This window comes from Mustelus asterias, chromosome 11 (assembly GCF_964213995.1).
Source record: "Mustelus asterias chromosome 11, sMusAst1.hap1.1, whole genome shotgun sequence".
In the NCBI taxonomy this organism is placed as follows: Eukaryota; Metazoa; Chordata; class Chondrichthyes; order Carcharhiniformes; family Triakidae; genus Mustelus; species Mustelus asterias.
The window spans coordinates 34,139,616-34,283,794 of NC_135811.1; the positions used below are offsets into that span (position 1 = coordinate 34,139,616).

At 44.2% G+C, this 144,179-nt stretch overlaps 4 protein-coding genes across 6 annotated transcripts in view; 2 read left to right on the forward strand and 2 right to left on the reverse strand.

Moving 5' to 3' along the window:
- Window positions 1–4,623: 4,623 nt before the first annotated feature.
- On the reverse strand, window positions 4,624–30,301 carry uros (uroporphyrinogen III synthase). Of its 3 annotated transcripts, XM_078223432.1 has the most exons (11): window positions 30,154–30,301; window positions 26,007–26,091; window positions 25,649–25,732; window positions 19,519–19,615; window positions 15,833–15,907; window positions 13,036–13,110; window positions 11,679–11,762; window positions 10,697–10,782; window positions 8,225–8,323; window positions 5,351–5,381; window positions 4,624–5,169 (listed from the first exon to the last, which is right to left on the reverse strand). In XM_078223432.1, the coding sequence occupies exons 2-10, from the start codon at window positions 26,067–26,069 to the stop codon at window positions 5,370–5,372; spliced, it is 675 nt and encodes a 224-aa protein (XP_078079558.1). In that variant the 5' UTR covers window positions 26,070–26,091; window positions 30,154–30,301; the 3' UTR covers window positions 4,624–5,169; window positions 5,351–5,369. The 3 variants fall into 3 exon arrangements, 2 of the variants coding, with proteins under 2 accessions (XP_078079558.1, XP_078079557.1); XR_013498980.1 differs by having other exon boundaries at window positions 4,624–6,425; window positions 10,194–10,782; XM_078223431.1 differs by having other exon boundaries at window positions 4,624–6,425.
- An 80-nt stretch (window positions 30,302–30,381) lies between these two features.
- bccip (BRCA2 and CDKN1A interacting protein) lies at window positions 30,382–46,226 on the forward strand. The gene is made up of 7 exons (XM_078223430.1): window positions 30,382–30,515; window positions 35,236–35,310; window positions 35,409–35,489; window positions 37,464–37,553; window positions 42,627–42,811; window positions 45,385–45,556; window positions 45,899–46,226. Exons 1-7 carry the CDS (start codon window positions 30,393–30,395, stop codon window positions 46,067–46,069), a joined length of 897 nt encoding a protein of 298 aa, XP_078079556.1. The 5' UTR covers window positions 30,382–30,392; the 3' UTR covers window positions 46,070–46,226.
- Window positions 46,227–46,232: 6 nt separating this feature from the next.
- Window positions 46,233–87,701, reverse strand: dhx32b (DEAH (Asp-Glu-Ala-His) box polypeptide 32b). Its single transcript, XM_078223419.1, has 11 exons — window positions 86,776–87,701; window positions 75,925–76,118; window positions 74,090–74,474; window positions 69,302–69,547; window positions 65,640–65,739; window positions 64,276–64,434; window positions 60,304–60,495; window positions 59,563–59,712; window positions 59,179–59,369; window positions 58,550–58,731; window positions 46,233–46,622 (listed from the first exon to the last, which is right to left on the reverse strand). The coding sequence occupies exons 1-11, from the start codon at window positions 87,061–87,063 to the stop codon at window positions 46,427–46,429; spliced, it is 2,283 nt and encodes a 760-aa protein (XP_078079545.1). The 5' UTR covers window positions 87,064–87,701; the 3' UTR covers window positions 46,233–46,426.
- Window positions 87,702–107,323: 19,622 nt separating this feature from the next.
- The window catches only part of fank1 (fibronectin type III and ankyrin repeat domains 1), a 59,021-nt gene continuing 22,165 nt past the window's right edge, over window positions 107,324–144,179 (forward strand). Inside the window, exons 1-4 of the mRNA XM_078222904.1 lie at window positions 107,324–107,501; window positions 126,016–126,140; window positions 129,536–129,614; window positions 136,113–136,187. Coding sequence (XP_078079030.1) covers window positions 107,401–107,501; window positions 126,016–126,140; window positions 129,536–129,614; window positions 136,113–136,187 — 380 coding nt within the window. The 5' untranslated portion in view covers window positions 107,324–107,400. The remainder of the gene's footprint in view (window positions 107,502–126,015; window positions 126,141–129,535; window positions 129,615–136,112; window positions 136,188–144,179) is intronic.

Below are 144,179 nucleotides of genomic sequence, written 5' to 3' on the forward strand. Positions count from 1 at the left end.
CATGCATGAGGAACCTCCTCAGCTAGGTTAGAACAGGGTCCCAATCTGTCCACTGCTTAATTTGTTTATCATTCACTGGTGAATGTGAAAGCCTCTCAAGTAAAAAAATTGTCTCTGAAAGAAGTAATATTTTGGTGGGAATGTCTGGTAAAGGGAGAAGACTTAGCGCATCTGCGTTTGCATTGTCCTTCCCTGAGGTTGTACTGATAGGCTGGCAATGTGAGAGCGCAGCATTGTATTCTCAATGAGGCAATGGGAGGAATGCACTTGAATTCACTGAAAAGACTCAACAATGGCTTGTGGTTTGTACATATAGTGAATAAAGAACCATAACAATACTCAGGAACCCATTTTGCAGCAAAGACAATGGTTGGACCTTCCTTGTCTAACTCAGCTGTTGTCAGTGTACGTGATGCAAAACCAATGGGGTTTTCTGACTCTTCCTCCATCAGATAAGAGAGCAACGCTGTGGGGCAAGGCATCGACTGACAGAATGAGATCTCACTCTTGGTCAAAGTGAACCAGCAAATTAGTTGATTGCAGCAGCATTTTCTTCACATCCTTGAAAACTTTATTTTGTGCTGGCCCTCACTTCCATTTTGTTTCCTTGTGAAGTGGTGCCAACACTGTTGAATGGTCTGGCACAAACTTCCCATTGTAATTTACCATGTCCAGAAATCACCTGGACTCAGACACACTTCTGGGGTTTGGAGCTTCCTTGATAGCTCTGACTTTGTCTTCCACTGGGGACAGACCCTGCAGTGTGATTTTGTGACCCAAATATTTCACACTCTGTGCCTGGAAGATGCACTTGCTACGCTTCAGGTGCAACCCTGCCTCTGAAAATCTCTTTAACACTTGATCCAAGTTGCTGAGGTACTCCTCCTCAGTTTTCCCTGTGATCAGAATGTCGTCCAAGTAAACTGTTACATGAGGAATCCCCTGCAACAGATTGTCCTCAGAAAAATCGCCAGGCTGGAGGACAACCTGAAAACCAGACAGTTGTATTGGAACAAACCCTAGTGAATGTTGATTGTGACATACTGGCTGGAATTTTACCGTCCCGCCCACCATGGGAAACGGAGCGGGTGAGGGGCGGACCATGGAAAGGTCTGTTGACCTCGGGCAGGATTTTATGGTTTCGGGACGAGCAAGGCCGTAAAATTCCACCCACTGTTTTGAGTCCTCCTCTAACAAAAGCTGTTGCTAGGCATGACTCATGTCAAGTTTTGAGAACGTCTTGCCTCCTGCAAGGGTTGGTGACAGATTTTCCAGCTGTGGTAACAGGTAAGCTTCTAGCTTGGAGGCCTGATTAATGGTAAATTTCTAGTCCCCACAAATGTGCACAGTACCATCAGTTTTAAGAACAGGAACAAATGGAACTGCCCAATGGGCTCAATGATTCCAAGCCTTTTCAACAGCTCCAACTCCTCCACTTTGCCTTTCATGGGCTGGAAAAAGCAAACAGCAGTTTGAACATCTATGAACAACTTAACCGTAGTGCCACACAATGTGCCCAGTTCATCTATGAAAACCTCAGGATATTTCTGAATGACATCCTCTATCACGTGTGTAGTTTAGCTCACCTAAGTTTAACAAAATTTTACTGAGTTAGCCATGTCCTAGTAAACTAGGTCCTTTCCCTTTTACAAGGAACTGTGCTCTTGCTTCTTGGCTGTTGTATGCAATGTCCAGCTCTAACGCCCCAGGCAATGGTACAGCCTCTCCGGTGCACGTTCAAATTTGGATCATTGCCTGAGCTCCAAATCTGCCTCTAGTTCTCATCACTAATTACAGATGCAGAAGCTCCCGTATCCATCTCCATCTTGATTTGTTTTCCATTGACCTCCACTGTAGCGTAGATAGGTTCCATGCACCCTCACTCACATTAAACATATTTTAAGAGTGCTCCCCTGCCTGCTCTGGGCCATCCAGGTGTTGCACAGCTGACTGAGGCTTTTTTTAAATTCTAATTTCCCTACTCAGCCTTTGACTTGCTCTTAGCACTCATGCATTTCTTAGCTAAAAGACAATTTTTAATCCAATTGTGGCAAATGACATCCATGAATTTGCAATGATTCACATTGTGTGTCCCTCCACACCCGAAACATTCTACTGCTTTCACCTTTTTGCTTGCAGCCTCTTTCTTTACTTGATGCACTACACCTGCCTGTACACCACCATTGGCCTTTTGAATATCTTTTGCATTGTTGGCAGGCATTTCCATGCCCTGAGGAATTTTAGTCTTTTTGAAAGTCAGTGTGGCTTCTCCCAACAAGCGACGCTGAATGCTGTCCTCATTAATGCTACAGATTAGTCTATCCCAGAGCATGTCCTCCAACACTGCCTCAAACTCACAATGCTCAGAGTTATCTTAATTCAACAATAAAGTAAACTATAGATTGTCTCACCTTATGAAAATGACTATGGAACTTAAACAGCTGGACAATCACTAAGGGCTTAGGATTGTGGTGATTCTGAACAAATGCAACTAAATCCACAAATGAAATGTCCCCCAGTTTCTGTGGTGTCGCTAAATTTTTCACTAGCTTGTAAGTCTTCACCCCAACACATACTCAGAAGTACTGGGCACTTTTTAGCTTCATCTGCAATTCTATTTGCCAAGAAAGTGTTCTAACCTTTCCACATATTCAGTCCAGTCCCCCTTCTCTTCCACAAACTTATTGATAGTTCCAATATAGTTATGGTGCTGCTAATTGGCTTTTCGTTGGTAAACGCATGAACCCATTGATCAGAGCCCTCAACTGCTGTTCACAAAGCAAAACTCGCTACTCACTGTGCAAATCTTCGTAGCGCCCTGCTAAACCTTGAATTTTCCTTTCCCTTTGTTGTTTTCTCCTCATCACCAAAAAGATGTGGTAACTTGGCCACAAAAAGGTAGTGCAACGCGCTGTGACATTCAATCTTTTTTACTTACAAAAATACAGTACAGCCTGGACACAGAACTGGAGGCAGCTAGTTACACAGGTCCCTTGTGGTAAGACTAAATCTGTGAAAGCCCATGCCACCGCTTATGTCACTCGTGTGTATTCATTCCCACTAAAGACATCAATTTTACATTCAAATCAGAAAATGCTTACTATAACACTAACCAAGTAATGTTTTTGGGGAATGTTCGACAATTTTAGTTGTGTAAATATAATCTTGTGTGTTTAAGTTTTCTTTCCTTTTGTTAATAAATGTTTTAATTTAATGTTTAAAATCCCAAAGGTGTTACTGGAATTTAGTAAACTTTTCTTCTTCTCGTCAGAAAACAAATAAAGGGTTATGATAGGTGGTTTATAAGACAATTAAAATCTGCTGGATTATAACAATGCACCCAAACGCTCACTTTCCAAACATGCAGACACACTTACACATGAGAAAATATGAGTTTTAGAGACGTAACATGCACTTAGATTATTAACCGAGTAATAAGAAACAAGTCGCTTTTTTTTAACTGGTCCTCTGAGATGGAGGTTGAAAGGAATATTAGTGATATTATTACGCGGATTCTATTTCTTGGTTCTCTGAAGAAAAATGGACCTTGGAGATTTCTGGCTTTTTCAGACAAAATTGTGCCCAAGCACTTGTAGAGAATAAGTGATTTGGTCAACTGACTGTTGGGCAGAAAAGACTGTTGCAACTGTTGAAAAGGTTGCAACAAAGGAATAGAGAGCAGGTAGAGAGGAATCATGGGGAAGAGGGGTAGTGTAGATCATGGTCAGGGCTGCAGGGAAAGGTGGTGTTTCAGCCATGGCTGTCATAGGCGGGGCTGGTTTCAGTTCTGATCATGTGGAGGCCATCACAGTCACAGACGTTTGGTGATGACAGAACTGAAAGCAGGTAATTATCCTTGTTCCTCCTGGCCCATAAGCAGAACTGTTAAGCTGATAGACACAGCCATTCTCAACTACAGCCCTGCCCTTTTATGAGCTGGATTTCCCATGATCTTGGAAATTTGACCACAATGGATTAAAAGTAAGGAAGTTGTTTAAAAAAAAGGAGGTACACAATCCCCTTACAAAATTTACTAGACTGGTCTTCCTTCTGAGAGCAGATTGGTTGCTTACCACCTGTCCCAACTCTGTTAAACTGGAAATGGATGGGTTTGAGATTGGTTGGTGCTGTGGTTGAATTTTTTCAAATTTGAACTTCTCACCCAATCCATACCTACCTGTTCTTGGAGGTTAGAATTGTGGAGTGTGTTAAAATTCTGCCCTAGTTCACTAGGTTTGGAAAATTACAATGGGCATTGGTTGCTAAGTACCACAGTGCTACAAAGGCAACAACACAGAACACGCTGGTGCAATTCAGGTTCTCACCAGATACTTTTTTCATGTTCAGAACAAACAATGACTCCTATAAGCAAGCCCTCACTCCCGATCAAAATGTATTTTTATGCACGAAGTTCTGATGGCTTGAATTTTGCGCTCAGCAGCAAAGCAATAGCATGTACTGCTGGCCTTGAAGAAAGCTGCCTACAAATAGCTAGAAATTTTAGGAGTGATGCAATTTAAATCTAGCTCAAGTCAAAGTGATTTCATGGCTTACAAAATCAGTGATGTCAGTAGCAGGGTAAAAGCAGGCAACCACAATGAAGAATGCACACATCAAAATTAAAACACTTAACAACTTTCACTTTTAATTTATAATTCCAGATAACAAAATAAATGATTATGATGATTGAACTAGAAGTTAAATCAAGATAAACAAACCTTAAATATGTTTTAAATGAGGCATTTTTATAATGAAGAAATTTGAAATTTTACAAATATAAATTTTCTCTTTCAGGGTAAATCCCCTCTTTACGGGTATTTAGCAGAAATTACAATGTTAGTATTGTGTTAAAATCTAGTTACATTTCAGTCAACAAGGTGTAACTTTTTCAACTTTTTTACATAAGGTTAACAGGGTAAGAGTGGACATTGCACTGATTGCAGTCTGGGGATACCTCATCCACTGGAGTGGCATATAATCTCTTGTCAGCATCTTATGGCTTTCTGCGTTATTTTATGCACAGATACCAGAGGTTGCTGTCAGTTTCAGTTGAATATCAACAGCGAAAGTTCTCATTTTCCCCACCACAAAATCCAGGCCATTGTAACGTATCCAGGACGCACGTCATGCTTCTCTTACCGAACTGATGTACAAATAGCACTTGACAAACTGAAAGTTGTGAATCAGCTATGAATCAGGTTCATTAAAATTAAGTGAAAAGCAAGTAACTTGGTTACTGAATTCTTAATTTCTCACCATTATGATACAGTCATGAATTGTTTTAAATTGTCCTAGCTAGTTCAACTATTCAACTAAAGTAGAAATCCATCAAAGAATAGGGAGTACAAACCTGAGTCCCTCTTGATCCTTTAAAATCCGAACTATATTAAGAGAGAAATGTCGCTCAGAATTAATTTTTTAAAATGACACATTGCAAAACAATTGTAGCAATATCAGACTCAAAAGTCAAATTAGATTTTACAAATATGCAAGATTCCATTCAGGTACCAGTGTACCACCAACCAACAGGACAGTGCAGAGATGAATGGTAAACAGGAATAACTCATGCATATATTTGCTCTAATTGTCATTCCAAAGACAAAATAGAGGCAATGTGTTTGGAAACAAAAATAACCTGTAAAAAAAGTGGACTATTGTCTAACTGAAAGCAATAAATCACATGTCACTCATAGTAGCTGACTGCAATTTAGAGTTTTGACTTGAATATCAATGTTTAGACCTTGTAATGAATATGTATAATATAAATATGTTACCATCAAATTGAATTACATTCAGTTCTGTTTAGAGAGATGGCCCATCCTTGAAATCTTAAGCACACCACTCTAAAATTCTTTTTATGATCGTAAAATACTGGTGAAAGTTACAGACCATTTTGTTTTGCCATAGTACATCACAAGACTTTCGCATTAAGTTTAATAATCAAGATTTCTCAAAACTCTTTGGAAAAATCTATGTGAAAAGATTGTGTACTGTAAATTTGGTACTGCCTTATAAAGGGATTTCTTATCCTTGTCACAGTGTATCAATGTGACGAACCAACAAGCAATTTCCAATGGATTCACAAATATAAATAAAAATCATGTTAAGAAAATGCACTCCTGCAGATTTTTCTTGAGAGAATTAATTACAAATTGCTCAAAATCAAAGAGATTCTGATTCTGAAGTGATTTTATAATGAAAAGAAACAAAAAGCTACAGTCTAAAGCAAGAATGGATGAAAACTAAGCAAACATTTTATTCATACGAAATAAGCAACTCTTTACGAATATATCCTCAGTGTTTTGTTACAACACCCTTTTTATACTAGCTGCCAGATCTTGTGGCGTAGGTTTTTCAGCTGTACAGCTCACAGTCAATCCCACTGCTGCCATGGCTTCAGCTGTTGTTGGTCCTATTGCTGCAAACTGTAAAGATAACAAAAAAAGAAAATATCCTAATATAGCTGAAAGAATATAAAATTCTTCACTCTATTTAGCTGGTGATTTAGGAGGAAGTACCTGGCAACGCATGTGGCTCAGGTTATAAGCATCAAGCAAAGATAATTATAGAGAAGCATGAACAACCTGAACAGAGGCTTGCAGATTCTTAACTTACGATGCTGCCTACAAGGGAGCTCATAAATAAGCACTTTAAGCAATCCTTTGAGAATGTTCAGAATTTCCTCCATGGTATGTCATAAACTGTAAAACTGGTAGTTTGACACATGTTCACCAATACAAAAGAGATGGGGAAACTTGCAGACCACCACTGAGCCAGTGGTAACTCAAAAGGCATATATATATGGGGGAGGCGGGGGGAGAGGAGAGTGTTGGGAGAAAGCTAAGGGGATGAAGCTCCTGAGACAGAGCACAGGTGCATATTTCCTCACAAACACTGATTTTTTTCAATTGAAATCTAGGGTTTCAATATACAGGGCTCTCATTTATGGCCTGGAGGCTAAGGTGTTAGCTTATGAAAACCTTGATGATGGGCATCGCATACTTAATTGGTGGCCAAGAGCCTGTTCCCACACTTACCATTTGCAAGAGACACTCAAACAGGGGCTTTCCAAGTGGATATACAGATGATGCATTGATGCTACACAATCTGATCCAGATGGCCCTCAGAAAACTGAAGTGGCATTAGGGGACTGTAGCAGTTAGTGCAAGGGGAAAGGTGTATGTTGTTATTGCGCCACTATACTTTTGGAAGTCTCGATAATGATAAATTTTGTAGTGACCTTTCCATATGAAGACAGTTATCATTGACAAAGAAGACTTCTAGCACTTGCCTATGCAATGAGGCACTGAAGGCTGACTCATGTGGCAAATGTCATCAGTGCTGGCTGCAAAGGATTTAGGTGTGCAAAATACAAGGCTATGAAAACATTAAGTCAAGAGCAGGTTATTCCTGTGGTAGACTTTGTATATCAGGCTTTGGAAAATGGCATAACTCCATGATGGTTTCATTGGTGAAGCATAAATTATGGTGGCAGGCCTCTTCAGATATCCCATTAGGTGTGACAATAACTAAAGATTTTGTTCCCAGATTGAGGCCAAGTGAGGTCAGTGCCTGAGGAGCAATCATACTGTCTTCACTCCCTCTGCATGAACTCTTCTTCCTTTTGAGTAACTGCCATTGTCATGTGAAATAGAATTATGCATGTTAATGAAGCATTTGGCATAAACCACAATGTTGCAGGAAAACTTGGCTGCAAAAATTGGTCCTACAGTGGAAAATGCAGCAGTAAACCCCAGCATCAAATAATTCACATACAGCTATGTGAGAAATACAAAGAAAGTACTTTCAACACAGTACTAAGCTGTCATTCATATTGTTAAGAATTCACTTTGTCAGAGTCAGACCAAGGGATCCGAGTGATGTTTATTATAAATGAGAAACTTGTGTTGAAAGAGTGAACAACTGAAGGGGATTACTGATTTTGGTGTGGGATCAACATGAATATAATTGACAAAAATTAAGAGATCTGATGAGGGTTACATACACTGTGTGCTACGACTCCAAAAAATCAGAAAATGTTACTAATTTGATGTATTATGAATCAGAAGCTTGGGCATGCTTGCAGCTTGCTTCCACAATGCAAGGATATGCTCTGTAAACACACAATTGCTGAATCAGCCCTAAGATATCTTCCATTATAAGCTGTATTTTGGGGATAAAACCACTCAAGCAGAACATGAGAAGTGTTTCACAAGAATAGTACCTTAATTTTATGAATGTATTCTCCTGCCAATTTTTTAATAGTGTGCAGACAAAACTTAACACCAGATGGACTGAAAAAGGTGATGCTTTCTGGGATTCCCTAATGGGAAAAAGAAAAATCGATTAAAATGTTTTAATCATCAGTTCCAAACAATGAAATTCCACAAGAAAACAGATCACTTGGTAGTAACATTCACGCCATCTCCAACAAGAGAGAATCTAACCATTTCCCATTGACATGCAGTGACATTACCATCACTGAATTCCCCACCAACAATATCCTGGGGTTGGGGCACGGGGGGGGGGGGGGGGGGGGGGTGACGGGGGGAGTGGTTACCATTGACCAGAAACTTAACTGGATGAGCCAAATAAATACTGTGGCTATAAGAGCAGGTCAGAGGCTAGAAATCCTGCAGCGAGTACTTCACCTACTGACTCCCAAAGCCTGTCCACCATCTGCAAGGTACAAGTCAGGAGTGTGATAGAATACTCTCTACTTGAATCCATAAGTGCAGCTCCTACAGTACTCAAAAAGCTCAAACCATCCAAGACAAAGCAGCACTTGATTGGCACCTCATTCACGAACATTAATTCCTCCACCATTGATGAACAGTGGCAGCAGCGCGTACCATCTACAGTATGCGCTACAGGCTCCTTAGACAACGCCTTCCAAACCAATGACTGGTACCATCTGGAAGGACAAGGGCGGCACATACATAGGAACACCACAACCTAGAAGATCCCCTCCAAGTCGCTCACCATCTTGACTTGGAAATGTATCACTGGGCCACAATCCGGAATTCTCACTGGGTCACAATCCTGGAACTCTCTCCCTAACAGCATTCTGGGTGTACCTACAGCACAGGGACCACAGTGGTTCAAGAAGGCAGCTCACTGTCTACTCAAGGGCAACTAGGGATGGGCAATAAATACTGGCCAGTTAAATATTAGAAATAAGGTATAGATTTTAAGTGGGTTTAATTTGGTGATTCTGTGTAAAGAAGGATAAACCTATATTTCAATTCATGTTATACGCATGCATTTGCATCTAGGACTTCAGTTAAACTGTGTTTCTATTTTGCTGAGAGAGTTCACAGCATGAAAAGTAAATAAAAGCCCAGAGAAGGAAAAAGATATTGCTTTGCAACCCGAGGTACCTTTAGGGTAGGAAGGCTTTGTGCAATTGTATTTTCCTGAAATCATTGCAGTTGGTGACAGGAAGCTAGAAGGTGACCAGCTCTCAGCTTTGCTGGAAGAAAAGCATTACAATGGAGCAATGGTAAAGAAAAGCAGTGTTAGAAATCTAGTTAAGGAAACTAGAGGAATGAAGATGATTTCCAGAAAATCTAAAGTTAAAGGAACAGAGGAAACTGGAACTAGAACAGAGTACTGTTCATTCAAGTCACAGACAGACCTGAAAAGGAGTTGACTAGTGAGAGGCCAGAAAGATATTTGAAGTGGTTCTAAGTTTTGTAATCTTACTACAGTTTGTGTGATGTTAATTTAAATAATTGTGGAGTGATCAATGGCTGGATCTCAGAAAACAGCTGAGAGAAAGCACTGGTTTAGAAGAAGATTTTAAAGCGTGTTGTTTTGAGAGTGGAAGTTGGAAGCACCCATATGACAATCATCTGGGAGAAATGTGAGAAGAAACCCATGGAAGATCAATTGAGTGGCATGTGCCATTTCGCTGAAGAGTGGGGTGTTACCCTTGAAATCTGTACATTTGTGAAGAGGAGGGAGCATGAAGGAGAAGTGAATTATCATCAAACTTTTTATGCTTAATTTTTTTTGTTGTTAAAAAAAAATAATTGGCAGTCTTGCAACTCTGTTCCTCCACACTTTCTTAAAATAAAATTACGGTCTTCTGAACCAGGCTGGGTTCTTCCCGTCCAGAAGTAATATCAACTGGGATCGTAACATAATAAATGCAACATAACTGCCAATGTTCTCATAACTTATAACGGCACCTTTTTCCAAACTGGACATCTTCTTGTGACAATCCAACTGCGCTCAGTAGGTAATTGACATACCAAGTGATTGTCTCCCACATCTGCTGGGGCCCATTGATAGTGGCTGTTTGGTCTTCCAACCAGTTTTCTCCAATCACTCTTGCTATCTACAATAATAAGTAAAATGGGCCTTTCTATGTCTGAATATGTCACAGCTGGTGGTTAACATAATACAGCACCATTACTGAGTTCTCTCCTACCACTTGTGCTCCAATCCAATGGCTGCTCACAGTTGTTCGCCTTAATTCATCTAACGTTCAAAGATATGCTGAGTAAACATTTTTTGGGGAAAACCAGTATGCTTAGAGCAAATTAAACCTCCAAGAAAAATATTCACTGCAATCACAATAGAGAGATTCATTTAATATGATGATGTCTGTGAATGGATACTTTGGCTAAAATGACAGAATATCATTGTGTGCTCTAAATAGACATGGTAGAATATGACCTGAATCACATACCTGTTCTGAAAAATAATCATTCAAAGCTTGCTGGAAGCATGGATGCTGAGATGTCTGATAGACAGTTACGCTCTCCAAAGGCACACCTGAAATTAGTGCAGACTTTGCTCAATGCTTATTTTTGTTTTATATTTATAAATGTAAAAGCTCTAATGATGTACATCACCCCTTTGTGTAGTATTCTCTATAGGAATACAACAGATCTAATGAATATATATTTTTCAATATTAAATACAACCGATGCAACAGCAAGGATCAATTCTTAGCGAGTTTACAAGACACATTTACGTATTACAGCAAAACTTCAGAAAAATTCAAAGAAATCTACCCATGATAGAGTGGAGGTCAGGATAAATAAAATGACTAAAGCGTTCATAGTGCAAGGTCATAGGGAATGATAATGGAACAAGTAAAGAAATAAAAGATGTGTCCAGAGGGGGTGTGAATGGCAGGATCATGAATAACAAAAGCAAAGGAAATGGTTGGATCTGATTGGGATGAAAGACCAGGTGGCCAGAATGGTCAGAATGGGAGAAAGGTGGAGAATTAAAATGACAGATGACTGGAAGCCTAGAGTCATACTTGAACAAATGTGTTTTGCAAAGTGGACACATATTCTGTATTTGGTTTCTCCAATGTAGAAAAAATGCATTGTTATCAATGGTCATAAGTATAAATATAAACCTCTTATGTCTATACTTTTAATATTGATATGAACAGATTGATATTAAAAATATGTAACTTTGTATTTTAAAAAGACCATGAATGTATAGCTGGTTGGTCTACTTCAGAAAAGATAAGTATGTTAACATTTCTTCATTAAAACTAATGGTTTTTGGTGAAATGTCACACCCGAAACACTGACCTCTCATTTTTCTTAAGATGCTGATTGCTATTCTGTGCTTTTCTAGTATTTTCTATTTTCATTACACATTTCCAATATGAAATAGTTTTCTTTTTACCTCAGAAAATTAATACGTACTGTTTTCTTTTAGATATTTGGGAAGTATCTCTCTTTTTAGTGCACCACAAGGAAACAGAAGAGGAAAGGAATTTGAAGATTCTTCTGCAGAAAGCAGGACAATTAAAAAAATAAGAGTTCAATACAATATTTCTCTGTGCATGACAATCCAAATCATCATCAATATCATTACAGATGTGCACACAAAATCAAAAAGCCTCCACTGGAAAGATCAGGCCTGCAGTCTGGTTGGCTGAATGACCTGTTTCTACGTTGTACTTTCTATGACACATTACATAGGATCTATGTAATACACTACAACATAGTAATATAAAGTGACATTTTCATATAACTGGCAATTCAGATCTACAAATTTCAATTTGAGTCTTGCCAGCAACTTATTATTCACATCTGTAATATGAGAAATATATTTTGTGAAGTCTAACATTGCCAGCTCCATGTCAATAAAAATGATTTCAGGTGCACAGTGATGAGTAACTGGCAGCAGAACTCAGGAGTTAGCTCATGATTAAGTCTACTGAGGTCAGCAGATGCAATTTGAATTTTAAAAGTCCCAACTACCTGGGCACTTTCTTAATTTACTCTTAAATGTTTCATTATTATGTGAAAGCCAACACTGCTGCCTGCACTCTGCTAATGTTTTAAAATTAACTGGTCAGGTGGTAGAACTCTGCCTATCAACGCAGACATATATTGACTGAGCTCCTTTAGGGGTAATTTTATTGTGACTTCGCAGTGTGCAGTGGACAGTGTAACTTTAGGCTGGCAACTGCATTGTATTTCAGAGAGGCTTGCCTTTATTTCTTATGTTCTAAGGCATAGTTCCTCATTTCTATGTCGCACATTATATAATTGCTTGTGTCTAACTTTTGGTTCATAGCACATTATTGATCATTTCTGGTTTACTATTAAATACTAATCTACCAGCATGTCTCTGACATGCTATGATAAAAAGGAGTCGAGAAGAGACCCAGTATATTTTTTTTACCTTCTTTAATAACAATCTTCTATTTGTATTTTTTGTGGGATGTGAGGGTCCCTGGCAATGGGGATCACTGGCAATGGGGATCACTGGCAATGGGGATCACTGGCAATGGGGATCACTGGCAAAGTCAGCATTTGTATCCCATCCCTAATTGTTCTTGAGAAGCGAGTTGTGTCTCTCTTTCTTTGGACTGTTGCAGTTTTTTGGCCCAGTGATAGTGAAGGAATGATGATATAGTTCCAATTCAGGATGTTGTGTGGTTAAGATCAGTTTCTAATGATCAATCTTAATGTTCTCTGTATTCAAAACTGACAGCACCAATAAAATGCATGAACTGAATTTGAGGTGCTTGCGAAGTGATTGTTCACTTACTGATACAGATGTGCTCAGCTAGTTTTTCTGCATTTCCTGAGTCTTCTCCTTGTGTTGCAAGTCCAATTTCTTTTACTATATTAACAAAATAAAGATTTTTAGTTGGTTGCTGTAGAAATGAAGTAACTATAATGACACAAATGTGCAGAATAACCTGTGGAGGTATTCTATGTATTCATATATGTGAACATATCAATCACAAGCATAGAGGCTTTCTTCTTGGCACTCAATTCCAGAAAATAACGATTAGTAGACCACCTTACACCTTGTCTTGTTACTATCTTATTTCCAAATCACTTTTTAAAAATGCAAGTACAGTTATAGATCTTCAGATCACAATGTTCTAAGCACTGCAACACTACTCCTGGTGCATTCAAAGAGTTTTTATTATTTCGGCACCAATACTTCTTAGTTACTCGTTTTTTCTTTTCACCTCCTTTCAGGAATCCATTGACTCCATTTCTGCGTTATAGTCTGAAGAGTACCTTGCCCAAGTAGCTATTATTCATCTGTAAGCCTTGACCATCAGTACTGACAAGTTAACCAATGGTGGGGGCATGACAGACAATCCTAATGCTCTCCTCACCCAATTTCCAGACATGCACTTCCATCAGTAATCACTATAGTAATCAAGCAGAGGAACTCTGGTTGATTCTTTCCCCCTTCCATAATCCAGGGTATTGGATTCCGTTGTAGTGCCATTACCACCATCCAGGTTCAGATCTGTGATCTTTACACAAGGGCACAAGAGTCCATGATATTGTTGTCGTTTATGTCTAAATTGCTCACTGAATAAAGTAACTGACCTTTCTGTAACACCTCTAAATTAAAGACTGCATTCCCTTAATTGCTCAGTGGTTAAATGTGATACTTGGTCATACATATCAGGAAAAATCATACAGCACAAAAGGAGGCCATTCCGTCCATCAAGTCTGCACCAGTTCTTTCAAAGAGCAATCCAGCTAGTCTCCCATTATTCTGCTCTTTCCCCAGATCCCTGCAATGTTTTTCTTCCTCAAATATTTATCTAGTTATCTTGTGAATCTGTATCCATCACCCCAACAGGGGGTACACTCCAAATCCTAAACATTGATGTAAAAAACTATTTTCTCTAAGTCACTTCTACCTATTTTGCCAATTTGCTTAAACCTTTTCCCTTTGGTACTCAACCAGTCACCCAATTCAGGTTTGATCCTGTGTCAGCATCTAGCGAGCTTATGTCAGCTAAAGTGGTAATTGTGCACTGCTATTGCTCCTTGGGTAAGAAAGTGAAAAGAAAATAGCCAGGATGACCATGAAGTCATCTCTATTTGAAAGTACATGTGTGTGTATCTCTAGGTGAAGAAACTATTGGACTCAGTTCTGATACCCCACGTCAACTGTTGATTTGTCTGCTGGCATTCCCTAACTACATTCACATATGAATAATAGCAACGTATGGGTGAAATGCAGATAATAAGTGACCCATGCTGAACTCAGTAGGAGTCAATAGCTTAAAATCCATTTGTGCCAAGAATCAGGAACAACGGAGCACTGCACATACTGTTGACTCAGTTGGCAGATAACATTTGTATCACCTGATGATTTTAATCATGCACGCATGCAGCTACTACTATTCAATAATTGTATGCTTTGTGGGTAGGGGTGGATATTGGACATCAATGCCTCCGCTTACAGGAGGGAAAGACTTTTGCAAGCACAAATATGACTGAAGCAAGTGCTATGAGAGCACCAAGGTTCTTTGACATACCTTGGTATAGGCAGGACATTGGGGGAAGGATATCCTCTTCCTCCTCTGTTGTGCCTTTAATATCATAAAATGTCCCAAAGACACTTTATAGTGCAATATAAAACAATATTTGACCTGGAGCTATGAAAGAAACGCTTGGTCAAAGAGGGAGGTTTTAAGAACTGTTTTAAAGGAGAAAAGAGAGATGGAGAGGTTTAGAATCATAGAATGGTTAGTACAGGAGATCATTCGGCCCATTGTGTTTGTGCAAGAGCAACTCAACTTGTTCCACTCCTCTGCCTTTTTCCCATAGCTGTGCAATATTTTTCTCTTCAGGTACTTATTCAATTCCCTTTTGATGTCATGGGCGAATCTGCCTCCACTACATTCTCAGGCAGTGCATCCCAGAATCTAATCACTCACTGCCGATAAAAGGTTTTCCTGATGTCACCATTGGCTCTTTTGCCATTCACCTTATATTGATGTGCTCTGGTTCTCGATTCTTCTGTTAAAAGAGGAAAGGAATTCCAGACTTAGGGCCTCGGCAGCTTACTGCTAATGAATTAATCAAATATAATTTTAAAAAGTCAGCTCTTTTTCAACCACCATGAATACTGTCTGCCTAAGACTCAATTATACTCAAAAAGAAGCAAGTTGTAATTTACCTGCTTAATGTACTGCCCAAGACTTCCTGTCCAGGTGACCCTCCTCTACCTTCTTTCTTCTAGGCTCCTGCATGGTGATAGACCTTGGCCTTTGCCTGACACATTGCCTCTTCCTACATGCCCATCCACTTCCAGGTCTCATCTGCTCTTAATGCCTACCCAGTTTCAAAGCTCACTCTCAGGCCTCTGCTCTTCATCCTGTGAAAAACTGTGGGAGATGGACTATTAATCAAAAATAACAAAAATGCAGGAGCAGTTGGAATTAGCATCATGATCTGCAAGGTCAGAAATAACTGTGCAAGCTTCATTCTCACAGTATATAATTTTATCAGAATCTTCAGAAACCTCCTCACTATTATTGCACATACATGTGTGATGTATATGATACATGTACTCTTATTACCTAAATTGGCTGTAGTTTTTCCTACAACATATATAGATTTTTCATTCCACTGTTCTTTTAAAGAATTATTCCACTCTATGAAAAAGAAAAAAAGAGATTGGGAAATATGATTAATTACACTGAATATTATTGATTCAACATCATATTCTCAATTCATTATATTGTCTTTCTTAATCATCATAACAGCTACACAATCAAACCAATAAAAATCTGTGAACAAGTTTATTATAGTAGAATCAATAATATGCTGCATCACAATGTTCAAAATATGTGTGCAAATGCTGTGTATATTAAGGAGGGGAGGGCACAGCACACTCACATGAGGAGATTGCGAAAGCTGATTATCCAGGGTGCTAGCAGTTAGAAAACAGCTGGAGACCAGAACTACTCTGAGTCCAAAAGTCATCCATCAGGTGGAAGATGCTGGATGTACATAGGGACGTGCAGAAAGATCTGGCGGAGATCCCCATGGGTCTGTGTGCCATGGTATTTGTCATGGGGGAGTACTTAATTGACCCTGAGCACTGAGTGCACAGCCTCCTCCATTGAGACAGCTCCAGGAATGGAATGGAATCAGAGTGTGTTGGATTGCACTGGAATCTGCTAGTCTACACACCAATTGTGACCCCAGGAGGTCACTGCCAGTGTCAGAGATGGCTGAGATAGCTATCTCCTTCTAGGTGCTCATCCATCAATGATGAACAGGGTGCTCTAAATGTACCTCACACTGATGAGGTGCCTGTCATCTCTGTGAGCTCCTCTCAGAGTGCTCCAGATGAGGGCAGTTGTTCCTCTACCCCTCTGCCAGTGTCCGTGCCACCTAATGAACCTGCGATGACTGAGGAGTGCCCAGCCATATCGTTGATCAAGCGCTCCCAGGCAGAGCATGTTCAGGTCCTGCCAGCCAGAGGACAACCACTAAAGTCATCGGGACTAACACGACAGCAGATTCAGCAATCTGCCTCCAATGCTGCTGTCAGTGAGCCGAGGACGCTGCACTCACAAGCGTAAGTTTAAAGCACCATGAGCACAAGATGGGGTTTTCTTGAGTGACATTTTTTCATTTGATCAGTGTTATGCATTGTTCTTGTGTATCAATAAAAACAAAATTATGTTATGTTCCTTTTTTGCAACTCTGGAAAAGATATAAATCTAGATTTTGTTTCAATGTGGTTAACCCAGCAATTGCTGCAAACCCTCTGGCTCGTTCAGCCTGGCTGGCTTGTTCTGTCCGAAAATTAATAAATGCCATGACCCATCTTGAGAGTGTCCGTGACCAGACTGATGTAACTGTGGACAACTGATTGGGATACTCCACATAAATCCCCCACTAAACCCTGGAAATAAGTGGATGCAAAAATATTGAGAGCTACTTTGACCTATGGAGGAACTGGCATAGGGTGCCCACCCACACAGTTGGAGGCGATCCCTGGCCCAATCATCTGGTATATGGATGTCACCGTGTCCCTAGAGAGGGCATTGGACCTCAGACATGTTGAGGTAGCTAGATTGCTGCCTGTGCACTCTGACATTAACTGCTAGTCATACACCCTCTGTGCATGCGTCTCGCCTCCTACAGGACTTTCCCTGAGAACACCTGGCCTCCTCTCCATTCTGCCCCTATCTTCCTCTTCAGACAAGGTCCCACCAGTGCAGTAAACAATCCCCATCTGCTGAAATGCACATGGCACTGTGCTGGGCACTATGCAGGAATCCTCCAAGAGAGTTGAAAAAACAAAAGAGTCTTCAAAACAAAACTAACAAAGCAAAGACTTCAGCAGAAACCACAGGAAAAGGTATAAAATCTCAGCAATAAAGCAGCAGCAAACTCTCACCTGAACCTCTAATAACTCACTCAGCCAATGTTCTGGCCCCCTTTTATCCTGGCCTTGGAGGAGAAATGTGAAAAAAAGGGATTGGCCACCTGCCCGTGTTGCCTGTGTGACGAGCCCTAAATTGCACAGGATTTAGATTCTGATTGTATTGTTAATGGGCTAAATTTCCGTTTAATTGGCGGCTGGCATGCTTTCAATTCCTGCATGTGCCCGCCAATCGTAATGTTGCATATGACGGGACTCACGCCTGACATCTTCTCATGTGATTTCAGGTTGGGCGTGCACCCATTCAATTCTGGTAAAATTCTGGCCCAAGTTACATCTTATTCAACAAGGTGCAACTTTTTAAAGAGTATTTTTAACTGGGACCTCAACATCATTCCCTCTGACAGGGTGTGCGTTCACTGATAGCGACTTCTTGATTTCCCTCTTTAATTTCATATGTGCAGTCTCCAGAATTTGCTGCCAATATCAGAGAAGTAATGATAGCGAAAACTGACAGTATCACCATAATTATGAGTGTATAATCCAGGCACTATGGTTATCACAGTATTTTCTGAAATAACAAACTTTGAGCAATTTCAACAGGGAAATACCACTTTGGGAATTGTTTGAAATGGTTTTTTTAATTTATAGTTTTAGAAAAGAGTAAATATGTTTCTCCATTATGGGAGACTCATTTTGAAGCTGTTATTTGAAATGTAATACCTGCTATTGAGAAATTGTGGCTGACAGTAGGGGCCTTAACTCCCTGAACCATTTATGCATCAAATCATATTTGATTTGTGAAAGGTAGGCCAGGATTCTCCCAAAAATATTCCTAGCTGCCAATTTGCGTGAAACGGGAGTAACTCCCTTTGATTTTTTTAACATGATTTTCAGATTGAATCTCCGATACTCTATGCATCACTGAGTGCCCTCACGGGATTCACTCTGAAAATCAAAGGGTGGGGCCTATTCCTGCCCAAGAGGTTGGCAGCATAGCGCTGAGCAGGCCACTGCACATGCACCGATCTGTCAGAGCGGAGATCGCGCATGCGCAGTGACCCTGGATTGCCGGCCTCCCGATCGCTGGCCAGCACTGCAACCCCGCATCTCTGCCCCTCCAACTTTCACGCTCCTCGATCACTGACCTCCTGGACCTCTCCGGGCCAGCCCTGAAACCACCCCCCTCCACCCCCACGGCCCACTGATGGCCAGACCTGGTCGCCATCCTCCTTTCTTCCCTCTCTGGTCCCTGTTCAGAGTGGCAGCGCAACCCTCCATCCCCACCAATCACACACCCCCCCCCCACAAAAGGCCCCGCTCCCAGTAGGCTCCATCCTCTTGGCACTGTCTATGGGGCAGTGGCAAGGTGCCCATTAGGCATTGTCAGTTTGCCCCTTGGGCAGTGACAATGGGCCAGGCTGGCACTGCCCAAGAGGCATCCCCTCTTTTATCTCTGACCTCCTGGGGAGGGGGCCTCAATGGCCTCTCTTCACTACAGTGGGGTCGGCCGCCTGTTCCTTGTTAGTGGGGTGCAGTAGGAAGCCCCGCTGGAGTGAACCAGCCCTGGAGGAGGGGAAGATGCTAGTGGGCCCGGAGCCTTCAGTCCCAGGCCCATTAATCATATGGAAATCCAGATCAGAATATTGAAATCGGCGCAGAGCTGATTACTCTATAAATCTTGGTCCTGGAGATGCGCGGAGGCCATGGTGCCCAGCAGGAAGCGACAATGGTGTCTCCGCTGGTGTCTCCCGGCCCATTGCGCTGCTAGAGCAGTGCAGCAGGCTGGGAGAATCACCCCATGTAATGTCTCAAAATAACTTAAAGGTATTAGAAATTACTGGTATAAGTTAATAACTCACTTACCTTCACTGATAGTCTTCTCACCCAAACATAATTTCACAGCATCAACAGCTCTGGGACTGGTAAATATCAGGCCACCATAAACTTCTGGGTGTGAAAGCTACATGCAGATTAGGATGAAATTACGTTAGAATTAATTGCTTATGATAAACATGGCAGTATTTGCCTCTGCATGCATTACATTTACAATCACAAACCAATCTCTGCCTCACTGTACTTTCCACAAAACCAGTTATTTAACAGTAATAAAAATTTCACGGACTGCATAACGAAAATATTTCTATTGCAAAAGTGAACAGATCTATAATAAATTTGTATCTATAGAACATAGGAACTACAACTTAAATGACTATTACAATGTGATGGTACTATAAATATACTGTGAATTTCACCATTATATGAGCCATTCTTATTCAGGCTATTCAGATTATTATTGTTATAAAAATCTCCATTTTTACTATGCTTCATTAGCTTTTCAGCACTGAGCCTCACCTTTATCTTATGTAATTTATGAAGTTAATATCTGTCTTTGTATACTAACAAGCAACAATTCTGCATAACAGGTGACACCATTTTAGTCATGTGCTAACTTTAGGAGAAAATACCTTACATACACTTACACAACACAGGTAAATGTATGTCATGTGTATATTTACTTAATAAATATTTATCATTAGATGTGCAGCATTCATAATGAGAAAAGGACATTCTGCTTTTTATTCTATTATTTATCAATGCATGAACAAAAAGGTGAAAGTAAACAAACGGCACGGTAGCACAGTGGTTAGCACTGCTGTTTCACAGCTCCAGGGACCCGGGTTCGATTCCCGGCTTGGGTCACTGTCTGTGTGGAGTTTGCACATTCTCCTCGTGTCTGCATGGGTTTCCTCCGTGTGCTCCGGTTTCCTCCCACAGTCCAAAGATGTGCGGGTTAGGTTGATTGGCCATGCTAAAATTGCCCCTTAGTGTCCTGAGATGCATAGGTTAGAGGGATTAGTGGGTAAAATATGTAGGGATATGGGGGTAGGGCCTGGGTGGGATTGTGGTCGGTGCAGACTCGATGGGCCGAATGGCCTCTTTCTGTACTGTAGGGTTTCTATGATGATTTCTATGAAGCATATATTGTGTAAATGAGCATTGAGCTCACATGCCCAGTGGCAGCATTTATTACTCATTCAGAAAATCCCCATCTGGATTCCCAATTAGCCAGAAGTTAAAAGTACTTTACAACACTACTGTAAAATGCATAGCACTGAACATTATTAAAAAGGATGAAAACAAGTGTAAATGGAATTATTATATTCTATGAAAAATTGTTTCACTTTGTCCTATCTCCGTAACCCTGCATATTTACCATGGCTAATCTACCTAACTTACACATCTTTGGACACTAAGGGGCAATTTAGCATGGCCAATCCACTTAACCTGCACATCTTTGGACTGTGGAAGAAAACTGACGCACCCAGAGGAAACCCATGCAGACACGGGGAGAACATGCAAATTCCACAGAGACAGCCACCCAAGGCCGGAATCGAACCTAGGTCCCTGGCACTGTGAGGCAGCAGTGCTAACCACCTGTGCCACTGTGCCCTCTGCCCCCCATAATATTATCCATTCATGTGCATATGAGGGCACACCAACGTCAATTACGACAGATCTGCCATAGAATGCACCTGATGGGCAGACCTGCCAGAGGAGCTCAGGTGAATGCACTGCTCAAGAGGGGGCTGGGGGGAGCGTTACGCCGAGGTAGTGCCAGGGGGCACTGCCAGTAAGCAGTGCATGGTGGCAGTGCCTGGGGGGTTGGGGGGAGGGGGCGAGGGGTTCTATTTTTACTTCCATGTACTAAGGCGGCCTTTAAAAGGGCCCTCTAATATTTAAAAAATAAGTTGCTGACAGGGCAGTCTCTGACACTGTGAGACCCATCCCCTGGATTTTTCTTTCTAAGCTGCTAGCAATAGTGTGGAGAAAGCTGTCATTGGGGCTGGCGATTTCAATGCCACCTTTTCCAACCCCTACAACAGAAAGGTAAAATTCCACCCACAGTTCTTAAATCATTCCAAAGTTAATCAGTCCAAAGATGTGCGGGTTAGGTTGATTGCCAGGTTAAAAAAATTGCCCCTTAGAGTCCTGGGATGCGTAGGTTAGAGGGATTAGTGGGTAAAATATGTGGGGGGAAGGGCCTGGGTGGGATTGTGGTCGGTGCAGACTCGATGGGCCGAATGGCCTCCTTCTGCACTGTAGGGTTTCTATGATTTCAATGATTTCATTCAAGTATCTTAATGGAATGTGTGCACATTGACTGTTCTCCTGGATGATGTTCTTTGTCCAGTCATCGTTGCTCATGTGCCCTTGTTGCCTTAGTGACTGCTGTTGTTCCATTGAGGTTGTTGGGGACTCATGGAAATCTGGAAATCCTGGTAGTTCTACACTCAGTACAGCTAGTGAGAACTCCTCTCCCCAACCACTCAACTGATGTGAAGGGGCAGCTTCACTAGTTGAGCACATATGTCTGTGGTTGTGCCTGTATATCTGGTTGAGTTTTTTCAACTCTTGCTTTGTGTTGCCAACTGTTGAATTGTGGGTCATTCCTTCCTTCTGTGTTGTCCCGGAAATGTCTGATCAGATCTCACACAGCCTGGCATATTGAAGACCAGTTTATCAGGCTTTGTCAAAGACTGAGCTCCACCTCTGGACTAGACTGAGCCACCCTGTTGTATCATGTATACAGTCATAGAGTCATAGAGCAATACAGCACAGAAACAGGCCCTTTGGCCCAACTGGTCCATGCCAAGTATGGCGCTCTCCCAGCTCGTTCCAATAGCCCGCATTTGGCCCAAATCCCTTTAATCATTTCCCATCCATGTACTTAATCAAATGCTTTTTAAATGTTGCTATTGAACCTGCCTCAACCACTTTCTCTGGCAGCTCACTCCATATGCGCACCATCCTCTACGTGCAGAAGTTACCCCTCAGGTCCCTTTTAAATCTTTCCCCTCTCACCTTAAACCTATGCTCTCTAGTTTCCAATTCCTCTACCCTGGGAAAAAGACTATGGTCGGGATTTTTTGGCATCACTCGCCCCGAAACCGGAAAATCCCGCCTGAGGTCAACGGACCTTTCTATGATCTGCCCCTCACCCGCTCCAATTCCCATGGCGGGTGGGACAGTAAAATTCACCCCTTTGTGTGTTCATCCTATCTATACCCCTCATGATTTTATACACCTCAATAAGGTCATCCCTCATTCTCCTACGTTCTAATGAATAAAGCTCTAGTCTGGCCAACCGCTCCCTATAACTCAGGCCCACTAGCCCTGGCAACATACTCATAAATCCTCTTTGCATCTTTCCACTTTATCTATGTCTTTCTTACAACAGGGTGAGCAAAACTTTATACAATACTCCAAGTGAGGCCTCACCGATGACTTATACAACTGTAACGTAATGTCTCAACTCCTATACTCAAAGCCCTGCCTGATGAAGGCCAATGTGCTAAATGCCTTCTTCATCACTCTGTCTTCATCAGACTCATCTGCTGATTTAGAACCACAGAACCCTAGAATCTCTCAAGTGCAGAAAGAGACCATTTGGCTCATCAAGTCTGCATCAACCCTCCAAAAAAAGAATCTTACCCAGGCCCACACCTCCTACCCTTTCTCTGTAACCCCGCACCTTTACAATGGCTAATCCCTCAACCTACACATCTTTGGACATTTAGGGGCAATTTAGCATGGCCTATCCACTTAACCTGCACATCTTTGGACTGTGGGAGGAAAGAGGAGCACCCAGAGGAAACCCAAACAGACATGGGAAGCACGTGCAAACTCCACACAGTCACTCAAAGCTGGAATCGAACCCAGGTCTCTAGCGCTGTGAGGCAGCAGTGTTAACCACTATGCCAACATGCCACCTAGTGGCACTCCAGTATTTCTCCACTGGCCATCTGTAAAGGCTTGTTTTGTTTTTTCTGGCCAAGTACTCGTGTACAAAATGATTTTGTTTCTTGCAGTTGCTTTCCCCATGTTGGGGTGTCCTTCTTTCCCTGTATATGCCATCCTCTGCAATATTTGTATCCTGTCCTTTACTGCGATTGCTTGCTTCTTTTGGTTTGGATTATTTCCAAGCATAATGTATCTCTTAAGCTGCTCTGCCATACGTATAACAAAGAACAGTACAGCACAGCAACAAGGCCTTCGGCCCACTAAGCCTGCGCCAACTGGTCTAGCTGACGTTTCATAATTTCTGCATTTTGACACACGTCTTATCACATTCTTTAATGTCAGTTTCTGAACTTTCAGTAGACTTGTTCTTACAATGTGACACCTCACTCCTCCGACCAATCTATCTTTAATCAGATCTTCAGCTGTCCAAATTCGCATGATTCCGTTAGCTGCATTACTGCCATGACATACCGTTCAATGGTCTTATTTTCGCTGTGAACTCTAGTGCTGAATACATATTTTTCATATATAACATTCAATTCTTTTCTTTGCTTGTCTGCTAGATTTAGGGTATACACTTTGTAGCAGATCCTCTCTGGCAGTGTTAAAAGTGTAACTATTCTTATCATTTGAGGTTTCTTAATTAAGTATATTGCAATCTTTTGTTTCACCATTGTAATTGGAAAAACTGCTAGTTTGGCCATGCATCATTTTTCAACTGGACTGGAGATGGGTTTGGAAAATTTACTGCCGCCATTTTTACTCTCTCAGTATTTACTTGCAATCTTTGTCAGTGTTTTCTTTTTCTCTGCAGCCAGTAATTTCACTTGCAGCCTCTGTTTGGTTTTCTTTTGTCTCTTGCAGCCTTTGTCTATCTTCCTTTGTTTTTTCTACAGCTCTTTGCAGATTTTGAATCTTTCTGTGTTCCTGGGTTCTATGTCTTCTCTGCTCCTTTTGCAATTTCAAAAATCAATTTCTTGCCACTCTCTCCTGATGGCACATTGCAAGTATAAGGACAGTAGTCCTCATTAATGTGTTTCTGTGAGAGGCTTATAATGAACTGATCTTCCTCCAGAGGCAGACACATGACATGGTCACATGATTACAGGAAGCCTGAGGTGTCAATGAGTCTGATTACATTTTAAAACTCAAACACTGGGGGTCTGAAAGAGTGGTAGAGACAAACCCTCATCAGATTTACAAAACACTTGGGTATGTACTTGAGGTGCTGTAATCTACAGGTCTACCGGCCTAGCTGGAAGATAGGCTAGACTGGATAGATTTAATTGTTCATCTTGGAAGAGCTGAGCCAAATGGACTTGTTTTTTGCTGTAAATCTTTCTGTGCATCCAAATAAAATAAATCTCACTGGTGTAGAGTAACAGCTATATTCTAATAAAAGCTATTATAAAAATCATAATCTATTATATATGCAGCCCTAATCTACCTACTGTTTAATCACTGTGTAAATTGCTGATTTGAAATTAAATGAAGTAAAACTACCTGAATTATGTCTCATATATATGTAACAATGTTTTAAATATATTTAAATTGTTATTTTAACTCAGCAAACTTTCACCATTCACCTTATGGACATTTTATTTGAATAAATATAATTTTTCTCTAAAACAATACGCTCTCGAGAATAATAAATCAACAAAGATTCATCAGTTATGGCCTAATTCACTTCAGGAATACCACAGCTGTAATAAATTTAAATGGAATATAACAGGTAACGTTATATAGCATTATAAAATTTTCAATTACTCCCAGATTAACTCCTGCTACTATTTGGTCTCATATTTATAATAAAATGTACTATTCAAAAAATAAAAATGTATGCAACTTTATCCTTTTGCAAAAAGTGATGCAAAAATGGATTTAATGAACTGGAACTATAATTTTTTACTTTAAATAAGTTTATGTTTATTTAATTAAATTGATTGCCCAGTTTTTCAGCACTTTTGCATATTGCATCTATTTGCAGCGCCTGGTAAAATATAATTCTTTGCTCCTTTTCATATTGTCATAAACCTCAGCACAAAATTCTGCAGGGCACAATGTGTCAACTTTAGTATTTACTATGCGATAATTTGAATGCCTTAGTGGATATACGCTATCATCTTAGCATCTGGCAATTAACACAGAGCTAATAATCTTTAAACATTCAATTTTACATTGCCATTTTTACCTTCTTTGACAAATCCTTAAGTGACATGAATTCAAATGATAAAACAGGAATTAAAGTTGCTTGAAGGCCAAGTGAAGCAAATGCCTGATGACAAAAACAATCCAAATTAGATTGTCCATACACATTCTAATTTATTTTCATATAAAACTGCATAACATAGGTTAGACCTTCAATTTATTAAATTAAAATCTTCCACCAAAAAAATCCACTCCAATATTACATTAAATACATTGTGACTAATCAAGTTGTTTGCAGCAAGATTATATTGAATAAACAATGTTTCTCTAATAGCAGCTTCAAAGTTATAGGGATAGATGATATAAAAAGCAACAAAATAAATATTTTTCAGGCAACATACCTGAACATATGGATCAGATTCCAGTGCTCCTTCTTTAGGATCTTTAAGCAAAAGGACTTTCATTTCTCACGCTTCATCGGTCTTGCTAACATCAACAAAATGAGATTACAAATAACTGAACTGCTTGGAACACAAGACTATAAACTGAAATGGGCAGGCACATATTTCGTTATAACAAGATAACAGCATGTCAAATAGTCAGCCGTTAGTGCCTTCTTTGGTAGTGACGCCCCTGTTTAAGAAATGGATAACAATATCTACGGGTCTCATTCAAATTCAAACCATCAAGAGTTACACTGCAGTCAGTAAACCACCTATTTCAACAAATGTTTTTTAAAGATAAGCCTATATTGTTGAGATACATAGTGCAGTTAGTGTCTACTATAGCCTATATTTCTGGTAAATGTTACTTCAGACTCTCAGTGAGATGGCTTTCCATCAATACTAAAAAGTAGCAAACGTTTGAAGAAATAATTGTACAATGTGTATGTGAATATTAGAATCCAATTACTACAATTGAGCATTTCATATATGTTGACGTATCATTGTCAATGAAGATATATTACTTTAATTATTCAAATATGCACTTTGTTGACAGAATTTGTGCTAATTATTTTTTCTCTTCCCGAGCATAGGAGTGCAGAGGCTGTTAGTAGCACAGTCATTCCCATCTTGATTGAGATCAGCTAATTCAGCACAGACTGGGGAATTGAATTCTGAACTTCTCTCATCTGTACTGCTAAGCTACTGCGGACTCAAGTTTGTACTGTACATAAAGAATTCTGAAGTGCATATCATATTTTTCTCCCCTTTGCTTTCAATTACTTCTGTATTCTCTTGCTGTACCTCACACAATTATTCTCTTGTAGCTCTGTTCTTTCCTCTGTTTTTTTTTACTCATGGGGCTGGATTTTACAGAATGCCACAGTGTTGACCCCATCCATGTGGGGTCCGGTGCCTGCCCTGCCGCAATTTAACATTGGAAGCAGCATTAATTATTTCAAAGTAAAAATTCTGCCCCTTTCTTGGGAGAAAGTCATGGTGTAGAAAGCAGCTGGCCAATCAGATGGCTGCCATTCTAGTCCCAGTAATGTCAGCTGGGAGCAATGGCCACTGCTGGGACTACAACCAGTCCCACCACACCAAGGATATTTCAGCAGAGTGAGGAGGCGTAGGACTGGTTTCAAGAGGCCTGGGGAGGGTATCACTCTAGGGGGGGTGATCCCCTTCCCTGAAAAGGATGTCTCCCCGCCCATGGCTGGCACCAACCCTGTGCAGCTGCCAGGTTTCTACATGACATCCCACATACCCTCCAACATATCTGCACTCATCTAATTCTGGTGTCACGAGGTTTTCTGATTTTAATTGTTGGCTGTGCCTTCAGATGTCTAGGTCCTCCCTAATCCTCTCTATCTTTCTTTTCTCCTTTAGGAATAGGAGTTCCTTAAAACATGGTTCTAATGTGATTTAGTCTCATTTTTTTCTTTACACTGCTCCTACAAAGGTTTTGTGTTAAAGATGCTAGGTAGATATAAGTTGTTGTCATTATCCCAGAGGTATCAATGTCTCACTCTGTACGTACTTATCTGGACAGCCATATGAACGGAGTGGGAATGGAGGGATACAAAAGAATGGTCTAGTTTGGACCAGGGAGCGGCGCGGGCTTGGAGGGCCGAAGGGCCTGTTCCTGTGCTGTATTGTTCTTTGTTCTTTGTACCAATCATAATTTTTGTTATTCTCACATTGTTCTTGTTACTCTATATTATTTGCCACTCATTGTTTCTGACAATCACTGTATGATTGTCATTCTCTGTCCCAGTCACTCTGGATATAAGTGTCACTCTCTGACCCTATAACTCTGAGTACTATTACTCACTGTGTGTGTATTGCTAACTCATTGAGGGAATTTACAATGACCTATGGAAGTGTCTGGAGGTTGAGGCTCTAAAATGGGATGGAAATGTTGTCATGTTGGTTCCACAATACATTCCTGTCTCCATGGGATTATGTCCATGGATCACTGTGTAAGCTTCTGTCATTCACTGTATGTGTTTCTGACTGTCACTCGCTGCATGTGATTTTAACCGTCACTCACTGTGTGTGTTTCTGGTTGTCACTCAGTGTGTTTCTGACTGTCACTGTATATGTTTCTGTCACTGTATATGTTTCTGTCACTGTATATGTTTCTGACTTTCATGGTATATGTTTCTGACTGTCACTCACTGTGTGTGTTTCTGACTGTCACCTCACTCTGTGTGTTTCTGACTGTCACTCTGTGTGTGTTTCTGACTGTCACTCACTGTGTGTGTTTCTGACTGTCACTGTGTGTTACTATTACTCATAGTGTTACTATCATTCAATGTATACGTTTCTGACTATTAATTTGTATTCGCTGGGCTTCAAACAAAATAAACTTCCCCTATCTCCAGTCCCATCTGAGAGTTTATTCAGGCCCCACCATCAACAGAATTCCACCCATTTTCCCCCATTATGGAAACCCTAGCAACAGAAGGATGAGTCATCTAGACATCCACAAGTCAGGATATCTAGGGGGAGAACAAGAAACTCCTCCTCCCAAAAGGATGATATGCTCACTGTACATTCCAAGAGCCAAAATACCAAGTAGCCATTGTTATAACCCTCACTGCCAAGGAAAATACATGAAAGCAACCCAAAAACAACCTTAACAACCAAGGATTCCCAACCACGCTTAGGTGTGCATGAGCATATATTTCTCCCAACTTCTGCTATGCCAGAGGTGTCAATGACAATAAAACCCAGTCTTTTCCAGGATACATGATCTGTCTGTACCTTCACCGGAGGCCAACAAGGATTCTTTAACCCCAAACTAACAACAAAAAAAGCACAACACCATTAGTTCTAAGCGGGGCGGGGGGGGGGGGGGGGGGGGATTCCTCACCAACTATGAGGACTTACACCCTGCTGTGGTGCTGTTCATATTATCCATAATTAAAGTATGCCATAAAATAGAAACCTCCATTATAAATGCCAGGATTACAATAAAAAAGGATAAATATTGCACAACCTTGATGTCATACAACCAATCTAGCATTCCCCCCAGTAGAACAAAGGAGACACAGTATCAACCCACAAGCAAAGAAAATTTCACACTCTCTGTGAGTGTTTCTGTGTGTTTCACTGTAGAGTGGCACAATGGTTAACACTGCTGCTTCACAGTTCCAGGGACCTAGGTTCGATTCCTGACTTGGATCACTGTCTGTGTGGAGTTTGCACATTCGCCCTGTGTTTGCGTGGGTTTCCTCCCACAGTCCAAAGATGTGCGGGTTAGGTTGATTGGACATGCTAAATTAATCCTTAGTGTCCTGGGATGTAATAGGTTAGAGGGATTAGCAGGATAACCAAGCAGGGGTAGGGTGGGATTGTTGTTGGTACAGATTCAATGGGCTGAATGGCCTCCTTCTGCACTGTAGGGTTTCTAAGATTTCAGTCTCTATATATTTCACACTCACTGTGTGTTTCTGTGTATTTCAGACTGTCACACTATTTCAGTCTCTATGTAGTTCACACTCACTGTGTTTCAGACTGTCACTCTATTTCAGTCTCTATATATTTCACACTCACTGTGTATTTCAAACTATCACTCTATTTCAATCTCTATATATTTCACACTCACTCTGTGTGTTTGTGTATTTCAGACTGTCACTCTATTTCATTCTCTATATACTCCTCACTCACTGTGTTTCAGACTGTCACTCTATTTCAGTCTCTGTATAGTTCACACTGTGTGTTTCTGTGTTTCACACTGTCACTCTATTTCAGTCTCTGTATAGTTCACACTGTGTGTTTCACACTGTCACTCTATTTCAGTGTCTATATATTTCATACTCAGTGTTTCAGACTGTCACTCTATTTCAGTCTCTGTATAGTTCACACTCAGTGTGTTTCTGTGTATTTCAATCTGTCACACTATTTCAGTCTCCATATATTTCATACTCACTCAGTGTGTTTCAGACTGTGACTCTATTTCAGTCTCTATATATTCCACACTCTGTGTGTGTTTCTGTATATTTCAGACTGTCACACTATTTCAGTCTTTGTACAGTTCACACACAGTGTGTGTTTCAGACTGTGACTCTATTTCAGACTCTGTATAGTTCACACTCACTGTGTGTGTTTGTGTGTCACTAGGCCGCTCTTTGAGGTTGAAGGTCAGCTGCTGCTCCAAATCGTCGTCCTTTCAGAGTGAAGCATCATTGCCGGGTTGGGAATGAAGGTTTTGTCGGCACAGGGCAGCACCCAGGCTGGGGTGACGGGGAAGGGAGGCCTGTTGACAGGTGGCGGCAGGAATTTCCGGCCTTGTGGATGCGCCGGGAAATGTAGTTCCGCCGAGGCTGCGGGCTGAAGATGGCGTCAGCGGCCAAGCGGCGGCAGCTGGAGGCGGGAGCGGAGGAGTCGGGGGAGAGCGGGTCGGAGGAAGAGTCCGGGGAGAGCAGCGAGGAGTCCGAATCGGAGCTGGAGCCCCAGCAAGTGAGGGAATAACCGCCACCCGCCGCGAGAGCCCGAGAGAGGCCAGCGCGAGAGAGCCAAGCACGCGGCTGGGGGAGGGGGAGGAGGAGAAGAGCTGGGGGTGGGGAGGGTTGGCAGGGTTTGGGGGGGGGGGGGGGGGGGGTGGGGAGGTTTGGGGGGGGGGGGGGGGGGGTGGGGAGGGTTGGCAGGGTTTGGGGGGGGGGGGGAGGGTTGGCAGGGTTTGGGGGGGGGGGGGGTGGGGAGGGTTGGCAGGGTTTGGGGGGTGGGTGGGGAGGGTTGGCAGGGTTTGGGGGGGGGGGGTGGGGAGGGTTGGCAGGGTTTGGGGGGGGGGGGTGGGGAGGGTTGGCAGGGTTTGGGGGGGGGGTGGGGAGGGTTGGCAGGGTTTGGGGGGGGGGGTGGGGAGGGTTGGCAGGGTTTGGGGGGGGGGGTGGGGAGGGTTGGCAGGGTTTGGGGGGGGGGGTGGGGAGGGTTGGCAGGGTTTGGGGGGGGGGTGGGGAGGGTTGGCAGGGTTTGGGGGGGGGGTGGGGAGGGTTGGCAGGGTTTGGGGGGGGGGGTGGGGAGGGTTGGCAGGGTTTGGGGGGGGGTGGGGAGGGTTGGCAGGGTTTGGGGGGGTGGGGAGGGTTGGCAGAGTTTGGGGGGGTGGGGAGGGTTGGGGGGGGTGGGGAGGGTTGGCAGGGTTTGGGGGGGGTGGGGAGGGTTGGCAGGGTTTGGGGGGGGTGGGGAGGGTTGGCAGGGTTTGGGGGGGGTGGGGAGGGTTTGGGGGGGGTGGGGAGGGTTTGGGGGGGGTGGGGAGGGTTTGGGGGGGGTGGGGAGGGTTTGGGGGGGGTGGGGAGGGTTGGCAGGGTTTGGGGGGGTGGGGAGGGTTGGCAGGGTTTGGGGGGGGTGGGGAGGGTTGGCAGGGTTTGGGGGGGGGTGGGGAGGGTTGGCAGGGTTTGGGGGGGGTGGGGAGGGTTGGCAGGCTTTGGGGGGGGTGGGGAGGGTTGGCAGGGTTTGGGGGGGTGGGGAGGGTTGGCAGGGTTTGGGGGGGGGTGGGGAGGGTTGGCAGGGTTTGGGGGGGGTGGGGAGGGTTGGCAGGGTTTGGGGGGGGGGTGGGGAGGGTTGGCAGGGTTTGGGGGGGGGTGGGGAGGGTTGGCAGGGTTTGGGGGGGGGTGGGGAGGGTTGGCAGGGTTTGGGGGGGGGGTGGGGAGGGTTGGCAGGGTTTGGGGGGGGGTGGGGAGGGTTGGCAGGGTTTGGGGGGGGGTGGGGAGGGTTGGCAGGGTTTGGGGGGGTGGGGAGGGTTGGCAGAGTTTGGGGGGGTGGGGAGGGTTGGCAGGGTTTGGGGGGGGTGGGGAGGGTTGGCAGGGTTTGGGGGGGGTGGGGAGGGTTGGCAGGGTTTGGGGGGGGTGGGGAGGGTTGGCAGGGTTTGGGGGGGGTGGGGAGGGTTGGCAGGGTTTGGGGGGGGTGGGGAGGGTTTGGGGGGGTGGGGAGGGTTTGGGGGGATGGGGAGGGTTTGGGGGGGGTGGGGAGGGTTGGCAGGGTTTGGGGGGGGGTGGGGAGGGTTGGCAGGGTTTGGGGGGGTGGGGAGGGTTGGCAGGGTTTGGGGGGGGGGTGGGGAGGGTTGGCAGGGTTTGGGGGGGGGTGGGGAGGGTTGGCAGGGTTTGGGGGGGGTGGGGAGGGTTGGCAGGCTTTGGGGGGGGTGGGGAGGGTTGGCAGGGTTTGGGGGGGTGGGGAGGGTTGGCAGGGTTTGGGGGGGGTGGGGAGGGTTGGCAGGGTTTGGGGGGGGGTGGGGAGGGTTGGCAGGGTTTGGGGGGGTGGGGAGGGTTGGCAGGGTTTGGGGGGGTGGGGAGGGTTGGCAGGGTTTGGGGGGGGGTGGGGAGGGTTGGCAGGGTTTGGGGAGGGTGGGGAGGGTTGGCAGGGTTTGGAGGGGTGGGGAGGGTTGGCAGGGTTTGGGGGGGGTGAGGAGGGTTGGCAGGGTTTGGGGGGGGGGTTGGGGAGGGTTGGCAGGGTTTGGGGGGGTGGGGAGGGTTGGCAGGGTTTGGGGGGGGTGGGGAGGGTTGGCAGGGTTTGGGGGGGGTGGGGAGGGTTGGCAGGGTTTGGGGGGGTGGGGAGGGTTGGCAGGGTTTGGGGGGGTGGGGAGGGTTGGCAGGGTTTGGGGGGGGGTGGGGAGGGTTGGCAGGGTTTGGGGGGGGTGGGGAGGGTTGGCAGGGTTTGGGGGGTGGGGAGGGTTGGCAGGGTTTGGTGGGGAGGGTTGGCAGGGTTTGGTGGGGAGGGTTGGCAGGGTTTGGGGCGGTGGGGAGGGTTGGCAGGGTTTGGGGGGGTGGGGAGGGTTGGCAGGGTTTGGGGGGGGTGAGGAGGGTTGGCAGGGTTTGGGGGGGGGGTGGGGAGGGTTGGCAGGGTTTGGGGGGGTGGGGAGGGTTGGCAGGGTTTGGGGGGGGTGGGGAGGGTTGGCAGGGTTTGGTGGGGAGGGTTGGCAGGGTTTGGTGGGGAGGGTTGGCAGGGTTTGGGGCGGTGGGGAGGGTTGGCAGGGTTTGGGGGGGTGGGGAGGGTTGGCAGGGTTTGGGGGGGGTGAGGAGGGTTGGCAGGGTTTGGGGGGGGGGTGGGGAGGGTTGGCAGGGTTTGGGGGGGTGGGGAGGGTTGGCAGGGTTTGGGGGGGGTGGGGAGGGTTGGCAGGGTTTGGGGGGGGTGGGGAGGGTTGGCAGGGTTTGGGGGGGTGGGGAGGGTTGGCAGGGTTTGGGGGGGTGGGGAGGGTTGGCAGGGTTTGGGGGGGGTGGGGAGGGTTGGCAGGGTTTGGGGGGGGGGTGGGGAGGGTTGGCAGGGTTTGGGGGGGGTGGGGAGGGTTGGCAGGGTTTGGGGGGTGGGGAGGCTTGGCAGGGTTTGGTGGGGAGGGTTGGCAGGGTTTGGTGGGGAGGGTTGGCAGGGTTTGGGGCGGTGGGGAGGGTTGGCAGGGTTTGGGGGGGTGGGGAGGGTTGGCAGGGTTTGGGGGGTGGGGAGGGTTGGCAGGGTTTGGGGGGGTGGGGAGGGTTGGCAGGGTTTGGGGGGGTGGGGAGGGTTGGCAGGGTTTGGGGGGGTGGGGAGGGTTGGCAGGGTTTGGGGGTGGGGAGGGTTGGCAGGGTTTGGGGGGGTGGGGAGGGTTGGCAGGGTTTGGGGGGGGGTGGGGAGGGTTGGCAGGGTTTGGGGGGGGTGGGGAGGGTTGGCAGGGTTTGGGGGGGGGGTGGGGAGGGTTGGCAGGGTTTGGGGGGGGTGGGGAGGGTTGGCAGGGTTTGGGGGGTGGGGAGGCTTGGCAGGGTTTGGTGGGGAGGGTTGGCAGGGTTTGGTGGGGAGGGTTGGCAGGGTTTGGGGCGGTGGGGAGGGTTGGCAGGGTTTGGGGGGGTGGGGAGGGTTGGCAGGGTTTGGGGGGTGGGGAGGGTTGGCAGGGTTTGGGGGGGTGGGGAGGGTTGGCAGGGTTTGGGGGGGTGGGGAGGGTTGGCAGGGTTTGGGGGGGTGGGGAGGGTTGGCAGGGTTTGGGGGTGGGGATGGTTGGCAGGGTTTGGGGGTGGGGAGGGTTGGCAGGGTTGGGGGGGAGGGTTGGCAGGGTTGGGGGGAGGGTTGGCAGGGTTTGGGGGGGAGGGTTGGCAGGGTTTGGGGGGGAGGGTTGGCAGGGTTTGGGGGGGAGGGTTGGCAGGGTTTGGGGGGGAGGGTTGGCAGGGTTTGGGGGGGAGGGTTGGCAGGGTTTGGGGGGGAGGGTTGGCAGGGTTTGGGGGGGAGGGTTGGCAGGGTTTGGGGGGGAGGGTTGGCAGGGTTTGGGGGGAGTTGGCAGGGTTTGGGGGGAGTTGGCAGCGTTTTGGGGGGGTTGGCAGGGTTTTGGGGGTTGGCAAGGTTTTGGGGGGGTTGGGGGGGTTCGCGGGGTTGGCAGGGTTGGGGGGGTTGGCAGAGTTGAGGGAGGGGTTGGCAGAGTTGGGAGGAGGGGTTGGGGGTGTGTTTGGCAGGGTTGGGAAGGGTGTCACGGTGGCAGGGTTGGGGAGTTGGCAGGGTTGCGGATGGGGCTGGCAGCAGGGTTGGGGGAGGGTGGGTTGGCGGCGTGGTTGAGGGGAGGAGGTGTTGGTGGGGGTGTTGGGGAAGGGAGAAAGTGGCAGGGAGTGTAGGAGATTGGGGGGATGGGCAGAAGGGGCAGGGTTGGGTGGGGTCGACAAGTGGCTGAGTGGGGTTGGGACAGGGAGAAGGCAGAATCGGGGAAGAGAATGAGGGAGGAGGAGCAAGCAAGGCCTGTGAGAGGAAGGGGAGTGGTGGGAAAGTGGATATGAAATGCCTACTAGAAGTTGATGTGCACAAAATAAACAGCATTGCCCTCATCAACCCTATATTACCTCATCATAAAGCTTTCGTCAATTATCCCGCATCCAGGATCCAAGTGAAAGCAGCCTGTTTGATTAGCAGCTGGTTTACCATCTCACTCCCTTCACCATTGGCGCACTATGATGTCCTATATAACTCACCAAGTCTCCTTTAAATCTGCAACATCAATTATCTAGACATCAAGGGCAACAGACCTATAAGTTCCCCTCCATGCCATTGGAAATACATCTCAATTCCTTTACTGGCACTTGGTCAAAATCCTGGAATTTAGCCACTCTTTGGTTCTACCTGTACTACATGGACTGCAGTGGTTTAAGGTGGCATCTTGCCACCACCTTCTGGAGTGCTTCTTTGATGTGCAGTAAAGTGTTATTGACAACAAATGTTTACAATTATTTCTATTCTACAGGAGGTGCAAGTAGATTTTGAAGCACATACCATATCTGACAATGACCACAATGGAATCAAGAGATTGTTGCAACAGGTAACTTGGAAAATGTGAAATTATTTTGATGTGTGGCTAAGCTAACGTATATTTTCAACAGTTCTAATGCTGCCCTCTATTATCTTCTATTTTTGCAGTTATTTCTCAAGGCCAGTGTAAACATCACTGAACTAACTGACATCATTATTCAGCAAAATCATATTGGAAGTGTTATTCGGGTAAGAGAGCTGCTACCAGATTGGTTCCAAAATAAGTTCTTAAATGCTATGACGGTATATCAGAACAGAACTGAGGGAAAGAACAACACGCCTTTCACAAAATATTGCTCTTTTTTAGATGTTCACCTTTTTATATCATTGCAATGGGTTAAACTAGTTGAATTTGACTTTCAGATAAATTTAAACCTTTAGTCCAAATTAAGCTTTGCAGTTTTTATAAAATATCATGATGGTGATCTTGTTACTAAACATGGGCGGTAGTCACATTTATTGTTGAGGAGCCCTTTGGGAACTGCCCATTTCTTTCAAAACTAAATTTATGCAGAGAGCATTCACCCTTGGAGATTTCTTTATAATTGAAAATATTTTTTGGTGTAAAAACAGCTTATTTAGAATCCACATGTAAAACTGGCAAAACGTACCACAGTTACATTATTGATAAAAAAAATTCCCAAGCAAAACGATTGTTCGTCCGCTGTGTAAAAAACCATTGGCATCAATTTTCTACATTCACTGCAGATTATTCTGTTGAATTGCAATGTTTTATACTCTTAAGATGATTTCACCAGTATAAGTGAGATATATTCAAAGATGAAGCAGTTATGAGCAAGTGACATTAGTTTAGTATCACTATCATGACTACTTCAAACACTGGCATCGAAGCTATTATATGTAATATTGTTGCGATGCAGTGATATGACTTTAGTTTGCATAGCAGTTGCTACCATTCAAGAGGCGTTTAATTTTCATGACTGCCTATAGATAAAAAGCATATTCCCTTCCACTTTGCAGTGAAATAAAGCTGCTATTACAGTTTATTGGATTTCATATCACATTAGCTTGTCACCGGCTTTGATAAAGGGTCATCTGGACTCAAAACGTCAGCTCTTTTCTCTCCCTACAGATGCTGCCAGACCTGCTGAGATTTTCCAGCATTTTCTCTTTTGGTTTCAGATTCAAGCATCTGCAGTAATTTGCTTTTATTCCATTGGGTCAGTTGTACAGGATAAAGGTTTGTTGGCAATTTAAAATGGTACATTACAGCAGTCATGGAGGTAGATAAAGGAATAAAACAAAATATTGGAAGTGCAAAGCAGGTTGATGATCTGAAGGAGAAAGATGGATTAATGTTTCAGGTGTAATGCTTTGTCAGAACATATTAACAGCTTTCAATTTACGCTAACAAAATCTCTTTTTCCTGACATTTGTAAGAATGATTTTGGAGTGTGTTGTAAATTAGAGGTATCTTGGAATTGGGGAGAGGACTGCTTTTTTCTTGTGTAAACTTGACTCATTATGCAGTCTGCTATTTGATAACCTGTATATAGTATATATTATTTATAGTACATACATACAGCTATGAGGAGAGATTGAATAAATTGGAATTGTTCCCCCTAGAAAGACGGAGGCTGAGGGGCAACCTGACAGAAGTTTATAAAATTGAGAGGTCTAGATAGAATGAACAGTTGAAAGCTTTTTCCCAGGGCAGAAATAACAATTAAAAGGGGCACAAGTTCAAGATAAGGGGGGAAAGGTTCAGTGGAGATGTGCGGGGGAAGATTTTTACACAGAGGGTGGTGGGGGTCTGGAATGCACTGCCAAGTGAGGTGGTTGAGGCAGTTACGTTAGCCATATTTAAGACTGATCTTGATTGACATATGAACAAACGGGGAATAGAGGGATATAAGCAGTTGGTCCAGATAGGTAAACATGATCGGCGCAGGCTTGGAGGGCCGAAGGGCCTGTTCCTGTGCTGTACTGCTTTTTGAGCTTTGTTATACAGGGCTAACTTCAGGTCTATATGATTTCTGGGAGAAATTTGAATGTCAAGAAAATAACTGAGCTGCAATAGAAGATTGGTTGTATGTCTTTTGACATGTATTCTGGGTATTAAGTAGAAATAAAACTATGTATGACTCGCCTTGGATATAGGTTTCACTGTATAGCATAATTGGATCATTTTATATTTTAAAGCAAGCTGAGATTTTGGATGGAAGCAGTGATGAAGACGATGAAGATGATATATTTGGATTCATCACTGTTTTAAATCTGACAGAAAGAAAGGTAAGTACACCATGCCCTTGCGTTGCTTTTGGGATTGTATTATTAATCTTGCTGTTAATGCATGTGAATGCTAGATTAATTTCTATATTGGCCAATTATTACATGTCTTGTTTGGCTGCTTTGAAAACATCTTAAGGGCTTAAAACATTTAACAATTATTGAAGACCACGACTAAGCTCAACTTTTAGCTTTTTGGAATATAGGGTTTGTGCCAAATTGCTGTAATCAGAATTCTTGGTGCTTTGCCTTGTAAAAAGGCAATGGAACTATTTTGCGAGGTGCTTTGAAGCATTCAAACTACTCTTAAATTTCCCAGGTTATTTTGAAAACAGTAATTGTGCCAAAATGTTAGAGAGTGACAAACATTACATTCCTGTTCAAAAAGGGAAAGTATTAGACAGTAAATTATAGGTCACTTGGTTTCATGTTCATTGTGGGTAAACTTCTGGAATTATTATTTAGGATGGAATTCGTGAATACTTAGACTTGGGTTAATCAGGGATAGTCAACATAGACTTGTGAAAGGTGGGTAATGCTTAACCAAATTAATCAGCTTTTGGGAAAAATGTAGCCTGCAGAACGTGGGAATGTAATTGATTGACGTGTATGCATTCTTCATCTGAGGTAAGTTACAAAAGTAAGATTCTTTTAACAGAAAACTATTAGAATGTGGAATGTTTTACCAAAAGTAGCTATAAAGATATTAGACATTTAAAAAGGAATTGAATGATTATTTGAAAAGACAACCATGAGCATTGGCTCATGGCCAAATAGTACTGAAATTTAGAAATTACAGAATCATAGAGGTTTACAGCATGGAAACAGGCCCTTCGGCCCAACTTATTTGTGCCGCCTTTTTTTTAAACCCCTAAGTTAGTCCCAGTTGCCTGCATTTGGCCCATATCCCTCTATACCCATCGTACCCATGTAACTGTCCAAATGCTTTTTAAAAGACAAAATTGTACCCACCTCTACTACTACCTCTGGCAGCTTATTCCAGACACTCACCACCCCCTGTGTGAAAAAATTGCCCCTCTGGACATTCTTGTATCTCTCCCCTCTCACCTTAAACCTATGCCCTCTAGTTTTAGACTCCCCTACCTTTGGGAAAAGATATTGACTATTTAGCTGATCTATGCCCCTCATTATTTTGTAGACGTCTATAAGATCACCCCTCAGCCTTCTACGCCCCAGAAAAAAAAGTCCCAGTCTATTCAGCCTCTCCTTATAATTCAAACCATCAAGTCCCGGTAGCTTTCTAGTAAATCTTTTCTGTACTCTTTTTCTAGTTTAATAATATCCTTTCTATAATAGGGTGACCAGAACTGTACACAGTATTCCAAGTGTGGCATTACCAAAGTCTTGTACAATTTCAACAAGGCGTCCCAACTCCTGTATTCAATGAACTGACCAATGAAACCAAGCATGCTGAATGCCTTCTTCACCAGTCTGTCCACCTGTGGCTCCACTTTCAATGAGCTATGAACATGTACCCCTAGATCTCTCTGTTCTGTAACTCTCCCCAATGCCATACCATTAACTGAGTAAGTCCTGCCCTGGTTCAATCTACCAAAATGCATCACTTCGCATTTATCTAAATTATCTTATTTATCTAAATTAAATCTATCTAATTTATCTTATTTATCTAAATTAAACTCCAGTTTTTAAAGAGTATCTAAAGACAAGGCTTCAATGTAGATTGGCTGCTGTTAATGTATCAGATGGTTTGATATAAAAAAAGGTCTGAAATATTTGTATTTCCTAATGTCTTTGAGCACCCAGTAATTTAGATTCTTGGTGTGACATTTTTTGATGTCCCATTTATATGACAGTTGCATTTTGATGGGTGCAATTCAATTGCTCCATATTTTGGGTTTTCATTCTGAATCTCGGACACAATGTGTATAGATGCTCTACAAGCAAAAAGACTTAAGCATTGTTAACTAGTCAAGAAGAGCATGAGCAGAAAATGCTGGAAAAACTCAGCAGGTCTGGCAGCTGAGACCTCTGGGGAGAGAAAATAGAGTTAACTTTTCGAGTTCAGAGGACTCTTTATCGGAGAAATGTAATGGATTATATACTGTATAAAAGGGGGTGGAGCACCTGTAGCAGATTAGAAGGTCAGTGACTGGTGGGAGCTAGGAGAGATTGCAACAAAGATGACATGAGACAGGAAATGTTAATGTCAGTAGAAAGTGCTTGTAGTTGCATAAAGGTAAATATAACGTATTAATGGGAGAGTAAAGATCTGCTCAGTGAGAACAAAACTTAAGAACAAGTGACTGATGGGGTGGTGGTGGTTTGCACTGGGACAAAAAATGTGTTGGATATTAACAAAAAAGGTCAAGATGGAGGGCTATAACGTGCCTAATCAAAAGATGAGATGCTGCTTCTCCAGTTTGCATTGGGCTTCATCGGAGCATTGCAGCAGGCTGAGGACGGATATATGGGCTTGAGAGCAAGAGAGTCAAAATGGCAAGTGGTAGGAAGGTTGAGGGTCTTGCTTGTGGACCGAATGAAGGTGTTTTGCAAAATGGTCACCCAATCTGTGTTTAGTCTCACCAAAGACAAGGAGATAGCATTGAGAGCAGCGAATAGAGTAGAACAAATTGAAGAAGTGCAAGTGAAACGTTGCTTTGCCTGAAAGGAGTGTTTGGCGCCTTGAATGATGAGGAACAAAGAGATAAAGGGGCGAGTGTTGCAGCTTCTGCGATTGCCAGGGAGGTGCTGTGGGAAGGGAATGAGGAGTTGAGGTGATGGAGGAATGGTCCAAGGCTGATGTCACCCTGACAATTCTCAATGAAAAGATTAAGAGTAGGTAGGAGGCCAGAGAGTGCAGTCCAGATAGAGGAAGAATACTGGAGGCAGATGAAAGGATCTGTGAAACGGAACTGGGGGGAGGATTGCCCAAAGAAGTGAGCATGGAGACTGAGGTGACGGATGTAGAGTTCAGCATTGCGCCAGGCCTGAAATTCATTTGAGATGAGGACGTAAAGTGATGTGATGAAACAGTCCTTTGAATACAGAAAGTTCAACATCAGAAAGGAGAAGGTCAGAGGGTATAGTGAATACACGGCAAGGGCTGGGATTAATAGAAGAAGGAATGGGGTCAAAAGGATGGAAAAGTGTGGAGGGTCCAAGATGAGTGTTGGTGTCAGTAAGTTGTTGGAGCTTGCATTTCTTAACACCTGTGAGGAAAAGAAAAAGCTTTTTGTTCAGGCTTCAGATGAAATAAGCAGGGCGGCACGGTAGCACAGTGGTTAGCACTGCTGCTTCACAGCTCCAGGGACCTGGGTTCGATTCCCGGCTCGGGTCACTGTCTGTGTGGAGTTTGCACATTCTCCTCATGTCTGCGTGGGTTTCCTCTGGGTGCTCCGGTTTCCTCCCACAGTCCAAAGATGTGCGGGTTAGGTTGATTGGCCATGCTAAAATTGCCCCTTCGTGTCCTGAGATGCGTAGGTTAGAGGGATTAGAGGGTAAATATGTAGGGATAAGGGGGTAGGGCTGGGGTGGGATTGCGGTCGGTGCAGACTCGATGGGCCAAATGGCCTCTTTCTGTACTGTAGGGCTTCTAACACAAATAAGAAATAAAATGAAACTGGAGACGAGGACAGCTGTGAGAGAGGATGATTCGGTCCTCCGGGAGAGAGAGAGAGAGGTCAAGTGTGTACTTATGGCGGCGCATGGCACTGAGAGTGGCTCTCAGAATGTGGTGAGAACAGCAGTCGGAGGAGTGTTGTACGTCCCAGAAATACCTGTAATCCTGGGTGGATTCAACACGAGGGATGGAACTTCAGTTGGAATCCACGTGGAGGTGAGTTGGAGATGGAGAAAGTCGCTGAGGAAGGAAATGTGGCTGTAGAAAGGAGTTTTGGTAAACACCTTGATGAACACCAAGAGGGAAATGGACAGCAATGCCGGTGAAAAGAGACAGACAGAAATCCCATTGGAGAGAAGAACGGTACTTCTTCACGCTAGGCATTCCTGTCATTTAAGTCAAGATGAGGTTGTCTTGGGCAGTCCAAGGTACTACAACAAACTAGTTCAGAAATTATATGCAAAAGCCTAACTAGATTCCTAAGGTCAAGAAATGCACTGCTAAGAAGAAATGATATAAGTGGAGGAATAAATGGATAGACTTGAGGAAAATTGTCAAACAAGGAAGCAAAGGGAAGTAGATTGAGAGTTAAGGATGGACTGGAGAAAGTGATGTGAAGGGATAAGATAGGTGCTCTGAATGCTTAATTTGTTTGAATGATTCTTTGCAGATTCAATAATTTTCCTTTAAAAATCATGAAATAATTCCAGTTTTCCTGTGTAGAAGCATAATCATGAGAAACAAAATTAGAATGCTATGATCTCGAGTCATACAGCATAGGAGCAGGCCCTTCGGCCCCACGTCTATGCTGACCATCAAATACCAATTATTGACCAGCACTTGGTCCATACCCTACTATGCTGTGGCAATTTAAGCTCATCCAGATGTTTCTTAAATGTTGGCAGAATACCTGCCTTTAAGTATTGGCCCACTAATCGACACCAAAATATTTAACGATAACGGGTGGAAACATTTTTAGTACTTAATTAGAAGCGGTTCTAAAACCGTTAAAGGCATTATCATCGTTAAAAGCACATCTGATCAAATTGGCCAAGTTCACTTAAATTGTGGCCCAGCACTTATGATTTGACATGCACATTCTCCAAGTTAACATTTACTGTATGTTCTGCAGGGGGTGGGTTTTCCTTGTGCACCATGCCTCCGAAAAGAGTGAACTTAAATTAATAGAAAGCAGAAATACATAATATAAAGGTTTCTTTACTATTAATTTTCCATTGTTTTCAAAATAATCATGCTGTTTCTTTCATGTAACACTTACAATAAACTTTTCAAGCTATTGAATAATGAAGTCTGCTTAGCTTTTGTAACATTTTCAGTAACGTGAATGATATGTTTGCAAGCTTATCTGAAAATTATGCACCATTTCACTACTTTTTGTACAGTTTGTGAATTGTTTTAAAATACAGGAACAGTATAAATGACAATATAGTTGACTGACTTTTTGTGATCTCCAGGGAATGGAGTCTGTTGAACAGATTAAGGAATTGGTTCTGAGCCAATGCACGACTCATCATCAGAGTGCAGTTGAGCAACTGGACAAAATACTAAATGACAACAGCAAGCCAGTGAGCTTCCTCATCAGCGAGCGCTTCATTAATGTGCCACCGCAGATCTCTCTGCCCTTGCACAAACAACTCCAGTAAGGACCCCATGCTGAGCTATTGTGTTGCCATAAAAGACATGTTTGTGAACAATTCCAGGATTTTTGGGGGGGGGGTGGGATTTGGTGGAAACATGTTAAGTTTCTGATCTAGTGACATAAATTAGTACAGTACAACTGCAGTTCCTCTTAAATGAGATGAGCCCTTCATTAATAGAGACAATGTATTGATTCAAGTTTGGAGCAGATTGTGAAAGAAGTAAATTATTGTTCAGAACATATTGTGGTAATTGTACTTGCTGGCTGGTATATAATATGCATTCCATAGCAAGTGTTAAGTGGATAAGATGAGTAAAAGGCATGCATATTAGACATCCTAAATCCGCTCTAAACTCCTAGGCTGCTAAATCCAAATGTGGACCAGCAATGTATTGTTTGTTGATGTATAGAGATAAGGTTTCACTTTGTAATTTTAAACTTCAAAGTAGTTGTACAAATATTTTAGTGGTCTTGGTACCTCAACGATTTTCATCTACCCCACATATTTGCCTAAGGTACATATTTCCAACAGGTGGGACAGTTGCCTGACTTCCGACTTTCCAACTCAGTTTTACAGGCAACGCAAACAGTTTATCAACTTATCCAGACTGAAAGTACCAATCCTAGTGGAGTAATGGGGAGAGGTACTATTTTGTTTTAATTTTTCAGGTGGAAGCATGCAACTCCCACCCCCAATTCAAATTTGACATACTGAGACGGGAGAACAGATCTGGCAGGTTACCACGGGACATGCATAAGGCACTGACAGCAGAATTACATGGTATCACAGTTTGTGACCTTGTGCTGCACTCCTAAATCTTCCATTCACCTACGTGCTGGTAAATGAATTCTAGTTCAACGGGGAAAGGAAAGAGGCATGCTAACTGCTGCACCCGACACTGTTTATATAATGAAGAAAGCATAAATTCACAGCGACCTGCATCTTAAAGACACAAAGCTGTTGAGTAGTTCCATTACCAGCAGTTCAGAAAACAAAGCTCTGATAAACTCGGGGGTGGGGGGGGGGGGGTCATGGAAAAGTGAAAAATAATGCAAGAATGAAAAAAAAGGAATGCAAGAGATTGTAGGATTTATGGTGTGGTATGCTGGACAGATAAGAGGCAGATGTAGTTCAGTGTCAACAAATGTGATGTGGACTTAGGGGATTATATGATCAGTGACTAGATTTTTAATGGAGTAGGAGACCAGAGAAATCTATGGGTGTAGTTATGTCGGTGTTTTAAAGTAGGACTGCCTGTAGGATAGGGTCTTTTTTTAAAGAAGTAAAAGAGATGTATAAGGTTCGGTGGATGTTTCTCCCAGTCAGAATTGGAGAAAATCTTTTTGAGATCCGGCTGGTGGAATTTTTGTCTTCTAGAGGATTGCTTTTGGGGTTGGAGTGAGGTGTGCTGTGCTTTATATAGAAATTACATACAACAGTATGGGACAGATTTAACAGACCAAACATACTTTTATTTGTCTTTTTTTTGTGAGATTGCGAGAAATAAAATAAATTCATTACAGCTAGAGTTTTGAGGTTAAGATGTGCTCTGAGCTGGCACTGACAAAACGGAGGTTTGTTGTTTTGCAGCACCAAGTGTCATTGTCTTGAGCTCAGAAATACAAAAGAATGGGATAGTGCCTGATCCAATTGACAAATATTTCTTATGCAAACCTGCATTTATGAAAAATGCTTCCCTTTCTCCCTCGCCTCTCCCTCACATTGAGCAGCAGTTGGCCATTTAGTCCCTGGACGAGATCATGGCTGATTTGTGACCTAATTCAATATACAGCTGTTAGATGTATACTAACCAAAAGCATTACCAAACTACAATTCAAGATTAACATTTTATCTAATATCAGTTGTCGTTTGCAGAAGAGTTCCAAACTTTTGCAACCCTTTGTGTGTAGATATTTCCTCATTTCTGGTCTGGATGGCCTGGCTCTTATTTTTAGACTATCCCCTGTTCTCCCACCAGTGGAACTGGTTTTTCTTCATCCACCCTATATGTTCCCTTCAATGTCTTGAAAATTATGATCAAATCATACCTTAATATTCTAAATTTGAGGGAATATAGCTCTAGTTTGTGTAGTCTGTCCTCGTAATTAAAGTCATGCCTTAAAAATCAGGCATGTATGCTGAACTCCATCCAAGGCTAATATATCTTTCCTAAGGTGTGGTGCCCAGAATTGCCTGAAGTACTCCAGGTGTGGTCTAATCAGGACTTTTGGATAGTTGAAGCATGACTTGTACCCACTTGCATTCTGGTCCTCTAGATACAGGGCTACATGCCAAAGAGCTTTTTAAATAGTCTGTCCTTCACAATAGTTTGTGCATCTAGGCACAGTCCCTAAATCTCTTTGGACTTCCAACATCCCAAAAGCCTTTTAGTTAATGATACTGCAGCCTAGTGGACTAAGACCATGATGAAAATTTAATGTTATGTAGAATGTTAAAATGACAGTTTATTTGAAAGATAAAACTAATGCCTTGTTAAAGGAATTGCATTTTAGTTTGTTATGCGCCTGTCTCATGAAACCTTTCCTATTTTTGCAATTTTGAATATACTTAGGGCTGAATTGAAGGATGCGCACAGAACCAATAAACCTTGTGGCAAGAGTCATTATTACCTTATGATCAGCAAGACCTATATGGAAGTGGGAAAGAAAAACAAGACACAGCAAAAAGGCAAGAAGGAAGAAGAATTAATGTTTGCAAATGCAGAAGATGAGTTCTTTCATGAGGTGAGTTAATGTTTCGAGTCGATATGACCCTTCTTCAGAACTGGAGATGGGTCATTATGGACTCAATGTTACACGTGTCTCTCTGTCCGCAGATGCTGCCAGACCTGCTGAGTTCATCCAGCAGTTTGTTTTTATTTCAGATTTCCAGCATCCGCAATATTTTGCTTTCATCAAAATCCTTTAATTGCATGGCTGTTTATGTTTTTAAGAAATCTTCATGTAGAGAAATAAATGGCCATGTGTCCATTCCTGTTTAAATGTAAAAATGCATTATTTTGTTTTATTGAATGTTTTATTTAAATTTGACTTTCCAGTTCTAATTATCTACCTTTTTTTTTCTAGCAATCTGTTCTGACATTCAGCTACTCGGTGCAGGAAGAGAGCGACAGCTGCCTGTCTGGACGCTGGTCTTTTGATGACATTCCTATGAAACCTCTTCGCACAGTTATGCTAATTCCCACTGACCGCATAAATACAATTATGGGCAAACTCAAAGAATACCTAACAATATAGCCAACTGCAACTATAGAAATCATTCACTCGAGCCAAATAAATTCGACTATAAAGTTTAAAATTGTAAATATTGTGCAGTTATTTTATCCTGTTAATTTGATATTTTTAATGACAAATGAAATTTTATGAATGGATAAATAAAATGAATTCCTTGTGATATTTTGATCTGTACTTTATTTAGACAAAGGAATATTAAAACTTTTAGACAAAGTAATACATCAGGGTTAAAATTTAACCAGCAGAGGAAAATCCAGGTTTAAAGCCGTTCAAGTTCCTGGAGTGGCTCTGTGACTTTACACCACAACATGTAAACAGTGCAAGCTTTTTGGCCAGTCTTGTAACCTGCAAGTTAGTCCATCATTGAATGGCACATCTGTCTTCATTCTGGTGGCTAATATCTTCCTCTGGCTTTTTGTTTTCTTTGCTGGATACATGCTGCTTGGCTCCGTCTGTTTGCAGTTTTGAGAAGTGATCTATGATTTCCTGTAGGAGTTCCTTGCTCTCACTGGGGGGTAGGTTACTGAAGTAATATTGAGGAGCCAGCTGTACAAACCTGCAGAAACAAATTTGCAAGTGTCAAATTAAGAACCTAATGTGTCATAAAACTGCCCTGAAGTTGCTATGTTTCAAAACTGCTAGCCTGCATTAAAATGTTTGATTTCCGGGGCTAGGTTGTTAGATCCTGACAAACAGCACAACCGAGCTGTCTCTGACCACCCCCAGCCACTGACAACTGCAACTATTCAGATACATTCAGGGGGTGGTGCAGTGGCAGTGGTTAGTACTGCTGGCTCAGTGCCAGAGACCCGAGTTCAATTCCCAGCTTGGGTCACTACCTGTGCAGTCTGCACGTTCTCCCTGTGTCTGTGTGGGTTTCCTCCAGTTTCCCCACTCAGTCCGAAAGATGTGCTGGTTAGGTGCATTGGCCATGCTACATTCTCCCTCAGTGTACCTGAACAGGTGCCAGAGTGTGGCGACCAGGGCATGTTCACAGTAACTTCATTGCAGTATTAATGTAAGCTTACTTATTATATAAATAAAACTTTAACATTGCCCAATTGGAGGACAACTGTTTACACACAGAGCTCCCTCCAGGCACCAGAATCAATGCTCGCTGCAGATTGGTGCAACCTCAAGGCTGTCCAAGAATCACCTGAAATCATGCGGGACTCGAGGGCTTCCTGAGAGTCCAGCTGGTGTTTTACCTGAACCATCTACAAAGCTTTGGATAGTATTGACGTGAATTAATCAAATGGCAAAAGAGTTCCAGTGTCATGGGAAAAGATGGTTTGAGACTGAAACATACAGAGCAAAAAAGCCCCTGTTTCAATTCTTGCTTTCAAATGAAGTTTGTGGTTTTTAACTATATAATGGATAGGAAACCATGGGTAAGCGTTTAAAGTTAATTAGGAATCTTCCCATTGCACCTTCTCCCTCTCCGCAACCCCCGGAAAATCATGTAATACTGGATGAAGAAATGTTGGGATTGGGCTTCCACTGCCCCTTCCTTTTTTCTTTGCCCCTTGCATCCTCTGAAGTCACTTGGGATGTCGTTCGTTCCTACATTACAACAGTGACCACACTTCTAAAGTACTTTATTAGTGGGTAAATCACTTAGTGCTGTACATGACTACAAGACTTCTCTATCTAATTGCATGTCTGTCTTTCTCCTTTCTATGCTCACAAGGGGTTTTGATTGAGGGTTGGTAACTAGAAATCACATTTAAAGAAATTGGCAGCTGAACCAGAGGAGAGATGAGTATTTTCACGCAAGGTATTTTGATCTGGAATGCACTGCTTGAAAGGGTGGTGGGAACCTTTCAAAAGGAAATTGGATAAATACTTAAAGTGAAATAATTGCTGGCCTGTGCAGAAAGTTCAGGGGAGTGGGAATAATTGGATAGATCTGAAATGGGTTGAATAGCCTCCTACAAGGTATAATTCTATGAGAAAGTTCAACTTAGACTTCACTGTAGTAATAACTGCTCACTGTATATGCTTATTGTTTGGTTATATCACACTATAACCTCTGGTTGCACCGCTGGAACCAGATTTCCTCTGTGGGTGAGCCCAATGTTCTTTACATCACACATGTTGCAAAGATACTGGAACGCTGGACAGTTTTGCAGTGGATTCCACATGGTTTGCTTGCTTTCTGCAACCTGGCTACTGTGCGAATACTGGGAGCTCCACCTAATACTTGTAGGTATTGCCCAGTTATAATGGCTTTGTATTTTGTGCCAGCTTTTAGCAGTGTGTCAATATTATGACTTTTTTCCCCAAAAGGTCTTTTTGGAAGGGTTTGATCGGCATTGAAGCTATAACCAGCTCCATTATCCATTCAGACAGCTCAGCTTGTAAGGAATCTGAGTTCTTGCCCTTATCGTGATACCTGCCGATGAACTGATCAATCGGTTCTTGTGGTTGCTGTCTGTGGGCCATCAGCTCCAAACAGTGAATCCTGACGTTCACTTTTACATGAAGCTGATCATCCAGAATGTTCCATAGCTCAACAGAGTCCTTCTGATCCTCCTCAGGTCCCAGGTTTTTATGGAATTCTTCATTTTTCAATGGCTATCTTTGTTGTTACCGCTTGTTTAATGGGTTTTGCTATGGATAAATCTAAAAATTCCATCCATTGCTCAAAAAGCCTAAATTCAGATAGGACATCTGTTTTCCAATTCATGTGGGGGAATTTTTTTAAATTGTCACAAATAGGCTTAATTGTAGCCGAAGTAGAAAGGGTCGAGAGCTTCAAGTTTTTAGGTGTCCAGATCACCAACCCTGTCCTGGTCCCCCCTCATGCCAACCCCATAGTTAAGAAAGCCCACCAACGCCTCTACTTTCTCAGAAGACTAAGGAAATTTGGCATGTCAGCTACGACTCTCTCCAACTTTTATAGATGCACCATAGAAAGCATTCTTTCTGGTTGTATCACAGCTTGGTATGGCTCCTAGTCTGTCCAAGAACGCAAGAAACTACAAAAGGTCATAAATGTAGCCCAATCCATCACGCAAACCAGCTTCCCATCCATTGACTTTGCGCTGCCTCAGCAAAGCAGCCAGCATAGTTAAGGACCCCATGCACTCCGGACATTCTCTCTTCCACCTTCTTCCTTCGGGAAAAAGGTACAAAAGTCTGAGGTCACATACCAACTGACTCAAGAACAGCTTCTTCCCTGCTGCTGCCAGACTTTTGAATGGACTTACCTTGCATTAGGTTGACCTTTACACCCTAGCTATGACTGTAACACTACATTCTGCACTCTTGTTTCTTTCTCTATGAATGGTACGTTTTGTCTATGTAGTGTGCAAGAAACAATACTTTTCACTGTTAATACATGTGACAATAATAAATCAAATCAAAGGCTTACATTAACACTAATGAAGTTACTGCGAAAATCCCCCTAGTCACCACAATCTGGCGCCTGTTCAGGTATACCGAGGGAGAATTTAGCATAGCCAATCCACTTAACAATCTTTCCGACTGTGGAAGAAAATCGGAGCACCCAGAGGAAACCCATGCAGACATGGGAAGAACGTGCAGACTCCACACAGATGGTGAAGCAAGCCGGGAATCGAACCCGGGTCCCTGGTGCTGTGAGGCAGCAGTGCTAACCACAGTGTCACCACACTAAGGTTATCTTCCTGATGTGTAGGAGACTTTTAATCACTCTACTCTGAAGAGATTCATCAATGCAGCTGTTGTGTTTTGTTTTATTCTCTTCCCTCTTTTTTTTGTGGTTGCAGGCCATGTTTTTCCCCTGTTTTGCACGCTTTTGTATTTTGTGCAGGAATGGCACCAGAGGACATCGCAATAAATGGCCCTGCAATTCTGCTGCTCTCATTAACTAAGCAGTCCACAAACCAGGTACTCACTGTACTGCAAAGCACTGTCTGGAGAGGGATTCTGCCTCCCAGGGTTTTGATGTACACTCTGTGTTACTACTAAATCCTGTCTGTGGCTTGGCCTGTGGTCTTGTGCAGATTGCGGCCATTATGTTGTGTTTCTATGTCTACACAGACTCATTAATCTCACACCAGGGACTGGTAAACTATATGCTGGTTCCATTTATTTGAAGATACAATGCAGTGTGGCTCAGGAGATGGATCTACTTTATGGATTCAGCAACTATTACTCACAAGGACAACACAGTTGTAACTCCTACACACAGTACTAGCTGCTGGTCATGTGCTACTCCACACCTGGCTTTGTATATTCCCTTAAAAGAAATGTCACAACAGTAGGGTTTCCTTTAAATCTCTTCACAGAATAAATTTTGACTTAAAATTAAATTATTTGTCATCAGACTAACTCAAATATGATGGTTTGAGCATGTGCTTGTAAACTTAATCTGGTGAGACTGTAGCATTCCCATTCTTCCATTGGCTATCAGGAAGCATATAGCTGACTAGTGAGATGTGATATAAAAAAGTTTCATTTATTTCTCACATTGTAAAAGATGGATATTTTTGAATATTTCCAGTAATGCTTACGAGGAATTTGGATGTGGTTGCGGTGACAGAGACTTGGTTGAAAGAGGGACAGGACTGGCAACTGAATATTCTGGGGTACAAGTGTTTTAGGCGAGACAGAGGAGGGGCCAAAAGAGGTGGTGGAGTAGCAGTATTAGTTAGAGAGCATATTACAGCGGTGCAGAGGGAGGACAATTCAGAGGGGTCGTGTAACGAGTCACTGTGGGTGGAACTCAGAAACAGGAAGGGCGCAGTCACTATGTTGGGGGTATACTACAGGCCCCCCAACAGCCCAAGGGAAGTGGAAGAACGGATATGTCAGGAGATAATGGATAGGTGCAGGAAAAATAGGGTTGTTGTAGTGGGAGACTTCAATTTCCCTGGGATAGACTGGAAATCGCGTAGGGCTGGGAGTCTGAATGGGGAGGAATTTGTAACATGCGTACAGGAAGGTTGTTTGGAACAATATGTAGATAGCCTAACTAGAGAGGGGGCTATACTGGACCTAGTACTGGGGAATGAGCCCGGTCAGGTCTTCAAAGTTTCGGTAGGGGAACATGTGGCAAATAGTGACCACAATTCTGTTAGCTTTAGGATAGTGATGGAAAAGGATGAGTGGTGTCCCAAGGGTAAGGTGTTGGATTGGGGGAAGGCTAACTTTAGTGGGATTGGGCTGAAATTGGCAGCTGTTGATTGGGAGAGGCTGTTTAAGGGTAAATCCACATCTGGCATGTGGGAGTCTTTTAAGGAACAGTTGTTAGGGCTGCTGGATAGGCATGTGCCTGTAAAAAGGAAGGATAGGATTCGAGGACCGTGGATAACCAGGGAAATTGAGGGATTGGTCAAAAAGAAAAGAAGCGTACGTTAGGTCCAGGCAGCTAAAAACGGAGGGAGCTCTGGAGGAATACAAAGAAAGTAGGAAAGAACTCAAACGAGGAATTAGAGGGGCAAAAGGGGGTCACGAAATGTCCTTGGCAGACAGAATTAAGGAGAATCCCAAGGCATTTTATTCATACGTTAGGAACAAAAGGGTTGTCAGGGAAAAAAAATCGGACCTCTCAGGGACAAAAGTGGGGAATTATGCTTAGCCCAAAGAAGTAGGGGAGATCCTAAATGAATACTTTGCGTCGGTATTCACAAAGGAGAGGGATGTGTTGACTGGGAGTGTCTTGGAGGGGAGTGTTGACCCATTAGAGAAAATCTCTATTACAAGGGAGGAAGTGTTAGGTTTTTTAGGGAATATAAAGACTGACAAATCCCCAGGGCCTGATGGAATCTATCCAAGGCTGCTCAGGGAGACGAGAGATGAAATCGCTGGGCCTCTGACGCAAATCTTTGTCTTGTCACTGGACACAGGTGAGGTCCCAGAGGATTGGAGGATAGCTAATGTGGTCCCGTTATTTAAGAAGGGTAGGAAGGATAACCCGGGAAATTATAGGCCGGTGAGCTTGACAAGTTGTTGGAGAGGATTCTTAGAGATAGGATGTATGCGCATTTAGAAAAGAATAAACTTATTAACGATAGTCAGCATGGTTTTGTGAGAGGGAAGTCATGCCTCACTAACCTGGTGGAGTTTTTTGAAGAAGTGACTAGAATGGTTGATGAGGGAAGGGCCGTGGATGTCGTCTATATGGACTTTAGTAAAGCGTTTGACAAAGTCCCTCATGGTAGGTTGGTGCAAAAGGTTGGATCTCATGGGATAAAGGGCGAGGTGGCTAGATGGGTGGAGAACTGGCTTGGTCACAGAAGACAAAAGGTGGTAGTGGAAGGGTCTTTTTCCGGCTGGATGCCTGTGACTAGTGGTGTTCCGCAGGGCTCTGTATTGGGACCTCTGCTGTTTGTGATTTATATAAACGATCTGGAAGAAGGTGTAACTGGGGTGATCAGTAAGTTTGCGGACGACACGAAAATGGCTGGACTTGCAGATAGTGAGGAACATTGTCAGAGGCTACAGAAGGATATAGATAGGCTGGAAATTTGGGTAAAGAAATGGCAGATGGAGTTCAATCCAGATAAATGCGAAGTGATGCATTTTGGTAGAACTAACGTAGGGGGGAGCTATACGATAAATGGCAGAGCCATAAAGGGTGTAGATACGCAGAGGGACCTGGGTGTGCAAGTCCACAGATCCTTGAAGGTGACGTCACAGGTGGAGAAGGTAGTGAAGAAGGCATATGGCATGCTTGCCTTTATAGGACGGGGCATAGAGTATAAAAGTTGGGGTCTGATGTTGCAGTTGTATAGAACGTTGGTTCGGCCGCATTTGGAATACTGCGCCCAGTTCTGGTCGCCACACTACCAGAAGGACGTAGCGGCTTTAGAGAGAGTGCAAAGGAGGTTTACCAGGATGTTGCCTGGTATGGAAGGGCTTAGTTGTGAGGAGAGATTGGGTAAACTGGTGTTGTTCTCACTGGAAAGACGGAGGATGAGGGGTGACCTAATAGAGGTGTATAAAATTATGAAAGGCATAGATAGGGTGAACGGTGGGAAGCTTTTTCCCAGGTCGGTGGTGACGTTCACGAGGGGTCATAGGTTCAAGGTGGGGGGGGGGGCGTGGGGGGGGGGGGGCGTGGGGGGGGGGTTTAACACGGATATCAGAAGGACGTATTTTACACAGAGGGTGGTGGGGGCCTGGAATGCGCTGCCGGGCAAGGTGGTGGAGGCGGACACACTGGGAACGTTTAAGACTTATCTAGATAGCCACATGAACGGAGTGGGAATGGAGGGATACAAAAGAATGGTCTAGTTTGGACCAGGGAGCAGCGCGGGCTTGGAGGGCCGAAGGGCCTGTTCCTGTGCTGTATTGTTCTTTGTTCTTTGTTAATAGCTGCCTTAACCCTCAACTCACTAGCTCTATAAAAATTAGAATTATTATGCATTGTATACACCGATTAGCAATCCATTCTAATCCGAAGTTCTTCTCATACTTTAGGATCTGGTAAGTTAAAATCCTGGAACTCCCTCCCAAACAACACTGTTGGGTGCACCTACACCAAAGGGACTGCAGCATTTCAAGAAGGCAGCTCACTATCACCTTCTCAAGAGCAATTAGGGATGGGCAATGAAGATGCTCATCCCAGCCAGCAGAGCCCACGTCCTGTAAAGGAATAAAAACAAGGCATTCCATTTAGTTATCTGTGACCATGTTGTCAGTTGTGGCTCAGCTGGTAGTACTCACACTTGTTGAGTCTGAAGGTTGTGGGATTAAGCCCCATTCTAAAATCTTTAAGCATAAAAATCTGGGCTAACAGTGTACTGAAAGAATGCTGCACTGTGGGGGGTGCAGTCTTTTGGATGAGACATTAAACCAAAAGTGCTGACTGCTCACTGGTGGATGTAAAAGATCTCATGGCACTATTCCAAAAAGTTAGAGGAATTATTCCCCCTTGTCCTGGGCCTCAATTAATATCACAAAAGCAGATTATCTGAATATAACCACCTTGTTATTTATGGACCCTGTTGTGCGTAAATTGGCTGCTATGTTTCCTACATTAAAATAGTGACTATACTTCAAAATTACTCCATTGGCTGTAAAGTGGTTGGGATGTGGTGAAAGGTGCTATATTTTGCTTTTCAGTGCAAAAATAGATAATTTTTATCCTGCTTCAATAGCTGGGCAATTAAAATGATAACTTTGAATTAGTACTGGTCTTTTTAGAACTAAGTTCAAAAGTATTTTTGATTGCAAAAAACTTTCTAAAAATCAATACATGCAAAATGATACCTTTTTACTTAATTACTGCGCGCAGTTCTGGTCACCTCATTACAGGAAAGATGTTGAAGCCATTGAAAGGGTGCAGAGGAGATTTACAAGGATGTTGCCTGGATTGGGGGGCATGCCTTATGAGGATAGGTTGAGGGAGCTTGGTCTCTTCTCCCTGGAGAGACGAAGGATGAGAGGTGACCTGATAGAGGTTTACAAGATGTTGAGAGGTCTGGATAGGGTAGACTCTCAGAGGCTATTTCCAAGGGCTGAAATGGTTGCTACGAGAGGACACAGGTTTAAGGTGCTGGGGGGTAGGTACAGAGGAGATGTCAGGGGTAAGTTTTTCACTCAGAGGGTGGTGGGTGAGTGGAATCGGCTGACGTCGGTGGTGGTGGAGGCAAACTCGTTGGGGTCTTTTAAGAGACTTCTGGATGAGTACATGGGATTTAATGGGATTGAGGGCTATAGATAGGCCTAGAGGTGGGGATGTGATCGGCGCAACTTGTGGGCCGAAGGGCCTGTTTGTGCTGTGGCTTTCTATGTTCTATGTTCTACATTTCAGAGTCAGATATGTACAACTTCCAGGTGTTTCTTGTGTACTAACTTCTATTTCTGAAATGCAAATTGACAGGCAAATTGCCTTAACAATTTCATTTCTTAGACATGCCAAAAATAAGATATTCTTTGCTGATGCATTCCAAGGCACAAACACTGAAGTTTAACTATAAAGGCAACCTGCATCTGATTTAGTTTAACCAAGGCTATAGAGCTGAATGCTGAGCAACAGAAAATTGCTAAGCGGGGAGGATAAGTGAGAAAAACAAAGTTATAAAGAGCCATAAATGTTATGCCTGTGCTTAAGATGGTTTTCGTGTATTGTTGAATTATTTCGAGTCTGCAATTTGTAAACAATGTCAACAGTGGGAGAAAAGGGGAAAGCAGAAGAGTTATGGTTGGGAATTGAAGAACAGAGTCTTGTGGAAAGTTGCATGACCCAGGGAGGGAGCAATGAAGTGAGGAGTAATCACTATTAGAGGAGTGACAGCTTTGTGCAGGGACATTAGGCTGGTAAAATCACCAGACGGTCATGCATGACAATGCGAAAAAGAGAGGTCAAATACCATAGCAAAAACAGAAAATGCTGGAAAATCTTACAGCAGATCTGACGGCATCTGTGGAGAGAGAATGGAGCCAACATTTCGAGTCAGGACTTCCTGTATCAAAATTCCCTCTCCATAAATGTGCTGGTTTGGTGCATTGGCCACGCTCAATTGCCCCTTAGTTCCTGGAATGCATAGGTTAGGATTAGCAGGGTAAATATGGGGTTAGGCCTGGGTGGGATTGTTGTCTATGCAGACTCGATGGGCCGAATGGCCTCCTTCTGCACTGTAGGTTTCTATGATTCTAGATTCTGTCAGACCTGCTGAGATTTTCTAGCATTTTTTGCTTTTGTTTTAGATTCCAGCATCTGCAGTATTTTGCTTTTATCAAGTACCATAGCTTGCTTATAGCATCAGAGGAGGCTCTCTGTCAGAGCAACTCAATAAATCTCACTGCCCCAGCCTTTCACTTTGGCCCTGCAAATAATTTCTCTTCACGTACTTGCCAATTCCCTTTTGAAAGCCCCAAGTGAATCTGTCACCACCACTCTCTCAGGCAGTACATTTCAGGTCCTAACCACTTTCCACATCTTAAAACAAATCCGCACATTACCTTTCATAAATGTTACCATTCACCCTAAATTAGTGTACTCTGGTTTGTGACCCATTTGGCAATGGGGTTTCTTTTTACCTACCCAGTCTTGATCCTCACTTCATTATCAACATCTCTATCAAATCTCCTCTCAGCCTTTTCTTTAAGGAAAACAATCTCAGTTTCTCCCATCTATCTGTGTAACTGAAGTCCTTAATCCATGGAGCCATTCTGGTGATTCTTTTCAGCAAACTCTAGTCGAGACCAAAATAGTATTTTATAAAGGCTCATCATCATTTCCTTACTTTTGTGCTCCATGCCTCTATTTATAAAGCCCAAAATTTCATATACCTTTTTAACCTCTTTCTCAATCTTTGACACTTTGTGCACAGATACCCACTTTCTCTGTTCATGCACATTGTTAGAATCACATCCTTTGTTTCATACTGCCTCTTGTTCTTCCTATCAAAATGTATTATTTTGCACTTCTCTGTTATATGTCCCGCCAATCCACCAGCCTATCTCCTCTTAATCTCTCACAATCATCCTCACCATGTTTCCAAGTTTTATCATCTGCAAATTTTGCAATTGTAGCGTACACTCCCAAATCAAGGTTGTTCACATGTATCAAGATCTTGACTATGTTGGAAAGCTAGGAGAAGACAGTGGTAACAGGAAGCATGGCATTTTCCGTGGGTAAAGATGCTAGGTCTGACACTTTGAGCGAATTGAAGATGCTAAAAAAGTTTTAAAGTCAGATAATAGAGTTTCAGTGGCATAGGAGAAAAGAAATAGGGTTTGGAGATCTGAATTCTCACGTTTTTGGTAACAGTGGGCATGGAGAGGGTGGTGTTTGTGAAGTAGTGGGGAGAATGCATGAGATGGAATCTCCATTTGGGTTAAATAGTTCAAGGCTGTATGTCAGACTTAGCCCAAGCACATCAACCAAAACAAAGCAAAAGGACTTGCAAGAGTTGAAGAAGATTCTTTTCTTTTGCCAGTAGTAGATGAGAGGATATAGGATTTAATTCTTAAATGTCAGAACAGATAATAATGACTCAAATAGCTTTTGGGTTAATGGAGGAGGGCAAGAATAAACTTGAGGGTTGAAACTTTTTAATTAATTTACTATGTGGGCACCACTGGCTAGGCTAGCGTTTATTGCTCGACCCTAGTCGCCCTTGAGAAGGTGGTGGGTGAGCTGTCTTCATGAACCGTTGCAGTCCCTGAGATGTAGGTACTCATGATGTGGAGATGCCGGCGTTGGACTGGGGTAAACACAGTAAGAAGTTTAACAACACCAGGTTAAAGTCCAACAGGTTTATTTGGTAGCAAAAGCCACACAAGCTTTTGGAGCTCTAAGCCCCTTCTTCAGGTGAGTGGGAATTCTGTTCACAAACAGAGCTTATAAAGACACAGACTCAATTTACATGAATAATGGTTGGAATGCGAATACTTATAACTAATCAAGTCTTTAAGAAACAAAACAATGTGAGTGGCGAGAGCATCAAGACAGGCTAAAAAGATGTGTATTATCTCCAGACAAGACAGCCAGTGAAACTCTGCAGGTCCACGCAACTATGGGAGTTACAAATAGTGTGACATGAACCCAATATCCCGGTTGAGGCCGTCCTCGTGTGTGCGGAACTTGGCTATCAGTTTCTGCTCAGCGACTCTTTCCACTCACATTGTTTTGTTTCTTAAAGACTTGATTAGTTGTAAGTATTCGCATTCCAACCATTATTCATGTAAATTGAGTCTGTGTCTTTATAAGCTCTGTTTGTGAACAGAATTCCCACTCACCTGAAGAAGGGGCTTAGAGCTCCAAAAGCTTGTGTGGCTTTTGCTACCAAATAAACCTGTTGGACTTTAATCTGGTGTTGTTAAACTTCTTACTATGTAGGTACTCCCACAGTGCTGTTAGGGAGCAATTTCCAGGATTTAGACTCAGTGACAGTGAAGGAATGGTGATATATTTCCAAGTCAGAAAACACAAAAGAGCTGCTGGCAACCACAGCGATCTCAGTAGTGCCGTTGCTAATAGTGGCCAGTGCTGAGTCTGTAGCTGCAGGGACAGGGCATTTCACTGGCCAGGGCAAGCTCTCTGGCCCTAAACCCCTGAGCCTGCTAGGAGGCAGCCAGGATTTACTCAACAGTCTCCCCACATGGGGAGTGGCACCACCACCCCCCTTGACATGGCATAATGCCCACAGAAGTGGGACGAGGCCTTTTAATTAGTGACTTAAATGGTTGAATTGGGCTCGCTGAGGCAGCTGAGCTGCCAGCTTTCCCACTGTTGGCAAAAATGGCTTGCCCCCAATACCTTATATATATGAAACAGCAATAGAAACTATGGAAAGAAAGGGAAAGTTGAAGAGTTACAGTCAGAAAAAATTGTGACACTTTGTTGAAACAGTCAGGAGGTACAGGTGTTGAATGGTCAAAGAATGGTCTGGAAGTCAAACCAGCTCTTAAGAGTGGGAAGCAGGTATTACTAATGATAAGGAAGTGGCAAAATTATTACAGATGCAAAGCATTTTAATTATTACATAATGAAGGTTTTTAACAGTATTGTTTGGACTCAGAAGGAACTCAGTTTACACTTACATTTCAGGTGACACATCTGAAACAATCCTGATACAGTTGTTCTCAGATATTGTAAATTCATGGAACAAAACCCATTCTGGTTTTAATCTTGTGGAACAGTAGCTTGAAAAAGGATGCAGCTGTGCTACGTGTTTGTGTGTTAGCATGACGTAGTTTCCTAATCCATCAACGTCTCGAGCAGTCTAGAAATAGAAATGTTAACATTGATCTAATTAAAGTTTCTACAATTGCGAACTAAATGTGACATACAAGTAGAATAATGCAATTCTAATCTATAGTTTCTGTCATGGAAAGATTCTTACTTCAATTCTCAAATATTGCCAGTTTGCATCCCCAGGTTCAGGAGTTTTCAAAGCTATTTGATAAGAGGAATTTTACCACTTATTGATCTAGTTTTTAGGAGGAAAATAAACAATTGACAAGCTGTGTCACAAACGGACTGAAACCAAAAGTGCTGTGACATGAAACAACTTGCAATAGTCTGGAGGGGAATACAAAGTATGTCTATGGTCATAACTGTACATCAGATTGCTACTCCTCACAATGTTACCCAGTACTTTTAAACAAAGTGCCAATTCAGGAGTCAGAAATGCAGTTATAATATGAAAAATGTCTCCAGAAGTCTTTACCTGCATGAAATAACCAGACAACAAAGCCCTTTTCACGTTCAACGTATTCTTGTGTGTTCCAAAAGCAGGTTTGGAAATGGGCAGCTCGATGCGCTGCATAATGTCCAGTAGGTCAGCTCGGATGGCATCTGCTGTCCTCAGTGCTGAGCAATTCAAGAAGTTGTCATGGCACCACTTCTCATCTTCACTGACTGCGCAAGAGTAAAAGCAAATCAATTTGAACAGCAGGTTGATTGTGCTTTTATTTTTAAGAGAGTAAATATCACAGAAGATGGCTAGGCAGTCAAGCCAATTGTGTCAAAATCATTTCTTCCCTGTGCAAAATAAGCATCTCTTTAAAAACTGGGAACCCTCTTCCTAGCTCTTATTTTAAAGTTTACTTACATTGATTTGATGAGAGCAGCTTGTTCTGCTTGAACGCACTGTAAATGTTTATGAGGCTAAAGTGATCGCCCTCTGGATGCAAGAATTTCCTCCGACAACTGCTTGCCACTTCCTCTGAACCAGGAGGTGGATCCAAAAAACAAAAGGGGGCTTCACAAAAGAGAGAATAAGGGGAACAATTACAGCAGTTGCTTTTTGGCACAGTCTGTCATTCTGTTATGTTAATGACTCGGTTGAAGTACATTGAGGCTTTGTTTAAAACTTTCAAGGCTGATTTGAAATAGTTCTCAACATTTGAAATACATTGCATAAAGGTTGTGTACATCCATCTTCTAGCACACCTTTGAAATGGCAAATGAAAGTGGATATTAAAATAGAATACTAATATCTATTTTTATTTATTATTGTCGCATATTGGGATAGAGTGAAAAGTATTGTTTCTTGTGTGCTTTATAGACAAAATATACTGTTCATAGTGTACATATGGGAGAAAGAAAGGAGAGAATGCAGTATATTGTGATAAGTCACAGCTAAGGTGTAGAGAAAGATCAGCTTAGAGATGGTAGGTCCACTCAAAAGTCTGACTTTTTCCTGACTGTTAGAAGAGCTTACATAATTTAACAAATTTTGATTGTTATGCCTAGAAAGCTTCCAAAACTAAGACAGTAATGTAACCTATGGCACCTAAAATTATAGAGAAAATAGAAAAAGGGACAAAAACGTAACTGGTTGCTTAAGTACCTGTTACCATGGCAGCTATCGTCAACATTTCATGCACACAGTCAAATTCACAGGATGCAACTAGAGCTTTTGCCATTAGGGGATCCAATGGAAATTCCGACATAATGATTCCAATTTCGGACAGATTTCCATCATCGTCCAGGGCTGCAAGATAATCTAGGTCTTCTAATGCCTGCATCAGAGCTTCTGGGGCTGGTAGAAAAAGTAATTTAATTGTTCATTATGTAATGGCTATCATTGATTTAGAATTCTAAACAGTTTGCTCATATAGCATTCTATACTCTGCATGTCCATCATCCATCTCTTCCTACCATTCAAAGATGCATAGTTAGTATCTCAACCAAAGCCTTATTTTAATCTGCCAAATCAGCTAGTGATAATGGGGAAGTGGTTGGCTATTAATCCAGAGACCCAGGGCAAGATCTGGGGACTCAAGTTCAAATCCCACCACAGCAGATGATGAAATTTAAATTACATAAAAATCTGGAATTAAATGACCAATGATAACCATGAAACCATTGTCAATTGTCATAAAATCCCATCTGCTTCCTTTAGGAAAGGAACTCTGCTATTTTAACCTGGTCTAGCCTACATGTGACTCCAAATCCACAGCAGTGTGGTTGACTCGCAACTGCTCTCTGAAATGGAGGGCAGTTAGGGATGAAGAATAAATGCTGGCCCAGCCAAGAATGCCGCAGCCAGAACAGCTGCCTCACAGTATCAGGAACCCGGGTTTAATTCCCAGCTTGGGTCATTGTCTGTATGGAGTTTGCGCACATTCTCCCTGTGTCTGCATAGGTTTCCTCCCACAGTCCAAAGGTGTGCAGGATAGGTGGATTAGCTATGCTAAATTGCTCCTTAGTATTTAAAGATGTGCAAGTTAGGTGGATTAACCATGGTGAATGCATGGGGATAGGGTGGAACTGGGTAAAATACTCTTTTGGAGAATTGGTGCAGAGTCAATGGACCAAATGGCCTCCTTCTGCACTGCAGGGATTCCATGGTTCAATGGATTCTATGGATTTAACTCATGACATTTAACTAAAGTTACAACATCCTTGAACAGGCGGCACGGTAGCACAGTGGTTAGCACTGCTGCTTCACAGCTCCGGGGTCCCGGGTTCGATTCCCGGCTCGGGTCACTGTCTGTGTGGAGTTTGCACATTCTCCTCGTGTCTGCGTGGGTTTCCTCCGGGTGCTCCGGTTTCCTCCCACAGTCCAAAGATGTGCGGGTTAGGTTGATTGGCCAGGTTAAAAATTGCCCCTTAGAGTCCTGGGATGTGTAGGTTAGAGGGATTAGCGGGTAAAATATGTGGGGGTAGGGCCTGGGTGGGATTGTGGTCGGTGCAGACTCGATGGGCCGAATGGCCTCCTTCTGCACTGTAGGGTTTCTATGCTTCTATAATTGGTGAAAAAAATAACCAATATACAACATCATTTTTTAAAAATCTATAATTCTCAACAACTGATCAGCATTATTCTAGTAATCTGTTTCTCATCTCAAACGACCGTTACATTTTTTTTAGTAAATGAGGTCATTTTGTGCAGTTGTGTCGGGAAATACTTTGTTTTTGTGGCATCTTGTTCATATTCAGCAGCCAAATATAGCTCACTGTGTACGATTTGTGAACCTGCACTAACGTTTCTCATTTCTGCTACATTTAACAATTTGAAAGACTTGGCATGTCATAACTGGAGCGTACAGTACATGCTCAGCCTTCCCAGACAAAGTAAGCCAGTTGGCTCCTAACAATGGCGTTAGTACTGTTGTCACAATCGGGGTGCAGCTGACGAAACTTCATGAAAGTGAGTCTATAAATTTTCAGAAAAGACGACACACTTTTCAAGAGTCTAGCACAGGCTTTGGGTCAGTCTGTTTAAATCCAGAAACATTGCTTTTGCACACTCCAAAATGTGCCAAATCTAATTTTAACTTCAAAACCTGCATCAATTCGAAGTGTCTGATTTTAAGCATTGCATCATGTTTTGGCCATGTGGAGACGGAGGATTTGTGCAATGCAAACAAAGTTGTATTGTTGGAATAGAATACATAAAAATTGCAGTGAAAGCTCAAATTCAGCCATCAAAAATGAATACAGTTCAAACACTGTATGACAGTGTACGTTATGAGGTTTCAATAGATAACCGTACAAAGCAGATGTCTCCAACAATTCTCTTTTAAGTCAATTTAATAATCTACCTACAGCTCAAATGTACTTCTTATATTTATGAACAAGCATTAAAATTTATTGGGTTAGCTTATCTTCAGTTGGCTCTACAAGTTGAGAACAACGCAAAAATTATTAGCAAGACATGTACATTCTCTAAAATATATGTACTCTATACATTTACTGGGAATCATGGATTACTTACATATTTTGTCAGCTGCAGAAAAGTCAGTCAAGTGATTTTGGAAAGATTGTGGAACAGTGGACATCTTGGATGGAGTTTTCTCAAAAAATGACTAAAGGGGCGGTTCTCTGACCCATTCAGATGGCCAGTGGGAATCCCGATGCTCCGGTGAATGAGGCATCAGTTGCAAATCGGGATTCACAACAGGTGTGATGGCTCACGGGAGTCACCCGACCCACCCTGCTGGCCCCGATCCCGTTCCCGCCCAGAGCGGGTGGCAACCCAATAATTATGCAAACCCGCTAATTGGAATACCATTAGCAGGTTTGATAGGCCATTCACCAGCCTCTCTACATTCACTCGGCCTGCCAACAGACAGCATCAGGCAGGCTTTACCTGTGCTGTCCTCAAATGGGGACATGGCAAGCTGGACCCTGAGGGCCTAGGGGAGCACCCGAAACCCCTCAGAAAACAGGGGCATTCTCCCCCACCCCATATCACACAGACATGAGAGCGACTCGACCCCCTCTCAGCCCCCTCCCTCTTCAGACCATCCACACAGTTCCCCTTCCCCCCTCAGACACCCCAAGGCCTCCCTGCAGGCCAAGTGCCTTGGTAGTGTCAAGAGTGCACTGTCCCCTGGCACTGACATGTGACATCTTGGCTCAGTCTGGGGCAAGGGGTTGACCTCGCTACTCTCTGCCGGGATGGGGATGTCATGGCTGGACTGCCCCTTCTAGCCCTGGCAGACCTGAAGATCACTCCTGGCATGGTGATTTAAGACAGCCCTGTGATCAACATCTGCATCCTTGCCTGTCAGATGTGGAAATCCTGAAGTGGCCAGGTTACTTTAATCTTCATGCCCCCTGGCCACCTGGCAGAACTTTAAATCATTGCAGCACTGCATTCGGCAGCAGGGACTTCCCTGTCTCTCTGACAGAAGCTGCAGCTGTGAGCAGACCCCTTTGAAGTCCTCTGACAGAGAGGAGATGTCAATTTCACCTGGGGGTGGGGGGTGAGTTCCAGTCTGCACAGCTGTACGCTTAGACTCAATGTATGCACACAGCTTTGATTTGAAGTTGCTGTGGCTTCCCAGCGAGCTGAAATCATTGAAACCCTCTCCATTGCACTTGAAGCCTTTGATCTGTAACAAATTCAAGGTGCACTGTCTTATAAAAGATTCAACTGCCAGCCCAATGGATTTTTAATCATCTTCCAGCCACCTGTATTTATCTTTATTTTCCTTCACAGTTGAATGCACCTCAAGTACCCCATCAATTCTAACTACGATGTTGACAGAGTCTAAGCTTGATTGACACCGTGGGGTTTCACTTCCTCTTTTGCAAACCACAATCGTTTTGAAGAAATCATATTACACCCAGGAGCGCTGGGTGGGAAGATACCAATGAGGTTTCGCGCTGGTGCAGAACACACTAAACCATTTAGCCACGATTCTTCAACCCCGGTCCACTCTAACGCTTCCTGCACCAGGCACGGCACAGCTGGAAAATTGCAGTCCAGAACTGTAGCCAAATTTTGATATTTTAGACAGTATAATTTCTAATATTCACTTCAGAAATTGATAATTTCACTCATTTGTTGCATTATCTCCAATATTACCTGGCTTGTCAATGAAGTCACATTGGCCCATGTCTGCTATATCCATTCTTTTCAGGAATAAAACCATGCGAGTAAGATTGGATTCTAGTACGCAAGCTGGTGAAAGCTCTGTCATCTCCTTTTTCAGAAACTCCTCAGTATATAATCGGAAACATTTGCCTTAGAAAATCAATTAGTTCAGAACAGCTTAGTTATTCGTTTTGAAATTAATATTTGTGCAAAAATGAATGGCTGCAAAAACAGTTAATCCAAACACAAAAAGAATGTTTTTATTGCGTGGTAAGAAAATGCCAGACCTTAAAAATGTGTTTCTCATTCCTTGGTGTCAAAAAGTGAACATGAAGCTATTTTAAGCCTGTGTGGTATGAGCTTTCTTTCATATTTTCACATATCCAGAACAATATTACTGACATTGGCAATGAATTTTCCCTCATACCAATTAACTTTGTTAGTGTTAACCAAAGGAAGGAAGGAAATTTCCCATTTCAGACATAAAACTTCCTCTCATTCAATTGTAACATAAGAAGGGCATCATCAATTCACTTACTGGACTGGCTTCAGTAGGTACAGTTTATATATATTATTTACAGGGGAGGGGGTGGCGTAGCTGTATTATCACAGGACTAGTGATTCAGAGATCCAGGGCAATACTCTGGGGACCCCTGTGGTGTTTGAATCCCACCACAGCAGACGGTGAAATTTGAATTTGAAAAAAATCTGGAATTTTGAAAAAAGTCCAGTAATGACCATGAAGCCATTGTTTCCCCTTAAGGAAAGAAAATCTGCCATCCTTACCCAGTCTGGTGTACATGTGACTCCTGACCCCCAGCAATGTGGTTGACTCTTAGAAACCCTACAGAGCAGAAAGAGGCCATTTGGCCCATCGAGTCTGCACCGACCACAATCCCACCCTGGCCCTACCCCCATATCCCTACATATTTATCCAATAATCCCTCTAACCTACGCATCTTAGGACACTAAGGGACAATTTTAGCATGGCCAATCAACCTAATCCACACTTCTTTGGACTATGGGAGGAAACCGGAGCACCCGGAGGAAACCCACGCAGACACGAGGAGAATGTGCAAACTCCACACAGACAGTGACCCAAGGCAGGAATCGAACCCAGGTCCCTGGAGCTGTGAAGCAGCAGTGCTAACCACTGTGCTACCGTGCCGCCTCTTAAATGCCCTCTGAAATGGCCAAGCGAGCCACTCAGTTGAAGGGCAATTAGGGAGGGGCAACAAATGCTGGCCCAGCCTAGGAAAGAATTTTTAAAACTACACATACGAATTTCACTGATGGATGTATGTATAACCTCTCCCATTTTAAATGCTATATAAAAATGATCTCAGAAATTTTACCCAATCGAGTTGTGCCCATGATCTGTGTGCGCATCTCTGCCTGAATTTTGCTGATTGGTCGCATCACTGAAGAATCTGCTCGTATTCTTGGATTGTACACCTAGGATTAGATAATAAAATTACAACCTATAGACAGAAATTAAAAATGTCTGAAAGAGAGACACAGTGATGCAGAACTCTTTTGGCCAGCTGGATATTCCTAACATTCGCAAGGCTACTTAACATCCAACTGTTCCCATCAGCCTCCCCCACGTCACACCCCAGTAACCTTAAAATGCTACCTTCCTCAGACTCTGACATTTGTGTATCACTGCCTCCTGTCACCCTACTGCTGGCAGTCATTACTTTTGTTGCCTGGGCTCTATGCTCTTGAAATTTTCTTCCTAAACCTGTTGTGGCATCCACTTCTGACTTTAAGACTCTCTTTCAAGGCAAACTCTTTGACCAAGCTTTGGTTGCTTCTATATCTGGATATTGATTTTGATGATCAGCCATGATCAAAATGAATGGCAGAGCAGGCTCGAAGGGCCAAATGGCCCTACTCCTGCATCTATGTTTCTATGTTACTGAGAAATTCACTCGAGTAACACATTCAACATGCCATAGCCATGGAATTGAGATGTGGAGATGCCAGCGTTGGACTGGGGTAAACACAGTAAGAAGCCTAACAACACCAGGTTAAAGTCCAATAGGTTTATTTGATAGCAAATGCCACTAGCTTTCGGAGCGTGCTGCTCCTTCGTCAGGTGGAGTGGGAGATCTCCCACTCCACCTGACGAAGGAGCAGCACGCTCTGAAAGCTAGTGGCATTTGCTACCAAATAAACCTGTTGGACTTTAACCTGGTGTTGTTAGACTTCTTACATGGAATTGAGAGGCAGTTAAAGCCAAAGGTATGGGACTGGTGAAGAGCACTTCTGGCCAAAGCCACCCAGTTTATCAGCACATGGCAATATCAGCTTCTCATAAACTGTTACGCAGAACCACCTTATCTATTTCCAAGGCACTGATTTATCAATGATTGATTCTGGTAAAACTATTCACGTGAAAGTGATTCCTGAAAGCAGTAGAGTTTAGATAGTTTGCAAGCAAAATTGTTTACCTGCTTGCAGAAAAGTAAACTGCCAACCAACTAACTGATAAACATTTCCGAGCAATTCCTGTGGAGTTTTCCATGATTGAAGGATTCAGCAGAGGTGTGAAAGGCTATAATTTATTACCCTCAGTACATGAAAACTTTCTTCATTTTAAATAAGATTGATAAGAATGGTGCAGTTGTTTTCAAACTGCAGGATTTGAACATGTTTCATTGGGGTGCAAGAAAGGTTGACTCACCTGAAAAGGGTTTTTTTTTTCGTGAAGATCTATCAAGAATTTCAAAAACTGGCTCATATGTAAATTAAAGACTTTTATGAGACACTGTTTGAAATTTGAGGCCGCTTCTCTTTGTATGTCTGTCTCATCAGAATGCTACAAATATTTGTTTCCCATTTCAATCAGAGTCTCCAAACAGAATTTACATTTTGTTCACTCACTTACACATGAACGCCTGTTGAAACTGCAGGTTGCTGCAGTTAACCCAGGTGACTGAACCCCTACTGTTCTCCCACTTCACCATCCCAGCTACCCCTGCCACCCCAAAAATTCCCAACCATCATTTTTTATGACTGCACAAAAATAAACATTGAAAGGGGAATAAAGGCAAAAAACATTCTTTACTGAAAGTGAAGTCCTTCCCAAAACAAACACGGCTATAGCGCATATCTCAAAGCAGAGTGTGAAATGTCAATCAGCTTAAGGTCCATTCGTTCATCCACCTTCCATTTCTGCCAAGTGCAGCAGTTCACCCACCAACAATGAAGGTCAACAATCCCAAATCAATGCATCAGTTAATAAGCAAGTCCCCTTCTTTTCCTACAGACTCCAGAGACAGAAACAATCCCCTAGCTTCACAATCATACTAAGTAACCCGACAGATTGATGCATTGTTAGAATAAAGAACAAAGAAAATTATAGCACAGGAACAGGCCCTTTGGCCCTCCAAGCCTGCACTGACAATGCTGCCCGTCTGAACTAAAACCCCCTACCCTTCTGGGGACCATATCCCTCTATTCCCATCCTATTCATGTATTTGTCAAGATGCCCCTTAAAAGTCACTCTCATATCTGCTTCCACTACCTTCCCCAGCAGTGAGTTCCAGACACCACCATCCTGTGTAAAAAACTTGCCTCGTACATCTCCTTTAAACCTTGCCCCTTAAGCCTATGCCCCCTAGTAATTGACTCTCCCGACCTAGGAAAAAGCTTCTGACTATCCACTCTGTCCATGCCCATCATAATCTTGTAGACTTCTATCAGGTCGCCCCCTCAACTTCCGTCATTCCAGTGAGAACAAATCAAATTTCTTCAACCTCTCCTCATAGCTAATGCCCTCCATACCAGGCAACATCCTGGTAAATCTCTTCTGTACCCTCTCCAAAGCTAGTAAGAACTGCGATCAAAATTCATAACCCTTTCACAAAATATGGCCGGGATTCTCCCAAAAAAATTCAAAGTGCCAAATTCACGTGAAAATGGAATAACTCCCGCCAATTTTTTTTAGCAGGATTTTCAGAATGAATCTCTGACACTCTGAGCACTGCAGAGTGTACTAACAGGATTCCCTCTGAAAAAGAAAGGGATAAAGAAACGAGTGCCCGTCTGAACTAAAAGTCACTCTCATATCTGCTTCCACTACCTTCCCCAGCAGTGAGTTCGAGACACCACCATCCTGTGTAAAAAACTTGCCTCGTACATCTCCTTTAAACCTTGCCCCTTAAGCCTATGCCCCCTAGTAATTGACTCTCCCGACCTAGGAAAAAGCATGATGGGATTTCTGTGCTTAGACTGCGTGGCAGGCAATGACCAGAAAACTTTAAAATCAAACAAGCTTCAAAGAGTTGAGAGATGGTAGTCAGCTGCTTGCTCAGCTGAGAGCCGCTGGAGTAGGTGCTAAATCCACAAAATGAGGATTTCTCAGTTCTCAAAGGAATATAGAGAATTCAAAATAGTCAACTGAATCGTGTCACCTTCTTTCTCCACAATGATTTCGGAAGTCACGTTTGTCTATTGTCTGGGAGCAGCTTTGCTTTCAGGACTGATAACGTCCCAGCCATTAGCTTTTTCAAAGGGTTATCATCCACGTTGCAGCTCTTGTGTCAGGAAGCCACTATCTGGGCAGACCCCGCAGGACCAGACATTTAAACTCTCTACTTACAGCAGCTGGAACCATAAAAGTGTGGCTTCTGCATGGATTCTCTGTGCTGCTGCCCTTTTATGTCTGCAGCACTGGGTTAGATGTGAAGGATCCTCCTTCAGAAGATTGTTCAAGGAAATTGGAGGGAAGCAAGTGTGCATTTTCTTGTCTGATCAGGTTGAAATAAAGTTTACGATCCTGATTTTAAGATCTGGGCTATTATCTGTATATGCTTTTCCTTAGGTTCTACTTTGTGTTCATCACTTGGGTTCTCTTTTATGTTCTGGTGCAAGAGAATATAAAAGCTTTTGGCCCGAATAGGTTTATAAACAACTGCCACTATGTAATATTCCATGTTTTGGAATACGGCGCACATACTTTTAATATACTCCTACTAAACAAAGTCAGTGATAGATGTGATGCACTCACGTTCCTTCTCTCCATGCCCACATCGATGACAAACTTCACATTCTCCACACAAAGTAAGGACTCTCCCATGCTTGTGGTCAACATCACTCTCCTTTTGTATCGCTTGGAGTTCTTCTCCAATATGGCACTTGGTCTGTCAATGTACCTATTCTGTTCTGGGTAAAAAGGAATTGGCTCTAGTCCGCCCAGCATTGGGTGCAGTTTAGAACCTTCTCGTCTGATTAGACTGTAGGCCTCATCAATTTCCTGCAGGTATGTAAATATGTAAATTCTGATAACTCGCAGCAAAAAACATTTACATAAATTAATTTTGCGTCCTTATTAACAATTGTTCAACCCATAAAGCATTCAGATTTGTTCCATGCCACGTACGACATGTTCTCAGCCCATCGGTTTTATGTTTGAACATTTTTTTGTAACCACCCAGTTGTAATGACATTGGTAGACAAACAAAAAGTTACTGTTCTATTTACCCTGCAGTAACCCTTGCTGAAAGTACATGCATATGCAGACATAGTTCTGATGCTAAATCTCATAAGGTCCAACAAGACTTAATGGCTCACAAATGAAGAATGGTTACTTTCAAGTGTTCAGGAATGCCAGAGGCACTTTTGGGACTGCACCCAACCATATGGTAAAAGAAAAAAAGCTGTAACAGAAGCTATAAAATTAAATAATAAACCTCAGACGTTCTCTCTTCATTATAAATATGAAGTTGCTTGGAATAAGATTGTTTGAATGTTTTTGTTTTACTAGAATGCACTGATGAAATCTCTTGGACAGGACAATCTGAGTGTACCTCCTTCAGATAACATCTGGAGGGAGTTGAAAATGCAATAGACAAGTTATATCCAACGTGCATACAAATATACCAATTAGGCCACTTGACCCTTCAAGCCTGCTCCACCATTCAATAAGATCAGGGCTGATCTGATTGTAACTTCAGCCCCACATTCCCGTCTACTGACAACCTTTCATGCCTTGTTAATCAAGAATCTATCTAGCTCTGCCTCAAAAGTATTCAGAGATTCTGCTTCCACTGCCTTTCGAGGAAGAGATTTCCAGAGACTTGCAACCCTCTGAAAGAAAGCGATTCTCCTCATCCTATCTTAAATGAAGAACCCATTATTTTTAAACAGTGACCCTTAATGCAATGTACTCAAGGAATACATATCTCTCAAATTACCAGTGCAATATATCCACCAGTGTCATTACAACTAGATAGAGTTTGTGGTATTACAGTTTTTTTCAAAGCAATGACGCTTCTATTCCCACAAGTAGGTGAATTCATTCTGCTTAGTGTACCACAGAGTGATACAGTATTGATTCTGTCAGGGAATACATACTGAAGCCTTATATTTTGATCAAATTGAGATACATAGGGATATAAGAAATTGCTAGATAAAAAAGATGGGGTCTACCTAGTTTCCCTTTTATCATCCTACTGGTTGCCCGATACAGCAATTGTGGAGTTGTTGCCTGGTCACTGTAATCAATCTCTATCAAGTCTACAACAAACCTGTACGAAGTGAGGAAAATGCCCAATCATAGAATACTTTGGGGATCGCTCTTCCCAAATGTGCTACACTTACCATAAGTCATGTTTTAAAGTACTCATATACAGCATAGCAAGATATTCCCTAAGCAAACTATCTAATTTGCATTTAAACAAATCAACTATATCTACCTCCATCACATTTCTAGGGAATCTCTTTTGTAGATTTGCCACTTCCTGGCTGAAATAATAAAGTTTAAAGTTTGTTTATTAGTGTCCCAAGTTGGCTCACATTAACACTGCAGTGAATTTACTGTGAAAATTCCCTAGTCGCCACACTCTGGCGCCTGTTTGTGTACACTGAGGGAGAAGTTAGCATGGCCAATGCACCTAACCAGCACATCTTTCGGCCTGTGAGAGGAAACCAGAGCACCTGGAGGAAACCCACGCAGACGTGGGGAATTTGTGCAGACTCCGCACAGACAGTGACCCAAGACAGGAATCGAACCTGGGTCCCTGGCGCACTGAGGCAGTAGTGCTAACCACTGTGCCACCCCTTTCACAGATTGATACTTTGAGATTTGAGTTTCAGGTGTTCTCGTCAAAATTCATCCCTTTAACAATAGCAACAACATCGGTCATTTATTTGCTGTTTGTGGGACCTTGCAGTGTTTTGCATCTGTCTAAAAAAGTGACTGTTTCCAACATAATTCAATGACTACTACACATTTGGGACATCACTTAAAGTACCACCCAAATTAATGACTTTATTCTATATAAAACTAATTGTAGTGTGATATAATATGCTGAAACAATTTTAAGTTTTAGTTTATTTATTAGTGTCACAAGTAGGCTTACATTAACACTGCAATGAAGTTACTGTGAAAATCCCCTAGTCACCACACTCCGGCGCCTGTTCGGGTACACAGAGGTAGAAGTTAACATGGCCACTGCACCTAACCAGCACATCTTTTGGTCTGTGGGAGAAAACCAAAGCACGCAGAGGAAACCCATGTAGATATGGGGGGAATGTGCAGACTCCGTCCAGACAGTGACCCAACCCGGGAATCTGACCCGGGTTCCTGGCCTTGTAAGGCAGCTAACCACTGTGCCAGCGTGCTGTCCTACAGTCACTTTCTGTTTTAGTTTAAATTGTTATTCTTCCTTTAGCTTTAATTTCAGTGGGATGGCAAAATAAGTTACAAATTGATTCCCACTTAAAGAGTTATAGTATGCAATGTCAGCATTAGGATATTTAACAAATAAATTGAAGCAGTTTAACAATTATTTGTATATTTTCAGAGAAGTAGAGTAATTTCTTGATCATCTGGCAATATCAGTTCCACAAGCACGAAACAATGTCATTGACTGAAACACAATTTGCATATTTAATGTAGAAAAATGTTCAAAGTAATTTTAGAGTGAAATGAAATAATTCATGGTATGACAGAGAAATAGACGTTAGGAGGGGTGTCTAAAAGTTTGGCTACAGCGTTAAGTATTAAGAGCGTCTTCAGGAAGCAAAGGAAGTTAAGAAGTTTAGAGGTGGAACTCTAGATTCTTGGCTTAGATGACTGAAGGCACAGCCCAACAATTGGATAAAGTTATAGGGGATGTACAAGAGGCCAGGGTTGGAAGAATCCAATGCTCTTGAAGGATTGTCGAGCTGGAAGAAGTTACAGAAATAGAGGGGCAAGGTCATAAAGGACTTCAAACATGTGGGTGAGTGTTTTAAAATTGAGACATTGTAGGAGTCAGTGTAGATTTGCATTGACCTTATGTGGCTTAAAATATAGGCAGCAGTGATTGAGACATGATTAAGCTTATGGAGGAACCAAGGACACAGGCTGGCCAGAACACTATTGAAATAGTCAAGCCTGGACATGGCAAAAGCATAGCTTAGCATTTCAGGAGCAGATGGACTGAGGCTGGAGTAATGATATAGGTAATACGGTCAGCCTAGGATCAAGTAGGACATGGACATTGAGTTGAAAACATTTTGTTTAACTGAGACAGTGGCTGGGGAATGGTGGATATCAGACAAATGAACTGATAACACAGAGGTGGTGAAGAGGTCAATACATGTGGAACCTGACTGCATTTCATAGCATGAAGGTGCCATGGGGTATCACATAGATATGAGAGAGATAGGAGCCAATGATAAATCCTTGGGAGACTGCAGAAGCAAAGGAACTGGGACAGGAACTTGACTTTATTGCCATGTATGGAATGCTGTTGTGAACAAAACGGCTGCTGCATTTACTGATATTTGATGTTATATAACTCTCCAACTCTCCTTTCACTGCCCTAAAATGGATCATGAATGCTGCAGCATGATAGGAGGTTCCTCGAGGCACCAAACTACTGCACTGTGCTGCCACACAGGAGACACATACAATATCCATGATACATGGATATTGTATCAAAATCGCACGTTGTCGACCCCAAGACAATGGGTGTCATTTCAAAGCTGGAACAAATCATTGACAATCAAAGAATCTGGCCTACAAATGTATCAAATAATTGAATATTTCAGAAGGAAGCTACTAAAAGCTACTAGGGCAGCACAGTGGTTAGCACTGCTGCCTCACAATGCCAGAGACCTGGGTTCGATTCTCGGTTTGGGCGACTGTCTGTGTGGAATTTGCATTTTCTCCTCGTGTCTGTGTGGGTTTCCTTCGGGTGCTCCAGTTTCCTCCCACAGTCCAATAATGTGCGGATTAGGTTGATTGGCTATGCTAAATTGCTCCTTAGTGCTAGGGGGATGTCAGGGGGATTAGTAAACTAAATATGTGGGGTTACGGGGATAGGGCCTGGGTGGGATTGTTGTCGGTGCAGACTCGATGGGCTGAATGGCCTCCTTCTGCACTGTAGGGATTCTATGATTCTATGAAAATCCAGAATGCCTTTCAGTCACCTACCTTTAAAACATAAGGCATATAATTTATTTTAAATTTATGTATATTACGTAAAATAAACGCATTAACTACAAGAAAAGGCCACAGTTTCATTACAATTCCATCTGAACGTTTCAGGGCAGAATAAGTTATTATAAGCGAACCTTGTAAAGGAAGGTATTGTTTTGATTGAAAATATTACACATCATTATTGTACTAAACAGAGAGGCAAGCACTGGAACATGTAATTTGTCTCAGTTATTCACAGCCAATGAATGATGTGTCTCATGAGTTCTTTGGTTGTTAGCTGCCATGTTAGTTGACCATTCACTAACTTTATTACTTTGTCTTATTAGGATAAATATATGGGAAAATAAATGCGAGCAACGAGCTTACCTTTTCACAAGATAGAAAAATTGCGACATCTCCCTCCTCCCTCGTATGGTGTATCTCGAACAGCAACCGAAGTGCAGGTAAGAAATAGCTTTCTTGAGGTATGCAACTGTAAACAACCTCGACGGGATACCTAATGGGCTCTTCATTTTCCACTTGTATTAGAGGAACATTGCCATAATGGCTATGCAGCTTACTGGACATATGAGGGGAAATTATTATTACGACTTTTAGTTCTGGCCTTTGTCTCACAATGTCTTTCAGAAGACCTAATAGCACATCCGTAGAAACAGTTCTTTTGTGAGTTTCATCTATAATGATAACTCGATAGTGTTCGAGTAGAGGGTCTGACATCATTTCCTGCAGTAGCATATCATCCGTGCTGTACCTGGAATCATAAGATATTGTTGTTTAGTAGTGTCTGAGTTTGCATTCAAAGCAAAAAATAACGGACTAAAAGCCACTCAGACTTCTACATAAGTTATTGGCGACTAGGGGATTTTCACAGTAACTTCATTGTCGTGTTAATGTAAGCCTATTTGAGACACTAATTAATAAATTTGAACTTTTAAAAAACTTTCCCCCCACAACAGAGCCTTTCATCACCTTTAAAACAGTAAATGCTATTCAGTAAAATTTTAAATGATGTTTAACTATGATTCAGGGGATGTTCTGTCAAGCAGTTTCTTTTCACCTTTGGGACTTGAGTTAGGCTCCAGCCCAAACTAATCGGTTGAAAGTCTATTTCTCCTTGCTGACACACAGGAAACAAAATCGGATATGCTAAATCCAGTTCCTAACAAGTAATGGACAACAAATGGACGTTTTTACTTGTAGGTTTTAAAGATTTCCAGTATAAGAAATGGAAATGTGCCACGGGAGTGCTGAATGCAGATAACTTTATGTCGCAATTAGCCCAAAATATATCTGAGCCCTTTTGATTGGCGACTAGGCTCTTCCCCGGGGACACAGTGCAGATGGGATCGATGTATCGCTGCTCAAAAGTCTCATCTAGTTCACCCCAATTATCAGGTTAAAAGCAGAAACCTGACCAAGTAGCCTTTCCTGCTACCAGGGAATAATGATGTGGAGAAAGCTTATGGTATTTGCTACCAAATAAACCTGTTGGACTTTAACCTGGTGTTGTGAGACATAATACCAGGGAATAACACAGTGTGCTCAAGTGTGAAATTGTATCGGGTGGGGGAAGAAAGATAATGGTAGTAAATTTTCTGAATTTCTGTGCTTTACTATTCCATTTAGATACCATAGACCTATATATAAACCGGACAAAGGACAGCAGTTACAGGTTAAACTGTCAAAGCACAAAACAGGGGATAGTGTTCGCATTGTTACATGTAAATGGTGACTTACTCCCAACTATTCATTTGCTTTCTAAGGTTATAAACATGATCAATTATCTGCATATGTGCAGCATGACTACATCTGACCGTATGAAAGTGAAAGCTTTCTCCCTGTTTAAAAGTACTTCTCTTTCTGCCTCAGGCAATTACAATTTGCGTAAAAGGTGTAATTACTTTTAATCAGTTTAAATATTTATGAAACACTTAATTTACTATTTTTGTGTTAGATTATCTCTATTTCTTTGTTCAATTTTTGTTTCAGTCCGATTTCCTTTTATCTTCCTCCCATTCTAATCCTTTCATTTTGTCCTGCTTGCATTCTATTGTGGATCCTTGTCAAGAGTAATGCAAATGATAAGGACCAGCATATGGCATCATTTGCTCGCAGAGGGACTTGCAGCTGCAGCAGCTTCCCATTTGCATCTGAGTCACGGTTCTGCAAGGGTCACCAAAAGTAGATGCAAGCACACAGACCTCAGGATGGTTTCATTGATGCAGCAGTTTTCAAATGGAATTATGTAGCCCACTTCATGCCCTATGTTGACATCCATTTCATCTGCCACGCGGAGGGCAAGGCCGACAGCCGTCTGCTTCTGCGTCTGTGTGCACACTACAACCCCATGCTGATACTTGGAAGAAAGACAATGTTCCGCACACCACTGTGGAATCTAAAAAAGAAAACAAAGGAAGCAATCAGGGCACTACTGCCTTCTAATGTGACACTTTACTATAGCACGGTTGGTCAGACAGCCAGGCACTTACAAATCCCAAAGTTCAATTGTTTCAGAAGAAACAAGTCATTCATTAATAAACTTTTGACCTACATCTGCAATAGAGGCATGGAAACGTCACTATGTACTTAGGTAGATAAAGTTTAAGTGTGTACAGACGTGGTTAGTACATATGGAAACAAATTGATGGCCATAAATCAAGATGGTAATTCTAACAGCTCGGATAGCCCTTCTAATAGGTCAGTGGCTTAATGCACAGTGCAGTAGCAAATCACACAATCGATCTGGGTACCAGATCTCTCTGATCTATAATGTTAGGTGATCTTAGCTGGGGTCCAGATCAAAACCAGTGAGCCTGTGCTGTGAAGAACCCCCAAGTGTGCTGCAAAAAGATACAAAATTCAATTAATTAAATAAAGCTAATCTTCATCTTCAGCTCTGTGGTTGGCACTTCCAAGACCCGATGTATCTTGGGCCGCCCGTGCGTGCGCCGACTGGGAAAGAGTGGCACACGCGTGGTTTAGATTGTTCATGTTGGTCAGGCTCATGCGAATGACCTACGGGACTTCTCACTGAAGATGAAGGTCCCGTGCACCTGCGCAAAAAGTGAAAACTCAAAAAGGGTGCAAAAACCTCGGGAGAAGCGAGAAAGACAGGGAGATGTTCAAAAAAAACAGAAGAGAGGACAGGGAGAAGTTAAAAAAGTAAAGGGAAGACGACAGAAGTTAAATCCTGCTGTACTGAGGCTTCTTCTTAATAACTACTCCGCAATCAGGCATCAGGGAACACAGCTCTTCGTTAGGTCCAGTTCCTCCACATTCCTTCTATGAAATTAGATATAGTTCTTGGGGCTGAGATCAAGGGATGGGGGAGCGGGGGGTGGAATCAGGATATTGAATATGATCAGCCATGATCATAATGAATGGCAGCAGGCTTGAAGGGCCGAATGGCCTGTTCCTGTTTCTAATTTCTATGTTTTCCAATCGTAGACTGCCCAATCTGGGCGGATCCCAACTGCTCGCCCCACACCCAAGGCCACATGACCCATTCACTTAAAATGACTATGCCCTAATTTCTCCATTGTTATATGTACGTACATTACATACATAACAACAGAGAAAATACGAGTTTTGCCTCAATTTTTTTTAATAGTATAGAGGTGTGCCATGACACATTAAAGATTGGAAACCAATGGTCTAGATGTACTATGAACAACCCCACTGTTCCTCAGATTACATGCTGATCTTTTCCTACCTATTCCTGCCAAAGTTAAGCCTAAACGAGTCTCTTATAGTTCTCCTCAGCTTAAAACTACCTCACCACACATTATATGACTTTTGGCATTAACGTTGCCTTAGGTTCTTTACTGTTATTTTTGCAATGCTGCTATTCTGCTTTACCTAATGAGATGTTGACCTCATTTACCTTTTAAATTATGAGTTTGAGTTACTCCACTTTGCTCATCATCCTTCTTTTTCTGGCACCTCCCCCCCCCTTCACCCCCACCCCTGTGCAATTAAACAACTAACTGGAGGAGGAAGCTTCACAAATACCTCCTTGGGGAGCCCAGCACATCAGTGCAAAAGATAAGGCTGAAGCATTTGCACCAATCTTTGGCCAGAAGTGCCGAGTGTATTATCCATCTTGGCCTCCTCCTACAGTTCCCAGCATCACAGATGTCAGACTTCAGCCAATTCAATTCACCACAGGATATCAAGAAACAACTGAAGGCACTGAATAATGAAAAGGCTATGAGCCCTGACAACATTCCGCAATAGTACATAGCTCCAGCTACGACATTAGCGAACTTTTCCAGTAAATCCTCAACACTCACATCTAACCTGCAATGTGCAAAACTGCCGAGGAATGACCTGCCCACAAAAAGCAGGACAAATCCAACCTGGCCAATTACCACCCCACCAGTCAAACTCAACATTTGAACATACAAATTAGGAACAGGAGTAGGCCACTCAGCCCTTCAAACCTGCTCCGTCATTCAATAAGATCATGGTTGATCTGATTGTAACTTTAAACCCACATTCCTGCCGACCCTCGATAACATTTCAGTACCTTGAGAATCAAGAATCTATTTAGTTCTGCCTTAAAAGTGTACAGGGAAGAGTTTTCCCATCTCGCCTGCCATGGGAGTCGTAGCGGGCAGGACATGAACCATGCAAAGGTCTGTTGACCTCGGATGGGAATTTCTGGCCTTGGGGCGAGCACGGCGGGAAAATCCCGCCGTCAGACTCTGCTTCCACTGCCTCTTCAGGAACAGAGTTCCAAAGACCTACAAATCTTCAGAGAAAAGATTTCCCCTCATCTTTGTCTTTAATGAGCGACCCCTTATTTTTAAAGTGACCCCTAGTTCTAGATTGTCCCACAACAGGAAACGTTCTCTCCACATTCACCCTGTCAAGACCTCTCTGGACCCTAAAAGGTTTCAATCAAATCCCTTCTTACTCTTCTAAACTCCACTGGCTACAACCCTAACCCGTCCAACCTTTCCCCATAAGATGACCCATCTATTCCTGGTATTAGCCTACTAAACCTCTGAACTGCTTCCAATGTATTTACATATTTACTTAAATAAGGAGACCAATACTGTACACAGTGCTTCAAATTAGTCTCACCCGTGCCCTGTACAACTGAAGCATAATTTCCCTACTTTTATAATCAATTGCCCTTACAGTAAACAATAACATTCTATTAACTATCCTAATTTCTTGTTGTACCTGCATACTAGCCTTTTGTGATTCATGCATTAGGACACCCAGATCTCACTGAATCTCAGAGCTCTGCAATCTCTCACCATTTAGATAATAAGCTTATTTTTATTCTTCTTATAAAAATGGAGAATTTCACATTTTTCCACATTCTACTCCATTTGCCAGATCTTTGCCCACTAACTTGAACTATCCATAACCCTTTGTAGCCTCCTTACATCCTTTTCACAATTTACATTCCTATCTACTTTTGTGTTGTCAGCTAATTTAGCAACCATACCTTTGGTTCTTTTATTATTCATCCAAGTCAATTATAAAAATTGTAAAAGGTCAAAGCCCCAGCACGCATCCCCGTCGCACACCACATATTACATCCTGCCAACCAGAAAAAAATCCATTTGTGCCAACTTTCTTTTTCCTGTTATTTAACCAATGTTCTATCCATGCCAATAATTACCCCATGCAAAATGACCTTATATTTTCTGCAATAACCTTTGATGTAGCACCTTACCAAATGCCTTCTGGGAATCTAAGTACAGTACATCCAACAGTTACCCTTTAACCACAGCACATGTGACTCCTTTAAATAACTCCAATAAATTTGTTAAACATGATTTTCCTTTCACAAAACCATGTTGACTCTGCCTAATTGCCTTGAATTTTTCTAAGTGTCCTGCTATAATACCTTTAATGATAGCTTTTAATATTTTCCCTATGACAAATATTAGGCCTCCTGGCCTATAGTTTCCTGTCTCCCTCCCTTTTTGAATAACAAGTTAAATGTACTATTTTCCAATCTAATGGAGCCTTCCCTGAATCTAGGGAATTTTGGAAAATTAAAACAAATGTGATTAACTATCTCCCTAGTCAGTTCTTTCAAAACCAGAGGATGAAGTCCATTTGGACCCCAGGGATTTGTTACCCCACAAACTCAACAATTTGCTTAATACTATTTCTCTGGTGACTGTATTCTTCCTGGGTTCTCCCCTCCCTTCCGTTTCCTGATTTAATTGGCACTTAGTCAGCAATAACTTGCTCACTAATGCTCAGCTTGGGTACCACCAGGCCTACTCAGCTCCTGACTGCATTGCAGCCTTAGTCTAAACATGGACAAAAGGGCTGAACTCAAGAGGTGAGGTGGGAGTAATTGCCCTTGACATTTGACAGCGTGTGGCATCAAGAAGCCCAGGCAAAACTGGAGTCAATGGGAATCAGAGTGAAAACTCTGCACTTGCACAAAAGAAGGTGGTGGTGGTTGTTGAAGGTCAACATTCAGGCTTGGGCTGATAAATGGCAAATAACATTTGCTCCACACAGGTGCCAGGCAATGACCATCTTCAACAAGAGAAAATCCAACATCTCCCCTTGACATTGATATATTAGTATCACTGAATCCTTCACTAACAATATCCTGAGGTTGCCACTGACCAGAAGTTGAACTGGACTAGCGATGTGAATACTGTGGCTACAAGAGCAGGTCAGAGGCTGGGGATTCTGCAGACAGTAACTCATCTCTTGACTTCCCATAACTTGTCCACCATCTGCAAGGCACCAGGCAGGAGTGTGATGGAATACTCTCCACTTATCTGGATGGGTGCAGCTCCAACAACACCCAAGGAGTTTGACACCATCCAGGACAAAGCCATCTGTTTGATTGGCACCCTAGTCACCACCTTCAACATCCAGTCTCTTCACTTCTGACGCACAGTGACGGCAGTGTGTACCATCTACAAATGTACTGCAGGAACTCACCAAAACTCTTTAGACAGCACCTTCCAAAACAGTGACCTTTACCACCAAGAGGGAAAAGGGCTGCAGATGCACGGGAATACCACTCCCTGCAAATTCTCCTCCACAACACCCTGACTTGAAAATATACAACCATTCCTCTGTTGCTCGGTCAAAATCCTGAAATTCACTCCCTAACAGCACTGTGAGTGTACCTACACCACACAGACAAAAGCAGCTCACCACAATTAGGAATGGACACTAAAAATGTGAGTCCAGCTGGCATTGCACATATCCCATGAAATAATTTTTAAAACCATAAAACCAGTAACTGGCTCAAATTCTGGAGATTTAATAAAATGCTCTAAAAAAATGGTGCTAAAGGGTTGAAATGTTTTCAGGTTTGGAATGAACACAATGGCCTGGATTTTAAGCCTGTTGGGCAGCCTGGGTGTGCAGGCCCACAGCAGGTGTGGAAATTGCTCCTGGGTGGACATTACCACAGCAAGGCAATTTCACTCCGGCTGGCCAATGAAGACCCACCCATTGTGAAACCCGTCCCTTGAGCGGTCGGGACATCGGGGTGGTCGGCTCCAGGTCCAATGGTGACCCGGAGTGTCTTTATTAAGTCGGCAGCTCCCTGAAAGATGACTGGAGTTGGAGAGGAGTGTCTGGGATCTCGCTGGAAGATAACTGCTGACCTTACTCTTTGTGGCCTCAGCACCCGGTAGGCATGACAGGTGGGTGGATAGGTCCAATGGGCATCTTGCATTCCCCCCCCCGCCTCCCCTGTTTTTCAGATGAATGTCTTGGAGTACAGATGAAGGTCATGGCTGGGTGGGACATTTTGATGCCACGGGATGGTAGGAGGGCACCACATCTGACCAAGGAGGCCTGGGCAGAGATGGCAGCCCCAGTCGGTGCTATGATATGGTCTGTAGCACAAGGCTCCAATGCCACTGCCAGCGAGGGGGAGTGGGGACACACCAAGACACAGCACTCGCAAATGACTGTGAGCACAAGAGGGACTTTTCATAGGTGCTCTTCTGTTTTGTCTTTATTTGTTAAGTTTCTTCCTGGTGTGACTGTTCACACTTTATAATGTTGTTTGTTGTCTGTGAATACCAAGAGTATATAAATGTTGCCTTTATGTTAATTGTTTCACAGGTGCAGGGCATGCCAGTCTCTCAAGCTGATTGTGAGGGGCTGTAAACTTTATTGCACAGATCATGCGTGGACTTTGGGTTCAATGGAACAGCTCATTGCAAACATCAGATAAGAAGACAGTGCCCCTGGAATGAGGTGGAAACAGTGCCTTGGCAGCCTAGCTGAAGGTGTGTTGAATCAAGGCCTTGCTATTATCCCTGTCTCCCTGAATGTTCCAGAAGTCTGCCACCATGTCTTAACCATGTTATTTCTGGGCTTCTCTTCCAATCCACCACTGGAGTCATCAACTGCAGCCTATGGAGCTGCCTCAATATCCTCATCCTTTAATGGGACTCCGTTGTCAGAGCCGATTGTGGAGAGTGCAGCTCTGGAGGATTTTGCAATGCTTTCCCGGAGCTGTCCAGGTATCTGAACCTCATCTTCAGCAGACCAATGGTCTTTTCTACCATGGCTTTTGTGGAGGAGTGACTCCTATTATACCTTACCTCTGCCAGTCTGTCCTCAGGTGCCAGAGAGGCATCATAAAAACACTTTTTCAATGTCACCCAGCAGCCATCCATCCAGCTGAGCTGGAGCAACAAACAGCCTTGGCAGCTGGGAGCGTCGCAGGCTGTGTGCACCATGAGATACCTTGCACCGACTTTCAGAATCTGCATCTTGTGGTCACAAACTATTTGTACCTTCATGGCGTGGAAGTCCTGTTCATGAAAGCACGTGGCTCACCCACTGGTGGCCATATGAGTGCAGTCAATGGCAAGCAGGATGTGTGGGAACCCTGCAATCGCAGTGAAGCCTCTGGCTCACTCAGCTTGGTTGGCCTTGTCCATCCATGATGGATAAAAATGTTATGACCTGTCTGAACAGAGCATCAGTGACCAGCCTGATGCAACTGTGGACAGCAGATTGGGACACTTCGCATAGATCCCCCACTGACCCCTGGAAAGAACCGGAGGCATAGAGGTTCTGGTGTGCTGTGACCTTTGCAGCGCTTGGCATGGGGTTGCCACCCTCACAGTTTGAAGTGATCTCTGGCCCTAGCATCTGACATATGGAGGTCACAGTCTCCCTGGAGAGGCAGAACCTCCTTCAGCACCTCTGACAAGCTGTCATAGTTGGATCGCTACCTGTAATCTGATTGCAGGATAGTGGCGTCTTCTGCAGCCACTCCCACCTTGCACTCCATGCTGGCCCTGCGCCCTCTGTTTCTGCATCTCCCCTGCCACAGATCACTCCCTTGGACGCTGCCTGCAGGTACCTGACCTCCATGCCTTCTGCCCCTGTCTTCCTCCTCAAAGGAACTCCCATCAGTGGAGTTAGCAATCTCCATCACCAGGGAGACAGCAAGCAGTCTGGTGACTGAAGGGCCCACATGGTATAAACCTTCCAGAAGCCTTGGAGACACCAAGTCCTGAAACAAAGGCTAGCGATGCAAAGACTGAAGTTGAAAACTGAGATAAAACTGTCAAGTTTCACTAAGTGACCACCAGCAACAAATTATCTCCCGAACTCCTCACTACTCCCAATGGCAATGCTCTGGACTCAATTTATCCACTTACCTGATGAAGGGGCAGCACTCCGAAAGCTAGTGGCTTTTGCTACCAAATAAACTGGTTGGACTTTAACCTGGTGTTGTGAGACTTCTTACTCAATTTATCCCACCATGGAATACATCATGGAAAAAAAACGCATTGTCCGCCTGCCCATTTTGCCTGTGACATGTGCAAAATCGCCAGGGCAATGGAAAATTGCAGTCAATAGGCTTTTTAATGGATTTAATTCACCTTTTAATTGTCAGCGGATGTAGTTCCAACTCCTATGTGCACCCACTGACCTCAGTATTGCAGGCTAAAAGCAAATTACTATGGATGCTGGAAAGCTCTGACAAAGGGTCATCTGGACTCGAAACGTCAGCTCTTTTCTCTCCTTACAGAAGCTGCCAGACCTGCTGAGATTTTCCAGCGTTTACTCTTTGGGTTCAATATTGCAGGGTGTGCACCATGAGATTTGGACACACAACTGACTGCAGAACGTCAAATTCAGGCCCATATATTTTTGCAGAAAAATATTTAACTTATCCAATTCTATGCAGCAAGATATGAGTTGCCAATAAAAAAAATGCTTTAAATATAATCGCTGCTGTCAGTTAGTAGAAAATAATTGGCTTTGAAACCAGTTGTCCCTGTTAGCATGCAATCTATAAGCAAACTTACCTAGAATGCTAGAAAGAATACAGGGTCAGGATCAAATGAATGTAGCTTTATATTTTCAGAAATAAATTCTCAAAAGCATTTATAACTTTGGGACATGGATATAAGCAGTTTTTATCTACTATATTTTGTTACAAATTCATATCAATGTGAATTATTTAAAAAAAGAGTTGAAATACAAAAACTAATCAACTTTTAAAGCGCCCAACATTTTTATCTTTGCTCATTTTAGAAAAAGTGAAATGGAAATAAAGTGTGACATATTCTCGGTGCAAAGTGGCAACAGCCTGTTTTTTTTTTTCTGGTTTACCACTGACCCCAGCATTCGTGCAAAAAGAAATACTTGTGAAAAGCAAACTGGGAATTGGATGCAAACAAGCACGCAACAGGTCAATGACCTGGACATAACATTGGAGTATTACATGAGGTGACTGTGACTGAGGTACGTTTGCCAGCTGGCCCACTAAGATCTGTAGGGGTAGTCAACCATCTACTCAGAGAGGTCAATCTGCTGTCAACTTTCATGCATCCGGGACCTTCTACAAGAGACATCACAGAAGTCAGCTACTGTCTTTTTGCATTTGGACAACTAATAACATTCTAAAATGCGCAAAGAATGACAAACAGTGCACATTCAATAAAGATCTGTTTCAAATCTGTTTTTCAGTGCTTACGGTGTATATATTTAATGTGATTTTTGCGAGTTATCCTAAACCTTTAAAAAGCATTCACAAGAGATGCCCCAACTTTGTTTATAACTTGTGTAGCTGAGATCGCCAATGGAGATGGTCAATGATAGCGTGCAGTGTATACCTTCCCATTCACAGGGAATGAAGGCATTCAAATTCCTCATCGTAGCCACCTTTCAATGTGTGCAAGCAACTGTAATGCTCTTATACTAGCTTCTATCTGAAAGCAGGCCAAGATCTATACTCCTATACAACTCAACTGGAGCATGCTGAACTTGGAAAAGCTGGTCCTTCGTGAGTCATCAGTATTGTTACCCATATTTTTGTTGGTACCTGCTTCAAATGGAGGTGGTGGTCTGGCACTATTCAGATACACCGTGCTGGGATCACTTTGCTCGATGGAGAGCAAATTAGCATTGTAAATACATAAAAGCAAGAAATACAGAACGATACAACATAGGAGTACATATCCAATTGGGTAGTGAAACACTACTACAAGCTGCATCATATGCACTTGCATGTAAATGACGTGTATGGACAAATTAGAATGGTTCAGCATAGAAAGTGGCCATTCAGCCCATTGTGTCTTTGCTCTTTGAGAGAACTATGCAATTCATCCCGGTTCCCAGCTGTTTCACCGTAGCACTGCAAATTTCTCCTTTTTAAGTATATACCCAATTTCCTTTCTCAAGTTATTACCAAATCTGTTTCTACCAGCATTTCAGGTAGAATCATAGAATCCCTACAGTGCAGATGGAGGCCATTCAGCCCATCACGTCTGCACCGACCACAATCCCACCCAGGCCCTATCCCTGTAACTCTTCATATTTACCCTGCTAATCTCCCTGACATTAGGGTTAATTTAGCACGACCAATCAACCTAACCCGCACATCTTTGGTAGTGCAACCAGTTCCTAACAACCAATCTGATGCAACTTATCATGCAATTCACACAATCAATATGGTACACGGACATCACACACTTCACGTCTCTTTCCACATAAATTAACGGGCGTTTTCTCATATGAAATGAACCACTTTATAACTGGGGTTGAAATCCCACAAATGAATAAGAAAAAAATCTGACCAAACAAAATCGTTATTTGACATATCCTTATCAACAAGTTTCTGTCTACATCTTTAATGACTATATTTCTTCATATTCATACACATTATGTGTTACCACTTTACAATAGTATTACCATTTTGCATCAACCCCTTTGTAATAAAGGAGATTACAACACTGTCCAATCCTCCAACCAGGTCATCAGTAGTTGTGACAAGTTCATAGTCTGATGAACAATGCTACCTCATTGCAAAGAGGTCACCCATCCCCAGCTTGCTTGTTTTTCTCATCAGCAATGACACTGGCAAATCTACTTCTCAACTAAATTGTGCCATTTCTCTTAAAAATAACTGGCTTAACAAACTTGGACATCATACAAGAGACTCATTGGTTACTTCAGAGACATTACAACAGAAACATTATTACTTTTTGATGGCTGCTGTGTTACTGCTAACAAAATCAGGCTACACATTTCTAAACTACACATTCCTATTAATTGGAATTTTAAAAACACACATTTAAAAAGTCTTCCAGGTAACATAAGCAGTACACCATGTATGAGATCCAAGTGAAAATCATCTCCAAATGTGCTTCATGTTTCAATAAATGGAAAATATCGCCACGTTTAGTTAAACACTGAAAGGATTCCCAGAAAAATATAACATGTTATCATTACTGATTAACACGTCGTAAACACTTGCTCAAATTATCTGGATGTTGGCACAGTGCAAACAAACCACAAAACATGTATTGTGTTTCCTTCTGCCAGAGTTGCTCTTTCAACGCCAGCCTTATCATTAAGGTCAGGTCAGCAAAAATAATGTGTTTGGACAACCTTAGTTAGAAACGGAATGGTTTATCTGAAGGTTTCCCCATGCCCCAAACCTTTTGAAAACATTGGCGCCTTTTTCAAAGCTCAGTTTGCGGTCATTACAACCACGCAGAAAAGAGGATTAAGTAGAGGTTTATTCCTGCCGTTATGTTTAACTTTATATTAAAGTTGGTTGTTCTTACCTGGCTGCTCTTGCCGATCCTGGCGTTTCCAGATAGGATGATAAAGTGATGTTTCGCTAAACTCGCCATGAAGGCGCTCTTAGCTTGCCACACCGGTAGCTGTTTCCTTTCCCGCAGCAGTTTGTAATAGCGGGAGGAATAGGGCAGCCCATCAAAGGGGTTCAGTTCCAGCTCCGTATCGCAGAGTAAAACTTCATCCTCACTGTCGGACCCAAACTCCTCGGGGAAAGTTTGCCTGTCCGAGAACGATGGGACGTTCTGGCTTGTCTGGAGTTGTACAGCAGCCATGGCAGCAGCAGTGTCAATGGGGGAGAATTATCACACCCAATTCCCTTCGGTTTGTCCTGTTAGTACCTGGTCCTGTAACGAGTTAAAAATCCGCACCATCTCCTGCTACAGTTCGCAGCCACTCCACACTCTCTCCCGTCCTCTATTTTGGCAGCGATCGTCTGCAAACTAAATTAACATTTATTTGCAAATCGACTGTTTAAAGGTATTGCTAGAAAACAACTTTCTCCCCCCTTTTTTTCTCCCTCTTGTTAGTTTTAAAGTGGCCAGATTTCCCTCCATCCCAGCCCACGTGTCGGGCTATTGACTGGCTGAATAGTCCGGGCTAAACGAGAGAGTATTGTGCAGAATAATACGGTCATGTGGGCCATTTAATCTCTGCACAATGCCGGTCGGGGAAATGCTTGTTGGAAAGTGCAGAGTGTGAAAGCTTTAATTGGTCTCCCAGTCACCGGCTGCACAAACACATCTGTCACAGGAGCGGCTGGCCAAGGGGCTGAAAGAAATGCAAATCATCACTCTCTGCTTGCTCTGAATGTGAATCACATCACATTGTGTTTGTGCTGCCGCAACCCGGGAGCCCACTGCACCGGGGGCACGTTACCTCTTCCCCAGAGAGTCACCTTCCCCAAGTCAGTAACCAACATGCTGCCTTAGCCTTCATATCTACCCACAAAGTAAACAATGCAACTTAATTTAACTTACACCATAAAAAAAAATCATAGGATCATATAATCCTGCCTGTGGCACCACACCTGGTTCTGCTGTAGGGCAGGGTCGGGCAAAGAGCAAGCGAGCAGTAGTAATAGGGAACTCGCTAGTTAGAGGCACAGACAGGCGTTTCTGCGGCCACAATCGAGACTCCAGGATAGTGTGTTGCCTCCCTGGTGCCAGGGTCAGGGACGTCACTGAGCGATTGCAGGACATTAATGGGGAGGGTGAGCAGTCAGAGGTGTTGTACATATTGATACCAACGACATAGGTAGGAAAAGGAATGACATCCTGAACTGTGAGTATAGAGAGTTTGTGTGGTGAACCATCGTTGGTTACCACTGTGGGGTTATTCCAATGTTACTGTTGGGTTAGGGTGTTGCCACTGTGGGGGTTGTTATAATGTTGTTGGGTTAGGGTGTTTACACTGTGGGATTAATATACCTGTGGTGGATGCTGTTATGGCACATCCCGGTCGGGCCCCGCCTCCTGGGGAGAGGTATAAGACCCTCTGCTCAGGCGGGACCCCTCCAGTCTGGATTGGTGTACTCGTGTTAGATAGTTCCATTGTTTGTGAATAAAAGCCTTCAATCGCTGAAGCCTTGTACCTCGTGCTTGATTGTCGCGCATCAATTTTATTGACAAACACAAAACTCTCGACAGTAAAGAGAGTATGGAGCAAATGCTGAAACCAGAGCGTCTGACGCTGGACCCACGTGCGGTCGGTGCCTCTAACACCTTCGACCACTGGCTGAAGTGTTTCGAGGACTACCTGGCGGCCTCTGCAGCAGTTACTACGGACGACGACAAACTCCAGGTCCTCCACGCGAGGGTAAGCGACACGGTCTCTCTTGCGATTCGTGCGGCCACCACTTACCCGAGGGCCATCGAGCTCTTGAAGAAACGATACACGAGACCACCCAACGAGATTCACGCTCGTTACCTCCTTGCTACACGACGTCGGCAGTCGGGCGAAACCATGGAGGACTACGCCAATGAGCTCTTGCAGCTTGCCAGGGGCTGCGACTGCAAAGCTGTGTCGGCTGAGCAGTACATGTACGACCTCGCCCGAGATGCGTTTGTAGCAGGGGTAGGGTCCTCGTACATCCGGCTTAAGCTACTGGAGAAAGGGAACCTCAACCTGACCCAAGCGATGGAGATGGCTGAGATGCTGGAGGCAGCGTCGAAAAGCTTGGCTCTGTACCCCGAAGACCACGTGGAGACAACGTGGCAGGAGCAAGCACAAATCCCTCCTCGCCCCACGGGTTCGCGCTCCCATATCGACCCGACGACGGCGGCAGCTCCAGGCGGCCAGCGGTGCTATTTTTGCGGAGGGGCCAAGCATCCACGGCAACAGTGTCCAGCTAAAACAGTGATCTGCAGTCAGTGCGGTAAAAAGGGGCACTACGCGAAAGTCTGCAGATCGAAGCCCAAGAACGGCAGTGCAGCCTGTGACCCTCCAGAGCGGAGACAATCTCCTTCGGCGTCGCAGTATCCACGAGGTCCGACCACGTGCGAATCCAGGACGACGCCATCGTGGCTGGCGGAGGAGGAAGATGACCACCAGGAGTCGCTACGCTTGGCGCCCTCACCCACGTGCGATTCATGGGGGCGGCCATCGTGGTCGACGACGACCAGGAGCGACCAGCAGGGGTCCTCAGTATCAACCTCGGCTGCCTGCAGTGACATCCAAGGGCCAACGGTAGCGTCGATCTCTCTGGACCAGACAAAGCATCACAGGCTTGACTGTTCGATGATGAACATCAAGGTAAATGGTCGTACTGTGTATTGTCTGTTTGACAGTGGGAGCACCGAGAGTTTTATTCACCCTGACACTGCAAAGAGGTGTGGACTCCGGGTTCTACCTGCCAAACAGACAATTTCTATGGCATCACGGTCCCGGTCTGTACCGATCCAAGGACGTTGTATGGTAACCCTGGAGGTGCAGGGCACAATTTACGAGCGATACAGGCTCCTTGTGTTACCGCACCTTTGCGCGCCAATTCTCCTCGGACTAAACTTTATGGTCCACATGAAGAGTGTGATCCTACAGTACGGTGGGCCACTCCCTTCGCTGGCAGTAGGGAATCAGCCGCAGCCTCCAAATTGTCCAAAGCGCCCCGCATGCAATCTTTCCACACTAAAGATCACCACACCCTCCTTATTTAAGAATCTGGTACCAGGCTGCAAGCCCATCGCTACTAAAAGTAGGCGTTACAGCGCTGAAGACCGGATCTTCATTAGATCTGAGGTTCAGCGGCTCCTCAAAGAAGGGATCATACAGCCCAGTGCTAGTCCGTGGAGAGCGCAGGTCATGGTGGTTAAAAGCGGGAACAAACCCCGGATGGTCATCGACTACAGTCAGACCATTAATCGTTATACGCAGCTGGATGCGTATCCTCTCCCGCGCATATCTGATATGGTCAATCAGATTGCGCAGTACCGGGTGTTCTCCACCATAGACCTTAAGTCCGCCTACCACCAACTCCCCATCCGCCCAGAGGACCGACAATATACGGCTTTTGAGGTGGATGGTCGTCTGTATCAGTTTCTTAGGGTTCCATTTGGTGTCACCAATGGGGTCTCGGTCTTCCAGCGTGCTATGGACCGAATGGTGGACCAGAACGGGTTGCGGGTTACCTTCCCGTACCTGGATAACGTCACCATCTGCGGCCATGACCAGCAGGACCATGACACAAACCTCCAGAACTTTCTGCGCACTGCGTCTCGCCTGAATCTGACCTATAACAGGGAGAAGTGTGTATTCCGTACGCGCAGGTTAGCTATCCTGGGATACGTGGTGGAAAACGGGGTCATCGGCCCTGATCCAGACCGTATGCGCCCCCTTACCGAACTTCCCTTGCCCGCTAGCGCAAAAGCACTGAGGAGATGCCTCGGCTTTTTTTCTTATTATGCGCAGTGGGTCCCCAACTACGCGGACAAAGCCCGTCTGCTCATCAAGTCCACGACTTTCCCACTCACGCCGGAGGCCCAATTGGCCTTCAAGGCTTTGAAAAGTGACATTGCGAAAGCCACGATGCACGCGGTGGATGAATCCATCCCTTTTCAGGTGGAAAGTGATGCATCGGATTTCGCCCTGGCCGCCACACTGAACCAGGCAGGCAGGCCCGTCGCGTTTTTTTCCCGCACCCTTCAAGGTCCCGAAATTCGGCATTCAGCGGTGGAGAAGGAGGCTCAGGCTATTGTGGAGGCCATCAGACACTGGCGCCATTACCTGGCGGGGAAGCGGTTCACCCTGATCACGGATCAACGATCCGTGGCGTTTATGTTCAGTAATACGCAGAGGGGCAAGATCAAGAATGATAAGATCTTGCGGTGGAGAATTGAGCTCTCCACCTATAATTACGATATTATGTATCGTCCAGGGAAACTCAATGAGCCCTCGGATGCCCTCTCGCGCGGAACATGCGCTATCATGCAGGAGGACCGCTTGAACGCCCTCCATAATGACCTGTGCCATCCTGGGGTCACTCAGCTCTACCACTTCATAAAAGCCCGTAACCTGCCCTACTCGGTGGAGGATGTCAGGTCTGTAACGAGAAGCTGTCGGATTTGCGCGGAATGCAAACCGCACTTTTATCGACCTGACCGGGCACAATTGGTCAAGGCCACTCGCCCCTTCGAGAGGCTGAGTGTGGATTTTAAGGGCCCCCTTCCCTCAACGGACCGGAATGTGTATTTTCTCAATATCATAGATGAATACTCCCGGTTCCCGTTTGTTGTCCCCTGTGCGGACACGTCGACTGCCACAGTGATTAAGGCATTCAGTGATCTTTTTACCCTGTTCGGGTACCCCTGCTACATACATAGCGACAGGGGCTCGTCGTTCATGAGTAACGACTTGAGGCAATTCCTGTTCTCATACGGGATTGCCTCTAGTAGAACCACGAGCTACAACCCTAGGGGTAACGGACAGGTGGAGAGAGATAATGCTACAGTCTGGAAGGCTGTCCTATTGGCGCTGAAGTCCAGGGGCCTTCTAGTCTCCCGGTGGCAGGAGGTCCTTCCAAATGCGCTTCATTCCATTCGCTCCCTCCTGTGTACGGCAACCAATGCTACTCCCCACGAGAGGATGTTCTCATTCCCTCGGAAGTCGTCCTCGGGGATCTCCTTACCAGCCTGGTTGACGTACCCAGGACCCGTCCTTCTGCGGCGACATGTGAGGGCCCGCAAGTCCGACCCCTTGGTCGAACCAGTCCAACTCCTCCACGCCAACCCTCAGTATGCCTATGTGGCATATCCTGACGGGCGAGAGGACACAGTCTCGATTCGAGACCCGGCGCCCGCAGGGGACGTAGCAACTCCTGTCGCTCCTATACCCCCTGTCACGAACCCCCTTTCACTTCTTTCTTCCCCAGACGTGGCGCGGTCAGCACCGGGACCAGTGCATAACAGTTATACTCCCATGTACAGCTTGCCTGAGACTCGGAGATCGGCGCCACCACAGAAGGTACCAGGATCCCCTGCACCACCGCTTCACCAGGGTCAACCGGCCCGTGAGTCCTTGAGGGGACAGCCGGACGCTGTTTTAGAGAGAACGCCACCGCAAGCACCTGCTCCGGTGTCGCAACCGGTGTTGAGGAGATCACAGCGACGGTGCAGTCCTCCAGACCGTCTGGACTTGTAAATTTTGTATATATGTAATCTGTTTTCGCACCCCGCCGGCCTTTGTTTTTAAAGGAGGGGTGAATGTGGTGAACCATCGTTGGTTACCACTGTGGGGTTATTCCAATGTTACTGTTGGGTTAGGGTGTTGCCACTGTGGGGGTTGTTATAATGTTGTTGGGTTAGGGTGTTTACACTGTGGGATTAATATACCTGTGGTGGATGCTGTTATGGCACATCCCGGTCGGGCCCCGCCTCCTGGGGAGAGGTATAAGACCCTCTGCTCAGGCGGGACCCCTCCAGTCTGGATTGGTGTACTCGTGTTAGATAGTTCCATTGTTTGTGAATAAAAGCCTTCAATCGCTGAAGCCTTGTACCTCGTGCTTGATTGTCGCGCATCAGTTTGCTACCAAATAAACCTGTTGGACTTTAACCTGGTGTTGTGAGACTTCTTACTGTGTTCACCCCAGTCCAATGCCGGCATCTCCACATTATAGAGAGTTGGGCAGAAGGAAGTGCAGGACCTCGAAAGTAGTAATTTCAGGACTAGTACCGGTGCCACATGCTAGTGAGAGTAGGAATAGGAAGATTAGGCAGATGAATGCGTGGTTTGAGAGCTGGTGCAGGGGGCAGGGATTTAAATATTTGGATCATTGGGATCTTTTCTGGGGAACTGGGGAAGGGGTGACCTGTTCAAGAGGGTTGGGTTACACCTAAACTGGAGGGGGACTAACATCCTGGCGGGGAGATTTGCTAGAGCCACTCGGGAGAGTTTAAACTAGTTTGGCGGGGGGGGGGGGGGGGGGGAACCCAAAGCAGTAGGGAGACAGAAGAGAAGTTTGAGGACAGCACAGAAGTTAAAGAGAGCACATTAATTAGTAAAGGCAGTGTCAATAATCCTAGTACCAGACAGATCAGGCAAAAGCAAGACAGAGAGCAAGGGAAGTCCAGATTAAACTGCATTTATTTCAATGCAAGAGGCCTGACGGGTAAGGCAGATGAACTCAGGGCATGGATGGGTATGTGGGACTGGGATATTATAGCAATGATTGAAACATGGCTAAGGGAGGGACAGGACTGGCAGCTCAATGTTCTAGGGTACAGATGCTATAGAAAAGATAGAACAGGAGGTAAGAGAGGAGGAGGAGTTGCACTTTTGATTAGGGAAAACATCACGGCTGTACTGGGAGGGGATATATCCGAGGGTTCAGCCACTGAGTCTATATGGGTAGAACTGAGAAATAAGAAGGGGGAAATCACTTTGATGGGGTTGTACTATAAGCCCCCAAATAGTCGGCGGGAAATTGAGGAGCAAATATGTAAGGAGATTACAGATAGCTCCAAGAAAAATAGGGTGGTAATAGTCAGAGATTTTAACTTTTCCAACATTGACTGGGACAGCCATAGTATTAGAGGGTTGGATGGAGAGAAATTTGTTGAGTGTATTCAGGAGGAATTTCTCATTCAGTATGTGGATGGCCCGACTAGAGATGGGGCAAAACTTGACCTCCTCTTGGGAAATAAGGAAGGGCAGGTGACAGAAGTGTTAGTGAGGGACCAGTAACCATAATTCTATTAGTTTTAAGATAGCTATGGAGAATGATAGGTCTGGCCCAAAAGTTAAAATTCTAAATTGGGGCAAGGCCAATTTTGATGGTATCAGGCAGGAACTTTCAAAAATTAATTGGGAGAGTCTGTGGGAAGGCAAAGGGATGTCTGGTAAGTGGCAGGCTTTCAAAAGTGTGTTAACCAGCGTTCAGGGTAAATACATTCCTCTTAGAGTGAAGGACAAGGCTGGCAGAAGTAGGAAACCCTGGATGACTCGGGATATTGAGGCCCTGGTCAAGAAGAAGAAAGAGGCACATGATATGCATAGGCAGCTAGGATCAAGTGAATCCCTTGAAGAGTATAGGGGGTGTAGGAGTAGAGTTAAGAGAGAAATCAGGAGGGCAAAAAGGGGACACGAGATTGTTTGGGCACATAAGGCAAAGGAGAATCCAAAGAGCTTCTACAAATACATAAAGGGCAAAAGAGTAACAAGGGAGACTGTAGGGCCTCTTAAGGATCAACAAGGTCATCTATGTGCGGATCCACAAGGGATGGATGAGATCCTCAATGAATATTTCTCATCCGTATTTACTGTTGAGAAAAGCATGGATGTTAGGGAACTTGGGGAAATAAATAGTGATGTCTTGAGGCGTGTACATATTACAAAGAAGGAGGTGCTGGAATTCTTAAAGCACATCAAGGTAGATAAATCCCCGGGATCTGATGAAGTGTACCCCAGGACATTGTGGGAGGCTAGGGAGGAAATTGCAGGTCCCCTAACCGAGATATTTGAATCATCGATAGTCACGGGTGAGGTGTCTGAAGATTGGAGAGTGGCAAATGTTGTGCCTTTGTTTAAAAAGGGCTGCAGGGAAAAGGCTGGGAACTACAGGCCAGTGAGCCTCACATCTGTGGTGGGTAAGTTGTTGAAAGGTATTTTGAGAGACAGGATCTACAGGCATTTAGAGACGCAAGGACTGATTAGGGACAGTCAGCAAGGCTTTGTGAGTGGAAAATCATGTCTCACAAATTTGATTGAGCTTTTTGAAGGGGTAACCAAGAAGGTAGATGAGGGCAGTGCAGGTGATGTTGTCTACATGGACTTTAGCAAGGCCTTTGACAAGGTACCGCATGGCAGGTTGTTTCATAAGGTTACATCTCACGGGATCCAGGGTGAGGTATCTAAATGGATACAAAATTGACTTCTTGATAGAAGCTGATCAAGAGGGTTGTTGTAGAGGGTTGTTTTTCAAACTGGAGGCCTGTGACCAGCGGTGTGCCTCAGGGATCAGTGCTGGGTCCACTTTATTTGTCATTTATATTAATGATTTGGATGAGAATATAGGAGGCATGATTAGTAAGTTTGCAGATGATACCAAGATTGGTGGCATAGTGGACAGTGAAGAAAGTTATCTCCGATTGCAACAGGATCTTGATCAATTGGGCCAGTGGGCTGACGAATGGCAGATGGAGTTTTAATTTAGATAAATGCGAGGTGATGCATTTTGGTAGATTGAACCAGGGCAGGACTTACTCAGTTAATGGTAGGGCGTTGGGGAGAGTTACAAAACAAAGAGATCTAGGGGTACATTTTCATAGCTCCTTGAAAGTGGAGTCACAGGTGGACAAAGTGGTGAAGAAGGCATTCAGCATGCTTGGTTTCATTGCTCAGAACATTGAATACAGGAGTTTGGACGTCTTGTTGAAGTTGTACAAGACATTGGTAAGGCCACACTTGGAATACTGTGTACAGTTCTGGTCACCCTATTATAGAAAGGATATTATTAAACTAAAAAGAGTGCAGAAAAGATTTACTAGGATGCTACCCGGACTTGATGGTTTGAGTTATAAGGAGAGGCTGGATAGACTGGGACTTTTTTCTCTGGAGCATAGAAGGCTGAAGGGTGATCTTATAGAGGTCTATAAAATAATGAGGGGCACAGATCAGCTTGATAGTCAATATCTTTTCCCAAAGGTAGGGGAATCTAAAACTAGAGGGCATAGGTTTAAGGTGAGAGGGGAGAGATACAAAAGTGTCCAGAGGGGCAATTTTTTCACACAGATGGTGGTGACTGTCTGGAACAAGCTGCCAGAGGTTGTAGTAGAGGTGGGTACAATTTTGTCTTTTAAAATGCATTTAGACAGTTACATGGGTAAAATGGGTATAGAGGGATATGGGCCAAATGCGGGCAATTGGGATTAGCTTAGAGATTTTTAAAAAAAGGCGGCATGGACAAGTTGGGCCGAAGGGCCTGTTTCCATGCCGTAAACCTCTATGACTCTACAGTGCAGAAGGAGGCCATTCAACCCATCGAGTCTGTACTGACCACAATCCCACCCAGCCCTATTCCCATAACCTCACACATTTACCCTGCTAATTCCCCCTGACACTAGGGTCAATTTATCATGGCCAATCAACCTAACCCACACATCTTTGGACTGTGGGAGGAAACCAGAGCACCCGGAGGAAACCCATGCAGACACGGGGAGAATGTACAGACTCTGCACAGACAGTGAAACCAAGGTGCGTGATATCATTAGAACTGAAAAGAATTAAAGAGACAGTGTAAATTAGAAACTGATGATGAAGAGAGTTTGAGTTAATTTTAAAGACCTATTAATTTAAAGAACAGGTGAAGAATTCCACAGTTTTGCCACCCTGGGCAATCTTGATCAGTCCTGATTTCAGCACAGTCGGGATATCATGAGGAGACAGAGTTTGTCAGTTGAGATATTTTAAATTGAGAAACAATAAGATAAAGGGATTGAGAGGAGCGCTGATCATAGCAGTATTTATATACAAAGAGACTGGGTATCAGAAGTGAGGACAAGGGTGTGAGAGAGATGTGTGTAAAGCCTCTGTTGGTATGGGAGTAAACTAAGACTTTCTAGGAAGTTCAGAATGAACGAATGAGAAAATACCAATTTCTTTGCAGACAGCTTTAGCAGTGGAGATATGGGGATTCAACCTCAGGCCAGTGCAGTTAGTGAGTGAAGAACGCTAAGGTTCAAAGAACTAATCATTAACTGTTAATCTTGGAAAGAACATGACTAAACTGTGTCAGTGAAACCCTAGGAGAAGAATTGTAATGGCTACCATTGAGTCAAATTGTAGGCACTCCATTTGAATGCATTCACAATGTTGTACACAAAGCAAACTGAGTAGTGTTTCTCTCCACTCCACCTCTCTCCATGCAGGTAACCAAATACCTTTGACTAACCTAACTACATACAGCATTCATAGGATCATAGGAACAGGAGTAGGCCATTCAGACCCTCGAGCCCACTCCGCCATTCAATAAGAGCATGGCTGATCTGTAGTCTAACTTAATGTACCTGCCCTGGGCCCATATCCCTTGATATTCCTGCTCAATGAAAATTTGTCTTATCTCAGACTTAAACCTAACAATTCAACCAGCATCCACCACTGTTTGAGGCAGTGAGAGTTCCAAACCTCCACCACTGTGTGTAGAAGTGTTTTCTAATCTGAACAGCTTGGCCCTAATTTTTAGATTATGACTGCTGGTTCTAGAGCCTTCAATTAGTGGAAACAGTTTATCTTTTTCTACCCTGTCGTTCCCTGTAAATATTTTGTAAACTTCTATCAGATCACTCCTCAACCTTCTGAATTTGAGAGAATTAAGGCCTAATTTGTCTAATCTCTCCTCGTAACTTAATCCTGAAGTCCAGGTATCATTCTTGTAAACCTGCGTTGAATTCCCTCCAGGGCCAAAACATCCTTCCTAAGGTGTGGTGCCCATACCTGCTCACAGTACTCTAAGTGGGGTCTAACTAGGGTTTTGTACAACTGCAGCATAACATCTGCCTCCCTATACTTCAGCCCTTTTAGATATGAAGGCCAGCATTCTGTTGGCTTTCTTGACTATTCTCTGCACCTGTTCATGGCATTTTAAGGAGCTAAGCACCAGAACCCTCAAATCTCATTAGACATCCACTGAATTTAACTTTGTGCCTTCTAAAAATTAAATCAATATTAAAGGGGCAATATCTTTGTCAAAAAGTGATATGAGTAGCATGGGTTCATGAAGGGAAGGTCATGTTTGACTAATTTGGTGGAATTCTTTGACAACATTACATGTGCAGTGGACAATGGGGAACCTGTGGATGTGGTGTACCTGGATTTCCAGAAGGCATTTGACAAGGTGCCGCACCAAAGACTGCTACATAAGATAAAGGTGCACAGTGTTACGGGTAATGTATTAGCACGGATAGAGGATTGGCGAACTAACAGAAAGCAAAGAGTGGGGGTAAATGGGTGTTTTTCTGGTTGGCGATCAGTGACTAGTGGTGTGCCTCGGGGATCAGTGTTGGGACCGCAAATTGTTTACGATTTACATAGATGATTTGGAGTTGGGGACCAAGTGTAGTGTGTCAAAATTCGCAGATGACACTAAGATGGGTGGCAGAGCAAAGTGTGCAGAGGATGCTGAAAGTCTGCAAAGGGATATAGATAGTCTAAGTGAGTGGGCGAGGGTCTGGCAGATGGAGTACAATGTTGGTAAATGTGAGGTCATCCATTTTGGTAGGAATAACAGCAAAATGGACTATTATTTAAATGGTTAAAAATTGCAGCATGCTGCTGTGCAGAGGGACCTGGTGTCCTTGTGCAAGAATCACAAGGAGTTGCTTTGCAGGTGCAACGGGTAATTAAGAAGGCAAATGGAATTTTGTCCTTCATTGCTAGAGGGATAGAGTTTAAAAACAGCGAGGTTATGTTGTAACTGTATAAGGTGCTGGTGAGGCCACACCTGGAGTACTGTGTACAGTTTTGGTCTCCTTACTTGAGGAAGGATATACTGGCACTGGAGGGGATGCAGAAGAGATTCACTAGTTTGATTCCGGAGTTGAGAGGGTTGGCTTGTGAGGAGTGACTGAGTCGACTGGGGCGATGTCCATTGGAATTCAGAAGAATGAGGGGAGATCTTATAGAAACATATAAGATTATGAAGGGATGAGATAGAAGCAGGGAAGTTGTTTCCACTGGCAGGTGAAACTAGAACTAGGGGGCATGGTCTCAAAATAAGGGGAAGCAGATTTAGGACTGAGTTGAGGAGGAACTTCTTCACACAAAGGGTTGTGGATCTGTGGAATTCCCTGCCCAATGAAGCAGTTGAGGCTACCTCATTGAATGTTTTTAAGGCAAAGATAGATAAATTTTTGAACAGTAAAGGAATTAAGGGTTATGGTGAGCGGGCAGGTAAGTGGAGCTGAGTCCACAAAAAGATCAGCCATGATCTTATTGAATGGCGGAGTAGGCTCAAGGGGCCAGATGGTCTACTCCTGCTCCTAGTTCTTATGTTCTTATGAGTTGTTCTAAAATTACTTGTTGGCTAAGAGCTAATGTAATATAAAGTAAAAAGCCTTTTTGCATTAATTGTCTGTGATAGAATTGTGACTAAAATTTTGCCACAGTTTCTTTGGCCCTTCTCATCCCCAAAGGCAAAAATGGTAAACACTTCCTCAAGAAGAGACATTGCCTCATTAAAGAAACCAAAATAATAATATAGCTGGCATTTAGTTTGTTAGAAGTGACATTTTGTAATTTGCAGCAAACAAACCATGATTTGTTTTGATTTTTATGAATCTCTACTGAGAATTTTGCACAAAGGACATTTCAGACTATACATGGTTTTCACTGAGGGTAAAATATCTTGGAGCACCAAAGGTGTAAAATGTGGAAAATCTGTAATATTATAAGATGCAGCAAATACATCATCTCACAACAGTTTTCTTTGAGTTCACTGTTTGCAATGAACTATTTTCCCAAATTTTATTCAAGAACATGATTATAGATTCTAATTCAGTTACTTTATTTCTATATTAATGGCAGTTTGAAATGATTATACCAAATTATCGATGGGCTGAAGGGCCTCTTTTGCACTGTATGATAATATTCTATTGGCACAATTTTAATGAAAACTCAGAGGTGAGGCTGTAGGAGGTCTTCAGCAGGAATTGTCATCCTTACTCTTCTTCAACTACATGCTGCCCCTTGGGATGATCACCTGCAGACATGGGGGTTAGTGTTTGTACCGACTCTCCAACAGAGCATCTTACCCAAGCCCTATCCCTGTAACCCTACATATATACCTAATTCCCCTAACCTACACATCCTGGGACGCTAAAGGGCAGTTTTGCATGGCCAAATCAACCTAACCTGCACATTTTTGGACTGTGGGAGGAAACCGGAGCACCCGGAGGAAACCCACGCAGACATGGGAAGAGCATGCAAACTCCACACAGTCACCCAAGACGGAAATCGAACCCGAGTCCCTGGCGTTGTGAGGCAGCAGTGCTAACCACTGTGTCATCGTGCTACCCTAACCCTGGCATTCTGTTTGACACCAAGCTGAGCTTCAAACCTGATATTCTCTCCATGACAGAGACTACCTACTTACTCACCCCTCTATCACATCACCGGCATCTGAAGATTTAATCCATGCCCTTGCCACCTCCAGATAACATTATTTCAATACCTTCTTGACCAGCTTCCCATCCTCCACCTTCATAATCCATCTTATCCACACTCTGCCACCCTTATCAGATCCTGCACCAAGCCTGGTCCATCCATCACCATCACCAACTGTTAGCCGTTCCCAATTTTCCAACATCTCGGATTTGAAATCCCCATTCTCATCTATCCCTTCATTGCTTTGCCCCTCCCTAATTCTGGAACCTCTTCCCATCTCCATAACCTCTCCTCCCTTCCAGAACTCTGACTCTGCCCTCTTGTGAAATTTGCTTTCACTGCTTACCTGTTGGACACTGTTCCTTCAGTCACCGAGGCCCCAGAATTTCCCCTATAAATATCTCCACCCCTGCAGCCTCAAGGCTCCATCTTTAAACAAACTTATTTGACCAAGTTTTCAGTTATCCTTCCACAGCTCTAATAGGACTCTGCATTCAGTTTTGACTGATTACTCTTTTTGTGAAGTTCCCCGGGACTTCTTCTGCATTAAGAGTTAAACAGATACGCGTTGTACTTGTTGAAATAGTTACAACCCATTGAAGGTCTTTTTAAAATGAAGGTAATATGATTCACTTCTTGGCATAGGCTAAAAATAAGGGCTAAACTCATGGATCTAAACGCCGATTTGCGTTTAGATCCATGAGTTTAGCCTTTATTTTTAGCCTATGCCAAGAAGTGAATCATATTACCTTCATTTTAAAAAGACCTTCAATGGGATGTAACTATTTCAACAAGTACAACGCGAAAAGTTAAAGACAGGCTGATATGATTTACATATCAGCCTGTCTTTAACTTTTCGTGTGATCCCAAAAATATGAATAGTTTAACTTGTTAATACTTCGAAAATACTTGTATTTGTTTCGCTGTTAATAAGGCATCACCTTTGGTGCTCACTCTATGGTTAATAAATGCATTCAGCACAGTAGTGGCCAGATCACTTAGAACTCAGATTCTCCATGTGTACACAGTTATACCGCATATAAACAAGAACAGAATACAACGACAAAGCAGAACGCCATACAGAGCGGGCTTGGATTGTGAGGGACGCCGTTGTTTGCAAAGGAGTTCGGATTCGGGTATATGTTTCCCGGGTAACAGAGGATCGGCGTCTGGAAAGAGAAAGGAGGAAGAGAAGAAAGAGAAAGCGAGATGGAAGAGAGAGAGAGAATGAGCGTCACATAGTCTGAACAGAGAGTCAACAGATAGGAATATGCTAAGGGCAGCGAGCAGAGGGTAGGGAGAGGTTGGCAAGGGGGAGCAGGCAAGGGTAAACAGAGAGTGGGGAAATATTGGGAGATTGTAAATCGAAGACTTAATTTCGGGGGGAGGGAAGAATGAACTCCTGTTTATCAATTGAAAAATACTAACTTCAATTAATTCATGGAAGGTAAGTTACATTTATTGAGTATGAAGTTTGACTATGAATGAACTTGCTGATTGAAAAAGATGCATGTTTATTAATGTATGTACAACAATTATAGCAATAACAATGATAGTGCATCTGTCCAATAAATTACACATACTGAGAGCACTCATACAGTTTGTTTTCTTTGTTCTTTGCCATTGTTGAGGGATTACCGCAGTCTGAGATGCTGTCCTTCAGATTAATTAATTCATTAGTAGTTTAATATGCTCACCAAAGAGTAGGAAATACTAATTATACTGAATTCAAGTGTAAAACTTATGGATCATTAAATTGTATATTTTAAATGATATAGAGTTATATAAAAAATGTTTATAGGGAGGGACTTTTTACAGCAGCAGAATGTCCCTAAAAACTTCACAAATTATGAAAATTTAGGTTTATTTATTAGTCACAAGTAAGGCTTACATTAACACTGCAATGAAGTTACTGTGAAATTCCCCTAGTCGCCACAGTCCGGCGCCTGTTGGGGTCAATGCACCCTAACCAACACAGCTTTCAGACTGTGGGAGGAAACCGGAGCACCCAGAGGAAAGCCACACAGACACGAGGAAAACGTGCATACTCCGCACAGACAGTGACCCAAACCGGGAATTGAACCCGGGTCCCTGGTGCGTGAAGCACCAGTGGTTAGCACTGGTGCGTGAAGCACCAGTGCTAACCACTGTGCTACCGTGTGTGTGTACGCGAGTTGGTGAGCGTGTGTGTGTGTGAGTGTACGCGAGTTTTTCCGGGTACTTTATGGAGTTTAAATACTCTTTTTAAAAAAACACAGCAACCAATTTGGACACAACAAGATTTCATAAACAGACAATAAATAGTTTTGGAGGTACTAATGACTCTAGTTGACTAGTGAATGTTGACTAGGTTTCAGGGAGAACGCCCTGTTGTTTGAATACTGTAACTGTCATTGTTTCTCTGTCAATACCAAATGGTGCGCAAGGCAGAATTTCATTTGTTCCCATAGCGAGGTTTTTCCTGGAATAGGTTGCTAGTTTGTCGCCAGAGGCTTATAGCTTGAGGGGTGCCACTCCATTCAAGCCTGGCTGTCCTGGAGTCCCTTCTGTTCTTACCACCTGTCATTGATGTGTGTTGGAAGGATTTTGCAGGTTGATACTCAATGTGTTGGCTCCGTTATGAATGCACCTTCCTTGGCCATCAAACCCTTGGGTGGGACTCAAACCTCGAGCTTTTGGCTTCAAAGGCAGGGGCTCAACCGCTGTGCCACAAGACCTCCTGTAACTGTCCTGGGATGTTTTAATATCCAACTCAACAGAGAAACAGGACCTCAGGTTATAGCTCATCTGAAGTACAGCACCTAGGATCATAGAATCCTACAGTGCAGAAGGAGGTCATTTGGCCCATCTAGTCTGCATTGACCACAATCCCACCCAGGCCCTATCCCCATGCATTTACCTTGTCCCTCTCACACTAAGGGGCAATTTAGCATGGCCAACCCACCACACATCTTTGGACTGTGGGAGGAAACTGGAGCACCCGGAGGAAACCCACGCAGACACTGGGAGAATGTGCAAACTCCACACAGAGCCAGGAATGGAATCTGGGTCCCTGGCGCTGTGAGGCAGGGACAGCACAGCTTCAATACCGCACTGAAGGTCAGTCTCGATTATATACTTAGCATTTGGATTGGGGCCTGAATGCACAATTTCATGACTCAGAGGCAAGAGTGAGTGCTACCACAGAGCCAAGGCTGTTGAGCACTTCTTTTCCGGGAATTGGGTTTGTTTCTGATTTTTAAAATGGTCCCTGAATAAACCAATTTAAAGGCTTAATAATTAATTCAGTAGTCAGTTTCAGAATTATGTTCTTCTCATGTGCAAAATAAACAATCAGATTTCTGGCGGGGTTAGTTGAAGGAGGAATTTTGACCAAACAACCGAGAGAACTTTATGTTGCTCTTCGAATACTTTCATAGGATCCTTTGCATTCAGTTGACAAGCTGATATAGCTTCGGTCTCTCCCTGAATATTGCACTGCCCTCACACTAAATTATATACTCAACCCATGGATTATGGTTGAAATCCATAACTTTTTTGCATTTGTGGAATGAGTTGCCAGGGGAAGTGGTAGGAGCGGGTACAATTACAACATTTAAAAGACAGTTGGTGAGGTACGTGGATGGGAAAGGTTTAGAGCGATATGGACCAGATGCAGGTAAATCAGTTTAAGAAACCTGGTTGGCATGGACGAGTTGGGCCGAAGGACCTGTTTCCATGCTGTATATCTTTATAACTCTAATAACTTTCTGACACAAATGTGATAATAAAACCAACTGAAGCAAACTGACATTAGTGAATGACAACTGCTTCTCATGAATTATATTGACAATAGTTCGGTGAATGATTTTAAAAAAAAAGCAAAAGGCCTGAATTTTATGTAGGTAGCAGCGGTGAGGATAATCGTGTTTATAGTTATTACAGAGTAAATTGGACTGCAGCGTCTGGTGTCTCCACATGTACAGTTAAACATGAAAGTTGTAGTCAGAGGTATCTTGCACTTTCACAGGATACGTTGCACCACTTCTCACCAATCAATCTGGCACCGAAATCATTGCAATGGGGGTGAACTCGAGGTACTTGCTCAGTCGTTCCCCACAAAATACACCAGGAAAAGTTACGGTAATGCTTTCAGGAGTAAGTGAATTTCTAACAGTGTGGTAAGTGATGATTACTGGGAAGTAAATGAGTATGGTAATATGAAGAGACTCAGTAACAACAACAATTTGCATTTATATAGCATATTTTTTATATTATTTACATATATCCCTTATATATTAGACAGATTAAACAGCCCCAATGCATGTCACAGAAATGTAAAGAGAAAACGATTGCTGAGTCAAAGGAGATAGTCAGAGACTATGCCTGTTTGAATGGATGGATTATAGGGACAGTCTTAAATAGGGTGGTGACAGAGAGAGAATTAGGGAGGGAATTTCAGTGTGTCGCCCCAAAGTAACTGTTCAATTTCAGATTTGCAACATTTGCTATCCGTATGTGTTTTGGATGGACTGTCTGAAGTATAACATTGCTAAGTGTGGTCTGCACTTCCAACAAAGTCACAGTTGTGGCTTTAATATTGTTCCTTTTTTAATACATAGGAACGTAGGAATAGGAGTAGGCCATCTAGCCCACTCTATCATCTAAGACGATCATGGCTGATCATCCACTTCATAGCCTTTTTCCCTACACCATCTACATAACCCTTTACATTATTGTTAATCATAAATCTGTCAATCTCTGTTTTAAACACACTCAGTGACTGAGCTTCCACAACCTTCTGGGTAGAGAATACCAAAGATTCACAACCCTCTGTATAAAGAAATTTCTCCTCATCTTGGTCCTAAGTGGCTTCCCAGATTTGAAACTATGTCACCTGGTTCTAGACTCCCCAACCAGGAGAAACATCTTACTTGCATCTACCCTATCTATTCATTGAAATGTTTTGTAGATTTCAATTAGACCAGCTCTCATTCTTCAAAACTTTAGAGAATGCAGGCCCAGTTTGCCCAATCTCTCATCGTGGCACAGCTCTGCCAAACCTGGAACAGGTCTGGTGAACCTTTGTTGCACTCCCTGTATGGCAATAGTATCCTTCCTTAAGTAAGGGGACCAAAACTATATATAAAACTCCAGATGTGGTCTAACCAAGCTCCTATACAATTGAAGCAAGATGTCACTACTCTTTGCAATAAAAGCTAACATATCATTAGCCTTCCTAATTGCAAGTTGAACCTGCATATTAGCTTTTAGTGACTTACTGACAAGGGCAGTCTAATTTCTTACCATTTAAGAAATACTCTGCACATCTGTTCCGCCTACCAAAGTGGATAATCTCACATTTTTCTACCTTATATTCCATCTGCCACCTTCTTGCCCTCTCACTGAGTCTGTCCAAATCCCTTTGAAGCTACTTTAAATCTTCCTCAGCAGACATTCTCACCTAGCTTTATATCATCTGCGAACATGGAGATATTACATTTGGTCCCTACATCCAAATCATTGATATATATTGAAGCTGGGACCCAAGTACTGAACCCAGTGGTACCCCACAGCCTGCCAACACAAGATTGACCCATTTATTCCTCGTCTGTTTTCTGCCTGTTAACGAATCCTTAATCCATGCCAGTATATTGGCCAGAATTTTACCGGCCTGCCCGCCACGGGAATCAGAGCGGGTGAGGGGCGGGGCATGGGAAGGTCCGTTGACCTCGGGCAGAATTTTACGGTTTCAGGACAAGCGAGGCTGTAAACCCCCGCCCATTATTTCCTATCCGATGTGCTTTAATTTTGTCAACCGACCTCCTTGATTTCAGCAGGCTTTTGATAAAGTCCCCAAAGGAGGTTGGTTAGAGTTACATCCATCTATTCATCACTGATTGAATATGAAGTGTCTTGCACATAAACACACTTGCTGTCAGGTAACACTTACATTTGTAACACTTTGCTGCCATACCTATTTCTGTCAACCATTTTGTATCAGAGTCCACTCAAACATTCTCCTGCCCAGCACCATTTTTATTTCAATAATGTACAAGTCAGCCAAGGTTCCCACAAGCTGGCAGGGGGCATAATTAAAATGCAATTGTTTTACTGCAACATGGAATGGAAGTCCAGCTGGAGGCAAAGGTTTCAAAGGCACTTGGCAGGTAGCAACAAGTGGCCAGGAGGAGTGATGGGAAGTTTTTTGTTGCTCTTCAAGAGGATTTGTTTGACTCCTGGAGTTGGCCCAGTTTTCCCTCTCCCTCCTCATGCCAATAAGTGTGTATGAACACCCCCAACCTGTACTCCTTTCCCTCTCAACCCACCTCCTACTACCCATTCCAGCACTTACTTTATGCAGGAACAATTCCTTAGCGTCTGCTCCTGATCTAATTCCTTCTACCATCCATTGTCTCTGCTGTCATTTCCACCAATTCTGAGCTTGAGTCAAACTTGAGAAATTTAAACATGACAGGGCCAGATAAGTAACTCCACACAAACTCTACAACTATTCATAATTGACAACAACCAAGGTCTAACATCAACAGGACATGACTTCTCAATAACAGACTAAAATATTGCAAATGGTTTACACACGTATTTACAATTGACGTTTTATAGAGACTTAACTCGATCATTCACTGTAATAATCATTAGATTTCTGAAGTTTGTTATAACATTATTTTCTTTCTTAACTGCACATGCAGCTTACAGACTTTTCTCAATTATGATTCTGTTGTTTATACTAGCCCTCGCAGTAACAGTCATATAAAACGTGATATATAATATTGTATTATGGAGCATTCCTACAAAAAAGCCTCATTCACATGGTAAGGGGAACCAGTGCAAAATAGTTTGCAGAATTATAATTGGGACATTGATGACATGTCACAGGGTTTCTGTAGGGAGGCCTCTTTGCAACGCCGAAACCTAGGATGTGTTTCACTCTTTTTTAAGAAAATGGCCAAGTGGAAGTCCCCAAGCCCAACCCTCCAGTTGTGGGTAAAGTGACCCATCACAGTATTGAACTTTACTGGAACATGCACCACCCATTGCAAGGAAATGGAGTATCTAATCGAGACCTATGTTTTTCAATTGAAGAGGAGGACATTAAAACACATACGTATGGCAACATATACATGTAAGTACTTAAGCTTTTAAAATCACCATTCCCACTCTCACCTGTAACATCTTTAAATATTGCAACCCTGATATTGTACAGATTCTACAGCTCTCATTTGGTGGAGATTACAATTTTTTTCAGAACAAAATATTACTGAGGGATTTACCATATTTTGATGTTCAAAAGAAAATGCAACGTAAAATAAAATGAAATCTAAGAAACTGTTGAATATACTGTTTGTGCATGGCCAATTTTCTTTTGTTCCTTACCTCTGTGTGGTATCCGAGAATGCTTCCCAACACGTTGTTCCCGATGATTTAATATGTCCGTAACCATATGTATAATCCTTGTCTAGTAACACCTTTTGTAAATTCACATAAGCTATAGGATATAGTAAATTCATAAAATAAAAGTCCAAGTAGGGCTGGAATTTCAAACGATTCTGAAATGATGAAATTGAGTTAAGCCTTTAACATTCTGTCACAGGTCCATTTTGTTTTCTTTTATTTGTGGCATCATCAATGCAATATTGGAAGATGGAACACTGAGCCGGTTAGAATAAACAGCTGCGCCATCATCAGACTTTAACAATGAGTCTCAATATGACCTAAATGATACACAATGAAACTGACTCACTGCAAGCTGACATTAGACGGTCGGATGCTTCAATCCCAACCCAAAGATTTTGACATCATTTTTATGTTAAACATGCTCAAAAACTATCAACGATCATTTGACATTTGGAATGAGCTAGATTGCAGACCAGCAGTGTTTTTTCCATCTCTGTCACCAAATGCAATCAAACAGCAAAAAACGCTCAAAGGCATTGAATGTGCTCAAAGCTATCAAATACGCTCAAAGCAATGAGTGGGTTAAAAGCAATCCAATCTGTTCAGCAACCTGCCTTGAAAAATAGAAGGGAAATAGTTACATAAATAATATCTGAATTTATTCAGTTTCTTCATTTAGACCAAAAAATGTTTTCACTGTATACCACATGCATGAGAACCCCCACCAAATCCCCATCAGTTCTTAATTCATTTTGGTCTCAGGGCCCATAATTTCCAACTTCTAGTCTCAGGGGCTAATCTCTATCCCACTTCCAAATTTCAGGGTCTAAACTCTCTTCCCTCTACCCACTCTCAGGGTCTAAACTAACCCCCCCCCCCCCGCCACCCCACCCCTAGGAACCAAACCCTACCTCCTTCCTCTCACACCCCATCTCAGGGTCTCAGTCCTCTCCCCTTCCCTTTCCCCTGTCTCAGTCTCAGGGTCTAAAAACTTCCCTTCCAATTTTCTCTCGAAACTTCCCCCTCTTCCCTCCAGTCTCTGAATTCTTGCCCCTTCTCTCCCTCTGGTCTCTAAATTCTTCCAACCCCTCATCTCCAAATTCTTATTCCCCTTCTAGTTTCCAAACCTCTCTCTAGTCCCTCTCTCCCTCCAGTTTCCAAAGTCTTCAAGCCAACACTGCAAACTGTTTGGTGGGGGGAGGGGGAGAGGGGATGGGAGGGTAAAGAGAGGAACAGGGGAGAGAGAGAGGGAGAGGGGAGAGAGGGGGTGAGAGGGGAAGTGGAAAAGAAGGAGAGGGAAGAGGGGGTGGGAGGAGAGGGCGAAGGTAAGATGTGGAGAGAGAGGAAATAGAGAGTGGAGAGAAGGGAGCAGAGAGGAGGAGGGTGGCGGGAGAGAGGGGAGAAGAGACGGGGAGAGAGAGAGGAGGAAAGAGACAGAGTGGGGGGTTTGGGGGTGGAAGAAAATTGATTTGGGTGGAGTGGGGTGGGGGAGAGAATTGCTCTTGGGGATGGATGTGGAGGAGGGGAAAAGGTTGTTTTGAGGGGAGAAAACTTCCTCAGACTTGCTACTGTTTTCTGCAACATTGTAAGCCTCTCTTTTCAATCTAATACCACCCTTAAGTTCCTGAATTAGCACTGATGGGTCTTTCTCGTTCAGTTTTTGTTTTTATTGAAGATTTTGAATTGCTTCTTTAAATGTTTCCCGTTGTTCATTTACCTTCATGACTTTTAGTCTGTTTACCCAATTAACTGTAGCCTGTTCTCCACTCATTCCTATATAATTGGCTTTATTTTAGATTCTTGTTTGTGATTGGAATATGTCACTTCCAAACTTAACATGGAATTGAGTGGTATTTTGATCACTATTTCCCAGAGGATCTTTTACTGCAACATTACTAATTAACTCTGCTTTTTTACACAACACTAGATCTAACATAGCCTAATCCCTAGTCAGTTCGACAACATTTTGCTCCAAGAAACTGTCACAAAAACATTCTACAAACTCATCTTCTGGACTACTCTTGCCGATTTGATTGTCCCAGATTATATGATGATTAAAGTTCCTCACAACTATTATGTTGCCTTTGTTACAGGCTCCAATAATTTCTTGTTTAATGCTCTGCCCAATGGTACAGTTGCTGCTAGGAGGCCTGTGTTTCCCGTCATTGTTATTTCTAGTTTCCACCCACACTGATTCTACATCACAATATTCTGAGGCCAGTTCCATTCTCGCTATTATCCTTATGTCACCTTTATCAGGGCTACCACTCCTCCTTTGCCATTCTATCTGTCCTACAAGAAGATCCTTTGAAGATTCAAATATGGGGAAATCTTTAGGCAGAGCCATTTTTGTCGAAACTCAATCCACTCAGTTTCTTCAAAGTCCCGATTAGGCTGGAAACGGGATTTATTTTGCCTATTCATGGGGAAACACTGTCTCTTCAACAGTGTTGGTACGCAGTGTAGTTAATATTTAATTGAGTAAAACAGGAAAGGAAGCCACCTTATGTGTTACTTTTGCAAATCTAAAGCCACAAACTCCTACTTTACAACAGTGACCCACACTTATAAACAGTAAGTAGGTTAGTTGAGGTGGTAATGACTGCCCCTGCCATAAAAGAAGCATTTGACTGAGTGTGGCATTGAGGAATTCTAGCAAAACTGAAGGTAATGGGAAACAGGGAGAAAACGCTCCATTGGTTGGAGTCATACCCAGCACAAAGAAAGGTGGCTGTAGTGGTTGAAGCCAATCATCACAGTCCCAGGACATCACTGCAGGAGTTCCTCTGGGTCCTAGACTAAATCATCTTCAGCTGCTACACTAATGACTTTCCTTCCATCATGATGTCTGAAGTGGTGATGGTGATTGCACAACATTCAGTACCATTCATAACTCCTTAGATACTGAAGCAGTCCATGTCAATATGGTGGTAAGACGTGGACAACATTCAGGCTTGGACTACTAAATGGAATAGCAATATTCAAGCCACACAATTGCCAGGCAATGGCCATCTCCAGCAAGAGGGAATCTAACCGTCTTCCCTTGATACGCAATTGCATTACCATCATTGAATCTCCGGCAATTAGACCAGAAACTGAATTGGACCAGCCACATAAATATTGTGGCTACAAGAGCAGGTCAGAGACCAGGAATTCTGCAAACATATAGCTCACCTCCTGAGTCCCTAAAGCCTGTCCATCATCCAAAAGGCACAAGTCAGGAATGTAATGGAATACTCTCCACTTGCCTGGATGAGCGCAGCTTCAACAATACTCAAGAAGCTCAACACCATCCAGGGCAAAGCAGCCCACTTGATTGACATGCTGATGCGCGTTATCACACACGAGGCTTGAGATGCTCAGGAAATAAAGGCTTTTATTAACTGTTACAACGAAGCTACCATGTATAGTACACGATCCCAGACTGAGGGGTCCCAGACAGAGCAATGACCTTTATACCTCTCCCAGGAGGCGGAGCCCGACTGGAATGTACCATAATAACTATAATACAGGTGTATCAGCCCAACCCTAACCCCAACAGCAACAAGTAGAACAACCCATCCCTAACCCCAACAGCAACATATATACATACTTGTAGTACTGGCCAGACCCTGGCTCAGTACTATCTAGTGGGAACCAACGATGGTTCACCACATTCACCCCTCCTTTGAAGACAAAGGCCGGCGGGGTACAAAAACCAGAATAATTTGTCATCAGTCTATAAGTTCAGACGGTCAGGGGGACCGCACCGTCGTTGTGACCTCCTCAATACCGGCGATGACACCGGAGTAGGCACTTGCGGTGGCGTTCTCCCCAAGGCGATGTCCAACTGTTCCTCCACAGTCTCACGGGCCGGTTGACCCCGAGGTGATGATAATCCGTTGAGTTCCGACACGCCCTGGACTCAGACAAGCTGTACACGGGAGTAAAAGGGTTAAGTAATGGTCCCGATGCTGCCCGCGCCGTGTCAGGAGGGGAAACAATAGTTGGGGGGTTTCTAACAGGGGGTATGGGAGCGACAGGGGTTGCTACATCCCCTGCTGGCGCCAGGTCTCGGATCGAGACCGTGTCCTCTCGCCCGTCAGGGTATGCCACATAGGCATACTGAGGGTTGGCGTGGAGGAGATGGACCTGTTCGGCCAACGGGTCGGACTTGCGGGCCCTTACATGTCGCCGCAGGAGGACAGGTCCTGAGTACGTCAACCAAGACGGTAATGAGGTCCCAGAGGAAGACTTCCGAGGGAATGAAAACAGCCTCTCATGGGGAGTAGCGTTGGTTGCTGTACACAGGAGTGAGCGTATGGAATGGAGCGCATCAGGGAGCACCTCTTGCCAACGAGAGACTGGAAGGCTTTTTGACTTCAACGCCAGTAAGACAGCCTTCCAGACTGTAGCATTCTCACGTTCCACCTGTCCGTTACCCCTAGGGTTGTAGCTCGTGGTTCTACTAGAGGCAATCCCGTATGAGAGCAGGTATTGCCTCAAGTCATCGCTCATGAACGATAAGCCCCTATCGCTGTGAATGTAGCAGGGGTACTCGAACAGGGTGAAAAGATCACGGAATGCCTTGATAACCGTGGCAGCGGATGTATCAGAGCAGGGAATAACAAAAGGGAATCTCGAGTACTCATCAATGATGTTGAGGAAGTACACATTCCGATCTGTTGAGGGAAGGGGGCCCTTAAAGTCGACACTCAGTCTTTCGAAGGGACGAGTGGCCTTGACTAGTTGTGCCCAGTCAGGTCGGTAAAAGTGCGGTTTGCATTCCGCGCATACCCGACAGCTTCTCGTTATGGATCTGACATCCTCCACCGAGTAGGGCAGATTGCGGGCTTTTACAAAGTGGTAGACCCGAGTGACCCCAGGATGGCATAGGTCATTATGGAGAGCCTGCAAACGGTTCTCCTGTATACTGGCGCATGTTCCACGCGACAGGGCATCCGAGGGCTCATTGAGTTTCCCTGGACGATACATGATGTCGTAATTATAGGTGGAGAGTTCGATTCTCCACCTCAAGATCTTGTCGTTCTTGATCTTGCCCCTCAGCGTGTTATTGAACATGAACGCCACGGACCGCTGGTCCGTGATCAGGGTGAACCGTTTTCCTGCCAAGTAATGGCGCCAATGCCTGATGGCCTCCACAATGGCCTGGGCCTCCTTTTCCACCGCTGAATGTCGAATTTCGGGGCCTTGGAGGGTGCGGGAAAAAAAGGCGACGGGCCTGCCCGCCTGGTTAAGTGTGGCGGCCAGGGCGAAATCAGATGCATTGCTCTCCACCTGAAAGGGGATGGACTCATCAACAGCGTGCATCGTGGCTTTCGCGATGTCGGCTTTTAGTTTATCAAAGGCCAATCGAGCCTCTGGTGTTAGGGGAAAAGAGGTGGACTTGATGAGCAGACGGGCTTTGTCCGCGTAATTGGGAACCCACTGTGCATAATAAGAGAAGAAGCCTAAGCATCTTCTCAGTGCTTTTGCACTAGTGGGCAGGGGAAGTTCAAAGAGGGGACGCATACGGTCTGGATCAGGGCCAATGACCCCGTTTTCCACCACGTATCCGAGGATGGCTAAACGGCACGTACGAAATACACACTTCTCCCTGTCGTAGGTCAGATTCAGGCGAGATGCAGTGCGTAGGAACTTAAGGAGATTTGTGTCGTGGTCCTGCTGGTCATGGCCGCAGATGGTGACGTTATCCAAGTACGGGAAGGTAGCCCGCAGCCCGTTCTGGTCCACCATTCGGTCCATAGCACGCTGGAAGACCGAGACCCCATTGGTGACACCAAAAGGAACCCTGAGAAAGTGATACAAGTGACCATCCGCCTCAAAAGTCGTGTATTGTCGGTCCTCTGGGCGAATGGGGAGTTGGTGGTCGGCAGACTTGAGATCTATGGTGGAGAACACCCGGTACTGCGCAATCTGGTTGACCATGTCAGATATGCGCGGGAGGGGATACGCATCCAGCTGCGTGTATCTATTAATGGTCTGACTATAGTCAATGACCATCCGGGGTTTGTTCCCACTCTTGACCACCACGACCTGCACTCTCCATGGACTAGCGCTAGATTGTATGATCCTTTCCTTGAGGAGCCGCTGAACTTCAGATCGAATGAAGATCCGACCCTCAGCGCTGTAACGCCTACTCTTAGTCGCGATGGGCTTGCAGCCTGGCACAAGATTCTGGAACAGGGAGGGTGTGGTAATCTTCAGCGTCGAGAGGCTACAGGCGGGGTGCGTTGGGCAATTTGGAAGCTGCTGTTCTCCCACCGAAAGTGGAGGAAGTGGCCCACCGTACTGTAGGGTTACACTCTTCAAGTGGACCATGAAATTTAGTCCAAGGAGGATTGGCGCGCAAAGGTGCGGCAACACCAGGAGCTTGAAGCGCTCGTAAACCGTGCCCTGCACCGTTAAATTTACTACGCAACTCCCTAGCACGGTGACAGACCGGGACCTTGGTGCCATAGAAATTGTCTGTTTGACAGGTTGGATCTGGAGGCCACACCGCTTCACAGCGTCTGGGTGAATAAAACTCTCAGTGCTCCCGCTGTCAAACAGACAATAAATCAAGTGGTTGTTTACCTGAATGTCCATCAGAGACTTGTTGAGTCTGTGAGGCTTGGCCTGGTCCAGGATGATCGACGCCACCGTTGGTTCGTGAGCGCCACTGCAGGCAGCTGAGATCGACGAAGATGACCCTTGCTGGTCGTTCGCGGTCGGTGCCGACCAACATGGCCGCTTCCATAGGTCGCACGTGGGTGATGGCGCCAAAATCAGCGACCCCAGGTGGTCACGCATCTCCGACTCCGTCGACTGCAATGGCGTCGTCCTGGCCTCGCACGTGGACGAAACCCTCGACGATGCCGACGACGAAGAACCGGGCTCCGGGGAGTCGCAGGCCGCACTGCTGTTCCTGGAAGTAAGTTTAGATCGGCATACTTTCGAATAGTGCCCCTTCTTACCGCAGGCGGAGCACAACACAGCTTTAGCAGGACACCGTTGCCGAGTATGCTTCGCTCCCCCACAGAAGTAACACCGCGGGCCGCCCGGAGCTGCTGCCGTCGTCAGGCCCGAGTGTGGGCACGCCATCACGCAGCTTTTCGAACCCGAGGGACGAGGAGGGATCAGCGACTGCTCCTGCCATGTTGTCTCCACGTGGTCTTCAGGATACAATACTAGGCTTTTGGAGGCCGTCTCCAACGTATCCGCTTGTTCTATCAACTTAGTGAGGTCAAGATTACCTTGCTCCAACAGTCTGAGTCGGATATAAGATGATCCGATTCCCGCCACAAACGCATCTCGAGCGAGGTCGTTCATATTCTGATCTGCCGACACTGCTTTGCAGTTACAGCCCCTGGCTAGCTGTAGGAGCTCGTTCGCGTATTCTTCCGTCGTTTCGCCGGGCTGCCGTCGTCGAGTGGCTAAGAGGTATCGAGCATGCATTTCGTTTGGCGGTTTAATGTAACGCTTCTTGAGAAGCTCGAGGGCCCTTGTATAGTCGGTGGCCGCACGGATCGCGAGGTATACGGTGTCGCTTACCCTCGCGTGGAGGACCCGGAGTCTGTCATCGTCTGTGGTGACCGCTGCGGAGGCTGCCAGGTAGTCCTCAAAACATTTCAACCAGTGGTCGAAGGTGTTAGAGGCGCCCGCCGCACATGGATCCAGTGTAAGACGTTCAGGTTTTAACATCTGCTCCATACTCTCTGTATCGTTTTCTTTTTTTTTTAACGACGAGAGTTTACTTAACAGTAAATAAAATTGATGCGCGTTATCACACACGAGGCTTGAGATGCTGAGGAAATAAAGGCTTTTATTTACTGTTACAACGAAGCTACCATGTATAGTACACGATCCCAGACTGAGGGGTCCCAGACAGAGCAATGACCTTTATACCTCTCCCAGGAGGCGGAGCCCGACTGGGATGTACCATAATAACTATAATACAGGTGTAACAGCCCAACCCTAACCCCAACAGCAACAAGTAGAACAACCCATCCCTAACCCCAACAGCAACATATATACATACTTGTAGTACTGGCCAGACCCTGGCTCAGTACTATCTAGTGGGAACCAACGATGGTTCACCACACATGCCATCCACCAAGTCACTTCCTCCACCACCGATGCACAGTGGCAGCAGTGTATATTAGATACAAGATGCAGAGCAGCAACTTACCAAGAACCTCCAACAGCACCTTCCAGACCTGCAACCTATACCACTTAGAAGTACAAGGGAAGCAGAAACACAGATACACCATCGCCTGCAAGTTCCCCTCCAAGCCCCACATGTCCTGACTTGGAATTATATTGACGTTCCTTCACTGTCGTGGGATCATAATCCTGGAGCTCCATTCCGAGCAGCACTGTGGGTGTAGCTACACCTGATGGACAGCAGCAGTTCAAGAAGGCAGCTCACCACCACTTCTCAAGGACAACTAGGGATGGGCAATAAACATTGACCTTGTTGATGATGCCCACATTCCATGAAAGAATGAAAAAAGCTGTTTACTTGCCTCTATCTATCCTATCTATCCATCTATTTACTGAACTATGACAAAAGAGTGGAAAAATTGAACTTTTAAATCTTGGATTAAAGTGACTCTACATCCCTTCCATGATATTGTAACATAGTTCAGGATGGATGATTTTTTATCACTGTTTAAACTGTAGTATGACTCGAGGATAAGGGGTTGGGGTCAAGGGGCACAGATTCAGATTTAAGCAAATTTGGGACTTATGTTGGGTACTTCTTCTTCTCAAAAAATATGTAAAAGTAATTTTAACTAACCCACACTAATATCCATCCTATTTTTTCCTTGCGATTACTCCTCTTTTTACAAGCCTTTTCTAAACGGTTGTTTAACAGTTCCAACAGCTCAGAAATCATTCTGTCTCACACACTATTACAACATCTTTACCTTCCTTGATCATAGAAATAGACTTTATGAGATCATAATTCATTTAACCCTTTTTTTAACTAACACAAGATCTTAACTGCCATCAGAAAATGCTCTTCCCAGCAGAAAAAAATTCAATTTCTAAATAATAATTTTAGTTCTTCGTAATTTAACACAGTCTACAGAACCTTTCTGTCAATGTCTTAATCCCATATGTTATTGATTGTACACCCAGCTCCTCGCATCAGTAATGTGCCTGTTCCAACAAGTGCAAGCGTGGACAGATCTGCAAGGCAGCCTGGATGGTGTTGAGCTTCTCGAGTGTTGTTGAAGCTGCGCTCATCCAGGCCTCGCTGTTTGTCCAGCCGTGTCAGTTTAAGATAAGGCTGCATTGCCGGGGGTGCCAATCACACCATTCTTTCCACTTCATACTCAGATAACCTTTGGCTTTTTCACCAGTTTAATAAAACAGCTTGACTGCCCTAAAAATCAATGCTTTTTTTTCCAAGCCTGAGCTCATTTCACACATTCGTGGAGGCAACTGGCTGGGCCAGCACAAACAGTGAGACCCCAGCTGTTCTACATCAGGAAATATGAGGTGGAATGTCAAATATTGACTCAGCACCCAGACATTCTGTCAGCACATGCTTGTCAAAACTGACTGTAACAGCTTTAAAAGTATAGACCCAAAAGGCAGAGTGTACTCCTACATAAAGACCAAAGAGATTGCGAGGCTGGCAAAGGAAGGTGTTCTTTACAGTTTCACAGACAATGTTCCCATTGAGCAGCACGGCTGCACAGTAACACGAAAGTCCTCCAGCAGGTCGCGCACAATCTGGCTCCTTTAAATTACCCCGCCTGCCCAGCCAGGCAAAAAAAACTTAGGCCGGAATCTTACCCCCGTTCATACCGGCGGGATTGTCCCATCCCACCGCAGAGAATGGAGATTTGGCTGGCCGCCAAATTCACCGGCTTCGCTGCAGCGGCGCGAACGGCCGGTAAGATCATGCCCTTAAAGTGGCCACGCCCTTAAAGAAATCGATTGCGGCATTTGAAAAAAAATTAGAGGGAACTTTAATAGTAGATCATTCTTGCCAAGGGATTTATTTTCCTCATTTGTCCATTTAATTGAAAATCATAAATTTAACTTCCATTTGATAAACTTCAGAAAGTACCTTCAGCTCAGAGGGAGTGACAATGAAATCTTATTTAGTCCATCTGGAAATCAAGGACGCAGAAGGCCAATTTAGGAGACTGACCTCTTGTGCACAAACAGCATTTGAAATGCATCCAATGTTGCCTTATTGATTTGAGTATTATAGAGACATTCATAACAGCCACGATAACAAGAGTTAAAGTCTGGCAATGGATACCTTCCCTGCATCAGCAATCATATTATTTTCCGTCATCCAAGGAGGATTTTAGGACGTTTGAACGATTAACATCTGTAAATCTTATATCGTGCCGTTGCTCCTGTTCAATTATCCACTTACAAGTTAAGCAACCCAGCTAGGAGTTTGTTTATTTATTTATTAGTCACAAGTAAGGCTTACATTAACACTGCAATGAAGTTACTGTGAAATTCCCCTAGTCTCCACACTCCGGCACCCTAACCAGCGCGTCTTTCGGACTGTGGGAGGAAACCAGAGCATCCAGAGGAAACCCATGCAGACATGGGGAGAACATGTAAGCTCCGCACAGACAGTGACCCAAGCCAGAAATCGAACCCAGGTCCCTGGCACTGTGAGGCAGCAGTGCCAACCACTGTGCCACTCCGACATCATGCCCGAATGCAATAGACCAGATTGAAGAAGGTGCATGTGAAGCACTGCTTCATCCGAAAGGGGTGTTTAGGACCTGGGACAGTGAGCAGGGAGGAGGTAAAGGGGTAGGTGTTGCACCTTCTACGATTGCATGGGAAGGTGCTGTGGGCAGGGGATGAGGTGTTGGGTATGATGGAGGAATGGACCAGGTTGTCCTGGAAAGAATGGTCCCTGCAGAATGCTGACAGGGAGAGTGAGGGGAAGATGCGTTGATTAGTGGCATCATGCTGGAGTTGGCGGAAATGGTGGAGGATGATTCTTTGAATGTGGAGACTGCTGGGGTGAAAAAGAGGACAAGGGGCACTCTATCCTGGTTCTGGGAAGGAGGGGAGGGGGTAAGAGCAATGGCCCAGGGGATGGGTGGATGCGGTTGAGAGCCCTGTCAACCACAGTGGGTGTCAAACCACGACTGAGGAAGAAGGAAGACGTATCGGCGGTGCTATTTTGGAAAGCGGCACCATCAGAACAGGTGAGGCGGAGGCAAAGGAAGTGAGAGAATGGGATGGAGTCCTTACATAATGTGGGATGTGAAGAGCTGTAGTCAAGGTAGTTGTGGGAGTTGGTGGGCTTGTAATGAATATTGGTGGACAGCTTATCACCAGAAATGGAGACAGATGTCAAGGAAGGGAAGAGAAGTGTCAGAGATGGACCATGTGAAGGTGATAGAGGGGTGGAAATTGGAAGCAAAATAGATACATTTTTCCAGGTCCAGATGAGAGCATAAAGTGGCACCAAAATATTCGTCGATGTACCGATGAAGGAGTTGTGGGAGGGGGCTGGAGTAGGACTGGAACAGGGAATGCTCCACACAATCCATCAAGAGACAGGCTTAACTGGGATCCATGCGGGTGCTCATAGCACACCTTTTATTTGGAGGAAGTGAGCTGAGTTAAAGGGGGAATTGTTGAGTGAGAGAACCAGTTCAGCCAGGTGCAGGAGAGTGATGGTGGATGGGGATTGTTCAGACCTCTGTTTGAAGAAGAAGCGAAGAGTTTTGAGGCCATCCTGGTGGGGAATGGAGGTATAGAGGGATTGGACAACCATGGTGAAGAAGAGGCGGCTTGGGCCGGGGAACTGGAAGTTGTTGCTATGGCGTAGGGCATCGGAGGAATTGCGGAACAAAGTAGCGATGCTGGAAATATGAAATAAAATGCACAATATGGGAAATGCTCAGCAGGTCTACAAGCCTCTGCAGAGCGAGAAACAAAGTTAACGTTTCAGGTGGAAGATCGTTTATCAGAACCGTTCAAGCCGCAAGGTTAACACTGTTTCTCTGTACAAGTGCCCCAGAGCTAATGATCATTTAAAGTATTTTCTGCTTTATATTACAGGAGCAGTTCCCATCTCAGTCTCTGGGTGGGATTTTCCCTGAATTGCACCAAATCCGTGTTTCCCTGCCCGACGCAGTGGCAGTTTTGCACGCTGTGTGGTCCGATCCCCACCTCATTAATTACACAGGCATGGGGAACATGCTGGATCAATCACAGGCATCCACTGATTCCCTCACCACTCCGTGACCTTAACCCTTCCTCATTCCGGACGCCATATGTAAACTGCACCTGTGCACACTGACCTCAGTCTCTGCAGCCTAGGACCGCTGCACAATGCATGGATGGCCCCAAAGACAAGAACACTGCCGTCCTGAAGTTCAGTGATACCTCCCTGGACTCCATGGAGGCTTGTCTCCATGCCCTCTACCCCACCTCTGGCCTCCAGAGGTCCAGCAAGCTGACCAATCTGGCTTGGGAAGTGGCAGCAGAGTGGTCATTGCCAAGACTGCACAGAAGAGGACAGCCCAGTGCCGAAGAGGATGAATAATCTCATCTGTGTCATCAGGGTAAGTCAAACAGCTCATCATTCTCACACACACACAAGTCCAGCACGTCTGGGAGAAACCAGTCCGGAGGTGGAGTGCTAATGACCCTCATAGACATCAGGAATTGTGCCATTGAACAGGCTGGAGAAGACGTGGACCGTGCCTGCATTGATGGTGAGATTGGTGACAAAAACCCACGTGAGGATCCTGAACCAGATCATCCATTAGTCAACATTACTGTGAATGCACTGTCCTGGTTTGGACTTGGCTGCCATGCACAAATTATCATGAATTTATTTCACTGGCATCTCTGCTAAGTGCCCAACTCTCTACACCAGCCAGGCCCTTAGCTCTATCCCAGAGGACACCTCCAATGAAGAACCCGAGTGCAGCACTATTGAAGACCCATTATGCCTCTCATCCACACTCTTCATCAGAGTGTCCCACCGAGGTGGGACCTAGACCTAGACATTGGGCGGCGCAGTGGTTAGCACTTCTGCCTCACAGCGCCAGGGATCCAGGTTCGATTCCCGGCATGGGTCACTGTCTGTGAGGAATTTGCGCATTCTCTCCGTGTCTGCGTGGGTTTCCTCCAGGTGCTCCGGTTTCCTCCCACATTCCAAAAGACTTGTTGGTTAGGCGCATTGGCCATGCAAAATTCTCCCTCAGTGCACCCAAACAGGCGCCAGAGTGTGGGGACTAGGGGATTTTCACAGTAACTTCATTGCTGTGTTAATGTAAGGTTTAAAGTTAAATAAAATTTAAACTTTAACAAGGCTTGGATTCACAATCTGGTGAGCACAGCACACAGTCTGGTCCACAACAGACAGAGGCAGGGACATCAGAGGCCTCAGGGGACTGCTGGAGCCCAACATTCTGCAGAGTCCGAGGCAGGTGACAAGCCTCCAGACTTGGTCCTGCTGGAACTGCAGTGACAGTGGGATATCAAAAATATTGACTTTGACGTAATTGTGGGCCTTGGCAAAACTGATATCTGTAACCTCATGAATGCATTTGTGCATGGATGCCTGAGGGATCCCACAGAGCTCCCCAGTGGAGTCCTGGAAGGAGTCCTGAGCACTTGGAGGTACATGATAAAGTAGGACTGAGTCAGCACGGCTTTGTCAAGGGGAGATCATGTCTGACAAATCTGTTAGAGTTCTTTGAGCAGTTAACAAGGAAGTTAGATAAAGGAGAACCAGTGAATGTGATTTATTTAGATTTCCAGAAGGCCTTTGACAAGGTGCCGCATAGGAGACTGTTAAATAAGTTAAGTGCCCATGGTGTTAAAGGTAAGATCCTGGTATGGATAGAGGATTGGCTGACTAGCAGAAGGCAGAGAGTGGATATAAAGGGGGCTTTTTTAGGATGGCCACAACTTTTCACAATATACATAAACGGTTTGGAGGAAGGAACTGAAGGCACTGTTGCTAAGTTTGCAGATGATACAAAGATATGTAGAGGGACAGGTAGTATTGAGGAAGCAAGGGGGCTACAGAAGGACTTGAATAGGTTAGGAGAGTGGACAAAGAAGTGGCAGATGGAATACAATGTGGAAAAGTGTGAGGTTATGCACTTTGGAAGGAGGAATGGAGGCATAGACTATTTTCTAAATGGGAAAATATTTAGGAAATCAGAAACACAAAGGGACTTGGGAGTCATTGTTCAAGATTCTCTTAAAGTTAACTTGCAGGTTCAGTCGGCAATTAGGATGTACTTCTGAGACTGTATAAGGCTCTGGTCAGACCCCATTTGGAGTATTGTGAGCAGTTTTGGACCCCATATCTAAGGAAGGATGTGCTGGCCTTGGAAAGGGTCCAGAGGAGGTTCACAAGAATGATCCCTGGAATGAAGAGCTTGTCGTATGAGGAATAGTTGAGGACTCTGGGCCTGTATTCATTGGAGCTTAGAAGGATGATGGGAGATCTTATTGAAACTTACAGGAGACTGCGAGGCCTGGATAGAGTGGACCTGGAGAGGATGTTTCCACTAGTAGGGAAAACTAGAACCAGAGGGCACAACCTCAGGCTAAAGGGACGATCCTTTAAAACAGAGATGAGGAAGAATTTATTCAGCCAGAGTGTGGTGAATCTGTGGAACTCTTTGCTGCAGAAGGCTGTGGAGGCCAGGTCATTGAGTGTCTTTAAGACAGAGATAGATAGGTTCTTGATTAATAAGGGGATCAGGGGTTATGGGGAAAAGGCAGGAGAATGGGGGTGAGAAAAATATCAGCCATGATTGAATGGCGGAGCAGACTCGATGGGTCGAGTGGCCTAATTCTATTCCTATGTTTTATGGTCTTATGGAGCCAGTGGCACAGAAATTCAGAGTAGCCGTTACTTTCAGAAGCACTGGGAATGAATGCCTTCCCAGTTCCCGTGGTGACAATCCCTGGAGAATGTGGCAAATGTGAGTAACCAGTACCCTGGACATGCGGAGCCTTCGGCAATACTGGATTTCGCTCATCTGAATGTAACTTCTGTTCCACCTAGGTTTTGGGAACCACCTCTGTCAGCCTCACCCCCTGTATCTAGAGGAAGCCCTTGGTCTTGAGGGTTTTGCTCCTCCCTTTAGTGAGCCACGTGACTCTGTCGCAATCTTCTTCTTCCTCTCTCCTGTCTGTAAGCAATTACACAGGCAGTTATGATTCTAGCCTATCTGTCTTATGTAGAGAGATTGGGGAAACAGGTCCTGAATTTCCTTGAGTTCTGAAGAGTAAGAGGTGGTCTCATTGAAATCTACAAAATACTTAAAGGAATAGACAGGGTAGATGCAGGTGAGATGTTTCCCTTGGTTGTGGTACAGCGGTACAATTTTAAAACAAGGGAGTTGCCACTGAGGACTGAGAGGAGGAGAAATTTTGTTACACAAAGGGTTCTGGAGGTTTTGGAATTCTCTGCTCCAGAGGGCTGTGGAAGCATTGAGTTTATTTATTACTGTCACAAATAGGCTTATATTAACATTTCAATGAAGTTACTGTTAAAATCCCCTAGTTGTCACACTCCAGCGCTAGTTCGAGCATGCTGAGGGAGAAATTAGCATGGCCAATACACCTAACCAGCACGTCTTTCAGAGGAAACCGGAGCACCCAGAGGAAACCCAAGCAGACATGGGGAGGACGTGCAGAGATTGATAGATTTCTGACTGACGATAACATAAAGGGTTCTGGGAATATTAGGTGTAAAAGGCATTGAAGCGTCTGATCAACCATGATCGTATTGAATGGCAGAACAGACTTGACGGGCTGAATGGTCTACTCCTGTTCCTATGAACATCTTGAAGTGGATGTGCCTATGCCCCATGTACACCTTACCCCTCCCCATCTTCAGCCTATTTACACAGTTAAACATGTACCCACCCTGCAGTCTGGGATACCCCACAATGTCTTTTCCCCATTTGTAGGCTGCAGGCGCCTCCCTGACTGAGTGTGCTGGCTGCGGCCCATTGTGATTGCAGAAACCTCAGGAAGAAGAGGTGGGTGATGTTACAACCAAGCCCTGTTCACAACAGGCTGGGCAAGACTGACACTGGCCTGACATACTCTTGCCCATTCGAAATTCTGCTACCCCTATCCCAAATGAATGCAAATTGTCACCGTTCACGTCCTTTGGCTACAACAAGCCTTGTTTAAATGCTGCAAATGTAGATGAATGCTCTGGAATTTCACATACATACTTCCACAGGAACAGGGTGAGTTTTGCAAAATTTTATTTTTGGAGATCAAATATATTTGGAATACATTGTCCATGGAAGGAAAAACATTGATAACTCATAGAATTTGTACAATGCAGAAGGAGGCCATTCGGCCCATCGAGTCTACACCAAAAACAATCCCACCAGGCACTATCCCCATAACCCCATGTATCTACCCTGCTAATCTCTCTAACCTAAGGTGCAATTTAGCATGGCCAATGCACCTAACCCACACATCTTTGGATTGTGGGAGGAAACAGGAGCACCCGGAGGAAACCCACACAGACACGGGGAGAATGTGCAAACTCCACACAGACAGTGACCCAAGCTGGGAATTGAACCCAGGTCCCTGGCGCTGTGAGACAGCAGTGCTAACCACTGTGCCACCGTGCTGCCCACACAGTTTTTGCCATGATTGTATCAGACAACAAGATTTGCAACCTAAATTGTATTGTCTGTTGCCTCATGTTTGCAAGATATTCAGACATCGTTTGTGTGGAATTAATTTAGGCCAAAACATTACATGCATTGCCTTCATGTCAATATCATGTTTCTACATTTCCCGAAAAATGACTTTTTCATTATGTTTCTTGAAAAGGTGTCATGAAAGGGAAACATAATCAATTTCAAGTGATATCACACTATGAATACAATATAACTAACTTGACAGTAAAACACATGTCCTTTTTTCATTTGTTCTGACTCGGTTGAGTAACTTAATATTTGAAGTATGTATGATATTAATAAAAAATGAATACAAATTTTTAGACATAATATCTTCCTGTTCCATTTTGCTGAATTAACTAACTGTGAAGCTTCACAATTATGCTGTGGGTTTGCTATTTGAGCATTTAAATTTAGTAAAACAGTAAAACAATGTCAAATTGTTGCTGTAATAACAACATTGTGCATGTTACCACTGCAGCTATACTGACAGCTGCTTTACAGATCAGCTTGCTGCCTCAGGAGAGACATTTCTGCGTATGTGCCGCATTAAAACGCCTAGTCCAACCTATCTTCACTAAGAATAATTTAGAACATCTTACACTTCCAGCCGCTTAGATATTTGAAATATTTATTGCAAACACAAGCAATTGCTAATAATTGGACAGAATAATTATTAATCATTGTTTGTTCCAAATCATAATTCTCTGACCTCTTGAGTGCAATTCTAATCTATTGAGACTCCAGCAGAAGTCCTTGCGAGCATCTTTGTCCATCTTTTTCACTGTTATTTTGACACAAATTTAGCTTTCCTTGCCTGCTGGAACTCACCACTAGGTGGCAGGAGTACACTGGCTTCAAACTGGCAGGCAGGAAGCTGACATTAATTTAGCACAGCAACATAACTTACCTTCATTCTGTATGAAATTAAATCCTATCAGTGTAAAAAAGAAGCAATTTCTCTCTCTGATGAGCTTGATAATGTGTTTCCTTTTCACCAATAACCTGCTCCTTTTTTTAGCCCATTAACCACTGGAGAGGAATGTTCTGACACCTCTAAATTTATGAAATCAAGTACGCTCTGCACAGTACCCCATCACCAGGCTTATTTATGAGTAGATGAGACCGTAATTCTTCATGCTGAACTACATAATATGAACCGTTATGTCTGAGCACCAGCACCTTTGTTACAGGATTGTGCGGTTTCCCGTCCTGGGGAGGGGAATGACAACTGAGTATTTACCAAATTAACAAGCAGTTGGAGAGTCCCAGGTTGAAGGGTATACACGCTGATATTAATACAGCGCCCGTGGTTCTTTCACTCCAATAGTCTCAGTAATCCAGTCAGGCTGTTCACAAGTAATGTAATTAGAAAGACGATTATGTTAATATCTCAGTGGAAAAGGGTATTAAAATGATCACAATTCATGTTTTTATAAAGATGGCACTCAATCTTTGACAATACTGTTCCTTAACAATTTGATAAACAGGTATTTAAAATGCATTTCACACCCTTAACCTGATTTACTAAGGTTGGTGCTATTTGTTTGGTCCTTTATGTCTTTATCTTCCCAGAGGATATGCCAAGCAGCATGTTGTGACCGGCCTTGATGCTTCCACACTATATAGATTCCGACTAAAAGTCATTAGTCCTACAGGATGCTATGCCTACAGTCCAATTGTGACTGTTTCCACTACACGTGAGTCTCACCGAACACTGTTCCTTTCTTTCCCTATAGCATAATTTTTACAACACTGTTCCAGTTTTATGTAGAGTTGGTTCATTCAGTGGTTGATGTACTGGTTAAGAATGTTCCAGGCTTTTCAACTTTTTCTGTTATAACTCGCGATGCCTTGCATTGCTTTCATGGCACTCAATTATTGTGTACGCAGTTCAGTTTAAGATCTAAAGGAATATTGATTGAGTTGTCAACTTGATCTCACGCATCAGATACAAGAGAAAGCAGAATACAATCTCTTACTCAGGGGCTGAAAGAATTGGACTTGTGATGCGCTGAATTAGCATCAGCACATTACTATCGCGTCCAATTAGTTGGTTGAGGTGATGTCTTAGTTGTCTGAAACAGTTCGATGTAGACCAGTCCTGGTGGTATTTTGACTCCTCTCAAAGGCTTATATGATCCAACGTTGGATTTCCATTTGTTTACTGTCAACTGGACATTTATTCCTGAAAACGTGTTGAAATTCTTTGCTGCTTTGTACAGTGCACCCACGCTTAGTACAAACTGACTTGAGACCACCCAAACTATAGTCTTACAAATATATCATTTCATGATTCATCTGTTTCAGGAGTTTAAGTTTGGGGATTGACATTTTTAAATGTTGAGATAAATGACAATACCTGGTTTGAGAAGCTAGTAACCATCCGAAAGCAATTGCAAATCAAAGGGTAGCCTATGTTTATTTTATAAGGTCATAATAGGAGGTATTTAAAACGAAACAATGGGTTACCCCACTGAGCTTCTTGGTGGAGACAGAATGTTTACAGCTGTCTCAATAAGGTGTTTAAATTATTCGTATGGTTCCTTACCAAAACAATGAATTGAAGTCTGGGACCAGAGCAGTTTTGAGAAGGCGGAGAGAGAGCCTGATAGGAGCTGTAAAGCAGCTGGAACTAGAAGCAGAGGGCTATCAGAAACCAGAGATGTTTCTGATTTGGAATTACTAGGCACAAATATTGGAGTTGGGGAATACTCAAATGTGAGGTGCTGAAAGAAAGTTGGAGCATTTGCCTAGCTAGAAGCTAGTAGAAGGACTGCAAGAAATCCCATACCTCAAAGAGTAGCGGGAACATTGAGGATAATGCAATTGAATTCCTGAGAGCTGTGGCACACAATGGAGAAGTGCAGAAAACCGCAAGGACACATGAAGTTTAGAGACACTCTTGGATGGAAATAAAAGTAGAACGTGGAGCGTTCGATTGAGATTTGGTGTTTTAAAGTATGTGTTTATGAAATAAAGGGTTAAGTTAATAGTACTTGTTTAGTTTAGCTCTTATACCATAAAGGATTTTGGTTTAAACATGAAACTTTGATCATAATTCTTTCAGTTAATAGCTGGGAGTTCACATTCCTTTTTTAAAAATTGCTGTTCTGTCCAAGATTATAACAAATAGGACCCATGTCAACATTAGAAAAAGGTTAATTTCTCTCATTAGTGAGCTGACATCAAATATAGTAACAAAACAACAGCCTAAAGTGTAAATATGGTGTAATCAACAGTGCCACATAGTCTCATGAATACATAAACATATATCTCAGAAAACTCTTGTATCAAAGATAAGATTACAAGAACATTTTGCTTTCAGTTTTAGCAGCAAGCATTCTTTGTCGAGGGTATGCAGCATCAGAGAGGTGGAGAAGGGGGCCAGGGGCACTGAAGAATTAAACTGTTGTTGATGATCCAAACCAACCAAAATGCCCTCTTGGATAAACAATGTGATAACAGTCTCACAACGAGACAAGAGTGTGGGGAGACATAATTGTATACTTCTGTTTTCAGCTCTTTGCCAACTTTGAGTTTGTTTTTCTTCCTTTCTTTATCAAAGTGGCATCAAAGTCAATGTTCCTGGCTCCCTTTCACTTCTTTGGTCCTATGCACCCTTATCAAAGATTGCTCATCCCTCAGACTGAAAGCAAAATATTTTCATCTCATCTTTGATCCAAGACTTCTCTGAGACATATATGTTTTTGATTCCTTGTGATTACATGACACTGTTGATTATCACACCATCTTTATTCACTCTGGTTGTTGTTTTGAATCTTTCTCAGACCGATGAGAGGGATTAATCTCTTTTTAATATCTACACAGTTCCTGCGGGAGACCAGTTGGACAGTTTCAAACAATTTTCTACTGAGCGTGGGTTGCGCTGTACACAATGGCAGAGAATTTGTCATCATTTGCTGTATCCCTACTGAGGTAGGAAAGCTATTTAGAAATTTAGACTTTTAAAAATTTGTTTGGATGTTGATGGCGAGGTTTGGATGTTGATGGCGAGACATGTATTTGCTGACACATCCAGCAGAATTTTTCTCAACCTGACTCGCAAGTAATGTGTTGGTCAGAAAGTTGTATGGAACGTACAATCTGAATTACTCTATCTGCAGTTGAGGTCTCCATGAGTAGGGATGGAGATTGGGTGGGAGGGTAGGTAACAGTTGGGTGGGGCTGTTGATCCTGAGAATGTTAATTGAAGGGGACAAGGGGTGGAGGTGTCAATTGGGTAAGCTCTTGATGTGGTGGGGGGGGGGGGGGGGGTGGAGAGGTCTTTTGGCACGATGGGAGACTTGGGGTGATGGTCGTTGGAATGGTGTCCAATCATGGACATTTCTTAAGCAGAGACCTGGACCCAAGAGGTAAATGTGAGGGTGCTAATCTGGTGAATCCACCAAGCCATCACCTTGAGGAAGCTGCTGGGTTACCTGATGCTTGCGATACCCGGCCAAAAACAGGCAGATCAAAAACCTGCAGCCTCGTTGTCATATTTAAAATTCCAACCCATCTCCTAGGTTTGAGGTGGTCTCCTCTCCAACTTCCAGTCTCAGTTAAAGTTGGAAATAAGTGGGTTGGAGGCAGATTTGGGTCAGGAAACAGATTACTGTGACTTTATCCATGCCCCCCCTATCCCACCCCAACCAGCCCAAAACCCACTCTTTTTTAGATTAAAGTTCAACCCTTCATTACTGTTATTTAAGTAGTTTAAACAATGTCTTCCTTTGAATAGCTTTTGACGTCTTTTGGAAGTTAAGATGGGAGCATGTGAATATTTTCAGGAATTCTCCAATTGGTAATGATTGATAAGCATTGACTTGAGGCTGATTTTGGGTCAGTGTAGAAGGAGCTTTATCATTCACCTAACCCATTTTACTTCCGGCCTACGAGTTCCTGTGCTACAATTGGGATTGACAATGTCAACTTTATGTTTGGAATCCTAATTTTACCCCTCCCAGGTCCCTCCTTCCATCTTGGTTACTCAATACAGTAATAAATATTCAACCTTGTTTTATTCTTCTTTTTCATGGGGTTGGCATATAGCTTTTAACCCTTACTTTTTGTTACCTTTTACGATTTGGAGAACCAATGAATGGGAAGCATCTGCACCATGCTATAATGAAGAATGATGTTGAGGAAGTATGCCGCATACTGCAGTCAGGGTAGGTGACATTGCTTACATTTGCTCACTGATTTCTATTATACCAGGTCAAGGTATTGATTCTCCTTTCCCAATACAGGCTTCGTATTTGCAGTTGACAAATTTCAATCGTTTTACTCTGAACTTGATATTCTGTTTCCAAATCATTGTATTGTTGCATTGATATGCAATCGGCTATATTTTAATTAACATGCAGAAATTGTTCCCAGATATACTCGTAAATTACTGAGGAGAATCTTCAATATTCAGCATACAAGTGCAATTCAGATTGTTTAATTTCTACATTTTACACTCGCACTGACTGATACCTGTATCGTGGTCAGTGCAAGTGTGAAATATATAAAATGTAACATACAAAAGGGGCTGGTATACCCCCAATATAGAACATAGAAAAGCTACAGCACAAACAGGCCCTTCGGCCCACAAGTTGCACCGAACATGTCCCTACCTACTAGGCTTACCTATAACCCTCTATCTTACTAACTTCCATGAGCTTATCCAAAAGTCTCTTAAATGACCCTATCGAATCCGCCTCCACCACCACTACCGGCAGCCGATTCCACACACCCACCACCCTCTGAGTGAAAAACTTACCCCAAACATCTCCTCTGTACCTACTCCCCAGCACCCTAAACCTGTGACCTCTTGTGGCAACCATTTCAGCCCTGGGTAAAAGCCTCTGAGAATCCACTCTATCAATACCTCGCAACATCTTATACACCTCTATCAGGTCACCTCTCATCCTTCGCTTCTCCAAGGAGAAAAGAACTAGTTTTCTCAACCTATCCTCATACGGCATGCCACCTAATCCAGGCAACATCTTTGTAAATCTCCTCTGCACCCTTTCTATGGTTTCCACATCCTTTCTGTAATGAGGCGACCAGAACTGGGCACAGTACTCCAGGTGGGGTCTGACCAGGGTCCTATACAGCTGCAGCATTATCTCCCAATTTCTAAACTCAATTCCTCTATTGATGAAGGCCAATATTCCATACACCTTCTTAACCACAGCCTCTACCTGCGATGCTGCTTTGAGCGTCCTATGAACCCGGACCTCAAGATCCTTCTTATCTTCCACACTGCCAAGCGTCTTACCCTTAATATTATATTCTTTCATCCTATTTGACCTGCCAAAATGAACCACCACACATTTGTCTGGGTTGAAGTCCAGTACTCCAGTACTCCTACTATTCCCTGAGACAGGAGTCAATTTATTTTTTAACATCAGCACTTGCAATTGTTGCTTCCCAGCCTTTTGGCTGAGCTCTTGTTGCGTTGTGAAATTGAACTGTTATTTTTTAAGTATATTTTTATTGAAGATTTTTTTCATTTGCTACAAGTAACCCAGCAAACTCTCAAAGGTTGGTTCAGTAGTATCATTTTCAAACAAGTATAAGAAGGAAGAGTGGGAAAAATAAATTACCGACACAGTTGGTTTGGATTATTCATTGTATCCAAGGCCTCCCACCAAGTAATAAAAGGATATATCAAAGGAAAGGGCGGAGGGATATCAGGATAACAGGATATAGCCACAATTGGCTCAGTGGTACACAACCAAGCTCACAAGATAATGGCTACAGAGCCAATGAACTTATGGAAAACATGACGTGGTAAACTAGACAATGCTGAGCCCAGAACTTTAAAAGAATGGTCCCGAACTTTATGGAATGTATCCAATTCAGCTCAAAGCAAACAAGTCAAAATTTCTATTGTATACATTCCAGAATGATCTTATGCCAATTCTGAATTGAAGGGAGCTTATCACTAATCCATGAGCAAAGGATATTCTTCCATGTTGCCAATGTTAGGATATTGAACAGCCATTTCCGATTTGCATCACTGAGCATTTTGCCTGGGAGACCCAGTGTCAGATGCAAGTGATTGAATTCTAAGGCTGCATCAAAGAGCCTCTCAAGCTCTTTGAGAATATTAAACCAATAGATCTTAATCTTGACACGCCACCAGAAACAATACAGGTAATCTCCCACATCAACCTTGTACCTCTGGCACAACGAGGATATGGTGGGTTTAAACATGTGCCACAAGCTTGGAGTAATATGTAGATAGTGCAGTATCTTAAGCTGAATTTCTTTTGTTCTCATACAAACTGAAATTTTATTAGCATATTCCCAAATATTTCTCCATGTCTCCTTGTCAATATTTACTGTGAGGTATCTCTCCCACAACCGCAGATTGTCCAATGTATTATCACCAATTCAGAGCATAGAGTGCTAACAAAGTGTCTGAGGTCTACAAAGTGTCGGAGGTCTACAAATAGCAGGAATTTTTCCACCGGGGAAATCTTAGCATCAAAAGAAGAGTTGTCTTTTTAAGGACAAAATCCCTAAGTTGCTAATATCTAATAAAAGAGTGCGTTGGGATATCAAACTGGTGACACAGCTGCTCAAAAAATAATAGGGTAGTGCCATAAAGTACGTCTCCTAGTCTGCAGAGACCTCTATTCCCCCCATATATTAACACCATAGTTCATAAAACCTGGTAGGAAATCCGGATTACCATGAATTGGAGAAAGAGCGGAAGTTAGATTTCCCTTCCAATTCACGGACCATCCTCCAAGCCCTTACGGTGCTAACAACAATAGGATTATCACACGTATCTAATACCACCCTAAGAAATAAAAGCGACTTCAAGGACTGATCAACTTCAACATCAAGCCATATGGAGGAGGCGTCTCCCTTAACGCATTCACATATAAATCTAAGGTGGGAATATAACTGGCACATCTTAATATTTGGTATCCCTAGCCCTCCCTTAGAACCAGGAAACTGTAACTTAGCTAATTTTATACAAGGCTTATTCACCTGGCTGCAAACAGCACCATAAAGTTAATTAATAATATATAAATCAGACTATTCATCAGCAAAGATTTAAGAGGACTAAGATAACTTCAGCCCAATTAGCCCTGCAATGACCTCTTCACTGAAACCTGGCAAAGTTGTTAAGATGGTTCTACAGACCAGCCAGCAACAGCCTGACCTAACTGTACTCAGATTCATACCTATTAGTCAACACCCTGGACCCCTGAATATGTCCTGTCCCTAGAGCAGAATTGAACAATCAGAAGCTGACAGCACAGAGTGCTTGCAGGAATTATATTGAGCTGTCCTTCCATGCGAAAAGCAACTAGAGCAAAACTATAAAATAGAAAATATGGCAATAAACATCTTTTTAACCTTGTTGATGTCACATCTGTTCTCTTTATAAAGCTGCAGTGTGGAACAATGCAGAATCACAAAACTGAAGCACTGCCCTACTCTGTCCCATTCATGAAATAAGAATGTTAAAAACATTGGGTCCGATTTTACCATTTTCATTCTAAGTGCCGAATCTGGGCGTAGTACAGATCCGACTTAAAAATCCGCTTTCAGGCGCCCCCATACGCTCTCAGCCATCTCCAGTCCCATTCGCGCTGTGGGCGGGGCTTAGCGCTGCTGGAACGATCGGAGCTCTGAACTGCGCATGTGCAGTTCGAAAAAAATTTGAAAAAGCGCGCCCGTGTCAGATCGCTCCCGGGCCGCAGAAAGCGGAGAAAGCGGCCTGGGAGCGACAAGTGGGAGCGAGGGTGTATCTCGGGGGGGAGGGGGGGGGCAGATGGATCTCTGGTGGGGGGGGGGCAGATGGATCTCTGGTGGGGGGGTAGATGGATCTCTGGTGAGGGGGCAGAGGGTCTGCTGCCACTCTGCGGGTGATCGGTGGGGGAGGAGGGGGGGGCAGGGGTGGCGATCAGTCTGGGTAGTGGGGGGGTCCCCCTTATCCAACCCCCCCACTACCCAGACAGATCGCCTGCCCCCCTCCCCCCCCCCACCGATCACCCGCAGAGTGGCAGCGGACCCCCCTGCCCCCCCACCAGAGATCCATCTGCCCCCCCACCAGAGATCCATCTGCCCCCCCACCAGAGATCCATCTGCCCCCCCACCAGAGATCCATCTGCCCCCCCTCCTCCGAGATACATCTTACCCGCCTCCCTCCTCCCCCCCCCCCCTCCAAGACAACGATCTGGCCTCACTCCTCCCCCCCCCGCCAGATGACGATCTGGCTCACCCCCCCACCCCCCAGACGACGATCTGGCCTCACTCACCACCCTCCCCCCCCCGCACGACGATCTGGCTCACTCCCTCCTGCCCCCCCTCCCCCCCCCCCCCCCCCCCCAGGCGACTAGCTGGCCTCACTCCCCACCTCCCCATACAATGATCTGGCTCACTGCCCCCCCCCGCCCCCCCAGAGAATGGTCTGGGCTCACTCCCCCTCCCCTCCAGAGGGTCATCTGACCCGCCTCCTACCCCCCCACCACCACTCAATGATCGGCCCTCCCCCGCCAGAAATACATCTGACCCGCCTCCTCCTCCTCCCCACCCCCCCCCCAACAACCAGACAACGATCTGACCTCACTCCCCTCCTCCCCCCTCCAACCAGAGAATGATCTGACCCGCCTCCCTCCTCCCCCGACCACTGATCTGATTATACGAGTATACGGTTGTGTTAGTGATTATACGGTTGCAAAAGAATTAGTGTCAAGCAGAAGGTGGCAGTATTAGAGTTTATTGTTGAGGGAGAATTCATCCTCGGGCCCGCTGAGGTCAGACTCAGAGAACGATGCTTGATGACATACAGAAAAGCAGGACGTTTGAAGAAAAAAAAGAAGAAAACCTGACCAAGATCTGTAAGGATAATATGTAGGTTATGGGCGACATGGTGGCACAGTGGTTAACACTGCTGCCTCACAGCGCCAGGGACCCGGGTTCGATTCCTGGCTTGGGTCACTGTGTGGAGTTTGCACATTCTCCCCGTGTCTGCGTGGGTTTCCTCCCACAGTCTGAAAGACATGCTGGTTAGGGTGCATTGACCCGAACAGGTGCCGGAGTGTGACGACTTGGGGAATTTCACAGTAACTTCATTGCAGTGTTAATGTAAGCCTTACTTGTGACTAATAAATAAACTTTATTACTTTAGGTTTGACCTTGATACAATTCAACCTTGTGGGTGAAATGAAGAAACATTGGGCGGAATTTTCTGGTTCCTCCCCGTGGAGGAGGAGATTCATCATTAGCCGCCAATGAGACCTTTCGGTCCCACCAATGTCTATCGCGTTTCTTGTGTCTCGCCTGTCCCGTCTGCCGCCTGGGAACACACCACAGGGGGTCGCCTTCTGTGGGTTGGAAAATCCTGCCCATTAATACTGATTTTTCTATATTGGTGCTAAATAGGTTTAGGACGGTCAGTTTTCAGTCTTTTACAAACAAAACAATCTTACCAAATAATGGCCAAGTGTCAGGGTCTGACTGAAAACCGGCGTGTTTCTATCCGGAGGAAGAGGCTGATTTCTTCTCCAAATCTTCTGACACTTTGCACAAAAAGACAGGGGGGCATGTTACACACCATCATGTTGAAGGGACGGGGCCTAAACATGCCGCTAAAGCCGGCTAAACTGAGATTGGGGCACTGTTTTTGAAGGGTGCCCCAATCAGAGGAAAATATAATCTATCCCCCAGCCCACGGTGAAAGCTGGCATCCCCCCCGCAAGCTCCCCATGCCCAGTCAATAATGGCATTCACCCCCCTCCTTCACCCAAACAGTCAATGGCAGCATTCCCCCCTCCACCGCTCCACCCGAACAGTAAATGGTGGCAAACTCCACTAGGGTCCGCCCCGGCACAGATTTTCACTGTCAGGTTGGCACGGCCAGGTGGGCACAACCTGGCAATGCCAAACTGTGCCAAGGGGCAGTGTCAATTGGCATTACCAGGGCACTGCCTGGCCATGTTCCTCTCCCCAGGGGGCTATATACTCATCTTTACGCCCCTGGGAGATCCCCATGACAGGTTCACGTCTGGGTGAAGCTGTTGTAACATCGGCGAACTTTGAAAATACGTTGAGGGGTCAATATATGGCGAGGGAGGTGGTTAATAACATTTAACATCTTAAAGTCAGTTTCACGCCCATTGTGCACCTGATTGTGTCACAGCGAGGGGCGGCGAAGATCAGATATCGCAACCTTGCCGATGAGATTCTCAACTTTAGGGTTTCGCCGGATCTTGAGCCTCCGCCGCCATTCCCGCAGATGGAGACCGCGGGCTCGAGGTTCTCCCGCCCCCATGTTAAATATAAGTCACAGAAATGTATAGTCAAAGAACTCCAATTACATACAAACCAAAACATAACCAGTTATATGACAACTATTTCTGGAGAACTCAAATGATAATGTGAATTCTAAATCATTTGTAAACTCAAGTACTTTATAAAAAGTAATGTTCAGCAAAGCCACTTGTCTCGGTGTTAATCTGCCCCTCTTTGTATTTTTTAATATGGGAGTTTTCTTTATCTTGCACCTCATCTGAAATTTAGATGTGGTTCCGTGGGTGTCAGCTGCCCACTCAACTGCTCATTCTTCATGTGTGGTATTTAAACTTTACAAGAAACTTTCTGCTATTAGTACGAACAGTTCAAAAGAATTTCACGTTGACCTCTTATTACTCTTCCAGAAATGTGAAGGTGGATATTCTTGATGAGTTGGGGTTCCCTCCACTTATGGTAGCTGCTCAGAAAGGATACCAAAGGTACTCATTCATCAATGGACCTTCTCATGATAAAACGCTGGCTTTAATTTCCCATGGTTGCTGGATTTCTATGTTTAAGTGTCAATTTGTACGTTTCCTGAATCCTATGATTGAAATCCTCAGTATTTCCTGCTGCCTCTACCAATGTATCATTAGATTGCCACCGACAGATTCCATACCGAAATTAGTAAAAAGAATTTTAAAAAACTATTTGAAACTTCAAAAAATAAAAAAAATGTTGGTGATATCATTGCTTTTACTGTTAGCTTGAGTTTTATCTTTTCCGATACTAAGCGGGGCGGCACGGTGGCACAGTGGTTAGCACTGCTGCTTCACAGTGCCACAGACCCGAGTTCAATTCCGGCCTCAGGTCACTGTCTGTGTGGAGTCTGCACGTTCTCCTCGTGTCAGCGTGGGTTTCCTCCCCAATCCAAAGATGTGTGGGTTAAGTTGATTGGCCATACTAAATTGACCCTAGTATCAGGGGGATTAGCAGGGTAAATGTGTGGGGTTATGGGAGTGGGGTCTAGGTGAGATTGTGGTCAGTCAGACCTGGTGGGCTGAATGGCCTCCTTCTGCACTGTAGGGATTCTATGAGATCAATGTTTATTTTCCAGCATTTCTATTTTACAACAACCTCATTTCTATTCTATTGGTCTGTTGCACTCAATGTTTGAATCCATGATTTTGGAATTCATTCGATTTGTCTCGATCATATTTATTATTTATTTATTAATGTCACAAGTAGGCTTCCATCAACACTGCAATGAAGTTACTGTGAAAATCCTGGCTGCTCCTTGGTTGGCCCAGTCTAGAAATGCACAGCTGGCACATTTTAAGGATCTGTCTACATTTCAGCCATAGCGTTGTTGTGAGATCCATCGTGAGGATTCCTACATTTAAAAAAAATGTTTTCCTATATTTGCAGAAAAAAAAGTGCAATGTAAAAGAAATAATCCAAAGCATCCTTCAAAGTTCTTGTTTGTTTCTGTGTGGTCCCTATCTCAATCTATCACACCAAGTCAGCCACATGATGGCTTACTGATGGCTTGAGAAAGATTTCAGATGGGGAGCCAACTCAAACATTACTGGAAGGTAAAATTTCTCTTAGGATTGAAACTCTACAGATGAAAATTATATCAACTACCCCCTAGGCTATGCAGCACATGTAGAAAACCAGATGGTGCAAAGTTGATCTGTGGAGAAAGAAAATGTATAGAACATCAACAGATGTGAGCTAGGATGTAAGGGAAGGGAGGTCACCAATATTTTGAGAGCAGTGTTTTAGAGAATTAGTCCTGAGCTAAGTCCCCAACACATTAGTGATTGTGTGCCGCTGAGGGAGAAGGAGGATTCAGAATATCATTCTTTCTATTAGGCGTTTGGAATACCTGATAACACCAACATCTGTTATGGTTCCTTGTTCACAGCATTTAGAAAATGGTTCTTGAAAAATGTTATTAAAATATAATTGTTTAATCATTTAACTTCTATTTGTGGTACAAACTCAGTACCTTATCTAGACATTTTTGATGTAATACCCCATCTGGGACTATCACCAGGGCAACTCGCTTGCAAATTAACCACTTGTGAATTCTGAATCTGGGATACATGTGGGAAAAAACTGTCTCTTTGACAGCCCCACTATTTATTATGAATAAACACACATGAAGAAAGGGACTGGGAGAATTGGAGCCGCACATTTCTGTTGTCTCAGCAGTCACAGGTTAGAGTTTTATGTTACGGTGATACAAGATCTTGCAATTAAACTAAAATCTGATCCACAAAATGCGGAGTGTTTGAGTTGATTTATTTGCTCCGTATGAAACCGCGACAGTTTACAGGTGGGTGATTTCTAGACAGTAACCTGAAAAACCGTGCTCTCTGCACATTTAAAAGAAACACATTTACAGTCACATTTAAGCTTCACACTTCACCAAATTTGCTGCTGTAAAGGCTTTACAGCCACTTGCATAAATGGTGAGCAACTTGTATCTACAATCATTTATGTTTCTTCGAAACATTTCTGTTAGTATTTACAGTGCGTGTAATGAGGAAATCATAAACATCAGCAACATAGTAGTTTATGTTCTGTTTTACTTCATGTGCAATGTGCAAATATTGGCTGACATAACCATTAAATTGTGCTTGTGCATAATTTAATGTTTGTAACCTTCATTTTCCCAGTACAAAGCAACCATGCTCCCCAGGGAAAGGTGATGATGGCTAACATTGAGGTGACTGCTTTGCAGGATTGCTAGGGCACACAGTTTAAAACATAGGTGTGCTGATTTGTGGTGATTGTCCCTTTAAGGGCAACACAGCAGAAGAGGGTCACCTGGCTTGGGGGACCAGTTAGGACTGAGAGTGGTAATCACCCCAGGGGGTGGAGTCTTCTCTTGGGCAGAAGACATGTAGGGACTGGGGCAGCTGGACTATGTATTTTTTCTTGTTAATAAATACTTTCAACCACCTGGAGCGGCACGGTGGCACAGTGGTTAGCACTGCTGCCTCTCAGTGCCAGGGACCCAGGTTCGATTCCTGGCTTGGGTCACTGTCTGTGTGGAGTCTGCATGTTCTCCCTGTGACTGCATGAGTTTTCTCCGGTTTCCTCCCACAGTCTGAAAGATGTGCTGGTTAGGTGCATTGGCCATGCTAAATTCTCCCTCAGTGTATCCGAACAGGTGCTGGTCTATGTGACTAGGGGATTTTCACAGTAACTTCATTGCAGTGTTAATGTAAGCCTACTTGTAACACTAATAAATAAACTTTACCTTTTGTGTTTGTATTGAAGTCTGTGAACTTGCATCATTACAATAGGGGTCTCCTACTTATGACTGAGATAAGGAGAATTTTTTTTCTCTCAAAGGGTCATTAGTGAGTGGAATTCTCTCCAGCAGAGAGCTGTGGAGGCTGGGTTATTGAATATATTCAAGGCTGAGTTAGATTGATTATTGATCTATAAGGGTGTCAAGCAGAAAAATGGAGATGAGGCCACAATCAGAGCAGCCATGATCATTTGCCAGGCGGAACAGGCTTGAGGGGCCAAATGGCCTACTCCTGCTCTTAATTCTTGTCTTCTTGTGAAATCATTACAATGTTTTTCGCGAAATCAATGGAATCCTGTTCAGCCATTACAGTATAAAAAATAAAGGGCAGGTGATGATTCAAGAAAACAGAAATGATAAATGAAATAGGATGGAATAACAGAACAGAGTAGTAGAGGGAAAGATGGGTTGTCATGGTAAAGTCTGGGTGCAAAAGGATAGCATAAGAGGTATAACATTTAAAAATATTACTTCTTGTAATATGGCATCACCAGCAAGGCTTACAGTTACTGCCATTTCCAAACTGACCTTGGTGAAGAGCTCCCTCCTTGAATTTCTGTTATCCATGTGGTGAAGGTACTCCCAGAATGCTGGTAGGTTAAGAAATTGACTCAGTGCTGATGAAGGAACGGTGATGTATGTCCACGTCAGGGCAATGCGTGACTTGGATGAAAACTCAGATACGACAATGTTCCCATGCACCTGTTGGCAGATGTCGTGATTGTGGGAATACCTTCCAAGAAGCCTCGGCGAGTTGCTCCATGCATCCAGTAGCTAATTCACACTGCAGCCATGGTGTGCTGGTGCTGCAGGGAGTGGATGGTTAAGGTGGTAGATGGGCTACTGATCAAAGCAGAGTACTTTGCTCTGATTGGTGTGTGGGTTGAATTGAGATGAGTTTGGATAGGGTGAATAGGAGGGGCAGATGAAATAAGAGAGGTTAGGTATCCCATAACCTGGAAAAGGGTTCTAATGAAGCAGAAACAGACACCAGGACAAGAATTTTACATTGCTTGGGTGGGCGGGCGGGCCCACCCAACCTAGAAGTGCGCAAAATTGCAAGAGAAAATGTCATGCCCGCGCCCCAAGCTTATCATGCACTTGCGCAATATTTTAGTGGGCAGGCACGCCTGAGAGTTCGAATCACTCTCAATGACAATCAAGCAGGCAATTAAGTCCATTAAGACCATAAGATCATAAGACCATAAGAAATAGGAACAGGAGTTGACTGTTTGCCCCCCTGCCCCACCTTTCAATAGGATCATGGCTGATCCAACATTCTTCATGTCCATTTTCCTGCTCTTTCCCTGTAACCCTTGATTCCCTCACTGATCAAGAATCTATCGCAGCCTTAAAAATTACACTGGCCCCACAGCTCTCTGTGGCAAGGAGCTTCAAAGACTCACAACCCTCTGAGAGCAGAAATTCCACCTCATCCCAGTCTTAAACTGGTGACCCTTTATTTTGAAACTATGCCCTTTGGTCCTAGACTCTCCCATGAGGAGAAACATCCTCTCAGCATTTACTCTGTGGGGGCAATTGAATACAATTTTATGTGGCCCGTCTGCTTTATGGTTGGCATGTGGGTGAGCCGATTGGCCAGATGGCCTTTACGTTTTAGCCGCGACCTTGATCCAGGGCGGGATGAATTGTCAGGGCTGAAATAAAATTTAAACAGTTGACTGCAAACTGATATTTGTGTTTGAATTTGCTGGCATGACACTCTTTGCACGGTTTTTGGGTTGTAGTTATATTTTTACAGGTCTGCAACTCCCTGAGACAGCTCCGCAGCTCCCCTGATGGAGCACAGTAGAAGCGTCAGCCCGCGTCCTCTCTTTTTCCGGCACCCACCCTCTTCCCACAATGCCGAGTCTTTCCCAGCGTGCTTTTTGGGCTAAATGGCCATTGATTGGCCACTTACACTCTGAAGCAGATCATGCCCTGGAATACGTTTCACAGCCGTTTCTGTGCCCTCCAAATCCACGCGCCTGATCGATGGAAATTTCACATCCAGATCATTTAACCAAAGGCTGGGATTTTTCAGCCGCGTGATGCGCTATCAATAAGACGAAAGACTACCGATATGCCAATATAAGTGTAGGCTTTTATTCACAACAGAATCAGGAGCAGATCCCAACAAATAACCGACCTGGACTGAACAAGGGGGAGGAGACAGCCACCTTTATACTAGGTGCTGAGGGGAGGAACCAAACTGGAAGGGGATGTGTCCAGGTATGACAAACACACACAACGGTGGTCCATATAGGACAAAGGCACAACTGAGGTCCACCACATTCACCCCTTCCTTTTAAAAAAACAACACGGGGGTGAAGCGGAAACAATATCACAAGTCCAGACGAACCGGTGGCTTGATCCGTCGTCGCGATCGTCGTAGTGCAGGTCGCAGAGTCGTCCGAGCAGGGAGCGATGTCGGCCCAGGCTCCGTACAGTGAGCGTCGAGAGAAGGCGCTGGGTGGTGTGAAGCGGACCGATCCGTCGTCCCGTCCAGTCGTCGGGTACTGCATGGCGACGGCTCCGGCGACTCAAGCGAGCTGTACATAGGGGCGAGAGGAATGAGCAGTGGCCCTGGTGGCGTATGGGGAACAGTGGGAACCGGAGCTGGGGGGTGGGGGGCTGCAACAGGCTCTGGGCACACTATATTGGGGACAGGGACTGAGGGAGGAAGAGGCGTAGCAGTCTCCGAATGGACGACACCAGGGACCGTGGGGCGGAAGGACGTGGTGACCTCCGGGGCACCCGCGGGTGCCAAGTCACGGACAGAAACCGTGTCCTCCCGCCCATCAGGGTACGCTACATAAGCATATTGGGGATTAGCATGGAGCAGTTGGACCTCCTCGACCAAGGGATCTGCCTTATGGGTCCGGACATGCTTCCGAAGCAGGACGGGTCCCGGGGACATCAGCCAATCCGGGAGCGAAGTACCCGAGGAGGACTTCCTGGGAAATGAAAACATCCGCTCGTGAGGGGTCGTATTGGTCACTGTGCACAAGAGTGACCTAATGGAATGTAATGCGTCCGGAAGGATGTCTTGCCAACGGCTGACTGGAAGGCCCCTAGACTGTAACGCTAATAGAACGGCCTTCCAGACGGTTGCGTTCTCCCGCTCTACTTGATCATTGCCCCTGGGGTTATAGCTAGTGGTGCGGCTGGAGGCAACGCCTTTGGCGAGCAGGTACTGCCTCAGCTCGTCACTCATGAAAGAGGACCCACGGTCGCTATGAATATAGGCTGGGAAGCCGAACAGGGTGAAGAGCTTATTCAGGGTCCGAATCACTGTAGCCGTGGTCATGTCCGAGCAGGGGAAGGCAAAAGGGAAACGTGAGTATTCGTCAATGATATTCAGGAAATAAACATTGCGGTTAGAGGAGGGGAGGGGGCCTTTAAAATCAACGCTAAGGCGCTCGAACGCGCGAATGGCCTTTACAAGGTGCGCCCTACCTGGCCGGTAGAACTGCGGTTTGCACTCAGCGCAGACCCTGCATTACCTGGTAATCGTCCGGACTTCCTCAAGGGAGAAGGGCAGGTTACGGGACTTGACAAAATGGAAAAATCTGGTGACACCCGGGTGACAGAGGTCGTTATGGAGGGACTGTAGCTGGTCTAGTTGGGCACTGGCACATGATCCACGGGACAGGGCATCTGGGGGCTCATTGAGCTTCCCGGGCCGGTACATGATGTCATATCTGTAGGTGGAGAGCTCAATCCTCCACCGCAAGATCTTGTCATTCTTAATCTTGCCCTTTTGCCTGGTGTTAAACAGGAAGGCAACTGACCGTTGGTCCGTAATTAAGGTGAATCGTTGGCCCGCGAGATAATGGCGCCAGTGCCGGACGGCTTCCACGATGGCCTGGGCCTCCTTCTCGACCGAGGAGTGTCGAATCTCAGGGCCTTGTAAGGTCCGGGAAAAGAAGGCCACCGGACGGCCCCTCTGGTTAAGGGTGGCAGCTAGGGCAAAGTCAGACGCATCACTTTCCACTTGGAATGGGATGGATTCGTCCACAGCGTGCATCGCGGCCTTCGCGATGTCCGCTTTGATGTCATCGAAGGCCTGACAGGCCTCCTCCGCCAGGGGAAAAGAGGTCGATTTTAGGAGCGGACGGGCTTTATCTGCGTAACGGGGAACCCACTGGGCATAATAGGAGAAGAAGCCCAGGCATCTCCTCAGTGCTTTGAGGGTAGTAGGGAGGGGAAGCTGCATAAGGGGACGCATACGGGCTGGGTCGGGGCCAAGGACACCATTTTCTATCACGTACCCAAGGATGGCGAGGCGGCGTGTCCGGAAAACACACTTCGCCTCATTGTATGTGAGGTTCAGGAGAGTGGCCGTACGAAGGAATTTTTGTAGGTTGGCATCATGGTCCTGCAGGTCATGGCCGCAGATGGTGACGTTATCCAGACACGGGAAAGTGGCCCGTAGTCCGTGCTGGTCCACCATTTGATCCATGGCCCGTTGGAAGACTGAGACCCCATTGGTGACACCAAAGGGGACTCGGAGGAACTGGTAGAGGCGGCCATCCGCCTCAAAGGCAGTGTATGGGCGATCCTCCGAGCGGATAGGGAGCTGGTGGTAAGCCGATTTCAAATCGATCGTTGAAAAAACCCTATAGTGCGCGATGCGGTTGACTATGTCCGCGATACGGGGAAGAGGATATGCATCTAGTTGGGTATACCTGTTTATGGTCTGGCTGTAGTCAATCACCATGCGGTGTTTCTCCCCCGATTTAACTACGACCACTTGCGCCCTCCAGGGGCTGGTGCTGGCCTGGATAATCCCTTCCTGGAGCAAACGTTGTACCTCGGACTGAATGAAGGCCCGGTCATCCGCACTATAGCGCCTACTCTTGGTGGCTATAGGCCTACAATCCGGGGTGAGGTTATCAAATAACGGGGGGGGTGATCTTGAGGGTCGAGAGACTGCAGGTGGTGCGCGAGGGGCGCTGCCGTGACGGCGCCTTGCAGACGGAGAGCGGGGGATAAGGGCCATCGTACTGCAGGATGACGCTTCTATGATGGCTGAGGAAATCTAACCCCAGCAGTACAGCTGCGCAGAGTCGCGGCAGCACGAGGAGCCGAAAACGCTCGTAGACTGTGCCCTGTACCGTCAGCGTCACCAAGCAGCACCCGAGGACCTCCACTGAGTGAG

Coding starts and splice junctions, on each gene's coding strand:
- uros (XM_078223431.1), bottom strand. CDS start 26,069: ATGAAAGTCCTTTTGCTTAAAGATCCTAAAGAAGGAGCACTGGAATCT. Junction 8,324..10,696: donor ATGATTATTTTTCAGAACAG/GTATGTGATTCA, acceptor TTTTCCCATTAG/GGAATCCCAGAAAGCATCAC. Junction 6,426..8,224: donor AATACATTCATAAAATTAAG/GTACTATTCTTG, acceptor TTATCTTTACAG/TTTGCAGCAATAGGACCAAC.
- bccip (XM_078223430.1), top strand. CDS start 30,393: ATGGCGTCAGCGGCCAAGCGGCGGCAGCTGGAGGCGGGAGCGGAGGAG. Junction 35,490..37,463: donor ATATTGGAAGTGTTATTCGG/GTAAGAGAGCTG, acceptor TATATTTTAAAG/CAAGCTGAGATTTTGGATGG. Junction 42,812..45,384: donor CCCTTGCACAAACAACTCCA/GTAAGGACCCCA, acceptor GAATATACTTAG/GGCTGAATTGAAGGATGCGC.
- dhx32b (XM_078223419.1), bottom strand. CDS start 87,063: ATGGCTGCTGTACAACTCCAGACAAGCCAGAACGTCCCATCGTTCTCG. Junction 64,435..65,639: donor CATGGGCACAACTCGATTGG/GTAAAATTTCTG, acceptor TGATTTTCTAAG/GCAAATGTTTCCGATTATAT. Junction 58,732..59,178: donor TGTCTGGTTATTTCATGCAG/GTAAAGACTTCT, acceptor TTCTATTTCTAG/ACTGCTCGAGACGTTGATGG.